Below are 125,648 nucleotides of genomic sequence, written 5' to 3'. Positions count from 1 at the left end.
CATTTTCAGATGCTGATTATTTGTAAAAGATACGGACAATATAAGGAAAAACAAATAAACTATTGCAATAAAAAGTAGATAAAAAGTTAGAAACCATAATACGCCGCATACCTTATCAGCTTCTGTTTCAGCAGCCTCTAAATAAGATTCTGAGACATCCATGTCTTCAGCATTTTTGCGAAAACGTCTTAAATACGTTTCACGCCAATCCATCAACATTGCTCTTCTCTCTCCGGATCAAATAACTGCAAACCTGGAAGACAGATCTTAATTAGGTATTTAATTTCCATACCTTTAAAGATTCGGCAAATATACTGTTCTGTCGGGGGCTAATTTTTGAAATCAATGTGCAAAAATACCACATGAAAATGGTTTAAATTTGTGGGTCCCCGTTAAAGTAAAAAATATGATTCTGCTCAGTTTTAAAATAATTAAATAAAGTAGCGCGGTATTTTTTCTATGCTATCCGCATTTCAAATTTAACACAAATTTTAATAGTATTTCCTCTGAAATGTACCCAATCCTCGTCAATGTCCTCGAAAAAATAGTCAAATCATCGCATTGCCTATTTGTCCATGTTACTCATTTCATATTATTGGAATACCTGTAATATTGGCGCCACCATGGCTGTAGGGTTCCAGGTCCAATGTATGTGATCAAGCGCCAGCAGAATATACGAATGCCGTTCAGATAACAATCCAACTATTTGTGCTGCGGCCAGCACTCGATCGACACATGCCTCATCACACCAAACGATGAACTGTGTGTGTTCCGCTTTCTTTAATACCAGAAGGAGGTTTCGTAAGGATTCTTCGTCTTCAGGAGGTGGTAGTCTACGAGCTAAGATAGCAATCTCGAGTCCTGCATCACCGGCACCTTGAACTAAACGTGGTCCAACTGCATCATCATGCAGGAGAACTGCTGAGCTCCAAGCTTTCTCATCGCAGAGTGCCGTGCATGCCTGTAACATAATGAGCATATTTTTAAGAAAATAACAGGTAAACAGTATAAATCTTTGTGTGGTAACTGTATCTGTTAATCAGTATGTTCTTTAGTACTAGATATTGTTAATGGGTGTCTCAGTGGATTAGGCTGAACTGTTTGCCGATCGAATCAAGAGCGTTGGTTCTAAATTGTCATTGAATGAATTCCTAGCAATAACTTTCGAAATGAGGCAAAGAGAATGAACATGCGTGTCGCAGATAAGTAAAGAGCAGAGGCCTTTTTTCAGCATTGAGACACAAACATCTTTATGTACATAAATACAACAATACAACAATACAAATTTCTTTATTGCACACCATAAAGCAGTAAAAAAAAACTTATAATATAAACACTTAGATTCACGGTAGACAATAGGCGGTCTTATCGCTTAAAAGCCTAAATACCTTTATGAAAATCATTCTGTGGATACATGTGAATGGTCTCCAATGCAATAAGCCTTCAGTCGAAGTTGAGAACGGCGTTGGTGACACCAGCAACAAAGGTACACCGACGCGCGCCGCCGCCGCTGATGCTAGTTTCACTTCTTCTGCCTCTCCATAAGCCAAGATGGCTGATACGCCTTCCTGTGCCTGGAAGTTCATCGTAGTTTTCTGGTTTATTTTGGAATAAACGTGGCGTTCATAGGATGGAAATGACGGGAGAACTTTATGTGAGATTGAATATAATAGAATATTTAATTTTGGTGGTAGATGGCGATTATTCGTCCCCAACTATATCGGCTTTTGCTGCATAAAAGGGATGTATTTGGGTAAAGAGACGACACACATTCATTAGCAATTGCACAGTCTTTATGTAATGTGAGTAAAGAGTGTCAAATGGTAATAAAACAGTATAGGCCCCACAAGAGAGAACATGAGTAACAAAAGACAATCATACCTTTGCACAAACTTGAGCTGCCATGTCCAATGGTTCATCAGGCTCGACTGATCCGAGCCTGACGTCAGGGATCACGTTGCCAGCTATCAACGCAGCCTCCACCGCTGCGGCCATATTATGAACTTGTGCTGGCGAGGATACAACGCCTGAAATATACAAGTCTAGTAACAATGGATATTGGATTACTTCTAACTGAATTCGAGAAATGTGCTGTCGAAGAAATTAGTGAAATCTTTTGGGCAGTAAATAATTCGTTATTACTTTTTTAGCATTATTTTGGGATTTTTCGGGATAAAAAGTAGCCTATGTCATTATGCCAATACCAAAACTATATCTATGCCAAAAATAATATCGATCCGTCGCTCCGTTTCGACGTGAAAGACGGACAAACATTAGCATGGATTAATATCCATGTATGGAATCTATTTACTGTCCCACTGCCGAGCAAAGGCTACCCCCGATACTTCCACTGCTCTCTGTCCTTTTAATTTTATGCAGTGGACTGAGAAAACTCTTCAGTATGTATTAAAATTGTCCAAACTATATTATTACTAGCTGTTGCCCGCAAATCCGTCCGCGTAGTATTCGTTTATCGTTACCCCGTGGGAACAATGCAATTGTCCGGAATAAAAATTGTCCGATGTCTTTCCCCGGACTCGAACTATCTGTATACCGAATTTCATCTAAATCAATTCAGCGGCTTAGACGTGATTGAGTAACAAACATCCAAATATCCAAACCTCCAAACATCCAAACATAACTTTCATATTTATAATTATTAGTAAGATAAGAAGATGGACTGCTGTAACTCAAGTGAATTTGATGGTTGATTTCAGCTGGGAACACAGTCAAAGCATGTTTAGTTGTAATCGTCTCACAATGATACATTTCTAGGACTGACCTATTTTGACAGTAGGTTCTTCCGATGCTATACTCGTCTGGAACATCAAAAACATTGTTGCAAGCAGCATCATCCCGTCCAGAACACGCATGTTTTAATCACAGTGTTAAAATATAATTGAATCACATCACACACTCTAATAACACCATAAAGTTCACGCTTTCATTATTTACATCGCCATGGAGTTAGTAGAGAGCCTAAATCCCATTATGATTATTATTTACTTTGTGATGATTTTGTGTTGGTGAATGAGTTTCACGTAAGTTTGCGCGGGTGCGCCGGCGTCGCCACGTGCGCGCGACCCGCTTTTATCTATTTTGAACTCGGAGCGACGGTTTGAGGACGTTTACTCCGCATAACTAGACTGTTAATCATTTAACATTGAACGTTTTCGCAGACTTTGTTTAGTCTGCGACGTGAGTTGTCTCGATTTTGGTAAAAATTTTACTTTTTTTCAAGTTTTTTACCAAATTTAAAAGTTTTAGAGCATTTTCTGTATATTAACTTATTTTTCCTTAATTCGTTTTCCAGCGAATCATTAAAAGAGGAGCGTTGGATAAAGAACAGACGAACTTTTTAGTAATTTATCCATGAATTATAGGTATTACATACTAACTACAAATACTAAGCTAAACCGGAATATTAGGTACCTAACTAAAGTCTTCAGCTATTGAGACTGACCATCAACTAGGCCAGTGGTCGTCAGTGACTCTAGCCTATATTTTTGTGACCCGTGATATAATATGCAACGACTTTAGCTATGGCTTCCAAACAAATTTGCCATACTATGATAATGATAACTCATCGATAACTGAACGCGGGTCAAACAGTTTGGTACCTAGGTCTCCATACTAATATTATATTTAATGCGAAAGTCGAAACGGAGCGACGGATCGACGTGATTTTTGGAACAGAGATAGTTTATGGGCCCGAGAGTGACATAGGCTACTTTTTATCCCGGAAAAATGCAGTTTCCGAGGGAACAGCGCGCGATAACCGAATTCCACGCGGGCGAAACCGCGGGCAAAAGCTAGTATTTATTATAAGTGTAATTTAAGAAGAGCAAGTGCAGTAACCATCATTCATTTTCATCAGGCATTTTGTATTTAATTAACTGATTCTACTATTACTAACTATTCTAGGCTTTTCAAATGCACCTACTAATATCCATTTTTGATAAGTGTGCGGCCCACACTAACAGCCTTATTCATAAAAAGTTAGAGCCTCCTTGAAGGCTCCTTGAAGGCCCGATGCTAAAAACATGATTCATAAACGTCTGTTAGCGCTAATCAGTCGATCAAGGCTCTGCTAAAGTTAGAGGACCGTAGACCCTCCTTTATCTCCCTGCTAAGTCACAAAATGGCCGCCACAAGTTTGAACAGCTGACTTGACAAGAGCAAAAAACCATACCGAAGATATTATAGTGAAGGCAGGGCTACGCAGATTAAAAAAAAACTGGAAAAATTATTTTCAGGAATTTGTATTTAAAAATCCTCTAAATTAGCAACAATAATTAACAATAAATATGAAAAAAAAATAGGATGATTAACATTAATTATGGCTTTTTACACAACATAAACATGCGGATCGGAAATGGCGGGAAAACAAACATCTCGCTTTTATTTTTTTTTCCTGCTAATTTGCTGTCACTGCTGTCAATTTTTTTTTTTAATTATCGATTAGGCCATTTTTTGTCTTTGATTTGTCAAGGTGGCCAACATAACGCGTCTAATCCGTCTGTCAGCAGCTCAACAACTAGCAGACTGCTAGCAAGTGTTTATGAATCATACTTCTTGACAACCGTCTATTAAGCTTAATCAGTCTGCTAAGTAACAGACCGATCAAACCTCAATTAAGGTTTTTTTTATGAATAAGGCTGTAAGTCTTCATTTTGCCTAATGTGGCCCTTGATCGTAAAAGTGTGACGACCACTGAGGTAGCCTGTCTGGCCGTTCAAAACTTTATTGATTTGCGTAAACAGCGCCATCTATTGCATTTGTATGGAATCATTATACACATTTGAAACGAACTCAACACCCTAAGTATTATTGTGTTCACCTCATTCGCTTGACACACAGCGAACGAACAGAATAATGCACGGTTTAAACGCTAGATGGCGTTGCTTTCCTATTTTTATGATAACAACGTAACATTTTGTAAACAAAGTTTATAAAAAAATTGTAAGTTGGAATAGTACTTACCTTACAACAAAATGAACTTGAACGTGTAATTACATAATTCAGAAAGACGGTAGCGCTGCGTAGCATATTGTCATCTTGCAAACTCTACTGATGTTTTATAAGTAAAATCAAAGCAAAAATCTGTGGCTCCAGTGAAAAGGGGTACAAGTCTGAATTTGGCCAAATTGAGTTATATAGACCAAAAAACACAAAAAAAATAACGCATCGATTGGTGTAAACGGATCTAAGATATCTTTTAAAACAACGGACTTTTCTGGTGGTCAAGGGTAGAACTGCCTTAAAAAAGTTAGCAACAGAGGGTACTTGTCAAGTTGTATTTCTATTAACTAAAGTTTTGTTTGTGATTTATGATCTAAATTTAGTTGTACGTGCTGTTTTTTCATATGGTGGGTGTAAAAAAATCTAAGCACACTTGAACCCCTAAAACAAGAACAGATTTATTTAGTTTACATTGATACAAGTTAAGTTCAATCTCTTTACACAAAAAAATAAAATAAAATATAAGATTAAGTCGAGCTGCGCCCGTTTTCACAAATCGAATATAAAAAAGTTTACGTGGAAAAGGATATAAGTCTTTGCGCGGGGGAATGAGCGGGTGAGTGGGGAGCCATGGCGCTCACGGATGAGCCACAATCGTGTGCGCTGACTTGTGCAGGGAAAACGCGCTTGCGAGCTGCGCAGTCGACGGTTACGCGATTAAGTTATATCCTTTTACACCAATTTTATTATTAAACTAATATTGCACATTGCATTAATTTTAAGGGTATTAATTAAGATATATCCCTTGACACCAATCATTTAATGAGAATGATTAAGAAAATACAAAATATCCATAGGACTAAAACTACTATTTAATTTAAATATCTAAAACTAAAACTTTAATTAAAAAAGAGAGGTGGGCCTCTTGGCATGGTGCCCATCACGCAGGCAGCATTCCCGCGTTGAACTGCGATTGCGATTCTTTGCGCGAGAAAGCTGCCGGCGCGAGGGTTGCCTGTTGCCTCCCTTAACCTATTGCTGAGCTCCCTGTGTAGCTCCAGCGCACCCTTACCCCAAGAACCTAGAGTCTCGACGCCGAAAGCAAAGAAATGATATTGGGCGCCGAGACAGCTATATTTTGTGACCTTGAGGCGTTCCCGGGCGTCTACCGCCGCCCCCGCACGTTTGGTAGTTGCTGTTAGGTAGGACGCCGCCAGGGTGTCTGTACAGGTAGCGTCCCACACCAGCGCACGGCCAGTCTTCCAGGGTATCAACGACATTCCGTCAGGGCGCTTGCCATCGCTCCGTACAATCTGGGGCTACAGAGCGGTGGGAACGTTGGCACTAACGAGCGCCCTTCTGAGAATGTCGTTGAGAGTGGCGTGGCGGGACAGTCGGCCGGCGCCCGAGGAACAGAGAGGCCATGTTGGCCGAGACGGTCCACTGGAGCCCCACAAGAAACACAGTTGTTTACTTTCGCAGATCCCAACTCCCAGCCGTAGACCAGCAGCTATGCGTAGTGTCTGGGTCGATAAAAGTTCTAGTGTTGGGCGAGGGGTATGCATGGAGCGAATAACCAGATTCTGGCTTGGACACAGCTAACAGTCTGGCCCGGTCCTGCCTGTTAAAGGTTCTATTAATGCCTATAAGGTGGTGACGGAGGCTATTGTATCCCAGGCCCTTTGCCTATGTGGTTTGGACGGGAGATTTGGACTCGGTCCAGCTAGCCAGGTATTCGTGGCCTCGTTCAAGCATGCAATCTCACAGTTAATGCCCGCTGGAGCTTTAGTATTCTACCTGCGAGATCTAGCGTGCTGTGGATCGAAGATAGGAACAGCCCCTTAATGTCTCTCATACCGCTGATTAACCTTTACAAAGATTTAATCTGCAATGATGAAACTGTCGATACGCATCTACTGATACCGACAGAAGACAGTTTAGCTTAGAGATTTTCAGTTTTATTAATAATAACATGTTTTTTGTAATTGTATGTTAAAGATAATTTAATATTATTTTAACGTCTTTTGAATGGACATACTACTTAGATACTAAAGATGAGAAATTTTAAGTTGGTTTTAAACGGGCATTTTTTATGTTTGCATGTGAGATTTTTGAAAAATTTATAGCGTTTTGGATAGATATTTAAATACTTTCATATGTGTTTTATTCACTCAACTTGGATACAAGTAGCATTTTGAATTTTCATTATTATTTAAGTCTACTTATAACTAAAAAACAAATAAAAAAAATCGTGCAAAAGGCTACATGTCTGTTATGTCTGTAATTAAGTCCAAAGAACTGCATAAATTGAAAAATGCAATCATTTTCTACACCATTAGTTCGTAAGCTAGTCTTCTGTGGATAATATTATACATGTACTACAAAAAACATTCCGGATGCGTACCGTTTTTCACTTCGTATAAAATTACAAAACTGGTGAATAGCGATATATATAACCACTTGAACCTTTTACACTTATTTTTATACTTCTATTTGGATACAAGTAGTTAATTTATAAACTAATAGATCAAGAGCAAAAATAACATTCCCATAAGAAAGAACGCAATTAATTTAGTCCTTTAATATACCACATTTATTAGTATATGTAAATATACAAGTGTAATGAACGTAAGTTTGAATCATCTCGGGCGTAACTGTTTTTTGCGTCTCCTGTAAACTTGGGTTTTTCGACATGTACCCCTTTTCACTGGAGCCACAGAAATATGAAGTAAATAAAAAAAAATAGTTATAATCTCAGGTTTTTAAACTGCGTCGTATTGTCTACCGCTCTGGCGCTCGCTATCGCATTCGCCATACGCTTTATCCTCATCTCATACCTACCGAGTGACAAAAAGAAGTGATAGTGGTAGTGGGAAAACTTAGATAATAAGGTCTCAGTACTAACATTAATATTGCACAAGGAACTTAGCGATTAGCCAACGATTAAGCTATGACGCTTTATCAACAACTAGCTGCTGTTGCCCGCAACTGTTCCTCGCTATCCCGCGGGAATAAGTACTAGTAAGTAACTATGCAATTTTCCGGGTAAAAAACTATCCTATGTCCTTCCCCGGGACTCAAACTATCTGTATACTTACCGAATTTTATCTTCAACGGTTTAGTAGTTTAGACGTGAAAATGTAACAAAAAAACAAACTTGCAAACTGTCACACTTATAATATTAGTGGGTATAAGATTTTTAACACTCAGATTTAGTACAGCCACAACCAGTAGTTATTAGGGTTCCGTACCTCGAAAGGAAAAAACGGAACCCTTATAGGATCACTTTGTTGTCCGTCCGTCCGTCTGTCAAGACCCTTTTTCTCAGGAACGCGTGGAGGTATCAAGCTGAAATTTATATTAAATACTCAGGTTTACTGTCCCTTAGAGCTGTGAAAAAATCAAACTTCTAAGCTAACGCAATCAAAAGATACAGCCGTTTATGCCGCAAATTTCCGCAAATTCGAAATAAATCTTGAAATTTGGTACGAAGCAACGTCTTATACCCGTAGCACAGATAAAGGAAAATTTGCGAAAACCGTAAATTTTTAGTTACATCATATAATAAAAATATTTATACAGAACCCTCGGTGCGCGAGTCCGACTCGCACTTGGCCGGTTTTTTAGCCTTCAGCTACTTAGCTGTGCACTTAGTCTACAGCATTTCCTGAAGCTGAACCGGCTTTGCTAAGACGATATAGCCCGTGCATTAAACATCAGCTGTTTCATTACTGCCTACCCTGGCTCGCCGTGAAGGTAGAGGCCGGAACTGACTCCATAAATTATAACTTCCGCTAGTTTCGGAGAGATGGATGAGAGATACACATTAGGTGAGGAAAATTCTATTAATAATACAGTGTAAAAAAATCCTGTACTATACTTTAACCCAAATTAAGGCTATTGATTACAAATACAAGTGGAAAAAATTCAAATACGAAAAAAAAAGGTTTTGCATGGAAATTAAGTGACAAGAAGACTTTATCTCCATACAATATAAAAAAAAGAATGTCAATGTTCTTCTACCTGTATCGTATTAGTACCTAATCAGTAGCCCTAATATTAGAGATGGGCCGAACAAAGGATTCACCGAATACGAATATTCGGCCGAATGTTCGGTAAATCTTTTACCGAACCGAATATTCGGCATAATTGATTCCTAAGTAGAAACGCGAACGTAAAAGATGCATGATCATCGCAAGACGAGCGAGCTAAAATCAAAACGTACGGCACCGACACGGCAGCGCAGCCTTGACTACAGAAAACTTAATCCTCCTTAAATTTATCAGTGTGTGCGTGCGGCGGTGGGTGCGTACCGGCGCTAACCGGCGCGCACACATTTAAGCCGCGCGATGTACTTTTGTTTGTAGTGAACTTATTTCTCTTTTATTTACTATGCTAAAATGTATGCAGTAATAGGTATTTTTTTATGTCAGGTCAGTATATTTTGTATAGCAGCCCGCAACACAGGATCTCCTACTTAGTTCGGGCTCATGAGTTGCCTACTTAGATCTAGAAGGAAACTTTGTATTAATTTTAAGTTATTTTGTAAAAAATAACTTTGAATAAATTATCATTATCAGTGCTACAGCCGAAGTCATAAAAAATAAACAAATAAATATATTAATTATTCTGAACTATAATAGTTTTCCCATTAAAATATCACCCCGTGAGTGCCCGCCTTATAGTGCAATCTCCACGACGCGAATTGTCTTGAGAATTGAATTTAATTAAAGACATTTAGTGGGAGGCCGGATATTACCTGCGCATTTCATATTACTTTCCCCTTAGAATTCAGGTAATTATTAAGTAATAATCACTATTATTAGGTCAGGATTTATAAAAACAGTTTATTAGTGGAGTTGTATCTTGAAAGCTTTTTGAACAATTTGGTCAAAACTTGCCAGAAACATGATGATGATGACGTCACACAAAGATACTTTTTAGTTTAAAAATACTCAATAGAAAATTGTAATTAGTGAGAAATTAAGTTTTGGTTAGTTAAATTGTTATCAAAATAACGTGAAAGTGTTACAGTGAAACGAAAACAAAACACTGTCGGTAAAGATAAACGAAACCTGCCCAAGTGCCATGTTGGAGCCCTAAAAATGAGGCGTAGGTGCTGTTCCAAATGATTGCTGGCCAGTTTTTAAATATGATACCTAGCACAGAGATGCCTAATATACGCGTTAAGAAGGAGGTTCTGAATACGGTATTGGACTATTTTGTATATGTTTTATAAATTAAAACTACACAATGCCTTATATCGAATAGAAAAACAATTTTTAAGCTACCTTTACAAATAACAAAGTTATAAAGGTTTCAAATTCAAGACTAGACTGAGAAAGACATACTGGCATGTGACGTCACACCCCAGTACCGCCATACTTGCTGCATAGAGAAAAGCGTTTGAGAAAGAGACAGGTATACAGATTTTTCAAAAATCACTATAAATCCAATTTTCAATCGATTTAAATTTTCTCTTCGCTAAACACTATCTGTCATCATAATAATATTAAGATATGGCAAAATCAGGAGTTTTCAAATACCTACCGTATTTTTTAGTTTTTTTTTGTTACGGAACGATTTCGACGTTTTCTTTTAAAAAGTGTATTAATAAAACTTGATGCTGTACAAAAGTTATTAAAATTGGTTATGTTCTAAGAAAAAACTAAACGCCTACAAATTGGGCACAGACACTAGAACTCACTAATTAGGTCTTCTAAGTTGAACAAGTTAGTACCGCAATACTAATTAAGTGATGCGATGTTCCGTTAGCTCCACTAAGTTGGTGGCTAAGTTGTAGTGGCTTGGTTCACTTGGGATTAACTGAGGCAAGATGCTTTAGATACCTACTTACAGGTTGAAAGGAACTCGTGGTACCACTGTCGCAAATTCCATCAGTCGAAAGACGGTAACTTCATGACTTGCCTGATATTATTATCATTACTAGAGGTGACAGGATAAGAAATAGTGAGATAAGGAAACGTTGTGGTCTGAAAGAACATGTAGTGACAAAAATTGAGAAAGGTGTGCTGCGATGGTTTGGCCATGTCGAGGCAAGTGTGAATGAAAGTGTTGGAAGGGGTAGACCTAGGCGGACGTTTCGAGACCAAATCAGAAACGTCTTGAAAAAAGGCCAGGTCAAGAGTACCCTAAACCGAAGAGCATGTATGAAGGGAATAATGAAAGTGGACGAAGCGAGACAAGTATGTAAGGATCGTAGCAAGTGGAAAGAAGTGGTCTCTGCCTACCCCTACGGGAAAAAGGCGTGATTATATGTATGTATGTATGTACTAGAGGTAAAGTTTTTCGACTATATTTTTTTATGATTAGACAGCAATTTCCCGCGACTTCGTCGGCGAAAAAATAGCTTATCGCTATACTGCGAGAGCAATGCAATTTTCTGGAATAAAAAGTTTCTTTATGTACTCCAGCTTATCATATCACCATATCACAAATATCTTTGTGCCAAATCTAATAAAAATTCTTGAGCCGTTTTTGCATGAAGGAGTAACAAACATTCTAACTTTCTTATTTACAATATTAGTAATATATGTAGTAGGATTATGTATGAAGAGGTGTTTCTTTTATGACATAGTCGATTAATTGCCTTGTCATAGAGTTTTGTGTACATAGGCTACTACATAAACATATTTAAAGCAAAATGGCGATAGTTTCATCATATTATTTTAGCAGTCTATATTTGGGATTTTACATAATATATAAATACCAATCCACTGCAGCACTGGAGATATCGGGATAAAAAGTATCTATTCTATGTGTTATTCCTGAGATACAGCTATTTGCACACCTAATTTCATTTAAATCTGTTAATGGATTCGCGCTGCCAACGTTCATCCACCATATATCTCATACATATTTCGTTTTCTAATATTTTATTGCCATACTACGGAAAAAGCCATGTTAAAAAAGACTAAAAAAATCTGTTAAGTAACAAATCTGTAAGAGTAACAAATACACACACGCACACACTCACAAATTTCGCTTTTATACTTGTAGGATAAATAAAAGACCCGGTCATTTAAATAACGATCTATATAAGTGTCACATGTTATGGCTGTATACGTATAGCGATAAAATGCAAACCAATGCTGTCAAAAAAACATAAAAAACGACTCGCGTGCAACAGATGCGCTACAATAGCTCGTTACAGCGCGGGAAGGTACTCCATGATAGACTATAGTGCTGTTTAGTTCTTTATGAATTTGATTAGTTGAGGAAGTGATTGTTTATTTTATTGAATATGCTCTTGGGATTAAGTATAACAAACCGTTGATTACTGCAATGGAGTGAACAAAAAGTTGCAAGTGGCTTTTTTTACTGAAAGATAAACTGGCATGCAGCTCATCTGTTCTTAGGTGATGATCGCCGCCTATGGACACACATAGTACTATTGAGCCTGCTGGTGCGTTACCGGCCTTGCAAAAGCAGTATACATTCGCTTTTCAAAGGCACCCGTATTGTAGGAAGAGGGGAAAATTTAGGGGAAACCTCAGTCACAAGTCCATTCCAAATTTTGCAAATATGGGACCAGACACTCACTGACTCTAGTAATATACTTACCTAATGACAAGCAAAAAGAACGGGTTTATTTCCATACTATTTTGCATGGCAAGTGACCCTTTACTTTTGCACGTCAGTACATTTCTTCCATCTGACCTAAAGAGACCTTCGCTTGACCATCAAAAAAGGGCAACTCTAAATGGCACAACAAAAAGCTATTTAACAGTGGGCCATGCCCATTAAGTGGGGCCCAGTGTCGGTCCTTATTAAAAATGTGGCCTGAATATCAAATTGCTATCTCCTATTGTATTGCACCCCCGGTTGTTCCCCGTTTGAGCAAGTTCGTACAGAGCAGGGGAGTACAGAGGCATGCAGTATTTTAGACGAAACAGATTATTTTATTTTTTACTAGCTTTAGCGCTCTCGTCGTTGAATTTAAATTCATTGATAGACATTTATAACTGCGCCAAATTTCATGTCTCAAGCAAGATGTAATTGATCCAGTCAGAATGTCGGGATAAAAAGTAGCCTATCTACATTATGTACTATTATTTTATCCGAATACGTCCAGCAGTTATAGCGTAAATGAATAAAAATAAAGAAAAAATGTTCGTTCATGATACGAAACAGTTGGGAAATAAATCGTTTGGTATACATATATTTCAATATTTTTACAATACGTATTATAACAATTCAAATCAAATTATTATCTTATGGCAAAAAAATACTAAATTAATAACAAAATAATAAATAACACTAAAAAAACAATAATACAATAAAAAAAATCTAAATATAAAAAAAAATAATAAATTATATAATAAAGTAAAATAAAAACTACTCAATACCCGTCCGCATCGTACTTGGCCCAAACGTACCCATCACCCCAGAGGCATTGCCCCGTTGTATGGCCAACGAGACCCGCTGGACCAAGTACGACCCGGAACGGGGGTCACCTCCTCTGTCCCTCATCCTGCGCCCCAACTCCCAAAACCAAAATTATTTTGGTTGGTGGTTTGGTATTAAATATATCCTTCGAAAAATTAGGGAGCCCAAAATAAAAAAAATCATAGCGGTAAAAGTTCTCTCTGTAATCTAAAGTATACTGTACTGTAGTAAGTACAGGATGAGCAAGATTGTTATCCAGGGGCACTAGCCCGAAGCATTGTTTGTTTTTTATATAAATAAATTCAGATGTCATATCCCGGGTGATAAATGGTGGCCCTGACACGAGCGTCATATGGCGAATTTGTGCACTTGTGCTTATTCCTATATTTTAGGGGCTGGTGTTTTGAATTATGATTTTAAATGGCAAATAGGGTAAGTGGATAAAGATTTTTTGCTAATTTTGAGCCCTATATTTAAGTAAACATTTTCTTTGCAAACGTGGTAGTTAAAACCTATATGCCTTCTCAAGTAGATGACCATGGGTTCAAGCCCGAACTTGCACGCATAAATTACATGAAAATAGTATTTACACGAGATCTCGCGACATGCTTTCGTATCATAATAAATATATTGTTAATGTGTTATGTAGTGAGTTGATGGATTTTTTTTTATTCAACTGTATGGCAATCGAGCAAGTGGGTCTTCTGATGGTAAGAGATCACCACCGCCCATAAACACCTGCAACACCAGGGGTATTGCAGATGCGTTGCCAACCTAGAGGCCTAAGATTGGATACCTCAAGTGCCAGTAATTTCACCGGCTGTCTTACTTTCCACGCCGAAACACAACAGTGCAAGCACTGCTGCTTCACGGCAGGATTAGCGAGCAAGATGATGGTAGCAATCCGGAGCGGACTTTGCACAAGGTCCTACCACCTGCAACCTCTCACGATTTTGCGTTAGATGGAATCGATTTTGATGTGACGTGTTTTATTGTCCAAATACGAGTACTCTACTTAAGTAGAAAAAAAATAGGTAGGTACCAACCAACGCTACATTTGCTTTAGTGACGTTAACTGAGTAATAAGATTGTATCATTTAGTTGAAAGTTAGTCCTAAAAATTCAATTTAATTTAATTTTTTATCAAATTGCAGGTGCAAGTGACCTGCAATTTGGTGTTCTTAATGTTTATTTTTTTTAGAGCTTATTTTGTTTTTAAAAATATTATCTACTTTTATTTTTATTTACTCAACGAGCTATAAGCCACTATACTCCACTCGATGTAGTTCAGATTTTTACTTGTGTTGAGATCTCCCTCAAAAATATTTAAAAATATTTTTGACTGTTTCTATAGGTATATTATAAAAATATGAAGATGAGCTCCAACCGTTTGGCTGTAAGACCTGTGTGACAGACGGACAGACAAACACGTGAGTGACAGCAATTAGACTACGTTCAGCCCTCGGTTTCTTAACTCCAAAAAGCTAACAAACCACACTCGCATTTTTCGGTATTTTAAATAAACAACTGCAAACATTCATGATATTATAATAAGGTGTACTAAGTACCGCTTTCGGAAGTAGCAGCCTGAGAGTTTGAATAAGTCAGCAAAAGCAAATCCATTTGGCCGGGTTTTTTGCTTCCATTACTGCGCGGCCAATTTTAAAGTATTGAATAAGTAATATAAAAGCTCGCCGAATATGATGCAGGGAGTACCTACTTTACTAGACATGACACAACTCTGAAAATATTAATTTTACACACGTTTTTTTACACGAAGATTTAAGGGTGAGCTTTTGTTTAAGCGAAAGTGGGACTTGTAGAATCAATCAACTATCAATAGTTGTATACACGTCACAGTATTATATTACAAAGGTAGCGGACGGAGACGTGGGTTTCTACGAATATGATTGGTTAGATTATTTACGTTCCGCTCCGCTTTAATGAAAATGCACGACTTTTTTACACGAAGGCAGTAATGAAACATATGTTTCAGCATATATTTTTTATATATAAATTTTGAACAACATATAGATAAACAATCTGACGCGATGTGTATCAACGATTGGCGACAAAACAATATACCAAAATTAAAGATTAAAACTACTAGTTTCTACTTACTTTCGAAACATCTTTGAGTGTCTGGATTGCCAATTTAGACCAAATCTAACCAGAGGTCGTATTGCCTAATGTTTCTGACGTTTGCGATGGCAATCAAATGAAAGTTTTTTATGCGAAATATGTCTTTTGATTGCGATCGCAAGCGTCAAAAACGTTAGACAATACGGCATCAGATCCTTCAGCCTCTATTCTAAACACTTTAAAATTGGGGTAACATTATTTGTATTTATTTTACCTTTTTCTCCTCTCTGATGCGTAATACTCTTTGACCGCCCGGCAGCAGGGCAACAGCTAAACGCATTATGACTTGTTACCTGGTGTTTTATCATACAAAATATTCCACCTCGCCGACATGCCCAGTGTGGGTAAACCTCATGAAAATACACCCACACCATTACACTGATGTGGAATTTCCATTTTTTAAACAACCGCAATGGACGTTTTTTAGCACTTTACGCGTAACTGACATATTTCATAGTGTTTTTTGCTTCCTGTCAGTCAGTCCGACTATTACGGTACCATTTCCAGGTGTAGCGTGAACAGTCGAAATTATTTTGAAAGTTTAGTGTTATGTTGCTTCAAAAGTAATCTAATTTTAGAGTAAAATTTTACACGAACAATTCAGTACACTGTAATTTAGGTATAGTCTTGCAGTTTGCAGCTTCTCAACTCGAGAAAATCTTGAAAGAAACTAGAGATGGTGCGTATTTACGTTACCAGGTTTTGATATCAGGTATTTCCTTGCAAGTATACCAACCAGGTACTTGAAAGTATTTTCCCATTAAAATATACTGTCCCTTCAAAGTAAGTACTACTACGTCGAACTCGAACGTCGAACGTAATTATATCTTATATTTATACACATAAGGTTCTGATTGTGCTTATATGTGAAATAAAATACTTTCAAAGTATTTTACGTCTTGATTGGAATATTTTGAACCTTATCTGTATAACAACAAGGTTTAATTTAAACTTGCAAGGAAGCAAGTATATTCGACTCGTTGCGTTGGACAGAAAATACTTTGAAAGTATTTTGATACCTGGTTTCTGCACCTGGTATGAGAAGGTGGACGTACTTTTAAACCCTGGTACGTGATTTAGCAAGTATAACCCATCCCTAAAAGAAACCGTCCCGATTAGTTTTCCGTTAGCCGCTGCCTTTGCTTTTACGCCCGGTTCACATTATTCCAGTAAATCCGTTCCAGTGCCCTTAGTGTAAGTTTTCGGTTACAAAATACGTTTCGATCGCGTTTGCGTAAAAATCTGGATTTGTATGCAAACACGAACAGCGCCTTTAGCGGAACGTTTGGGATGTTCGTGTTTCCATACAAATTGAGATTTTAACGCGAACGCGATCGAGACGTATTTTGTACTGAAAACTTACACTAAGGGCACAGTAGCAAGACACTATGGTGCTCGATCGACCTTGTGTAACTCGTTGGGATTGTGACCCCGCAATGTATCGCTAGGTACATACTGTCACGATTTTTCTGGAATAATGTGAACCGGACATTATTCCACAAAAAAGTGTCAGGGGCTGTTTCACCATTACACGGTTAGGGTGATGCGTTATTGATGCAATGTAATAAGACTCAAATTAGTTTATTTTAGAGGTAAATCACTAAGCTTGCCGATTCAGTTTTTAACATAACCATAACATAACCATATGTGCCGTAACATTTAATTATTGAGTCACACTAAAGGGGCTGTTTTACCATACATTGATTAGTGTTAACCGTCGGGTTAAATGTGATGCCGTCTCCGTCTATTCGAACAAAACAAATAGAGACGGCATCACACCTAACCGCCAGTTAACACTAATCAATGTATGGTGAAACAACCCCTTAGTGTGACTCAATAATTAAATGTACCGTAAATGGTTATGTTAAAAACTGAATCGGCAAGCTTAGTGATTTACCTCTTAAGTTAAAAAAAAAACTAATTTGAGTCTTATTACATTCCATCAATAAAGCGTGAACTACGAGTGAATATTGTTTTAAGTTATTTCTTTTTAGGGTTCCGTACCGCAAGGGTAAACACGGAAACCCTACTAAGACTTCGGTGTTCGTCCGTCCGTCCACCCCTGTCACCAGGCTTTATCTCGTCAACGGTGATAGACAGATGAAATTTTCACAGATTATGTATAACTGTGGCCACTACAATAAAATACTAAAAACAGAATAAAATAAATATTTAAGGGGGCTCTCATACGACAAACTTGTTTTTTGCCGTTTTTGCTAATGTCTAATGAATGTTGCATAGATGGTACGGATCCTTTCGTGCGCGAGTCCGACTCGCACTTGGCCAGTTTTTTCAGGTGCGTAACGAAGGTTATAACAACAATTGATATAATGCAACAATTGACATAATTTTCATTTGATATAATGCAATTTACCTTAAAAACCTGACTTATTTTTATTGTTATTAATTCGATTTGATGTACTTTGGGTTAGGGTTAGGTTGGGTTTATTTTATAAAAAAGTTCTGTGAAGCTCCTATCCTTTGAAATTATATCAAATTTTGTTATACCGAATATTACACACCCGGTCTTTTCATGTTTGAACGTGCAATTGTTGTCTTTGACGAGCGGCTTAACTCTTTACTTACTACCGGCTATTATGATACTATGATTGTCCCATAATTCTGTCTTTTGACTACTGAACACTTTATTATTTCGGTTGCGAGTATTAACCTGTGACTGTCACATTATTTGCCTTTGTCAAATTGCTTGTTCTCACAGCATGATACTTTCTTTTAAAAAGTAAAATAGTGACAACTTATACGAGTAAGGAATTGTTGGAAGTTAACTGGCTGTCCTTAAAATTGTTATGTTTGACATTAGGCATTCACTAGAATTTAGTAAATAACAGAGCAAGAATGTAGTTAGTTTTTTTATATAGATAGGTACTTATTGCATCTGCATTCGAAAGATTACTTTAGTAACATAAGAGTATGGATAATTGGACTTTCATGAACCAGTAAATTTCGGGAATTGTATTAAGTACTTAGGTAATTATAAGTTTTTTTTTATGTCAAAGGAAGGTAAACGAGCAAATGGGTCACCTGATCGTAAGTGATCACCACTGCCTATGGACAACCGCAACACCAGAGGGATTGCAGGTGCGTAACCAACCTAGAGGGCTAAGATAAAATGCCTCTTGTGCCAGTAATTTCACCGGCTGTCTTACTCTCCTCACCGGACACAACAGTGCAAGCACTGCTGCTTGGCGATAGGATTAACGAGTAAGATGGTGGTAGCGATCCGGACAGACCCTGCACTAGGTCCTACCAACCGCAAAAAAAAAGTAAACTGCAAGTGCGTAGAAGTGATTATGAACTCGGTCAATTCGAATCGTGATTGACCTATGTATTGGGACTTTTTCACGATGAAAAACGTATTTTGGCAGAATTGACATTTCTTGGACATTTTGGCTGCAAGATGTGACATTGTGATTACTTCTAATGAGCACCTGATACATTTAAAATACATACCTTAGAAAATTTGTCTTATGTATGTAAGCCATGAATCATTAAAAACTATCAAAATCATTTCTTTTATTCGTGGAACAGTTCAGTGTAACCATTTCAAATAAATGACGACGTAGCATGTCTGCCAAGTCCTATTTCACAGACTTCAGGTTTCAAGGCGACGTCTTTAGCCACATTTATTCAGTTTCACACTTTTTTCGCACCGCGCGTCCCATCTGCGTTTAAAGTAGCGCCGTCATTTGTTTTTATTTTCACACAAACACGTCACTACCACTTGAAATCGCGCATAGACTTGAGAAACGGCCAATCTGCACCCATTAAAGTATAAAAAAAGTTAACAGCGAAATATAATGTTGGCACTAACCAGCTTCCGGCCGCATCTGTCTGTTTTTGTCGCGGGCATTTCCTGGCCCTTCATAGAAAAGCAATCGGCTACTCGTAAACGTTAAGGGTCTAGAAAGGCCCCCTGGGGTGCCGCTAAAGGCAGGACGATGTTTCTTGACACTGCCAGAAAAAGTACTCGCCAGCCCTTAACTCTGTACAGTCGCCAAGGGTGTTATAAGGGCAGCAAAAAGCGTAATTTAAAGCTGACTTAAGGTTTCGAATTAAAATGAAGGTTCGACTCGACAGGGCCCGATGCGAGGTTAACGGTAGGTATTGGACGCGGCTGATCTCTCATACTATTTAAATCTATGTTTACTTCTTATTAGGTACAGTCGCGATCAGATATTTCGGAGCGGCCAAAGTGGTCAATAATGTCGAGACATGAATTCTAATACCTTAATAATAGATTGCATGCGCCAATATTTTTAACCACCTTAGCCGCTGCGAAATATCTGATAGCGACTGTACTATGTTCGTTTCTCTAGATAAATTAAAATATCTAATAGAGCTTTTAAATGTGTACCTACCTGATGTGCTTACAACAATATTAAGTGAGCAAATAGGACTCCAAGTGTAGTGTAGCCTAAAAACATGCATAATTTTTTTTGTTCTCGTGTCAGGTTGAATCGGTTGTTTGGAATTAAAAAAAATAGTAATAATTAAATCAAGATGTTCCAAAAGGTCGTCTTACAGTGAAAAATAATTCCCGATTACCTAAATGTTAAAACATTAAACTCCTGTAGTAGTCCCAAAACGCATAGATCTGAGTGCTAAACTCCTTTATTTAGTTCGCAAAATGTATAAAACTGAAAGTGGAACTGAAAATGCGCTGGAACTGGAATTTAAACCTAAACCAGAGACTGTATTATAGCGCGGGCGCTTGCGATCCTATCCACTATCCCTTTCTACCCTCATATACCGTTTGACAGAAGAAAATGCCGAATGCGATTGTGATTCCTTATGATTTCAAGAGTGTAAGACAATATTTGTGATCTAAGGATATTTTTCCTGAAAGTCGGTCCTAGCAAGAATTATAATATACATCTCTGCCTATACCTATAAAATCCTCGTTATTAACTATTTACGTTACTCTTTTCAATAGCCGACTGACATACGAGTACAAGGCACAGCTTGAACCATTAGAGGTTGATTTGACAAATTCCTCGAAAGCTAAAGTGAACAATTATTATAGCTCGAAGAATACCTACGCAAGTTGAAGCGGCAATGAACGGGCATATAGCTCCCTCCCATTAGGTGTTCTGACGACATCGCAAAGAGTTGCGGACAACCGGTGGATGCAAGTGGCGAGTTGTCGTTTATTGTGGCGTTCTAAGGGTGAGGTCTTTATTGAATAGTGCACGTCTTTCGGCTGATGATTATTCCTCGAGAATCGTCGGGAATAATTACACTTTTTTTTTATTTCCAAAGGATGCTGCTTCTTTTTCTGTATAATTTATTAGTATCAGTTGTCTTTAGAATAAGGTCTGCTATAAGGACGTGAAACTTATCCTAAGCATAATTAACAACAGACACGTTTCAATGTAATAAATTATTCAACAAATACGTCGCAATCGCATTATTTCCCTGCAGACCACCGCTTAGGCATAGCTTGATCTAATTGTTATGCCTGGATCTAGATCCATTGTTCCAATAAAGGTGCCTTCAGGAAACGGAATTTGTATGCAAGCTTGTTGCGTGGAAATATACTTATACTCGTATTGAGGGACTAAACTAAATAAATAACTCAAAGATTAGTTACATTAATAAACTATCAATGTTAAATCTTCCAATATAGTGACTTTCATCAAGGTTGTGGTTTATTTGATCTTCTGTGCTTCTGTGCAGTCTCTAGAATCTAGTCTAGAGAATTTGGTACGTAGATAGCGGGACGTCTGGAATAACGTCTAAGCTACTTTTTATCCCGATATTCTCACGGGATAGGGATAAAATCTCGAACCAACCACTGAGCTTAGACTCGTAAAATTTTTCACGTCTGTTTTCAATGCTACGCCAATGAGATGTAATTTTTGGGAATTCCCATAAGATTTTAGTAGAATCCCGAAATTTTAATTCAACTGCCAGATCTATGGATTAGGTACGCATGCGAAGCCGCGAGTAAAGTCTCTACTTGTAGACCAAAGAATTAAGTACGATAAAGAATAAGAATTAAGTCTGCAATAAAGCAAGGAGAGGCGAAAAAACGGTAGCATCGGTTGTGGAAAAAAAATATAAAAATACCAACAACAACATTAGGTAGGTATTCTTATTTTTTTACAGTTCTGCGGCTCATAATAACAATGACTGATATTAAGACGGATCGTAGGGTAGTAAGTACAGTCGAGAAACTGAATCACACGTACCAGAATGGAACCTTTTCATAGTCTATTTCTCTATGATTTCTTTGGCATTTGCCAAAAATGGAATGGGATGTCAACAATGACTTTAGTAGCACAAAGGTTCTGGTACGTAATTAGGATTCTGGACTGTACCTAATAGTTTATTACAAGCACGGTGTACCTGAGTTACTTTCTCTATATTACGAGTATGAAATGAATGGTAGATGTATGAAAAAAAATCGTTTTGATCACCCTAATTATGTTTTCTAGCATAAGCGTTATACTTATTAATTTTATCATAATTCAAATTCCTAATTTTGAATTCTTAGAATGTCTTATAATATAACGGTGGTCTCTAGGCACAGCGGGTGGGCGTGGCCTGCGGTGGGCGTGGCGGGGCGGTCCCTCCGAGGCCTCCCAGAGTCCCAGCACTCAGGAGGCCCAACTTTGTTACTGATGTTGGGAAATTTGGGAATCCCGTGTGGGATTCGTGTTTTGTTTTGAAGCCTGGGTTTTGTGGGAGTATATCAAGGCTAGTATTTTGAATTGAGCTACTAATTTACTATGGATATAACATGTTAAATGAGTATCTAACGCAATTTAAGGCCCTTTATATAAGTCGTTGTAGAGCGAAAAAATACCTACGCAAATCAAAGATTTAAAGTTTCGTAAAGTTATAAAGAAAGGTAGCTTTAGCTTAGGCTCACTAGCTAACTACTAACTACAATGTGTAATAAACTAAGCCAAAGTTAGATCTGCAGGACAAAACGTCTAAGTTGTCCACATTGTTCGGCCGGAAAACGAATCAAGTGAAAGTAAAGACGCAATGCAGTTGGGGTAAGCGTTTTAAACGTTCAGTTAAACCTCATTACCATCCCAAGTTTATTAGCACATCGGAAGGACAATTCGCAAGAATATTGATAATACTAGAGTTGGCATCGGCATTGTTTTTAGTTTTCATAAAAAAATAAACCTAAGTATCTCTTTCTTAATAATAGCATAATAATAGTTACCGAAACGGTAATGAGAGAAAAAAACGCTGCAAAAACGCTAAATATTTACCCAGTTGCAACTTGACGAATTTTCTTGTAGGTTTAAATTAGGCTAGCTTATAAAGTGTTGTTGTTTTAAGATAGACATTAACACCTAAAGAATGCAGTGTAAAACGCGAATAGGCCCTGTGAGAGCACGAGGATCGGTTGCTCTAGGCGCCAGAGAGGCTACTACGAAATTCGAAAATCGAAGTTCGTATCGTACTGTCCCGCCGACGCTTATATTATTTAATACGAGAGTGAAAGGGATGGTACGATATGAACTTTTCCAATGCAAAATAAAATTTTGATGGCGCACTTTGAGAGGCGCGGATGCGATGTAGGACAATCTGGCTCTACATTGATCAAGAGCTAAATCCACTCATTGTCATGATATTTTATCTAATCAGTGCCTTATTTCAAGATATTTTTAATAGCCGTTAATTCTTCTCGTATAATTTTGAGGTGTACCTAATGAAGCACTTATGTGAAAAAAAGGATGTTGTGGTGCTATTTGCAAAGTTTTGTTTTTGCCTCGCATTTTTTGTCGATGTTATTTGATTTTCGATGTTATAAGGAAGGGTAAGGAAGTTGGAAGCATTAGGTAGGTACGTAAGGAATTCGGCTCCTACGTTCTTAGGTAAAAAAAAAGATTGTAACAGATTAGGTACAATAAGTAATTTATGTGAAGAATTTAGGTTTTTTTATAATTAGGCTAAAGCTTGGTAAATTGATCATTTCAGTGGTTAATTGTTTCTTGGATTAAGTATAAAGTAAGCCAGAAAAACCCTTGCAGGAACATAATGGTACAAAAAAATAGATTAGCACTTTCGTGCCTCACTTCATTCTTACGAAAATATTTTACATTTACCTATATACATACCTATAATACCACTAACGTATGACAGTGAATTAAAAAGTTAGAAATAATTACTTAAAGCTACGATATAATTCTTTAACATGAATTCTTTTAATGTGACGTGTTTTATTGTTCAAATACGAGTCCTCTACTTAAGTAGAATAAAAAAAAATAGGTAGGTAACCTACCAACGCTACATTAGCTTTAGTGATTAGTGACGTTAACTGAGTACTAAGATTGTTTCATTTAGTTCAAAGTTAGTCCTAAAATCGATAACTTAACCAACTTTTTAGGTAGTTATGTACCTTCTTGTGATATAGCCAGTGAGTTTTTAACTTATTTAGGTATACTTTTTTACAAATTCTGCGAACGAAGCGAAGGAGTAAACGACAACTTTACATTATTAATTACGTCATTATTTATTAACGACACATTGCCACCAGCATCGGCTAACCACTCATGACAAATGAGCCGCCAAACCTCATCTCACGAGTAGTTAAAGCCAATTCCCAGTGAAATTTCATCATCGTCAGTCTAACTTGGTTTAATAAGTAATCCTTGCCCCGTGGGCCGTCCCAGGACGGGGCCGGCTGGTCCAGAGAGATGCTGTGCGTCTCATCTCTCCGCCATCCCTTATCCGCACGTGAGACTCACGGTCTCAGCGGGAAACCTCGCAACCCGTTCGCATTACCATATAATACGACCTCCACGCCGCACGTTTACCATCGCCAGCCACTTTAAAAAAAATAAAGAAAATTACTGGCCATTTGGAAGCGTAGTTTTTTTTAATTTGCAACGTTTTCGAATTTGTTGTTTTTTAATAATGTGGCGCCATCTATGGCAGTCGCGCCGTCCCGCTCTGGAGGCGAGGGCGTGTCCCCAGGGCGCCTCCCACGGGGGACGGACGGGGGCGCGCGGCCGCACTCGCCGCTCTCCCGCGGCGCTTGTTAGTGTTCCGCAAATCCACAGCGGGATCGCCCGCACAACCGGGACCAGATCCCCGAACGCACATACGACAACTACGGTGTCTGATACTATTAGCGGCCAGCAAACTTTTAAGCCTTAGGTTTTTTATTCCAAGTGGTTTTAACTTTTAAATTTCGAACAAAGAATGCAACGGACATTTTAAGCTTTGTTGTTTCAAAGAGTTAGTAATTTGTAGAGCGGGCACTTTTTTGATTTTCGCGCGGAGCGTTCGTGAGTTTCCGCGAGTGTTCGGTTTTGGTCGGGTGCAGCGCGTGGTTCGCGATTCGGTCGGACGAGCTCAACGCGGCGGCGGGCGGGTACACGGGCTCGCCGTGGCCGCCGCTGGAACTGGACCCCGTGGGATGGGGACGGAAGCTGTACCCTCCGGGAGCGCCCAGAACTTCAGGTAACATTAAAAAGTCACTTTTAGCTTTTTACATTTTTGAATTTTCAAACTTATCTATTCAAATGTTACGTAGTTGAAGACAGTTTATTTTGTATTTACAAAATTTCAATGCATATCAAAAATATCGGGAAAATCGGAGTAAAAAAATATTTTTGCACGACATTCCGTTTTGATCCAACCATGTAGGTAGGTTATAACTAGGTATTTTCCGGCTGTTTTTACAACTTATTTTATGATTTTAAAAATTATGTTTAGTTGTATATATAATTATTGTATTTGAAAAATTAAATGAAAATAATTTAAGTATCGCATTAAAAGCTTATAAACAAGAGTCTACGGCTCTGGATCCTGAGCTAGGAGCTACTTCGCTTTACTTCGCTTTTTGCTTGTTTTAAAACATAAAAGTAAATACTACACAATGATCAGCGCCAGTCTGCGTAACTTTTAACAACTTTTATTAAAAACACAGGGAAGAAAATAAATGAAACTATTTTGGATCTCTATAATAAAATTGTTAATACTTAGGTACTTACTCATTTTAAAAATCCTAACGTGGTTCCTAATTCCGTACACTACCTACAAACGAAGTATCTAATTCTATTTCAATGTTAAAAAAAACAATTCGAATTGGTAAACCTTTGTATAATTTTCGAATTGTAAAGAAAATAATCATACCTACCTATATAAAATTGCAGTACGAGTTAAATAAGGTAACATAATGTTTTATTTTCGTGTAGGTATTTTGTACAATTTGTTTTTTATTTAAATTGTATTCAGAAAGACAAATGTCTTCATGAAAATCTTTTAAATTGTGTAATTTTTCAAGAAAATACCGGACTTTAAATGATTTATTATTTGACAAAAAACAAAAAGTAACCATAGTAAATCAACTATATCTGAGAATTATTAAAGAATTTTCGTTTCTGATTAAAATTATCACAAAAAAGTGCTTGTATATATTATTAAAATAAGAAACTTAAAATAATAAAGAGATTTGTGATAGTTTAGTTTAAACGGTTATAGTACCTAAAATAAAATGTACCTATAGTTAGACAGTCGTTCTACTAATAAATAAAAGGTACGCTCACATATTAATCAAATCAAATATGTTATAAATAAAATAAAGTCTAGGTAATATTACGAAAAAAATATCATAATAATTGATTTTTGTGTGCTTCTTGTAAAAAAAGTGTGATCCGGTAAAAAAAAACAGTTATAGACAAAATTTGTATTCATCTTATGTTATTTTAATCCAATGTATAAAAAAATCCAAGTTATGACATGTCAAAAATGCTACTATGGGTTTAAAATATTTGATCTTTTGCCGTCGCTGAATTCTTTTTGATTATGAAGGTGACCTGATATTTACTATCTTACGCGTATAATCCAATAGTTTTGATCAGAGTAGCTGTTTTCTGCCCGATGGTATTTATTGTTTTTTTTATTTGTTTAACATTTTAATGATCGTTTTTTTTTACTAAGTATATTGTGTGTTGTGCGAATGCACAATTTGTACAATACCTACGCCTAATTGAGACGTCGCTTTTTTACCAAAAATAAAGAGTTAATAAGATAGAATTATGTTGTGTTAAGATAGAAAATGTGGAGAGTTACCGCCAAGAAGATTATTTTATATTAATAAATAAAGCAAAAACATTTACACTAAATATTCTGATGAGTAGGATCTATAAATTTCACTTTTCTTAAATGGCAAATTCGATTATGAATCTTGAATCGTGTTATTACCAAAAAAGGGCCACATTGGTAAAATAAAAAAAATACAATCGCGTTTTATCCGAATGCATTTAATGCACAAAAAGTATTTGTGTTATATCACACCGCAGTAATAAGAAATGCTAGAAATATCTAGTCATTTACATATTTATATTTGCATTTTACTTAAATTAGCTTATATTTAACTTGCCATGTTAGTGTATGTTACTTATATTATTATGTATATTGGATGACAAAGAAAGTACCGTCACCAAATCTTTTTTATTACTTTTGTCATGTCTTAGCCTGCTTTTTGTTCTTTGTCCAGGTGGCCTGATGTTCGGACTCCACCACCAGGAGGCGGCGGGGGGGCTGCACGCGCAGCCCCGGGGTCCCGTCACCTCCCTCAAGGAGGAACCCCTTACCAGAGCATGGATGACGCCCAGCTCACTAGTTGACAATACCAAGTAAGTACAGATTTCTTCACTCATCAAAACGTGGCTCCTCAGCAAATAGTTCAAATCTGTCTTCTCTCGCTGATGCAAATTTGTGTCAGATTTGTTTTTCTATTGTTTTTATCTACATAAACTCAGTTAACAAATATTCTTAGATAAGTACAACTATAATGAAAGAGTACTTTATTTTGGTCCGGAATCTTTATTTAGAATCTTTTTTTTAGGATTAATACCACTTTTACGTTGTCCCGTTACTGTACATAATTTACTAATGTAAGAGAAGAGTAAACGCGATTAAGTCTTAATAATGCCTGAATTGAATTGAATATTATGTTTGGTGCGCTCAACAAATATTTTGTATATTGTAACGTCTACATTATTTTACTTAGGACTAAAGAATAAAATTTTGTTTATTCCTAGTTACGCGGTTTCATAGACACTACCTACTGAAATCACTATATTTAGATAGAAGAATATGGATCGCATTTTGTTCATTTTAAACATTAATTATGTGGCCTACATTAAAGAAGAGATAAAATGGTTATAATCTTATCCTAAATTTACGTTTATACATGTGAATAGCACTTGTATAATCAGTTTTTAACGGTTAGTTTCATTAGACAAATTTGTTACAGGATGTACACAATCTTAATATCCACACACTTACCATTAAAAATACTGTTTAAAAATGCCACTACTTTCCTTGGTGGAGTTAATACACATTGTGAGCTTAAAACATTCGATATCCCCATTATATTTGCACTTTTAATAAACCTTTTAGTAGCCGAAAAGAGCATCGCAATAAACTTGTTACTCCCAAATTGCATTAGAGTCCGCAAAGTGAGCAAACCGTACCAAATGTCTCCGTGACATTAAATGGGTCTATAGGATTAACATGGGGCCCTTTGCATGGTTATTTAAGTTTATGCGTACAAATAAGGACTATCGATAAGTTTATGCTTATTATAAAGTGATACACGTCTCTTTACTAGTGCTGCTAGCTTTATAGGTACTTAGATGTTTCCTTGAAATTTAATACCTGATAAATAATGGAGGCAAAAAAGTGAACCTAATTTTATAAAATATTCTTGAGTTAATAGAGAAATTAAGATTGTCAGACTTTCTAAGAGACATTGAAATAGTTCAATTATCGACATCTATTAGGTACCTAACAGGGTCAATAATAAACAGTAAATTATTTTTTAGGGTTTTAGGAACCATATAGAAATGCCGTTTACGAAATTATTTTTTTAATAACTATTGTGATAAAAATGTACCTAACATCAAATAAAGTATAAGTAATAAAAAAGAGTTTTCTTAGATGTAGAACAGAAAGAAGTGAAAAGAAAAGAAGTGGTAAAAACGAGCGTGATTCTGAGTAGGTACGTTAGAAAATATAGGGCTTAATATATTATTTTTCTTAGTGGCGCTACTAGGGTTGCCATACGTCAGGATTTATCTGGACATGTCCGGATTTTTACTCTTTGTCAGGATTGCTGCCGGACTTAACAAGTGTCCGGATTTTTAGAAATACATCATTGAAAAAAAAAATGAAACATTTGTTATCATGATACATTTATTACACCGTTTTTTATGAGTGAAATGATAAATTAAGTAGTAACAAATCAATAAAATTAATAATATTAAATATATTGTACGTATGGGCGGGCCGCATCGCTCGAAGAACAGATAACCGTTGGGGGAGAAAAGTCCTCGAGTGGCGACCACGAACCGGAAGACGAAGCGTTGGCAGGCCTCCCACCAGGTGCAGGAAACCGGTGGATGCAAGTGGCGAGTTGTCGTTTATTGTGGTGTTCTAAGGGGGAGGCCTTTGCTCAGCAGTGGACGTCTTCCGGCTGATGATGATGATAATGATATTATACGTCTTTGAACCTATGTCAAATCTCTGTTACAGGAAATGTCAGGAGTTTTCATTTTTTCATATGGCAATCCTAGGCGCGACGTGGTAGCTTGCATCCGTCACTGCTTCATAGTAAACAGTGGGTCGCGACCCGACCGCGACCACCGCTTGCAAGCCCAAACATTGGAATGCTACCATAACACATTTAACAAAAATAATCTTCAGAATACGCACAACACAACTTCACAACATGCCACGACGACACGCCGTGGTGGCCGAGTGGTTTGACCTATGGCCTCTCAAGCAGAGGATCGTGGGATCAAACCCCGGCTCGCACCTCTGACTTTTTCGAAATTCATGTGCGAAATCACATTTGAAATTTACCACGAGCTTTACGGTGAAGGAAAACATCGTGAGGAAACCTGCACAACAAACCTGCGAAGCAATTCAACGGTGTGTGTGAAGTTCCCAATCCACACGGGGCCCGCGTGGGAACTACTGCCCAAGCCCTCTCATTCTGAGAGGAGGCCTGTGCCCTGCAGTGGGACGTATAGGCTGGGATGATGAATCTTTACAATAGCTTCAATCTTTTGAAACTTGTGATTTACATCGTAATCTTTAAAAATACGCAAATTATTCACACCGCATGCCAAACGGCCATAACCGTATAACCCATTATTCAACCTGCTACCAACCTGCCGATGCAACAATGACTTCATTATCGCGACCAATCAGGGGCGAGTATTCGCAATGAACGGTAACAAGTGTTCATAGAGACCGCCATAAATCATAACGGGGGAACCGCACCCCGTTTTTTGCAATATTTTGGGACAATGACTGTTTAGTACTATGTCAAAAGTGAGGATGATTATTTCTATTTTTGGTTATAATTATGTTATCGTTGACTGAAAAATAAACGGAATTTAAACGTTAAAAATAAGTAGGCATTGTGTACATAATAATGTAAATATATTATATTTATTAATTTAATAAGTATTTAGAAGTATAAAATATGTCACTTAAGTTAGTTTCACTTTTAGTGTTAAGGAATGAATTAGCTAGGTACTCGAATCACGCTTATCTTCATCTGATTTCACTCGAAATCAAGTCTCTATCGAACTATGGTTTTTTTTTCAGCTTTTTGTATAAAATATATTCACGGTTTCCCGTTACTAACAAAAATAAAATTCAATTTAAGTAAGTACATATTTTCAAAGTAAACAGTAACAAGCGCACTGTAGGGTTCTGGTATTAATAATATTTTTTGACGACCGGATGGCCAAGTGGTTAAAGAACCTGACTACGAAGCTTGAGGTCCCGGGTTCGATTCCCGGCCGGGGCAGATATTTGTATGAATGATACGAATGTTTATTCTCGGGTCTTGGATGTTTAATATGTATTTAATGTATATATTTATCTATATAAGTATGTTTGTCCGTTGCCTAGTATCCATAGTACAAGCTTTGCTTAGTTTGGGACTAGGTAATTGGTGTCAAGTGTCCCATGATATTTATGATATTTGATAATATGCGACAAATACGAGTATTTGATATTATGATATACATTAGGTACTCGTTAACTTGTAAAGCCTATACTAGGTATTAGTTTTCTTTTTAACACATAGGTTGAGACGAGAAAAAAATCATTGGTACTTTATTTGGACGATAATTGTTTTTTCATTTTGTTTTACTTGTAGCTGTCTAGCACTGGCTCCTATGTCCTATCTATGTCCTTAGACCGTTCTAAAATTATAGGGCCACATGTGCAGTTTGGCAAATTTAAGTTCGAGTCACACGATATTTTTTTGAAGTTGCTAATATAAACTTCACTAGGTATCATATCGGTAACTTACAAATATTTTTTTTGATATCCAGTTGGGCTGGGCCCACAACTAAGCATACATTTGTTTTCTCAAACAAAATCAGCCCACCCCTTGACAAACACAAAAATAACGTATTTGTGCAACAAGAGTGAGCATTTGGTACTGTTAGCGTATAATATGACGTATTGATGCGGTGCCGAATTAGTGCGCATTGTGTGTTTAGAGGAAGCGCCCCATCTGTCGACGAGTAGCGGAGTTTGCGTTCAAGTGTTTATTATTTGTATACTGTCTTGTATTTTACAATATCTACATTCGACGGTCGAGCGTTCGAAATTGAAATATTTTATTTTTAATTGGAATCAATGGCGTTCCGATTTATATTGATATACGAATAGGTAATAAAGAGCAAACAAACGGAAGGGAAATGGTTACGCTGCCAGTATCTTTGGAACTGCCAATTGTTTTTTTTTTAATATTGTGTTTTAGTTTTAGTTTTTTTATGGACTTTAAATTTAAAATTGTTGTTCAGTAACTGTTTTAGAGCAGAATATGAGGTGTTCTCATGGTAACATAGCCTGAATAATGGCAAGCAAGTGCTTATAATTACCCGACTGCCCGAAGGAGGGTTATTTTATGTTGGTAGCTATTCCTTAACTTTATAATGTTTTAGACTTTCACAATTCTCACTCGTAACTTAGCGGGACGTAATCACGACCACTATATTCATTCTTAAACTTTGTATGGTTTTTTTTTATGGAGGGAGTTATCTCAAGACCTAATAAATCGATTATCGATTTTAAATTCTTTTATAAATGAAAGCCACACAATTCTCATTATTCTCATCACCACCCCAACCTATATGCGTCCCACTGCTGGGCACAGGCCTCTTCTCAAAATGAGAGGTCTCCTTATTCTAGCTATAGGTAATTTAGCTACTCCTTACACTCGTACTTTACCCTACGTACACTAGCTACCTACTCCTTGCCCAATTTTTTTGTAGTAAAGTTAATCTGTTAAATAGATACCTTTATTTAATTTGAACGTACATTACGTCCCTGCATGTTTTAATGCAATTGACAATTAAAGTGATTATCCTCATCATCAGGGCGGGATGACTAATAGACGGCCAGCGGGCGATGACAGCGTCATTAACCACCCGTCTTAGGATCATTAACTTCGCGTTTAGCTTTTAATAAATTACATTTAGTTTGATGAAAACGAAGTTTGTACACGTTAACCCTGTCCTAGGAACATAAAATGTAAAGAGGTCTAGTGAAGTAGAGATGATTTTTTTGCTGAACATACGAGTACAGAGAACATAGTAGAAGGATCTGAATTACTTGTTAAGATGAGACCAGGTGGAAATATAGGATGTTACTTAACATTAAATTAATTTTTCACTTTCTAATCTAATTACTTAAACAATATAACATTTACACACTAAACATAAGTGCATTTTTTTTTCGGAAAAAAATCATACCTTTTCCTAATTTTAATTTTCATATTGTTGGATTTAGATTTTAAATTGACTTCACTGTATATGTCACAATTTAGTCCGTATTTGTATTTTGATTGCGATCTATTTTGTTTCATTATCGCTAATATTTTAAAATTGACTTACTTAAAGGCACGGTCAAGTACTTTATTTCATGAGCCACCATGGGAACGTTTTCAAAAGAAAAGTCATTACTATTTTCCTTGTTAATTTATGCGATGTCACTATGACGTTTACTGTGATGGTGGTTCATGAATTCATGATAATTCATCCTTGACTGTACGAATTTTGGTAATCATTTTGATATTTAATTTATATCTATGTACTTAAAAAAACTTATAAAATTTTGACATCAAAAGAGCCACACACCCACAATGAGCACATTTTTCCCGCCAATACTCAAAACGCTAACCTCTACAATATTCACAACCGGCCAGCAACAAATCCAAGTCCCTATAAAAAGTAAATCTCACCAAAGATTGACAAAAGACTCGCGCCCGTGAAACAAAAAAGCCCGATGCTACCTAATCGCGTAACATCGTGCCGAAACTGGTTGCGATAAATAAAACAATGGAGTGTCGCGTGCGAGAGTATAAAATGGCAATCGCGAAACCAATTTGTTTACGCAAATTCTGCAGCGGGGAGAGATGAATGGGCGACCATAGCGTAATACGGTCCTCCGTAATGCTACGTCGATAGTGCTGGTAAAACTGTTTTGTGTCGATAAATTGTCCGCATGAACAATGAATAGGTACTAATAATTAAATCAATTGTTCACAAAAAAAGTTTCCTGAAAAGTTTTTCGTATCATTCGTAAACTTTGTTTACTTTTTTATGGAGTTATTTTTACGTAATAAATCGATTATAGATTTTAAATTATTTCATAAATTAAAGCTACACAATTTTCATTATTCTCATCACCACCCCAGCCTATATGCGTCCCACTGCTGGCCACAGGCTTCTTCTCAAAATGAGAGGTTTGTCAAATCAATGAGATAAAAGACGGGTTAGGGTAAGTAAAAAAAAGTTCAACCGAATTGATAAAACTCCTCCTTTTTAGAAGTGTGTTAAAAAAGCAACCATAGATCATGTAAAAGAAAATTAAATGTAACAATTCATTGAATTACACAAAAATGTGTCAAAAAGTACTGGCTGTACTTTTTTTATTGACTTAATTCTGAGGAGTCGTACAAAAAAATATAAGTAACAGGTATAGTGTATTTACATACAAAATCGGTATTATTTTGATTGTACAGTCGAGTGTCAAAATATGGACTTATCCAACTGTTCAAAAATATGTACCTTCTACAGCGGATTTTTATACCAACATACGTAATAAGGCAGTGGTATATATTTTTGAGCGGTTCAAATAGATACATATTTTTGCATGTCACTGTACATTATTAAGTATGGCTGAATTATTACTGAATGAAAATTATTATGAATTTATATGGCAAGTAACGTACTTAATGAGGGTTTTATGACAGGTTAGTTAGCGCAAATATCATGAGGTCCATTCGACAAGCTTAAACATTTGTGTTATGTTTGGTTCGCCATGTCTGTCTGTCTGTCTGTCCGTCCGCGGCTTTGCTCAGGGACTATCAATGCTAGAAAGCTGTAATTTTGCACGGATATATATATAAAATATGCCGACAAAATGGTACAGTCACCAGCACCAATATCTGACACAACAAGCGTGCTTAAATATCTGATACGACTCTATTTCTAGGGCCGGAAGGATGTGTCAGATATTTTTGCACGCTCCGCTGCGGCAGATATTAATGCTGGTGACTGTACAGTAAAAAAATAAAAAATTATGGTACCTCCCATAGACGTGGAGGTGCAGGTGATTTTTTTCTCATCCATTCCTGTAGTGTGGGGTATCGTTGGATAGGTATTTTAAAACTATTAGGGGTTTGCTAAGACGATTTTTCGTTTTAGTGATTTGTTTGCGAAATATTCAACTTTAAAGTGCAAATTTTCATTAAAATCGGGCGCCCCCCCCCTCTAAAATCTAAACCGTGGGTGAGTGGGTGGAAAAATTTGAAAAAATTCAGGATGGTAGTAAGTATATCAAACTTACAAGGAAAACTATAACGGCTAAGTTTGTATACTGTTTTTAAATATACCTAAACTTGGAGGATTCCAAATAAAATACGAAATCCTTAGAAAAATATTACTTAATTTTTTCGTAATGGCTACGGAACCCTTTTTTGGGCGTGTCCAACACGGTCTTGACCGGTTTTTATTAGTTTAATAACTAAACGAGAAAATCACAAGCAAGGCTGTAATATCAAACGGACCTCTCGATATTAACGCCATCTAGCGATAATTTACCTACCCGTCAAGAAACCTTCATGGTTGTCTTTTATTTTAATTATTAGAAACCTAGTGGTGTTCTATATCCAGATACGATCGGCCTCAATAAGAAACGCAACCGAAGATTTGCTGAACTGCGCGTATTTCAAACGTCACCTACTGACAAATTTATCGCGCTAAATTATGTTCTATGCACTTCTAATAACGAACATACTCGTATATGCAGTGAGATGTTGTGTTTAAAGACCAGATGTCGATATCGAGGTGTGTGGCTACGATTTGTGTGTCATCACTTCATTTTGTGTTATCGATATTTTACTTATTGCTTAAGTATGAATATATCTGAAACAAGTTTTTTCTCTTTACTTTTTTTTGTAATTTCTAGCTAGCTGTTACCCGCGACCCCGTCCGCGTAGTATTCGTTTATCGCTATCCCTCGGGAATTGTGCAATGTTCTGAGATAAAAACTATCCTATGTCCTTCCTCGGGATTCAAACTATCGGTATACCGAATTTCATTTATATCAGTTCAGCGGTTTAGACGTGATTGAGTAACAAACATCCAAACATCCAAACCTCCAAATATCTTCACAACTTTCACATTTATAATATTAGTAGGATAATGTTATTAACTACTTAAGCTCTCGTGAGACATATTTGAATAAATTACAAAATGAAACGGCTTTCGATATTTTCCGAAGATCGTTTTCATTCACGACGGTGATGCAGTGCGAGCACTCATGAATTTTAATTCATTTAATATAAAAAATGTATGCTGCAAGATTCTTGCTCCATTTTTATGTAGTAGGTAAAATCCCACATCACACGAAATAGATTTCATATTCGAGCTTTCGCAAACCAATTCTCATCACAACGAAACAGTTACCGAAAACGTCACACAATACAAACAAATCTGCAAGTAACGGCAACCATAAATCATTTCTAAAAAGGATTATAATCTCCATCTTTGTTTTTCTTTGCGTTTGACTACCCTGCGGCTTTCTATGCAAGTCTATTCACAAGATCCACTGTTGAGAGAATGGTAAATTTATGACCATAATATTTTGGGACATCCGAAAACGTGTGGCCGTTTTTTCCCCCTCAGCTGTGGTTTGGTTTGCGGTAAAATGGTTTTTGTAGAGTTCGATCAGAAATTTAAGTTCCTTCAATAGTGCGTTGCTTTTCAGGAAGAGGACTCAATTTTGATTACTTGTATAGGTGAATCGAAATTAAAACCCCATGTCCTAAAAGTGCTGTGTACTTTTTTATTTTTTTTATTTTTATTCGATTGGATGGCAAACGAGCAAGTGGGTCTCCTGATGGTAAGAGGTCACCACCGCCCATAAACATCTGCAACACCAGGGGTATTGCAGACGCGTTTCCAACGTAGAGGCCTAAGATGGGATACCTCACGTGCCAGTAATTTTAATTTAATTTTACGTATAATTGAAAATTTATCGATGGCAACCTTAGGAGCTTAAATTTTACATAGGTACCCAAAGTAAACTTATTATTTGTTTGGTTTGGTTTGTAATTCGATAGCCCGCGTAGATCTAAATCTAATATAATGACATTGTAGGTAACAGTAAAATATCATCATTATAATTATATTTTATTTTATATAGATACGATACATTATATTCCAGTCGAAGTACCGAACTTATCTCAGGCTGATCAGCGGTCCTTTATTCAGATTCCCTCCAAAGTTTGACTGTCCATTCAGACCACAGATTGTTCTGATACCTATCGGGTTTACCTCAACTATACATACATAGTGGCGTGGAGTGAGGTTAGGCAGTGCCAGTAGCCTCCCCTCATGGCAGCGCTAGGGTTGTCTGCCCTGTTGCTGATGCTGGTGTGTGCGTGCGGTGCAGTTACTGAAGCTGTCTACCCTGACTGCACGCCGCTGCATACGTCGGGAAAATTTGTGTTTTTAATTTTAAATTCTGAGTCACAGGGTTAGTTTTATATTGAAACTGTTATCTCCCCTTTGCCTTATAGGAATATTATAGTCCACTCACTCGCTGGGTTTAGAAGCCTCCTCTCAGTCTAAGAGCTCTTGAGCTGTGGTTCTCACGCGGTCCCAGTGCAGATTAAGAATATCACACTTGTAACGTTGTTTTTACCTCTAAGCTCTAAGTTTTTATTAGGTTAACCTACCAGTAAACCTTACGACGAAACTACACTTGTCCTAAAAAAATACAAAAAAATAATATTTTCTGTTATAGTACCGTGGGTGTCGGGCGTGCGCACTTCGAGAAGCAGCCGCCCAGCAACCTGCGCAAGAGCAACTTCTTCCACTTCGTTGTCGCTCTGTACGACCGCGCCGGACAGCCGGTCGAGATCGAACGGACTGCCTTCATCGGATTCATAGAAAAGGACCAGGTAGGTATAGCCACAGAAACAAATAATATATATCAAAAAAATGTACCGAATGAAGCAAAACATTAAAATGATTTTCTATCAGGTTGAAGTCGGTTCCGAAGTGATAAAAGGTCAATAGATTGTATGCAGGTGAGATAGAGGACAACAACTGTTGGATAGTGCTGAGGCACCGACTTCAAACTGGTTTAAACTATTTGTTATAAGTTTTTTTTTATACGTAGTAACGAAGCGTTGCTCTAATAACTGCTCATAGATTAGTTATCGAAATTGCATTTGACATTTACCACGAGCTTTGCGATGAAGGAAAACATCGTGAGGAAACCTGCTCACACCTGGGCCAATCAACTATTTTACCGCCACTTTGGGCGTCTCCTGCGTTACCAAAATTGTCTCTGGCGTTACCAAAAAATCGTACTTCCAACAAGATATTTCAGGGTTTAATAGGTTGAACTTACGTAGGATGGCATGTATTCATGTACACCATCTATTAAATTATAGAAAAAACATGTTTAAGTACTTACAAAAATCTGCAATTGTTTGAAAAATGTCGCGGACAGATTAGTGTCGGTAAAAAAGTTGATTGGCCCACCTGCGAAGTAATTCAATAGTGTGTGTGAACTTCCCAATCCGCACTGGACCGCGTGCATTTCTGAGAGGAGCCCTATGCCCAGCAGTGGGACGTATATAAGCTGGGATGATGATGATGATGAGATTAGTTACTACTGAGATTGTGGTTAGAAGTCACATTTCACTGGTGAGTATTACAATTTACTGAAAACACTGAAATTACTAACTACGTGTGCATCCCTAACAGGAGAGGTCAAAAATGGCGGCAATGACTGCAAAGAATTACAAGCGATAACATTGCTACTCAGTTCTCTTAAATTAGTTCTGTGATATCATCAACATAATGACGACGCCAATAATAGGTATCGTTGAAAATATCTGCGCACCTGAAATGCAATTTCCTCGTGCGCTATTTCTTTCCAATTCACGAACTGAAGTTACAGGACAAACAGGTTTACAAATGCAAACTTATCCCTTAAAGGGAAGATCCTTAATATTGCCTAGAACGTAGCCAACCACAAAAATGAGACACAAAGATCAGTAAAAAAAATTCAAATCGTCAATGATACTGCAATGCTACGTAATCAACAATGGCTAGTGTGGCGTACCTAACCTACGAAAATAGCAAATTGAAAATTTCCCGGCTGTATTTTTAAATGCAAAGTCATTTAATTTTAAAGCTCTCCTGTAAAAAATGTCTGTAGTCAGACACGTGGCAGTGCGACATTGCAGTATCGTCGAGGATAAATAAAAAAATAAATACATACATATAATCACGCCTCTTTCCCGTAGGGGTAGGCAGAGACCACTTCTTTCCACTTGCTACGATCCTTACATACTTGTTTCGCTTCGTCCACTTTCATTATTCCCTTCATACATGCTCTTCGGTTTTGGGTACTAATGACCAGGCCTTTTTTCAAGACGTCCCTGATTTGGTAAAAAAATACACACTGATAATATTAATTTTCATAAATATTATGATACTAACTGTAAATTCCTCGTAATCTCTTCGATGCTTCTCAGCATTTTGTATGTGAGATAGTATCGAGAATCACTGCCACATCAATCATACGCATGACAGTGTCCCATTGTGCGCATGGGGATAATACATAATTACGGACTGCGTTGGTGGGATGCCACTGGGGTTTAATTTTGTTCCATTTTGTGGACTGGTAGATATAGTAGGCAAATGAACTAGGTTACTCTTCAAACGTATGAAAGAAAGCGAAGAGGAGACAACAGGATGAATTGCATGCGTATGAAAACACAATTTGTCCAAGGTGAACAGTGGTCAACAACTTCGAGTGTATCGTTGCCAATAATAATCGGTACGGTGTGACCCGAGCATTTGACATGACATTTCAAAGTCGTCAAAATATCTTTATTCAATTTAGGCTATACAAGCACTTATGAATGTCAAAAAATGTACCACCGGTTCGGAAAAACCTCTTTTGAGAAGAATCCGGCAAGAAACCCAACGAGGTATTTATTTAAACAGATTTACAATATTATTAAATGATACTATACATCACAAGTATTTAACACAACTTTATTTTTAACACAGTAGTCTTGTCTATGTTCATTTTAAAACCTTTTGGGAAGATTTAAAAATAACTACCACGGCAAATTAATTGTTCGTGTATCACCACATTTATTATCTCGTAAGCCTAAGGCTACATACGCACTATGCGGCTAAACGTGCGGTTTGAGCGTGCCGTCTCTTTCACAAGCGATATTTTGAAGAGGGAAGGCACGCTAAAACCGCGCGGCTAACCGCATAGTGCGTACGTAGCATAACTCACACTTGTAGGATATCTTACTGGACTTCCCTAAGACTGTATGTGTTTGTATTGTATACCAATAAGAATTGAACTTTTTTGCGTTTTTCGCAATAATTTGTTTCTGGAGTTATCTTTTACATCGTATAGAGCAGGTATTTTCAAAGTTTTAAAAGGAATTGCAGTATTTTGTGTCAATAGGAGAAAAATAAGAGATAGGAATTTTAAAGCAATTTGGCTATGGGGGTCTGAAGGTATCAGCTACATATAGTAACTAGGACCCAACATAATTGTTTAAGCTAGACGTTCACACGTGCCGTTTGTTGCTCGTTTAATTATTCAGACGGTAAACTTGCCGTGTTTTACGAGTCTGACACGACCATATTCGAATTAAAATACTCCTGTTTATGTTAACACCATAGAACTAATAAGTTTTTGTAAGAAAACCTTACCTTTTTTAATGAACTAATGAATTTATTTGCTCACCCGTGACCCTGGATAGCTTAGTTTATGCAAGATCGTGTTCATGCAGTTCCTCCACCTCCACACTGTAAGAACATACACAAATCACACAAACTCAACCAAACGGACTCAACCAGAGCTCATCTTTAGAGCAACACAACCGTACACCATGCTACCAGATGTTAGACCCCTACACTAGAGATGTTAGATGTGTGAGTCTAACATCTAGTAGCATGGTGTACGGTTGTGTTGCTCTGAAGATGAGCTCTGGTTGAGTACGAAACGCGTCAGTGTAGTGTGGTGGTGGTGATAGATGGGTTTGTGTGATTTGTGTATGTTCTTACAGTGTGGAGGTGGAGGAACTGCATGAACACGCATATCTTGCATAAACTTAGCTATCATAAGGTCACGGGTGAGCAAAGAAATTCTTTTAGTTCATTGATATGGACCTCCGCAAAGTAACGCCTGATTCAGTAAATTACTTACTTTTTTGCTGACTGTATATTTCCGCCTTGTTGTTACGAAATGCTGTGATTACTTTTATCTTTTTTACTATTTCTTATCCCTTAATTTTCGTGGTCCCAAAATTTCGACGCAGTTGCATCACATGTCTGTAGACTGAAAAATTTGCGGGTGGATGTTAATTTTTATGTAGATCGTCTACCCTCATTCATGCGCGACTCGTAAAGAATAAGTAATTAATCATGAATCAATAAAACTGGTTCTTTTGGTTGACTTAATTCAATTGACTTGCAGTTCATCTAACATAGATTTGTATATCAATTTTTAATTTAATCCAACCACTGAAAATGGTTAAAGACTTGCATGCTTTGGCTCACATTAACTGGGCAAGTTAAATGAAAGGTAAAAGAAATTAAAATGTTATCGTTTGTATTTCCTTAAAGATTGACATCGTTACTTTGTTCCTTCATCGTCATCATCTTCCTCTCTCGTCGGCATGGTCTCTGTCTCTAAAATAACCTTTCCTTTGAGTAATTAACTTCGTTACAGAGGGGAAATATAAGAGCTAACTATGACATAAGTTTGTAACGCTGAAGATCAACTAATCAATTGACCTAGTTAATTTCTATTTTAAATATATTGACCCAGATATCTCACGTCTTAAATCGAGTTTAGCTCGACATGTTTCGGGCTAATCCGTAGCGTAGCGTAGTCGATTTAAGACGTGAGTTATCCGGGTCAATATATTTAATATGAGTGAGTCTCACGGTAGTTTTATGTTCCAAATTTCTATTTTCTAGAAATTAACGTAGGTCAATTGATTAAAGAACCAATTAACGAATAATTATACTGAGTTAGAGAGTTTAACTTTGTTAATGTTGCTGGGGCTCTTTTTTCTTTTCTTCTTTCTTTTCATTTTCAGAAATAGCTCACAGTTATTTTGGTTGCAGGAAGTAGAGGGCCAGAAAACAAACAACGGCATCCAATATAGGCTACAATTACTTTATGCTAACGGTAAGTTAATTCTAGATCATTCTTAGTTTTATCTAGGCTAAGCTAAAAACTAAGAATTTTTTGTCAGTGTTGCAAGATTTCTCATTAGATTTTTTTTTTTTTGCTGTGGAAAATTTTGACAACCCGATAGTCGAGTGGTTATATAACCTGATTACAAGCTTGAGGTCCCGGCCACGATCCCCATTCGGAGCAGATGTATGAAAAATACGAATGATTTTCACGAGTTTTAAGTGTTTTAAAAGTATTTAAATCATTTTTATGTTTGGTTTTTTAAAGAGTATCATTATTGAATAGCCTGTTTTGTGACCCATTGCCAGCCAAAGGCCTCCCTAAGTACTATCATCCTTTTTTCATCTCAATAGTGTGCCAAAATCAGTACAAAACATACTTATAACAACATTTCTATTGTTACGTATTGACTTTGGTGAGTAAAACAAGACTTCGAAACTTTTCGACAAAGTGAGCGCAAAGCCGCTCGTCCGTGCTTGACAACAACTGATTGCCTGGTACCACGAAACTCAGTGCGCGTGGCGACAAGCAACGCGCCCCAACCAGCAAAATCCCTCTTACAACCATCTCAAGACTATAAATTTTCACTCTAATATTGGTTTTATATCATCGTATAAGCCTGGATTTGGGCACAAATTATAAGCGTATTTATTTTAACATCGTCCTAATATCAGTCTTATTGAATACTGTTCGCATTTACAATAATCTTTACAAAACTAATTTAAGCTGCCTTAGGCTAATATCGCTTTTACGTAAGTATTTTGTAAGCCTGCATAGGCTTATATTGGTCCAACGTTAGAAACTTGTGAGCCTAAACAAGCTTATTTTGAATTTATGTACGACCACACGAAATTTTGAAACATTCCGCGTGCATTATGCTCGGTGAGTGAACTGCAGCGTGGCAGAATAAAATATTGTATTGACAAACTGAATGCAAGTATAATAATAGTAGTAATATTAATAACGTGTTTGTTATCATTGGTGGTTCTTTATGTTGCGCGGTAAGTATTTACGTTGGAACATATTATTTACTGTAAAGTAGACCCTGTTTTACGCTTCAAATTTCATGCGCCCACTCAAATAATCAATTAAAATAGTATTTTCTATCCTCGGATATTTTTTTATTTCTATAATTGTAGTGAAAATGATGCCATTGTTATAGTTGAACTTTTCCAGCGCACTATTAGACTATTGTAAGATCATTTACTCTAATATTAGCATTCTGAATACCAATGGTACGGCCATGTTGAATTAATTTAGGGTTCCTTGCTTTACCTACATAAAACATGAACTGTTTAACCTTTACCTGATTTTATCCTAACCTGATCACTTGACTTTATAAAAACAAATATACTAAAAGTTTTTACTTTTTATTTAAGTGAAAACGTTGGTGATGTAAATGGCTGAATATATGGATTTAGACCATTACTTGACCAAGAAAAACTTCCGTATGTTAAAGAATTTAACATGGCCTTGGAAAGAAACTCATTTCTTGTTGAGTGAAACGTGTCACGGATGCGGCCATTACAATTACGTTTTTTTCAGTTCCTATCTTAGTAGTGACAGTAAATCCTTTTTCAAGCTGATTCATTTCACTAACAAAAGGCCCCGGATAAGCATCTAAATTTGATGGCTTTACATCTCCTGAGTAAATATCTGTAAAAGAAGATGAAAACCATAAAATCAAACAAATATTAGTAAATTGTTCACATAGGGAAATAATATAAAGAAAGTCTCAGATTGCGGGTATTTGGCCCGAGCCGAAGGCGAGGGCTATAAACAAGCTATCTGAGGCTTTCTTTATAATTTCCCGTGGTGAGCATATGATTTTACATCTTCCCCTGGGTGTAAAATGGCAATTGCCATGTAAATATAATTACAACCCGAAAGGATATTTGTGCGAATTACCTACTCAGGCACAAAAAGTGCTAGTTTGCGCACTAGTGTGGAAAAGTAAACGCCATTTCTAGAAGAGATATAGCATGCATTTTTCCGTGATATAATAATTTCTTGATGGCCACAGCAATCTCTGGAATTGGGTTTTGCGACTTATACAGGTTGAATTCTAATTAGGCGTTGATACGAAAGCGTATGCATATACTGATTAGTAACAAACAACTTTTCCAAAGAAAAAACTTTAGAAAAATGTGTTTTTTTGAATTATTTATACTTTAAGTCAATGGCCAACTGCAGTGTAAATCACTTTTTAAGGCAAAATCTTTTTCATAATCGGTTTCGTCCTCGGTCGAAGATTCACTTTCACTGACATGATCTATGTCACAAACTGAATCTCTGTCCTCTATATCGACTTCTTGCATGAAATTAAATCCTGCAGAACCCTCACCAATATCTTTCTCAACACTTAACTTGTCTGGTGTTTTTATGTTATGCTTATATTAGGCTGACATTCTTACAAAAGCATTTATCAAAACCATTATAAATCAAATGAACTAATATCATTCTAATATCTTACTAAACTATTGCTATTGATCTTATAATAGCTTTAAACAAGATCAAAAAAGTATACGCTTATAATGTTCTTATGTTATGCTGATATTAGTCTGACATTCTTACAAGAGCATTTATCAGGAGCATTATAAAATCAAGTTAACTAATATCATTCTAATATCTTACTAAACTATTGCTATTGATCTTATAATAGCTTTAAACAAGATCAAAAATGTATACGTTTATAATGTTCTTATGTTATGCTGATATTAGTCTGACATTCTTACAAGAGCATTTATCAGGACCATTATAAAATCAAATGAACTAATACCATTCTAATATCTTACTAAACTATTGCTATCGATCTTACAATAGCTTTAAACAAGATCAAAAAAGTATACGCTTATAATGTTCTTATGTTATGCTGATATTAGTCTGACATTCTTACAAGAGCATTTATCAGGACCATTATAAAATCAAATAAACTTCGAGAATGGTGCTATAAGAACAGATATTCTCAAGTACAATGAGTCTTCGTAAATGTTATTGTAGGAGTAAGAGGCTTATAATAGTATTATAAAATGAGCTTATATACATATATGAGACTAGGTTATAAGATAGAGAGTTCTTGAGTCTGTACTAGCTTATCTAAGGCTAATATAAGAGCAGTAACATGTTCCAAAACAATTATAAGAGCGCTATAAGCCCACCACTCTTATAAAGTGCGCAATCCAAGACTTTTTTGCTGGTTGGGGCCTGTCATACAGTTTGCGATAGTTAAACGACAGTGACTATTCCGAGACGCTACCATAATATTTATCAATCAGCGGACAGACTTTAGATAAAGTTGATAGGAGAAAATACTTTTACCACACCTAGCAGTGCAGTAATTATTTCATATATGAATTTGCAGATTTTTTTTAACACTAAATTCCGTAAAACAATTATAATATTTTTTTACGAGAGTCGATATGTACCTACACGTCATCATGACAAAATTTGTTATGATCCTACCTAAATATTACCTGCCCACGACACTAAAATTGTAAATAAATATCAACATTGCACCGAGTTTCTCATCCATAACACCAAATCCGTCGAGACAACTTACGCGTCACTTATTCATACGTCATAGTCCATCCGCACACAAACAAAGCCAACCTCACACAAGCCAGTACAAGCCATTTTAACCTCTATTCCATTTCCTGAAGGGTAACAGTCACGTTGTAATACAGTGGCCGATAGACAATAGACGTTGGTAGCATTGTAAATATTTGTCGTCTTGTCGTTAGAGCTTGGATAATGGAAAATTGGCACTGAACAGACGGTCTCTTGGACTATGAATGATGATTGCATCTCGCTTTGACTATGTTGTTTGCTATCGGCAGTTTGATACCGATGTAAATTAATGGTTTGAACATGAAACTACCATGAGACTCACTCATAACTAATGAAAATAAACGGATAACTCCTTCAACTTCTTTGTTTATGGTAACTAGTTGCTTTAAGTAGTTATTATAATATCATATGTAAGGAGTTCTGTCAGGACAGTGTAAGGACCTGGGACAAATGGTCCAGTTACGTAGGTCCAACTTCGAGAAAGAAATCACTCGTCGAATCCGACTCGACATACAGATCTAAGACGTGGGCGCTAATGGTGGACCTCATGAGGAAGCTCAAAGTCACTCAGAGGGCATGCTCGGGGTTTTTTGCGGGATAGAATCAGAAATGAAAAATAATAATAAATTAATTCAGCAAAGAAATTAAGACGCAATGTGTAGAGATATCTTCACTCTACCTCTACATTGTAGAAATAACACTTCACGAAATATTTTTCATAAAACATTCTTCGTTTATTTTAATTCTCGTCGCGTGAAAAATGCAGAAAGGAAGTGAATGCAAGCAAGCAAGCAATTCCAGGGCGTTAACAAATTGTGCAATGTCTACGCTACGCCGTAGCACAAGCTACGTACGTGCTACGTGGATCTACGTTTGTTGCTGATTGCGCTACCTTATGTATATAATTATAGTCCTCCACATCGGTTTCGATGACGGCGACCCTGACTAAATATATCCATTGTATAAAATTTTGCAAAAAATATATACTTATTATATATATTCGCTACCTTATGCAACGGGTTTGGTACACATTGATTGATTATTTTGCCACTGGACAACAATGTACATTAACAGAAATAACTTGTGTCGGGAAGTCTAATAAATAGTGATCGGCGACCGGTAGCAATTTTTCGACGAAAGTATTATATGGATAGGATTCTATTTAATTACGTGCACAAATTTATATAAATACTTATTAAAATGTATGTTTTTATGGAGTTTTATCATCGAGGTCTTTACATTTTAATTATGATCATGAAGCCACTTATAATTATCTATCGAACGAAAGTGTTTACGTCAACCTTATGTCTTACACTAGCCTCATTGATGTTCCTATCATTATTTTAACGCCATAAATAAGTGATCATTTCTGTACCTTGTCGCTTTCAGTCGTTACACAATTTCGCATGACTTTTCAAACATGACGTGACAAGGTACAAAAGTGATCACTTATTTATGACGTTGACTGTACATGTGTAAAAAACAAATTAAATTCTGTGAATTTTTAACATATAAAATATGGTTTTATTTTTAACCATACACACTAATCCATATTAGTCATTACGTTGGACATAAAAGTGACATAAAACGCTACCGGTCACCGATCATTACTAATAAATAATGATAAATGTTATGGGGCACTTGGCACAGTTGTCACCGATTAACCTAGTACCAAACTAAGCTAAGCATAAACTTTGGGAACCAGGCAACGTATAGACATGCTTATTAGATAAATAAATACTCAAATACATATACATCCTAGATTCGTGAATAAAAAGTTGTATTTTTCACATAAATTCTTGTCCTGATTGGGGATCAAACTCAGGACCTCATGTTTTGTAGTCAATTTCTCTATCCACTAGGCTATACGATCTGTCTGATATACATTATTAATAATTGTTATATGTAATTAATTATTTGAATAATTTTATTGTAAGTCGGTTAGTCTCAAAAAAATTATTTAAGTATACATAATTTTGCTGGATTTTAATGTATGTAGATGATTTAATTTTTCTTTTCATTCACAGGTATCAGGCAAGAACAAGACATATTTGTACGACTAATAGATTCAGTAACAAAACAGGTTAGTTTCATGTCTATTTTATTTACATTAATCACTATTAAAAGTTCAATCCGAACTAAAATTTTAAGTTTACGTCCCTAATTGAATAACCTTTTAACTGCGGCACTATTTTAACAAAAGCGCACAAACTCGCCCCCAACTCGATCGTAACTCGCCCCACGCCACGCGACTGCCACGTGGCGCTAGATTGTCATCGCCCGATTAGAACCTAATCCGCACGCCCCTGGTCAACTGCTCAGCAATCATTACCGCTATCTCCCGTTACAATTTTACATTCGATCAACTTAATGCGTGAGAGAATCGAGTTTTCAAAGTGACACTTTGATGAGTGACAGTTGTAAAAGGGTTTAGATGCAATTTGGGAGTGAGGCGAGATTTATTTGATGTGCCGTGTGTCGTCAAGTAATTTGATGCTTGCTGAATACTGTGCCATCCAGGACAATACTTATTGCTAGTCATTATTCTCATAGTGATTCTACTTAACACGGTGCAAGTAGAATCACAATTTTTTTTTTTAAATATAACAAGCTCTCGCGAGACATATTTTTGGAAGGAAACGTCGAAATTAGTCGGATCGTTCCTGATAGGTATATAATTGTGAGTTAAACCGTCCAAGCCTTTGATGCCAAGGATTGGCACAAATAATAAGATATTATAGTGAATTCTTAACATAAGCCTGTTAGGGTTCCGCAAACATTTTAAACGTTTCGTTAAGCAGTCTTTCAATAATATTGCAGGTTTACGATGTTTATCATACGCAAAAAGTAGCTGGTAGTAGAAATTCAAATAATAAATTTGAAAGGAAATCCAAGTTATAGTCGATCAAAACTTAATATGAATATTTGCTACATTAGTACGGAATCATGCCAACTCTGAGAGTGGCCTGACACATACGGTCTGCATCAAAAGTATATAGCTGGTTACTTTTTTACTCTGACACATTAACACATTTTTCAATCTTGTATGGCGCTAAGTACGTGGCTGTAAAACGACAAAGTACAAAAGAAACCAGCTACTTTTGATGCTGACTGTACTTGGTCAATTTTCGCACTATTTGATTACGTAGAAAATTGATTATTTTTTTCTAAATTTGTATTGTTATAGTGGTATTAATGGCATGTGTTTATCTATCTAATGATAATAATACTGTAGTTATTCTAATCAAACCTAATTATAATACCTAAATTTAAAAATTAATGTAGGTAAATATTTAATGTGTTTTATACTAGAATCACAATCAGATGAAAGACTTTTTCACTTTGTTATCTTTAAAAATACCAACTATTTTACTACCTTCATTATCGTATTATAATGCGTAAATTTATTAGCAATATTACCACGAACATCATGAAACTTCAACGCCCACATATATAATTTCAACACGCCTCAACCTCACACTTGCGTAACCAGAGGCCAATTACTAAAGATTTATGTTGCCAACATAATTAACTTACGAACGTTAAACGAGAATTACGTACGTTTCTAGTTAGTGCAGGCGTAATAGGATGCAGTGCGAAGTTCCTTGTTAAGATTTGTTTTTGGTGGGAGTTCAACGTCTGTGTTTACAAAGTTTTAAACTGAATTTGATAAGTAAACATTTTTCAAGAGTTTTTTTTTTCGACAAACATCGTATTAGAGACTAAGAAACTGTTACTTTTTTATTTGTTCCCTGTAATGTGTGGAGAGATATCTCTATTGTGGCACTCATACTTCAATATATTTGTATGAAATAAAGATAAAAAATTCGAAATTTGACGTATTAATTGTTATATGTATTGTTGGACAATGACCACTGACCTTAGTTTTCAAAATATATGTATTGGCACAGATAGTTTTTATTTCGTGCGTTTGATTGTATATCGTAAAAACTACTGATGATGAATATAGTAATAAAATAAATTGCAGGACGATGTAAATACGTCCGTCAGTCATTTGCTCCACCTGTTTGTATTGCGAATATAAAACAGCACGATATGTGATGATGATGATATTATAATCATTAAAAGTGACAATGACTTAAATGGAGACCTAAAATGAGGATATAAGTATGTACGTACAGTGACCGATAGATATGATGCGCGAGGAATGTAAGACTTAAATAATATTACAGAAAATTAGCTAGTATTTATTCCGAAGAACTTATTTATCACGCAACAACGGGAACTATACAATTTTCTGACATAAAAAATCCTCTGTCTTTGCCATGGTCTCAAATTATCTCCATACCAAGTTTCATGGCGATCTGTCGATTATTTTAAGCGTGAAAGAGCAATAAACAAACAGTCACTAGACATTCACTTTTAAATTATTAGACATTTAGATTATTTACTACTTAATTATCATGTCGTGGTGGCCGAGTGGTTTGACCTATGGCCTCTCAAGCAGAGGGTCGTGGGTTCAAACCCCGGCTCGCACCTCTGAGTTTTTCGGAATTCATGTGCGAAATGACATTTGAAATTTACCACGAGCTTTACGGTGAAGGAAAACATCGTGAGGAAACCTGCACAAACCTGCGAAGCAATTCAATGGTGTGTGTGAAGTTCCCAATCCGCACTGGGCCCGCGTGGGAACTACGGCCCAAGCCCTCTCATTCTGAGAGGAGGCCTGTGCCCAGCAGCGGCAGCAGAGGCAGGTGCTTAATTCAATATTTATTCATAAACTAGTGTTTACTTACATGCAGCTTAAATCCAACAGTTGGATATTGTTGGGATTTTACTAAATTCCCACGGGAATAGCCAAAATCTATATCGTGGTCTTTATTCAGGCTCCATCAGAAACAACAGTGCACAATTTCATGACCCTATAACTAGCAGATGAGATTTCGAAATTTCATCCTGATTCCGTGGAAATATCGGAATAAAAATTAGCCGGTGTGCTATTCCAGGTGTGCATCTCTACATACCAAATTTTGTCAAAACCCATCCAGCCCTTAGCGTGAAGAAGTAACACACATCATCATACGCGCACAGACACACACATATACTAACAAACTTTCGCATAATTTATAGTATTAGTAGGATAACAATTATGTTTAAACCAGTGTTCTTCAAAATTTTTCAGGACGCAACCCCCCTTGGTTTGAAAAATATGTGTCGACCTCCACCTACCTCCATTTACAGTTATTTGTATTATCCTACATTGATAATACAAACATTGAATAATCATACACAATAACGGTGAGAGTATTTTGAAGATACCGCGACCCGCTTAAGGGATATCCGCGACCCCCCGGAGGTCGCGACCCACAGTTTGAATAACACTGGTTTAAACGATACACGGACACAGTAAACAATTAGAACCAAACATAACCTCTCTTTGCCTCCAACACGCAAGATAGTCGTTCAACAAAAATGGCGATTCAAGATGGCGTCCAGATAATAGTGGACGATTTAATTGTATTAAAACGTTAGGCTGAGGGACTCGGCAATCAGCTAATGTAAGCGCATGCGAACTGGACACGCAACTCTAGTTTACGAAAAATGTGATATTTGGGGCTGGTCTTAAGCGATGTAGTGGTTTAGTTGTTTTACAAGGTTTGTAGTTTTTGTGGGTTATCTGGTACAAGGGGATATTTAGCGAACCTTAGCTTAGCTTAACATCCAAGAGGGGTCAATTTAACCAATTTTTGGGTTTGACTTTAAATTATACCTATTTAAAAATGCATTAAAATTCTTTTTACTCAGAACCATTAGTAATATTGATTTGGACAAAGAAAAAAAGTGTCCCGAAATGGACACATAAAAATTGTATGGAAAATTGAGGACATTTTTTTTGGTCGTAATCGTGCTCGTAATTTTGACCAAGAAGAGCCCAGAATTACCTAATTGGTAAAAAGTAAATGGCACAGTCAGCATCAAAAGTAGCAGATCAATTTTTTACTGTGTCGTTTTAGCACTTTTGTCAAATTTGTATGGTGTTAAGTACGTTGCTGTAAAACGACAAAGTGCAAAAGTATGCAGCTACTTTTGATGCTGACCGTACACCAAAAATGAAAATCCCCAGGTACCTACTTAATGTGACAGGTTCTAATTTATATGAGTTACCTACACCAAAAAAAAATAATTGTATTTTTTTATTTTATATGTTCAAATATTTCGACACTGAGAAAAACTCCGCTTGATTTAGTTACAATACATCCAAACTATACCCCCAATGCAACTTAAATAACCAGATTATTTGTGTTCCCATACTAAATCACTATCATATCAATATCTAAAACATCAATCTCGCTACCCTCTGTTTGAACAAAGTCTTAAGATCCCGACCCATACAGCCTTCGATGAGATTCAGGCAAATCCTATACGATCGGCACTGGGATGAATGGAGAGGCGCGCGCGCCGCACGTGCCCATATGATTATGTTTACTTAACAATGTTCATACAACATATTAATTTGAAGCTTTTTGTTGGGAAAATGACTTTCGGATGTTGAGGGTGGCTGGGATTTGGATACATAAGTTATTATAAAACTGGAGACCAGCAGCAATTGTTCAAGATAATTACCTAAAGTGGCAATTAGTTAGAATTATTTGTATGGAATAAATAGTTTAATGAACCTAATTTTCATACTGATATGTAGGAGGTAGGTACACAGGACAATCGTACCCGCTATTTATTTTAGTTTTTTTTTTAGAAAACCAAATATACTCTTACTTACTTAGGTACTTTCCTGGCGCAGTGACCCGAAGTGGGTTTACTCTTGGCCTCTAACGCCTAGCTGACTACGCCATGCTTTATGATCTTGGGTCAGCTGATGTTAGACTTTGACGAGGTCCAATGAGACCATTTGGATCTCAGGGAATCAAATATGATTTTTTTAATTAAATTTTGTATCATAAATGGTGTAAAGAAACAAAATTAATGAATAATTTCTGTATAATATTACCATGACAGCAATAATGTGTGTTATACATCTATAATGTCGTTAAATATTCAAATTCAAAAAATTCAAAATTCAAATGATTTATTCAGTAAATAGGCCGCAATGGGCACTTTTACACGTCATTTTTTTAAACTGCCGGCGCTTTCGGAAAGACCATCATTGCCAAGAAGAATGCGCCGCAAGAAACTTGGCAGAAAGTCATTTTTTCATAAAAATATAATTACAAATAAAATAAAATAAATTCAAAATGGTAACACAGTTATAAATAAGTTATAAACATTGCGATTCCGAACACTAAAGTGCGATGCTCAATATCTAAAACAAAAGCAAAACAAAGGTGTACAATATGTTCAGCAAAATTGTGAAATTGTATAATATTGTGTTCAATTTAAAAGTCTCGGTGCGTTGTCGTTCATGTAAATCACGCTCCAGCGTTGTTTGCTGCACTACGTCTTGCCTCTCTCGTGCTTGCCTCAGTTTTTATTTCTTGTTTGTCCATAAATTTAGAACAATGCTCCTTGCGTCCTGGCAAATAAAAGTTTATTTTTGAACATTTCAAAAATATATCGCGTTGCGCGCCAATTTTGTCTGGCGTTGTGTAATTTGTGTGTCTTGCGCCTTAACTATTTTAGAAGTAAATATAAGTATCTGTACCTACCTAAATAAATTAAAAATTAAATTTGTGTTTCTGGCTAAGGTAATTGCTAGACAATATGTATAACGTAAATATGTATTAACTCAATTGATTAAATTAGTCTGAATAAATCTAAAATGTTCATGACTTATTTAAATTATGCACAAATTCGAAACACATATGTATAAAAATAAGGTACCGCATTATATTGCTTCGCATTCGCTAGCTAGGAACAGTAATTTTGGTAGATATGTCGAAAAATTCACATAGTATTTTCATATTATAGAGTATCAGTTCGTAACCCTTAAAAAGTTGTCAAGGCAGACGGAAAAAACTACTATTTATTTCTCGGACGTATTCAAGTTACAGACATGCTAACGTAGGCGTGAAACGCGTATGTACAAAAATACGAGTAGCAACATAAATTTTGTCCAAATTCTAAAACCATTAACGTCCACAGTATTATTAATAAACAGTAGCCAAGCACCAGTGTCCACTATTTTTTTTTTAATCCCGCCCAAATTCCCCAGAGATTGAATCCCATGCGACGGGAATGCCCACCGCGCGGCGGTATCCCACAGGTCGGTGCTCAGGGAATCAACTTGAAAAATGTTACAACTATGCCACTGTGTTCATTTATACAGTGTTGGATAAGCTTTAGTGCAAATAAAATGGTTTTTACTTACTTATACCAGCGATATTTACATAAAATATCGATTTTGTTAGATATTGAAGTGAATACCTACACTTACCTAATCATTATTTTTAGTACAGGTAAAGTACTTCGTTGTTTAAAATCAATGTAAACGGTATTGAGGAATTATAACTACAACCTGGTTGTTATGATTATGATACATAAACATTATTTTAAAATACATTTCTGACACTATTTACACATAAAATATTTTCACAATATTTTAATATCCTGAATAATGTATGATTGGTTATTTGCAGTCTTTTTGTATTTTTTATTTCAACTCCAAATTTGTTACTTCTACGGTCATCCCGTAAAATGTAGTAAATAATGTAGTATCACAACATGTCTTTGTAATTTTGAAGCATCGAATGGTACATACATACTAACACATTTAAATCAAATAATACTTCTATTATGGCAGTCTAAACGTATTATGACTCCAATAGACCTCATCTGACACACACCTGATGCCAAAACACCCTATCGAAGAATCCAACCCTAAGCTAATGGCAGTTCTACTTAAATACTTTTATCTGACCCTTGAACACCTATTACAGGACCCCACCAACAGAAAATCCTACAAAGTCCTGGCACAAAAGACGATAATACCCCGCCATTCCGTATTCAATTAAATATTTTGTTCGACGAAAAAATTATGTTTTAGATTTAGGGTGTTACACCACTGTAATGCTTGGGCTATCGAGTTAGGTTTGCATAAATAGATATTCATTTTTGTAATGTTTTTTTTTTAAATAGCCACTGATATGTCGTAAGCCTGGAGCCTGAACACGGATTTCAAGTTTTTGTTATTCGTGAATAATTTATGAAAAACTAAAAGATAAGACAATATGATGAAGCTTTCATGCCCCTTTTAACCATAAAAAGTAAGGTGTAATAAGTTTTACGTCGATGTCTGTCGGTCTGTCTCTGACGTTGTAGCTCTCAAACGGATGTTGTTTTTAAACGTTTTTAAGTGGGTTAAGTTATTGTATAAGTAACTTATCATTACAAATTAAAACCAACTTCAAAAATATTTCGCAGCTTGTTTTTAGAAAATTGCATACTTCTATTGTTTTTGTTTACCAACCAAATATAATTTCACAATGCCCTTACTTGAGGCTAATAAAAATATTCGTAACCCTAAAATAACGTTGCACATTTGGTATGGTCGGTACCATCAGGATTAACCCCCCAGTGATTACCTATTAATGGATGCACAACCGAGGGGTGCTAAACTCATGGCATGCTAGTTGCTACTGAACTTAATTAAGAGTAAAATTTCAAGTTGGTACTTGTGTGACCCCTTTAAGAAACCATGCAAGTAATTTAAACTTAATAATTAATGACATTTTTATAAAAAGGTTCGTTTTAATCCGATGAAATTTTCCGCGAGAAACATAAAGGATTACTAAGAAAAGATTTCCCGAAATTCCAACGGGATAGAGAGCTAGATCTTCCACGGGATTGACTCCTCTGGCTAAGAGTGATTTCGTGCTACGTTCGATCCGAATCCGATTTGAATCCGCGAAATTACGTCCAGAGCGCAGTCGTAGAACTATTAGTACCTATTATAGTTTACGCACTAGATTTCCGTCATCTTATTTCGACATAAAAATAGTTCTACAACTACTTCGGTACATATTTTCATGGGTTCGGTTCGGATTCGGATTAGGCGTAACCGGTCTAAAGCTGATTTTGTTGCAAATTACCAATGAGCATAGTTTTGTGTATAATCATTATGATAAATAATGAAAAAAATACCACAGTTTAAATGAAAGCGCAAGAGGCAGGTCACTGCATGTAATGCAAATCCGCCCCAGATAACCCAACGCGATTATGCGCGGAAGGGGTACATAAATTAGCAAAAATAATAACTTGATGAAGATGAAAAATCTTATCTATCCGCTGATTTCTAATTAGATTATATTAAATGTAAAATGCCAATGTCAAAGTAAAATGAATAAGTAGCTGGATAACATTAAATTCAAATCGATATTAACTGTTATGAAGCATTTTTTTAAGATCGAGTAACTGATAAAGTGAAAATATTTACAAGATGCTTGTGACAAATTAGCATCGAATTGCGAAGTGTTTTAAAATTAATCCAAAATATTTCAACAGTGGTTAGGTTGGTTTGACTGAATACTGATTTTATAACACGTTTATATTTTTAGATTCACTTGTAACTATGTATCAATGAATGTAATTGAATCTTTCAACTTGATTTTCACCCACTTCTTACTGTTGTATTGATATGAAACTTGGCAATTTTGCGTAGGTAGTTCTTAATACAATATCGTAATATAGTACAGTCACCAGCACCAATATCTGACACAACAAGCGTGCATAAATATCTGAAACGACTCTATTTCTAGGGCCGGAAGGAAGTGTCAGATATTTATGCACTCTCCGCTGTGGCAGATATTAATGCTGGTGACTGTACCATCGCGCTAGTTTGAGGATTGAGTCGGAAGCTAGACTCTGGAATTTAAAGACAAAACAATATAACCTAGCCATGTTTGGGCTTCTTAAAATAGTCTGAGGTTATATTTTAGGAACTATCCTTAAAATAAATAAATATCCAAATTACCTATATATCCCAAATAAATATCGACATTAATCCAGGGTCTAATTATTATGGAGCAATTAGGCAGGCACTGGAAATCCATGTCATAACGGCGTAACCTACACGTGTTTTGGGCTTGTCAGAACGGGTTGTATTTTGCTTTCCATGATCTAATGATGGAACAGTTATGCAGTTACCATTAGTTAGTTTATTATTTAATTATAGTGGAGAAATGTTCCCATATTGTATATTGTTTATGTTCAAAATTTACTGCTGTTGCTGAAATATTCAGGATCAATTTCGAAACACTTTAGTTTTTCTTAAAATCTCACAAGCGAATTTAAACCACTTTTAATGGTCACATTGCCTTGATATTTAATCTATGCATGGAAATTCGATGTCAGTGCAATATATCAAGTATCGTTGGCAATAACTTGCGTCAAAATGACATTTAAAATTAAAACTTTTATCTTTTTTTTTGTTACAGCCAATAGTGTACGAAGGACAAGATAAAAACCCCGAAATGTGCCGAGTGCTACTAACACACGAAGTTATGTGCAGGTATTTATAAATGTTTATTCTTATGAGAATTTTTAATATACTAATTTATAAAAAGGTTGAGATTCAGAGAACTGTCATAACGTCCATTTGTCATAAACTTATTCTGTTTTTGCTTGTCATCGTTCCGACTAACTTGCTATTGATGCCACACATTGGGTATTTACTATGTCAGCAATGTAAAAGGTAGTGACGCGTTGATATAGAAGGCAGAGTTTAACGCATTCCTAGCTGAGTGTCGGGTTCTAGACTTTGTCACGTGCTGTAGATGGTAACACGGGCGTTAAAATTAATAGTTAAATTATTATAACGGCACTGAAAGAAAATCACAAAAACGCTATGTTGGACGCTATGGACTGTCATTTTTCAAGGACGGAAGTCATTTATCGAATATGGAACGTCAATTTATTTATACAGACTTGTTCCAGTTCCAGCTACATATGTTATGATACAACTGGCCATTTAGTAAATGCTTTAGTTTTTCACTAGAGCCAAGATCGTTTCTTCTATCAGTTATGAGTGTTCACCCCGTGACTGAATAACTATGAAATTAATCTCTGACATTTTACCAGCAATTACGACTCAGAACATCAATATAGCTAAACAGAGAAATGCTTCGTTCGTACAAACAATACCATTCGAAGATCTAACTCCCAAACTTCAGCTGCAAAGTGAATGTCCTTATTACCTTAACCGTTTGTTTGCGGTTGTTTTCCGATCGTAACAACACTGCGTCTCGCCGCCGCACCTAAGTGTGCGTATGTTGGTACACGCTGTTGCATCTGTGTGAGCAATTAAAATTTTATTCCACCTTAGACGCAATATTGTTGGCTCTTTCCGCGCGATAGTTGCGTCCCGTCCGCACGTCTTCAGGGGAGGAGTCTCAGGGGAGTCTGTCCTTTCAATGTCTTTGCCCTTCGCGTCAAGGAGGCCCGATAGGGCGCGGAACGTACACAAGCTGCGGTAGCGTGGAGTAGGCTTCTGATTAGTTTTTTTTAATGATACACAAGTTTAAGGCTGCATTAGAGTTGTGCAAGTTAACCAAGCATTTGTAAAGAACACTTATAATTATGATTATTTATTTTATCTTTCAAGCTTCGCTCAGCGCTGCTTTTCTATTGACGAAGGGTTCCGTACTTCTAGATCAAGAATATGTAGGTATATCAACTGAAAATAATCCATCATTTTAAATCAATTCCAGAAATTGAGTGAAGTCTAAATCAAAAAGGGGCATTATTTTCAGTTGGTATATTTATTTATGTACTCTTGATCCAGGAGTGTGATTTGTATATTTACCGAATTATAAGTTTAGTGATGTTTCGTTCTATTGAATTGGTACTTTTGCAAGCTAACGACTGATTCAGTACATGACTTAAAAATATAATTTAAATTACATCTCTCACGAAATCATGATCGTTCCTCTTTAGGCAATAATAGTAAAGATACATTAGTAAATTAATGAGTTTTGTTTTTAATTTCTTTAACTCACCATTATAGTTTTTCTTCATTTCAAATCTGCCGGCATATTTTTAAATAACCAAAAACCTTCAACCCCTATTACTGTTTAAGTTCTATCCAAAGTAAAGTTACATTTACGGCGAGGTTTTTATTAAATTTAAAGCGCACGTATCTCCATTATGCCGGGAGCACTATAAATCGGTAGGGCTATGACTGATACGGAACCCTTTGGCAAAAATACTTTAATATTGATTTTTTCCCTGCAGTGATAGAATCCCTTAAAGTACCTACCTAAGGTGAGTTTTTGGGATGTGGAAAATTTTAAATGGTACAAGTAAATTTTTATTTTGACTTTATTATGAGGTCGTAGAAATGTGTACACCTGTACTAACGTCGTTTAATACTTACATACTGTTATTAACAAAGCTATATTTGTATATGCATATTCGAGATGATCCGTTGCCGGGAAATTCCCTTGAAGAAAATGACGTTTCAAAATTTAAATACATTGTCATGATAAATTTACACAAGCGTAATTATAAGCGGCTTTGCCCGCGAGGAATTCGGTTATTGGGCGCTGTTCCCTCGGGAACTGTGCATTTTTCCGGGATAAAAAGTAGCCTATGTCACTCTCTGGCCCATAAACTATATCTGTACCAAAAATCACGTCGATCCGTAGCTCCGTTTCGACGTGAAAGACGGACAAACATACACACAAACAAAAAAACACACACACTTTCGCATTTATAATATTAGTATGGATACCTTACTTAAATAACCTTATCTAACGATTCATATGTAAACAAGTATGTAATTAGAAACGACATAGCGTCGTATCATAACATTTCTTCTGTGTCCTAGTTTTAGGATGCAGGATCTTATTTTAGGTCAGTTTTGTTTATTAACACATAATCATAGATATTTTAATTATATTTTGTTTCAGTCGGTGTTGTGACAAGAAGAGCTGTGGTAATAGAAACGAAACTCCCTCAGATCCTGTAATAATAGATAGGTAAGTGTTAAGATAAAAAAAGGCAAGTGATATTTTATAATTTTTAAATATAGGTACCGGCATTATGAGTTCCTGCCATTCTAGCTTTAATTAAGCAGCAGCTTTGTACCCGTCAAAGAATAAAAAGATAACTAGTACTTTATAGAGTGGGAAGTACAAAAAATCCCTTATCAATGCGCCTCTATTATCCTTAAGGAATATGTTTGCCAAATTTCAAGTTCTAGCTAAAGTGGCTTAGGCTGGGTGTTCTGTATCTGACAATCAGTTACGTTACTCTTTTATAGGTAAACCAGCTTTTGCCCATTACTACATCTGCGAAAACTTCGTTTATCGGTATCGTGCGAGAACATGCGACTTTTCGGGATAAAATCAGAATATAAATCCTGTGACATTTCCCAGGGTCTCACACTATCTCCATAAAAAAATATCACGAATATTTGAGTACAACAAACATACTCATATACATAGTGCCATCCACGAAGACGCGTGATTTTGGCAAAATTAGACATAATGACATTGTAATAAGAATCACGGCACGCGTCATCGTGAATGACTCTACCTAAATCTTCATTTTATATGTGAGGATGAAGCAGACACCGGTAATACAATTCAAAAGTATTTGCCGTAAAAAAAAAAAAGAAAAGAGACCGCGGGCAAGCGATACATCAACCAATGAGACCAATCTCAAAACTCAGGCGAAAATACATTTTCACGGCTCAGAAACTTTGTGTTTCGTTGGTTTGTGCATTTTTGTCTATTTTTATTGCACATAAAGTCCGTGTGGGGAAAAGTTTGGCTCAATTAACATTGAATCATAATTTTTGAACCGTTACTTTGTTCAGTATTTTTTATTGTTGACTTTTTAAATGCGGTTATGCCAGATAAAATACAACAGTTATAAATAGTTATAATATATGGTAGAAAAAAATATTGTTTAAAGTATTAAATCAAAAGCGAAATTTTACGCTTAAGGGTGAACGTACCCCTAATTTGTGCGCCCCAATTTTGGAAAGTTCGATTTACATGAATCCATAATCTATGAACCAAAACCAATTGACAAAGGCCACAAAAACGCCTCTTAATTAGGTCCCGAAAAAAAAACAACAGATCAAATATACCGCTCGCTGCGTCATTCAAATTTGAAATTCGAATGTTCAGATTAATACGCGGGAGGAGTAGGCTAATCAAACTGACAAATACCGAAATTTCAATGGAAATGGAACTATTGGTGTGATGTCGGGACTTGCCTTTCTTTTTGGTCCTTTTTCGGGAATTCAATAGCGATAGGCGTCTCCCGTTCGTACGTCGTTCGATATTTGAAATGCAGGGTTGCGAATGTAAGGTAAATACGAAGGCAAAAGTATTGGAGTGTAAAAATGCCTTTTGAATTCACATGGTGTTTACAAATTGGGACAATAATAAATAAATAATTTTATCATAGAAATAGTATCGATGTTTCAACCTCATATAATTATTATAATCACAATAAATCTATAGGAATTTAATTGAAATCACTTTATTATATACAGAGCGGCGAAAAATCTGGCCCTCAAATGTGTGCAGTAACAGGTAACTTTGTATGTAGAGTGGGCCAAATTTTGTGCCTCTGGGCATATAATGTAGTATAGTACAACATAAAAAAATAAAGTAGGCTCTTAATAATAATCTGTTTCTGAGTCAGCCCTAGCTGTCCAACGGCGTTTTTTTGTTATTCACTGGATTCAAATTTTTCGTACTTTGGAAAAAAATTTGAACACCGGGCCTTTGTGCGCGAACTTTCCTTTGCTTTTCGACGAGGCATGAAGTTGATCGTGGAAATTTCCTAACCGCTAATAAACTTGATTTTTCAGCGTTTGATGGAAAATAAAATTCGGAGTGTGAGGTTTTATTCGTCGTTTAATATGTATAATAAGGTTATTGGGGGGACTTAGATGGTAGCCTTTGATCGCGTCCGATCCTTGTATCAAAACCACTTTAATTTTTAAATGGAAAATACTTTAAGTTATTTTCAACGTATCATGGATGAACCTGAACACTACAACCTGACCTAACCAACAAAAAGTTGGAAAACCCCTGACTTTCTCACTTCAAAGTTCAGTATCTCAAAAACGGCTGAACCGTTTTGATGAAACATATCTAAGAACCACCGCTAGAAAACCCGCATTCAAATCGGTCCACACGTTTAAGAGCTACGGTGCCACAGACGGACAGACACACAATGGTCAAACTTATAACACCCCTCTTTTTGCGTGGGGGGTTAATAAATATAATAAGATCGTACTAAACTAAAACAGACTACTTTTTTAATTAGTCCAAAAAATACTTATGTATAATAAACTTACACTAGTGGCCTAGCATTGTAATGACTCTATTCCCACCGGGTTACCCACATTTTTGACATGACCTCAATGACTGGTGACAAGTATAGCAAAGCTTGTGTACACTAACTCCAAAGACACGCTTCTCTCACTTTGTCGGTTTGTCCAAAGAAAACCTAAACTCTGACACAGTCTCAGACACAGAACACTACTACGGTCACTATAACTATCAATTGTACTTTAAAAAAAAGGTTCAACATTTTTTTTTTACATAAAAGTGACTCGTAATTGATTCCTATCTCACGTGATGAATGAGTGCAGATGAGGTCAAAAGAGTACCTCACTGGTTCAGTAACAGCCTCACTCTAGCCTTGAAGAGCCCTAGGTTGTATCTATCGGAAAGTTAGACGATGGGAGCGAATTACATATTATGAAACTTTACCTATTACTACACTCTTAGTAGAGTCGCTTTGATACCCTTGAATTACGGAATCCTAAAGATAATAGATTGTTTTAAAATTGTTTAATTATGAATGTATCCGATTTTAGATTACATCTCTATCAAATTTCAATCATGTTTGTACCTAATTCAGTATGGCTCTGTTGCTGGTCGCCCATTACACCCAAACCGGCATTCACATGACTATTTATTTAAAGCCCTACCTGCATAGTAGTAGTCAGTCCTTAATTCGCTAGTTTGCATTAATTGAACGACAATTGCAGGGTACTATCGCAGCCACAAGTCGCTAATGTACCCCGCAATAATCCATCAGGCCTCGCCCTGTACGCTCGCGAACTAATGTGCTAATTGAAATTGTGCAATTGCGTGCGAAGCCCGGCCGAATTCATTACAGTCGTGTTTTTCGCAATTTGCTGTCATCCTCCTTTTTTACACGCCGCCATTCGCGACATGATACTTTTTGATGGTTTAATTATTTTATGTATGCGTCATAACTTAATGGGTTAAGTAAATTGAACGAATAGTGAGAGTGCTTCCCTCGAATATTAAATTAATTTGAATTTTTTTAAACGTATTTTTATTTTTTCTTCGAGCTTTATGTTTTTTATTAACATGCGACGGTGGAAAAGAGAAACTGACTAAGCGACATTTTTTTAAGATAGTGAGTTATATACATGTTCGGAATCATTTAATTTTTAACTTTCGTTTGAGCTATGTCTCAAAATTTTCACAAAAATGTCGCTTAGTCAACTTCTCCTTTGAACCGTCGAGTTATTATGTCACTATCATTAATATTACGTGTTTGTACTATTTTTCTTTTTTTTTTTTTGCTCTACAACTCATATCTTGTTCGATTATTGATAGAAACAACATAGAACTTTATATATTTTATTTTTCATTTAATTTAACTGCATTATTTGCTCGTGTATATTATTTTGAGGTCCCCATTTCTTGCAATTGATTTGCAATATGGCAATTGCGAATTAATTTCAACACAAACAATCTTACGCGCCAGAATTCGCGCAAAAACCCGAAAATCCCTTCGGGACGAGCGTCCATCATGAATTCAAAATTTGATACACGGACGCTCGAAACAAAACAGTTTAACGGAAGCGTTCGAGTATCGATAACACCCTGTATAATTGACGTAACGGTAAAAGCGGCCAACAACCCAGAACCCGAATCAGCAGCAATTTGTTAAGTGGATTTTTGCCGAGACACGCGCGGCTCGTTGCGCTTCTGTACACAATTTCATTATCTCTGCCGCCTGCCCGCGGCCGACTACTATTAACTTATGCGATGCTGTATTCCGCTGTGTAATTTTTTCCCAATCCATACTAGGCCGTAGGTTAATGGAGACTTGGCAATCACGTGTTTGATATTCTCCCAACTAATGCCTAACTACAAACAACTAGCTGTTGCCCGCGACTCCTTCCGCGTAGATTTTAGCTATCGCTACTTTAGTACTATGATATATTCTGTGCTTTCGCTATCCCTCGGGAACTACGCAATTTTTCGGGATAAAAATTATCCTATGTCCTTCCCTGGGACTCAAACTATCTGTATACCGAATTTCTTCTAAATCGGTTCAGCGGTTTAGACGTGATGAAGTAACAAACAAACTAACAAATAAACAAACACACAGACTTTCGCATTTATAATATTAGTGGGATTGAAGCGCTCTTAAGCTAAGTTCAGACTTGCATGAAAAATCGTGCAAGTTGCATTACATTGCGATTTTTCTTGCTGGTCTAAACCGAGCTTTAGAAACTAAAACATTGACATTAAACAAAAACATTTTCGAAACAAACTAATAAAACAGCAAAAACAAATGCAAACGATAATTGTCACGAGTTTCATCCATAAAAGCTTTTTACTTTTGCTCTTAATTGTTTTAAGCCGTTGATTAAAAAGAAATATTTTTTTTCTCAATTCCAAAATGCGTTATTATAAATAATAAGGGTGGCATGTTTAAAGGTTTTGGTACATTAAAAGATGGGCTTTTGAAATCAATTCGTAGCCACGCAATCGACCCCAGGCAATCACTTAAGAATTTTATGAAGCGTAATGATTAAGAAGTCTCTTTTCGAATGTAAAACGATAGAGGGGACTGGCACTAAACCAAATTGTTGTGTTAAACATATTGTGACTAGAATAGCTATTAAAGGATTAAAAGTATTTGCTGTTTTAGTGAGTCAATCGGGGAAGGGATGGGATTTTTTACGAATAAAATGTTGCGTTAGATCATGAACAAACAGTATACAGAGGTATTCAATCAAGGAAAATAACAGGCTCAGAAAGCATTTAGTTGTATTTTCAATGTCAGAAAGCAACGTGAAAATATACTTGTAATTACTTCACGCTACGAGACCATTTTAAAGGTACTACCTATCTATATTAACTAAAGAACGTACCTAATGAAGTCGAATGAAATAAAAAAATCCTACATAGATTTTTGTGGAACGCAGAATTGTTCATTAAAGAAATAATGCCGAAATATTCCAGAGGATGTAGCAAAGGGGCAAACTTGGCTCGACATATGGCTGACATCTATATTACAATGGGATCTTTACACCCTATTTCGGGTGCGACAAAATCAATTTCCAATTCGATATGACCCTCCTGTGCTTGTTATTTGATAGACTTGATTTCATACATTTTAGATAGTATTTGTTAGAAAATTTAATGTAGACTATCTGATTAATAATTTCACGAAAAGTTAGTGAGGCAACCGGGTGTGTGATCATAATAATTGTTTACCGCTGAGAATAAATACGAACCTCACGCAGTGGAAAAAATGGGTAAATTGGGTTCACAAGTTTTACTTCTTCCGATTTCACCTTTATCCTCTTACCAATTTGAATTTGCATCGGTCTAAAAATGAGAAGTTGTTACTACAACTCTTATTTCAAATAAAAGGCTTGCTATTTCGTGAAAGCGAGGCTTCTTTGCCTGCAGTTTTCCGGTAATTTTCGGTACCGCGAACGGCGGTACGAGGAAATCACGGCTATTATATTATCTCATTAGATACGCCGCGCCGCCGCCGCGCTGCCTCGCCAAATAAATTCTTTTCTAAGGGGCCGATTTCTCTATTAAGTTATTTTCACCAAAGGTACCTGAATCTTTTTATTAAACAAAAAACATTACAAAATATCTCTGAATTTGAATAAAATTAAGGAACTAACAATTTGAGGAAATGAAATTCGATTAGCATACAGAAATAAATTTCCAGTGTTAACGTATAACAAGAACGATAAATTTGTATTACAAATAGTTTGCAGAAAGTTTGCTGGTGCGCGACCTCTGCGAGCGCAGTTACACCGGCGAAGTTTCGATAAGTTCATAGTCACTTTATTAATAGCTTTGTGGTTTCATCCGCTGCTAGTAAGAGCTTTTAAATTTAGTAATCTATATTAAATATTATGTAATATTTGAAATAGGGAATTATAATTTCATACTGTCATAAAGATAAAAAAAAACTATGGAGTTTTGATTTGAATGTATTATTTTTATTTGCCATATTTCCCAGTAAATCGCTGAATTTTGAATAAGAAATAGGACGAAAAGTAATTCGGCACACTTACAACGTAATGTAAACCAAAAAAAGAATACTGGTCCCAAAAGCTTACCCTGGGGAACGCCCGCGCGCTCGCCGGCCCGATACAGACACGACGGCGGTGATTAGGCTTCTTATCCATGAGATAGCGACAGAAACTGTGTAAGACTTAACAACTATGACCGTTTTCTTATTCCCTCCAACCAAGCATTTTCTTGCCGCCGACTTATCTAATGCTTAACTTAAAATTCTTCGCTAACTTTCAGTGTTTATGAATGTTATTTTAAAGAAGCTGCATATTTAAGGATATATACTCTCGGATGCTAGCTTTAGATCAATAAATCAAAGCGCAGTAATGAGATGTCTCATTTCTGATTTATATCGGCGAAGGTACTCAGCCCTCTGATTTTTCTACTCGATAAGTCCGGGTGACGATCGTAAATTGAAATATGATAAAGTCGCAGTAATAAGCCTCGGTAATCGTATCGACCCTCGCTGCACGAGACGCTCCATTGACGAAGCGAAATGTCACGCTAATATCGCTAATGTATTTCATTAAAAGAAGTGAGTTTTCCATGGTACCTTTCACGAACTTGTATGTGAAGTGTTTTTTGTTTCTTACGAGTTTACCTTTGTCGGAACTTTTTTTCTTCTTTTGCTTAATTTTGTCATATCAGCTGTGTAACATGTAAACTCAGTATATCTTTCACTTAAGTGATCATTTCGTCTAAGTTCCTTTTATAGCATTACCATGTTCAGCTCTTCTATCTCAATTCCGACCTCATTCCCGATTCCAATACGTGATTCGTCGGTTCGCAAATTATTCGGTGAAAATTCACCATCTCGTTAGAATGTGCGATCCGGTCGGGCGAGGCGAGCCAACCGCTTGATAAATTGTCTGGAATAATAATGATGAATTGCAACTAGCCCGATCCCGATGTTGATTCGAATCTATGGAGCGATTCCACTGCCCCTTATATTGCGGGTTTAGAAAGAATTACCGTCTCACTTTTAGATATTTTTATATACCTTATCTTTTCCATGATCTTTTGTTCCGACTTAAGATGGTAGTCTAACTGTGTATTTATTTATTTATTCAACTAAAGCTTCAGCTGCATTTTCTATGGTATTTATAATATTATAGATATTTCATCTATGATAAGTTCTTAAAAACTTTATTGTTGCCTACAATATTAAGTGACTTAACAATAAAATATGTGTTTTAAGAAGTCACTTTTATTTCATAGCCCTAAATTGTTCAGCTAAGAAATAATATTTCCAAAAATAATTAAATTCCAATTCGAACTCCGATATTGCGTAGAGCTCGACAAAATGACTCCAAATTAGCGACATACCTATCTATTAAAAGGAGGACGTCTCGGGCCCATTTAATTAGTGACGGGGTTTTATCATCCGCCCTCTTTGCTTCTGTTCGTTGAAATTTTCAACTGTAATACCGCCATATTGGCGAAGCTTAAATTGGATGTAATGACAAAATTCCTATTCTCTCCAATTTATAATACAAATTCCGGCAGTCAAACGAAATTTAATGTTTCTTAAATTTTCCATTCAAGTGGTGCTTAGGTCATGCGTGATATCTTTGAAGACAAACACGCCTAGCAGTTAGTAGTAAAACAAACTTACGTTAATTGTTGCTTTTATGATGGCTTTGCGTGAGTCGGGTCGGATAGCAAACAAATTGTTACTGTGACTCTGACAGCGCTTTTAGAATGAAACTTAAAAGGATACAGTATTTTATTAAATATACAGTCTTAATTTTGATTAATTCAGTTGAGAAATTTTATTGAGTAGAATTGGTGTGCTTTCTGATTTGATGTGGCTAAGAGAAAGAAAAGAAAGAAATAATAAATTTATTTGCCAACATTCGGCACACCAAGAAAAATAAATTGAAACTGATAGTAATTTAAAAATGATTAAGATTATTTTCTCTTCCAAATAATGACTGCTAAGTGTTTTTAAAATACATCTTGATCAATATAATCATCCTTAAAGTGTAAAACATCTACTACAAGTGAAGTAAACATTTCCTTGAAGGCATCTATTTTGATAATTTGTTCAGAAATTTTACTAAATCTCATCAGTTTATGTTCCAATTAAATACTTGATACCTGCTTCATCTTTTAACAGTCTCTTTCAGTACTCATCAAAACCGTGGTCTAATAAATCCAAATTTTCATATTCATTTGTTTGATGACAATCTGATTATTATCTTCACGCAAAAGGCAAAGCATCACTTAAATTCAATTTATACGAGTGGCTCATTCAATTAGCTATCTAGATTTGGATGTAATCATGCCCTTTTACTTGATTGATGGTCTACAATCTTCTTCAATTTACTACTAATTGCGGTTAACGAACGAACTTGCGGTTCAAATTTGTTTTTTTTTTCATTATCTTTATGATTTACTAAAGACTGATCCAAATCCATTAAAACGAGCTTTCATTCCATTCGAACTTCGTAAATTATTCCAAAATCATAAATTCTTCATTAATTTGTATATTATAAGGTTCGATTTAAGTTTGATCTAGTGCTATAAAATCTGGTTTACTTTAATTCATCTCACTGAATTAGGAGTCTACTGCAGTATTGTGCAGTATTCCATAATGCGCCCGACCATTACCGAAGCCAAAGCGTTCCCGTCCAAACAGGAGTGTAATAGGATTTAGCAGATGTTCCAGAACACACGTACCTACACTACAGGCTGCATACGCTCTGGAGCTCAAGACGTCAGCACGTTTAAACGCCAATTAATTATTAAGGGACAGAGCTCCTTCCTTTGCTCTTTGACGGCGAGTGTACAACAATGTGGCTAGCTCTCGTGATTGCCTGCTTTGTAAATTGCATTAGTGTGGTCCGCTTGTGCTTCCGTTTATTTATATACTCGTACCACTCGTGCTGGTTGTGGTGCTGCATATATTTAAAATTTGGAAAATTGTAACTCAAATTTTTTTTTATGTTAACGCTGATTTTTTAATAGAAAAAACTAGGCACGTTATCCCACTTGGTAAAAATGTGAACAAAATATGCAGTCCTTTACTAGTTGTTTTTAATCGTCTTCAAAAAAGGGATAGGGCATATGAAAAGTAGTTGCTATTATGTATGTGTATAAATTTAATTTAAACGGACTACAAAAAACCATGAAAATATTTTTTGAGAGTCCTTGAGGCTTCGAACTGTTGAAGTCGATGCACGAGCCAGCAGAAGTGGACTTATAGTTGTCTACTTTACGTCCATACTTACCATCCCAGCAGTGGCGTAGCTAGGTAACCTAGGGCCCTGGGGCAAATAAAAAAATGGGGCCCACTGCTATCAAAACTGGTAAGGTTTTTTGAAGTAAAATCATTATATATACAAATACTTTAAAAATGCTAAGCAACTTTATCATCAGCTATAAAGCAGAATTTCGAGGGTCCCTTGAGCTTGAGGGCCCCGGGGCACTGCCCCGCCTAGCCCCTTGGTAGCTACGCCACTGCATCCCAGCCTATAAACGTCCCACTGCTGGGCATACTTATACATTGTTAACTCTTGCTAAATAGCTCGTTCTGAGGCACCATAGAGGTATGTATATTGAAGCACCGACTTCAAACTGGAAGAAATTTATTTGTTATAATACTACTCTTTCATAGTTTTTTTTTATCTAGAGGCTAAAAGCCAAACATTATATATTCATATCTGATAAACTCGAAACTTCTATGCGTAGGCTACCGAATATTTTTTAATTTCAACTGTATATAAAATATCCCCAAAAGTTTTAATAACAGTACCTAAGTATACTTTATTAGAGTTTTCAAATTTCTCCAAAAATTTACGAAAGCAACTGAAAGCGTATATTGATGTAAACATTTTTTCTAAATAAACTTCTACTAGGATATATGATAGTTCACCAATGCATTGCATAGAAATTGCCGTCTTTTAGGTGGCGCCGTCTCAATTGTCACTTGCAAACTCGATTTTCACTTTAAAATGCCAGCCCGCATCATGTGGGGTGCAGAAAGCACGTATATCGTGTGACGTCATTTTTGATATCGAACCTGTGTATGTAGACGATTGTCTATACTTTAACTTTCTGACTATTGAATTCTGTTATACATATTGATACTGATAAGTATTACCACAGTCTCAAGAAAAGACTAGCGATCATTTGAGTTTTAATAAATAATCAATGTATGTATTGCCGTTTCTAATAACTACCTACCAAATGTTCATTGTCATTGGTAATATTTTTTTGTTGTTAAACAACATTTAATTGTTTTAGAAATTCATGAAATGCATGTTAATAACGTTGATTTGACCGTCTGAGGGCCAGACACCTGATAACCCGTCACAAGGAGCGCCGTAGGAGGCACAAGTTTTCGCCACATAAGTCTAAAAGAAAACATGTACTTTTTTATTACTGGTTGTCTACTTAAATGGTAGAGAAATATATGTTTTTTGTTCAAGATAACGGATCTGGATTTCTGCCCTCTTGTTTGAAAGAATAGCTATTAAAGTTATCGATTTTCTCCCATATCGATACGGGGCTGCAAAAGAAATTCGGTTAATACCAACTGGGGTATCTTAAATTGCATTGAGCTACCCATTAACGCCTTGTCAGATCGAATTTCGATTTATATTATTGATAAATGGGATATATTGGGTGTGTACTGTGAAGGCAGTGGAAACTTTATAAAATAAAAGTACTGCAAGCTAGTTAGCTCTAGGTATATCAAGTTTTATCTACGTTTGTTTCAATCTCATCGGAATGAGAGATGTGTTTTAAATTTCAAGTCTGCTACTCGTATTTATACACGTTTTACCTATATGCTTACCGAGATAGTAGATTGTACAATAAGTGCATAAAACTCGTTATTTTACCTGAGGTGCTTACTTATGTACAAGATCATAAAAGTCATTTCATGCAGCCTACATCCAGCATAAATATGAACTTTACGAGCTTGAGAAATAAAAAGTATGTTTTTTTTGCCGTAGCTCTAATTATTTTCTTAAGGAATTATAACTGAGACATATGAGGTATTCGATTACTTAGCACGATTAATCTATTGGGTTTGGGTATTCCTGGGTAAAAAATATACATATTATTATAATTATTCTGTCATATAGATTCTATCCATTCCATCCCAGTCTATATACGTCCCACTGCTGGGCACAGGCCTCCTCTCAGAATGAGAGGGCTTGGGCCATCGGATAGATTCAGAAAGGATTGGACACATATTTTTTGTCAATCAAACAAATCATGACAGATGAAGCGCGTTAAAGTTCGGGAGGGAGTGGGGGGCCCATGATGTCCGCCGTGCCAAAAAGTGTCGCACAACGTGACGTCAAGAGGAACTTTAACTGGCTACGTCTTTAGCATTTTTGTCTAATTACCAAAAGAAAAAATATGTGTCAAAAAATTTCTAAGAATCCAAACTTTTTTTTAGAAAAGTAGCCCATTGAAAATTTATCTGATTTTCAATGCTAAATTACTGAGTTTCTTTATTACTTTTGCGCTTGGCGTTGCGTTGTTGTTTATCTAATCGTATCAATCCTGAGGCCGTATTGTCAACGTTTCTGGCACTTGCAATCGCCATCAAATGACAGGTTTCACATACAAAAACTGTCACTCCGAGCGTCAGAAACGTTAGGCAATACTGCCTCTGGTTAATAAGGAAAACAACTGAATATCCCTCAGCAACAATTTCCTTTTGCGCACTGCAAACCTATAAAGCGCTATAACTACAACCGTCTCCGTTTGTTCTCGTTTGCCTTACAATTTCTCCCGTTGTCACGGGCAGCTAATGAAAGAATTAGCTTTCATTACAACTGATATGTTCCTTAAAGGGATTCCCGAATGAAGACGAAGTGCCTTAGTAACCTTTCCAATGGAGGATCAATGAGGGAAGGAAGGTCGCTTATCTGTGATTAGTTTTTTTAGGGACCTTTACAACACTTATTACGTGTTTATTCTGTTTTCGAAGAGGCTTTGAAGAAAGCTTTAGGTTTTACAGTTGTATTACTAGTGGGACCTAGTGATTTTATTACACTAGCTGTTGCTTGAAATTTTGTCTGAGTCCCATGAGTAGGTAGGTATACTTAGGTAAAGACAATACAGCTATGCTGGTTGGTTTACTGCTTCATGACTTCGGTTATTCGGTTATATCCCTCTATGGAAACCTAAATTAAAAAAAAAAATGTTTTCGTGGAAGAATGTTTAAAAAGGCTTAGTAGTTTTAAAGTTTTTTGATTACAAACATACAAACAAATACGCAAACAATTTTTTAACTTTGTTATATTATTTAAATTATAATAAATATAGGTGAATTTACTATACATATATACGTCCTACTGCCGAGAAAGCTCGCAGGATGAGAGGGCCTGGGTTGTAGTTCCCACGCGGGTCCAATGCAGATCGCGAACTTCACTTCAAAAAAAGCTTCGCCTGTGTAAGGCTCCGGAAAGCTCATTCGTCGGTGATACTGCAATACGCGTAACTAGCATTTTCTACAAGGTATGATTTTCACTGCACTCACAGTACTGACATTGTACTGTTCTCACAGTGAAAACTTTACCTTATGGAAAATGCTAGTTACGCGGTATTGCAGTATCATCAGTTTCAAATGTATTTCGCACATTAATTCAAAGTCAGAAGTGCGTGGTCGGAATCAAACACACGACCGTCACGTTGAGACACCATAGGCAAACCTCTAGGCTACAACTGTTATTCAACTAATCTGACTATAAGGCTACTGATATAAAATCCCTCGAACGCGGATTTTTGAACTAATCTCTTTTCAGTAGGTCCGAGGTAACGGCAATAAGAATCTAAAAGCGTAGAGGCAGCCTTCCGACTTAACTGCATGATTCATTAAACCGTCTCGATTCCCCCTAAAATCGTCTAGGAGCTCGCTCTGCTTAAATTAGTGCGGAATTCATTTTCTTTTTTAATTCTTCTTCCAAATTCAAATAACCTTTTTTTATTACACCGCATAAAAGGGTGGACCAGGATTCGTCGCTCCGCCGTTCACTTTCAAACGCTAATTCCTCCTCGTTACTCGAGATACTGATTGGACGATATATTAAACAATGCGACCGACACGCTTCTCTTCAAGAAATACATCTTGCGTATTTTTTTCTCGCACTGGGATTCCTTTATTTTCTTATTTTCTATTTGTATCCGGGACGAAAAGTTGGAAAACAAGGTAAGGTTTGCGCGTTAATAACACTAATAGCAATTAGTGGAAGGTCGTGTTTGGCTTGTACGTTTGTGGTGTTTAGTTATTCGTCTGTCGGGGTACACAAGCATATTACAGGGCACCCAGCCCATGGATGGAGGGTCTTAACGGGAGGTCGTTTGCTGCGCTGCCAGCTTCCTAAGATTAATGGCATTACGACAAGACAGTTTGTAAGCGACAAACGTGACAAAAAAGTGAGCTGTAAGTAATTAAGTTGATCGATTTTGATGGCCCCGATTGCAATTTTGTTTATTGATCCTTTAAGTAAAAAAAAAAATGGATTAGTGCAGGTTCGTCGTTGCGGACAGTATGCAAACTTACTGAAAGTAAGTATGTTTCTGTTGAAACCACATAAATAATTTAAAAAAAAAACAGACAAAGTGAATCGGATTCTTCACTACCGTACAGAAAAAAACACGTTTCTTGCGAGTAATATATATTTTATGAAAAGATTATGATTTTGAATCCGAAAATGTTGAGCTCATTATTACCAGAAAAGTATTTTTATCAATTTGATACTCCAGCAGCCTAAAATGTTAAGATTTTTCATTAACTAGAAACTGTAGTTGTTGATGCTGCAGCCTAGTCGACAGCAAGCCTTACATCAACACTTTGGACATCATAAAATATTTAGCACTCATATCTCGCGGCGCGGTCCGAATATTATCGACTCTGCCATAAAACAGAAAACACTAGAGAAAGATAGAAATAGGCATTTTATAATGGTAAGAAGAGGATGCATTTATTGTACGATCTTTGGAAATTCGATGGAAACGTTTGCTTTCTTTTCCATCGGGTTTATCGTGGTCGTTATATTTTGATAGAGCAGTTTGGCTGGATCGCCGATATAACGTTTATGTTCTGGTTTCGGCGTGTTGCTCACGTTGGTTTTTGTTGCAACATTTTGTTAGTGGTTATTGTGTTTGTTTATTCCGCGCGTGTGAAACGGGCTTTGTTGGATGTTGATTGTCTTGATCGTAAAGGCACAGATGATAATGGCGAAGTTCTAACCCCGCAATTGTAAAAAAATATATTTTGAGAGAATATTTACGATAAGTTTGTTTGATAAAAATGGAATAGGGTCAAGAGTTTCGCTTTTCAAATAATTTCGGGATCGCATCGAGTTGGAACATTACACGGTCACCTTGAAAGTTTCCGTGATAAATATACTGCCGGGTTCGCGAATATAAAACGTACCGTCGCGTTCACAACGGTTTTGGAAAACCGCTTGGCTGTAAATTATTTAAATGGAAGAAATCGCAGCAGTATCATCTAAAAGGAAGCCTACGACGGATATTTCAGTCACGAAAGCGTTGATGACCACGACTGAAATGTTTGTCATTGTATTAAATTGTGTTTATATATTAGACAGGCTGAAGGCTTCACAATTTTTATTCACAAAGGCTTGCTAAACTTATGTTAGAACACTGTAATTTTTTTTTCGGCATATTTTTAAATTTCGGTAAATTTTATATAAACATCCAAAATTTTAGGTGAAAGGTAAAATGATTATCCACCTAACGGAATATGTACCTACCTAACGCCACTGCCACTGTTATGTGGTTGAAACGTCGAGGTAAATATTACTCGTGTGTTTTAGCGTCCCGTTTGTGGTATTTTGACTAGAAATATATGCCTAGTTAAAAACTTCCTTACCTATCTATGACTAGTACAAAGTGAAAATATAACTTTTATTTAATTTTGCGTTATTCAGTTTTTTATTAGACTGTACCCGTAGCATAATAATTTACGGGAGAGGGCCTGCAAAGATGATACAGTACTGCAGTCGGTATATTTCTTATTCCGAACGCCAATATGTATGACAAAATGGCCATTACTTTATCTTACTGCTAACTGCTACGCTTCGTGTGCTCCTGGTATCGTTAGACCCAGAGATTTGAATTATTGATCTAGATTTTAGATCTAGTTTCATAAAGAAAAGCGCCTAATAAAGCTATTTTGGTCTGGCGGGGTTCCATAATATGTAGGTAACAGAAAAAAGTACCCAAAACTATATTTTTTAGGTAAAAAATTGACATGCTTCTACTTTTATTATGTTTTGTTTTATGTTAGTTTTACTAAATATATACCTAGACTCAAAGCTACGTAACCAGTAGAGTAGTAGTTCATAGACCGAAAGCTACTTACAAAAAAATTCAAAGTAATCCTAATTTTTAAATGGATAGCCATTATTTTATAATGTCATCTACATAACTTAATTCTTACATCATACGATGGCATAATACGGCGTAGGTACTGTACATAGTATAACGTAGTTAACATCCCAAACTGCGTATTTTCATACACCCGCGAATTTCCCAATAATAAATTATACTCCTTGTCCGCTTACCTCGGGTTAACCGGCTTTTATAAACTACCCGGATAATTTATAACTATTACCCGGGAAACGATCACGTGATATCACTTTATAGCATATTCAGCGCGTAAATATGAGGGTAGGCTGCAATACGTTAGTACACAGTTGCTTAGGCGTTACGTGACTTATGCAGAGCTAAATACCCTACAAACATTATAAAGCGTTAGGGTTAGGAACATTGGGGAAGACATAGAAAAATAAAATATAAAAGATAAGAGTTATTATGACTAAATACGAGCATCAAATGATTTTTTTAAACCAATTTCTTTGACTACTAAGATCTATCCATTCTTGTTGTTAAACAAGCTGTGATGGCGTTCCAAATTGTCTAATTTGTTGCTAACCATACCAAAGCAGTCTAGCACACCCACACAAGCACTAGAAAGCAAACTTCACCTACCTACAACTACGTACTTAATGTAATCGCGTACAATATCCTTTGTTCACTTTCAGACTCATTAAAAAGGCGATGCAATTTAATGAGTTGATAGTGTGTGTTAACCCCGCGCTACGTTTGCAAATAGTAGGGCAGAGCTCCGTTGAAAATGAAGCTCTGTGTAAGAGGGTTAGAGAGGTAGTTTGGTTGGGGTTTTTTGGTTGAGTATTGGTATGTAGGGGTCGAAGATTAGTGGCACACGCCTACCCGCCAGAGCGCTGAGCGCCTGATAGCGCCCTGGAGTGTAGTTACAATTAGAGCGGTGCCCACAATGAAGTGATGCCCGCGTAATGTAGCTTATGTAGCCCCTTGTCTTTGTATGTTGATTGTGCAGGAAAGAGGTCGACTAGATAGCTTCGGCTGTCTTAAATGCAAATGTGTAAATTTTGTTTAGCGAATTTTGCTCGGGCTATTTTTTTTTTGTTGGAAAAGTACATCGCGTTGTTTTGTAGCAAGTACGTGTACATTGCTACAAAACACGCATTGCATTGTGCGTGTCATTGATGTTATAAGTTCATGCAGATTGAATAATATTTGATGTCTTTAGTAACATATTAATAGTTTAAGCAACGTACAGTTTTATTTGCTCCATTTTATAATGGGTTAATATTCTGCCACCTGGAATCTTCTAGTAAATATTTTAATATTATCAAAAATAGGGTTTTTCTCTGTAATAAAATAACAATTATTTTGCATTTTTTAAACAAATAAGGGACTGATGAACATTAATGATATTGTGTTGGTCATTTAAGTTTGTGATCTTTTACATTCTATTTGTTCACCCGCAATGTGAATCATTGACATCAATAGTCAATAACTTTTATAACCACATTACAGTATATTGGTATTTTATATAACCTCCAAGGCCGGGAAAGGCGCTTACGGCCCGCTAGCGATCGCCAGATGTCAGTATTGTCGGTAGGTACATATATTGTCAATTGGAAACTACTCTCGATTCGAGCAAGCGCTTTTAGATTTGAAAGAGTAGATACCTACCTGGCGCGTATACGAGAATTTCAGATGAATCTATGGTATTTGTGTGTTTAATTTGGGGACAAATTGATTACAAAATACTATTTGATTAGCGTACCATTACTTTATATAATGGTATCAAAAAATAAAAATAAAAAATAAACAAAATAATTTATTCAGTAAATAGGCCGCAATGGGCACTTTTACACGTCATTTTTTAAACTACCAGTCTACCAGTGCTTTCGGAAAGACCATCATTGCCAAGAAGAATGCGCCGCAAGAAACTTGGCAGAAAGTCATAGTCAGTATTGTCTATATTTCTTTTCAGTACACAATAAAACGTGTAATTGTACTAAACCTGACCTTTATTACAATCGTAACCATAACCCAGTCATAGTGAAATTACAGTGTCTGACAAAGAAAGTCCGATAGTTCGAAATCTGACACTCATTGTGAAAATAGTGTACGGTCGGACAGAAATCAAGGCAAGATATAGTCCTACTCTACGTAATATTGGAGTGTTTTTTTAAGCGCTACCCCTGTAAGTTTTCCGCTTCATTAATCTTGCTTATAAGTACATGTATTTTTACCAATAATAAAAAATTAAGTCTATCAGTCTATCACAGCCAATTGCGCTTACTTTCTAAAAAAACATAAAGCCTTTGATATCTGAGCGTGTACTGCGAAGGCTATGAAAAGGCGAGGTTTTATCGCGTTGCCATGGCGACGACTGGCTGCGTCCCGCGATACCAGCCTCTCGACACGTCGCACTATTGTGCTCTATATTTACTAGCGCACACTGTATTAGAATAAGTGGAGAAACGTTTGTTAACATTTCTTAATAGTTAATGACACTTATGGTAGAGTCGCTTTGGTGAACACTTTATAATATGACTAGTGTTTACCCGCGGGTTCGCACACGTACCTAAATCATTAGATCCAGCAGCTGAATTGAAATAAAGGGATTTAAAAAAAATCCCGTGGGAATTCCCGAAAATTAAATCGTGGTTTTCATTCACGTTATTACATTAAAAACAAATGTCAAATTTCATGACTCTAAACCCAGCGGTTGTTGTTTCGAGATTTTATCCCTATCCCGCGGAATATCAGGATAAAAAGTGGCCTATGCTTTATTACAAATGTCCAGCTATCTACATACCAAATTTCATCCAAATCAGTCCGGCCATTTCTGCGTGAAGAAGTAACAAACATACTCACTCACAAACTTTCGCATTTATAATATTAGTAGGATTTCATTCAATGTTTTAAACTTTTGTGGTTTTCATTCATAATTATTACAACACCCCCGGTTATCACGCTTAATGGAGTAATAATTACTTCGACGTTTCTGCTACATTGCAGTGGCCATGGTCACGAGTAGACTTAAGAGTAGGGTTTCACGTTTACTTAGCAGCGTGAGTCTTTCAAACTACCCGCACTGCAGGGCTGCTGAGAGCGAGAGGGATGGTACGATACGAACTTCGAATTTGGAGTTTCGTAGTAGCTCTGCTGATTCCGATTAGTATCGGCACCTGTATCTCTATAATATACACATAGTTTCCTTGAAATCCATGCCAAGTTAGGTCGTTAGTATCGTTAGGTATATTATTTGTTTGATGTTTCCAACAAACGGTTTTTTATGAAAATACTTGCACTTTGTCACCACATGTATTGCGTTACTTATATTGAAAGAGATTTTCAATTAAGAAAATAGGAGGCTCAAATTCAACGGAAAATTTACACATCAAGCTGGCCCAGAAGCAAATGCGGCGCATAACATAACAATTTTACATTCGATTATTGTTCGAATTGTCGCCAACTTCGTCCGTAGATGTTACCGGTTAACCCCTTAAATTTGGTACACGCTGAAATATTAACGTTTGGCTATGGACGCTCGCGGAAAAACAAAGTCGAAAACGGGTCTGTTATAGGCCCGTCGCATGGGCACAAAGATCAGATAGAGTTACAGACAGTAACAAAAACATACTTGTAGGCAAGCGTGAAAGATCTACGCATTTTTATGTGCGGTTACCTACACATTGAAATGCAATTATAAAAACCAGGTTTAGGTTACGCATCTATCATTAATCTGTTAGATTAGGTAGCTAAGCGGCGTGCGAGAAAAAATCTATAAATAGAACTAACTTTTCCGCTCATCGTAGCTTACCAGATTGTAGTAGATTTTTTCTGTCATACCATTTTGAGTAATATCGACAATTATGGATACTATAGCTGTTTACCGCAGAAATTATACAACTTTCTGGGATAAAAACTATCCTATGTCTGTTCAGGGGTTTCAAACTATCATCAAATTTCATCACGATTGGTTGATTACTTAACAAAGAAATATATATATACTCACTTTCGCAATTAAAATAGTAGTTACGATGGCAAAACAAAAACTGGGTAAAAAACCGGCCACCTACAAATATACCATGCCACGTCTTAAATATCACGGCTGTCTACATGAAACTGTGTTCATACAGTAAAAAGATATGAAATCCCCATCCTAAGTGTAAAACTTATACATGTCAAACAAGTCGTCAACATACCTATGTATTTTCATTGTAATTGAGATTGTCATATTGTCGCCTACTGGTGCCATACCTGCCGTCAATCAACAGGGCTTGCGCTAGATATATTTTTATGGAATGTTGACTGTGATTACTTTTAATGAGCTCCCGATATTTCGACGCCGCGTCGTCGGTTAGACACTTGAACATTCGTTAATTACTTGAATAATACCTACTAATTTAAAACACAGTTCGTATACAATAAAAAATATAATATTCAAAGCAACTAGGGCTTACATCAACTATCCATTCCATTTGCTTCTAGAAATCACGACGATCTAGCCACCTGTTTAGTCTTTGGCGCGAGCCGTGTCGGTATTGAGTGGTGGCAGGGGAGGGTCCCCTGGGAGCGCCTCCCCTGGGAACGTGGAGGGGAAAGGTTAAAAGGGAAAAGTTATAAGAGACCGTTGTCAGTGCGCGAATGCTCCATGATGCGGTTTTCTGAAAAATCGGATAAAATTGATTTCTGAAAGGGATACCTATTCTTAATGTATATTCTTGTGGACGCTTCTTTAATGATAAAGGTATTTTTACTATTTTTAAAGAGCTATAATTTGTAATTATACAACTTGTGCAGTCGTACGTGTGAAAGTTGATTATACTCGGGACGCGATATTCGAATAAACGGAAAACTGGATGTAAGATACGTAAATTAAAAAATAAATATTTAGGTACTACTCAATATGTTTTAAGTGCAAATGCTTTCCAACATCTGAAATATGCCACAAAGGGCACCGCACCAAAACACCATAAGTCACCTTTTTAGATTCGCTCAAGGAATGTCCGATGCAAATCATGCAAATAAACATAGAATGTCGCCGAGGGGAGGTTCCCACCCCCTCAAGTGTTGGTCTCGAAAGAGGGCAACCTGCCCCCTCCATTCTGCCACTATTCAGCCTTAGTGGATTTTTTCCATCGAATAGTGTGGATCGTGGCAAGATGTTTATGCGGAGGGCAACGTTATCTTGAACAGTTTTTGGACGTTTTAGGAATGCCGAGCATTTCTAAAAATATTATTTCGTAACTAAAGATCCGAGCTGGGTCATTATTCGAGCGTATCAACCACCTCATTTTCGTGGTCACATTTTTTAATGAATGACAGAATTTGATGACATTTTCGATTAGATAACTTGGAAACTGTGAGAGAATTTTCTACCATGTCAACAAAAATGTGCCCACGAAAATCACACGGAATGAATGCTGTAATACCCAGCTATGAAGCTATATATATACCAATTCATACTTAGTAGATTCCTACTTTCTTATTAATATTAAAAATGTACAAAATTTAAACTGTATTTATCTGTAAGCTAAAGTAATTAATTTTAAAATTGTTACTGAACACAACTCTTGACACTAACATTAGTGTTTTTCAAATAAACTTCAAAATCGTTAAATTTACGCATACCAGCAATATTTTTATATACAAAAAAAAGAAAAGTCAATTCACTTAACAGTTAACGTATAGGGAGGTAAAAAAATTTAAGCGTAAAGAGGTATCCAGTCAGACGTAGTTACCTTGGCATTTATAAAATAATATTATTAAGGACAGAAGAACCTCTGATCTAAGTCACGACAAACTACGAGTAACGAGTCGACTATAATTGTTCCGTTTTTACCATTTTATCTACAAAACCCTAAAAATCCTATTTTCTCTAGCAAACATTACTGGATAAGTAATAATATCAAACATTAAAATTTACGTTCCTCACTTCGCATAGCACTATTTTCATCCATACCCAAATACGCGAGAGGGATGAAAAGTGGGGGGTAGTTTTACGACGAAAATAGAGTTCCCTTTCTGTTCTTGATGCGATAGGTAAATATTCGCGTACTTTTATTGGGGAAGGTTTGATTCCGTCGTTCCGTGCTAGAACGGCCGTAGGGTTGGCTTTAGTTTTTATGTTAGAGTCGGATCAGAACCAAGTTATATGTGATTTTTTTGATAGTTTCTCTTAAGGAAAATGCTATAAATAATTTTGAAATTTTATGTTATAAACGATGTGATGTGTGAAGTTCCCAATCCGCACTGGGCCCGCGTGGGAACTATGGCCCAAGCCCTCTTGTTCTGAGAGGAGGCCTGTGCCCAGCAGTGGGGCGCATATAGGCTGGGATGGATGGAAACGATGTGTGTAGTAGTAAAATATTTGCGCTTGAAATGGTTATGTAATTGATTTCCTTTTGACCATTTATGGTAAATTAAATGTGTTAGATAAAGGCTAGTTCATTCGTTTTTTTGTATTGACTTACCGCATCCTCGTTAGTCGACTCTACTATAAAAACCGTCCAAGTGCGAGTCGGACTCGTATAATGAGAAATCAGAAATCAGAATTAGAAATGTTTGTTTGCTAGAACACAGTTACAGAGATGTTATTATATAGATATTTATAGAGTAGTGTAGTATACCGAGGGTTTTGTACACATTTGTCTATCAATATCCAGTGTTTGCAGAGCCCCTTCTCTAAGCAACGATTACGTAGTATGAGGTCATTTTAGATGGTTATATATGACATAGACAGATAGACATAAACAATATAGATTTTCAGACTTTTCTTATTAGTTGTGCTATAAGAGCTACATTATACCAATTTCAAGATTTAAAGACAACCGGCTAGGTATAGGTTTCAGGGTGTACCTACTATACCAACTCGTACTCGTAGGTATATGATTTAGACTTAGGTATTTTAGTACCTATTAATTCTATCTTTCTCAAAATAATTATCTACTGGAAGGTATGGACTTCCAAATTTTACTCTTAATAAATAAGTTCTTTTCCATTTCTAGCTTCCCTCCACTAAGATAGTACAAAAATAGAATTGCTAATTTTAACCGTTATGACGTCACAAGCATTAGGGGTGTATACACAATCGTAAATTGCGAGTCGAGCCAAATAAATTAACGGTTGTCGCGTCGCCTTGTGCCCGTGTGAATGCGCCTCTAGAATAGATAAATAAGAACACATGAATTGGTTTATTGCTTCGAGTAAACAGATGTTAAATCGTAATTACATTTTGTATGAGAGATTCGTTCTCGACGTATATTAATCGTTAAAAACAGCTGATTAAAAAAACAGTCATAAAATTACTAGCATTTGACATGTTTTTTATACGGTTTAGAAACAAAGACGTCGACAAACTTAACATATTTAGGCTGAAATAATTCAAATTTGGTGTACTTAAATGTTGTTCAAATAATTAGATAGAAAAAAAATGGAATTAAAAATGCTACCTTTTATCCCTATTATTCCCACGGCATTGGGAGTCAAACAGAATACATGAAGACTGCGATGCAATCATTGGAAATTCCCATGGGAATTTGGTGAATTTTAACTGCCAGACCAAATTATTCAAGCAGCGAAGTCATGTGCCTAACAAGATTAAAAATAACAAACAATTCTACAATCTTCTAAATTAACAAAGTACAGTTATCAAAGCACGCTATTTTTGCTGTCTAAATCATTTTTGGTTCCTTGAAATGTACTGCTGACCAAGTAAAGAACATTATTTGTATGACACTTTCTACATTAAAGATGATTATGATTATGATGCGTGACGTCACTATGCGATACTTACCCCCTGTTTCACTATCCATTGATTACATTTACTTGACGGATAAATGTGATACCGTCTCTGTTTCTTTTGTTCGAATAGACGGAGACGGCTTCAAATTTATCCGTCAAATAAAATTAATCGGTGAGTGGTGAAACAGCCCCTTAATCTAACTGTCTTACTGGCTACATTTTTCTAGGAAACTGCCCTATTGTCTTCTCTGAGTACACAGACTATACTACGATAAACGCTTACAACTCTATAAACACTACACACACCAAACGACACTACGGTATCCTTTGAAACATTCCAACTAATGTATCACCTTCCCCTGTCCATACTCACAGCCTTCTTATTAAAATCAAGGCCTATACATCCCACTTAGCCCCCTACGCCATAAGTCTCGGACTTACTGGTCACCACTATACTGAGGGATAACCTCTGTCACCTGACCCTCGGGATATTAATGGTGGACTTAACCGGGATCCCCGTTTCTAGCTTCTTTGTGTGAAAAATGCAAGGTGCATTGTATGTATATCTGTTGGAATAGGACGAGATGGATATTGATCGAATTATTTGGCAAGTAAATACAAACAGACTTACTAATGTTTATTTAAATCTTGAATCACAGTCACCACTTCTCGTCGTCTAAAGTTGATCTGATGGAGTTACAAGCTCTGACACTTTAGGGCCAGTAGGTACAGACGCACTGGATGCCAACTGCTGACTGCATACATTTCAATTGCAGTCAGAGTGCAGTTGTGCCGACTTCAATCGAACTGCAACAAAAAATGTATGGGCAGTCGGTAGTTGCAGTTACGTTGCAGTTGGAATGCGGTCCGTCTGTACTGGCCCTTAACAGACGTTATGTCATTACAATTATAATTTTATTTCAATGATTTGGTGACAAAGCCGTGGTGGCCTAGTGGTTTGACCTATCGCCTCTCAAGCAGAGGGTCGTGGGTTCAAACCCCGGCTCGCACCTCTGAGTTTTTCGAAATTCATGTGCGGAATCACATTTGAAATTTACCACGAGCTTTGCGGTGAAGGAAAACATCGTGAGGAAACCTGCACAAACCTACGAAGCAATTCAATGGTGCGTGTGAAGTTCCCAATCCGCACTGGGCCCGCGTGGGAACTATGGCCCAAAAAAAAGCCCTCTTGTTCTGAGAGGAGGCCTGTGCCCAGCAGTGGGACGTATATAGGCTGGGATGATGATTTGGTGACTCAACCGCTTCGAAAATGGGCATTTTAACTTCCATTTCAAAGTATCCATGCCGCTACGTACGCGATAAAACGCTACAGGCATCAAAAGGCGCTCGGAACACTCAAATCTTCGCTTATCCGCATTTCGGCGTCTAAATAAAATCTCCATTCATTCGCCGGTGTCGTTTGACAGCGTAGTCTAACTCGCTATATTGTGACATAAGGTGTTTAACATAAATAATGTGGGGACAGATGTGTTGCCTCGGGGTAAGCAAATACTACACGGTTCATATCTGGTTCGGTTTTTTTTTCGAATATTGTTAGGAGATGTTTTAACCAAATAGGATATTGTAGACTGTTCATGGAGTAAAAAATGTTCAGGCTACTTAGTATAAATTGATTGATACCGGCGGATCAATCAATAAATGAACTAAAACTAGTTGCCTAGCTAAGTATTCCGCAGCGATGAAAACGTGTGGGTTTATTTTGGTTGCAGAGAAGCAACTGGTTCCGTTCCAGAATTTGTGGAATTTGCGTTTTATGAAAATTAACATGCACATGTCACGATCCTACGAGTACTCGTATATTGAAATGAACAGTAGCCTATATGCTAGGTACTCCCGAGATTCAACTATGTATTTAAATAACAATTTTCACTTAAATTTGTGTAGTCAAAAATAAACACTCACACATACCTTCGTTATTTTTTTAACAATAACTACTTACTTGCCGGATGAGTAGGTAGTTACAATAGGTATACATACTCGTATTATCATCAAATAAATATTGGTGGCTAGGCTATACATAAATGAGAAGATTCTTGCCTTCATTCCTCAATTTTGTACTTAAGAACAATTCGATAAAAAAATCATAACACAAACGCTTATCCCGAGTGGTTGCAGCCACTCTATTTGCATCCATATCTGTTGGCACAACAATGTTCGGCGCGGCACCGCCGGCGCCCGCGGCCATGTAAAATATTTCTGGTAAAGCATTCATCGCGATCGCCTGCCTGATCGTAGGTAGGTACGCTCAACGTTACGCACTGCCAAACTTAACTACACACCTCCCAACCACCTTCCCACTCACAAATAAGAGCCACTTTGAAATATAACAACGGCATAAAGCAACTTGTAATGCTCCGCATTGTGTGTAATCCGATACGCCGATAGTTGGTCCAATCGACTTTCGTACTGAAATTGTTTGATTTCGTTTCAAAGTTTTGACTGACGAGAGTACCTAATGCGGTTTGTGTTTTTACAAGCTTTTACTGAACTTGCAATGGATGTTTGTATGTTGGTTTGTTTAGGTTAAATCTTGTAAATAAAACTCACCCCACTCGTCGGATGGACTTGAAATTACGTATAGGTTACGCGTATTATCCATAAATAGGTTAGAAGGCAATGCAAATATCCTGCCGTGAAGCTGCAGTGCTTACATCTTCTCTCATCTTAGGCCTCTAGGTTGGCAACGCATCTGCAATACTCCTGGTGTTGCAGATGTTTATGGGCGGTGGTGATCTCTTACCATCAGGAGACCTACTTGCTCGTTTGCCATCCAGTCGAATAAAAAAAAAATATGGTGAACAAAAAGCAAAATCGACAGCAGAAACTTGTAATTTCTTTTTGCGTAACTTATGTTCTTCATTGAATCAGGCGAGTTTTTTTTCGCGAAGGTCCATATCAATGAGCTAAATAGTTTACCTTATTTCTTCGCTGCTACTTATATACGTTAGTAGCGGAGAGAAAGATATTATTGTTTAGCTCACTTAACTATTGATTTCATTCTACAAATGAATACAAGCAGCGAAATTTGTATCCAACAAAGTTGACACCCTATTTTAATTGCCGTAGAAGCAAAAAGTCGGCGGAAAGAGACGGTGAACAAATTCAGGAGCATGAGAAACAAATTAATGCCTAATATGGGTTTACGGTTTGGAGTGGAAACAGCTGCCGGTGTCGATTAGGTGACATAGTTTTATCGCTTAAACCTCCGGTGTTCCGAGAATTCATTCATTGATGGGTTTTAAAGAAAACTTTAGACAAACTTTATTAAGAGCACTTTGCTCTTAGAATTAGACTTAGTGGAAACGACAAATGGTGAACTGTGTTAACAAAACTCTAGCGTCAGTTTTACAAAAAACCCAATGAGATATTTTGATCACAATTACATTTTTGTTACAGATTTTTCCTGAAATTCTTTTTGAAATGCAATCAGAATTGTTTAAAGAATGCCGGTAACCCACGCGACATGAGAAGATTTCAAGTAAGTATAAAAAACCTTTTTATATTGCCGCGTGGTAGCTTAGTGCTTTGACCTATTATAGCCTCTCAAGTAGGTAGTAGGTCGTAGGCTCCAGCCCTAGTCTACACTTTTTCCTTTTTCGGAATTCATGTGCGAAATATGATATTTATTTATGTCTACGTTTGAAATACTTTCTTCTATCAGTATTGCACTACTGTCTATAAAACTCAACTACTTAGTCCACGTACAGTTGTGCGTGCTTGTTCACTAAACGGTACGCTCTCATCTAGTACAGTCGGGCAAATGTACTAGTTCGGTCTTTTAGTTCTTTTAGTATACTACCTACTGTGAAATAGAGTCTGGTGCATGATTCGCTCTCGTTCCAATGACCGTTCCGTTTCTTTTTGCTATCTCACTCTCACTCAAACTAGTAGGTACATTCGACGAATCGTTCAGGTGTTCGACGGGACGTTCAATCGAGGCTATTCGAGATATATCTTGTACTGAAAGCAGAAAAGAGATGGAAGTGGTGCACTAGCCTACAAGTCAAAGTCAAAGTAAAAATATCTTTATTCAATTTAGAATACAGTGTCGGGAACAATTTTTTGTTCACTTGTCATGCTCAAAACGATTCAGTAAAATCTTCGTCTAATAAAGACCAAGGCAATCAGATGCCTACATACAGTCACAAACAAATTAAAAAAGTTTGTATATTTTCTAATAATTCGTAGTTTATATTAATCAACAAAAATTAATATAAAGCAATGCATGAAAAACAAAATGTACCCAGTAAGAGAGCAATTGTTTCCACTGTAGCTATTTTATTTCCTCGCAATCGAAATGAAAATCAGAGTATAAAACTTGAGCATTCAACTCATTTTTCCCTCGACGTGTCTATCCACCTTCGCCGTACCGGCTCGGCTAGCTATATTAACTCCTCTAGTAAAATGGCTCGTTTTATGCTCTTGTGACAATCTACTATTTAGTAGTTAGTACATGTAAGGCTAACATATTTAGATGAAGAGGTAATTTGCCTCCAAGGTCACGTCACGCTGTCTCAAGGTTCGTAACAATAATTATCCGTGCCGGCAGGTAAATGGTTGCTTGTTTACCAGACGTCAGGAAAAATTGCGGAGTTTCCTACACGACTGAATCTGTGGGGGCGTAGGTTATAGGCCAAAGCGGGGAGAATCAAATGTGACATTATGAGTAATTGATTGGAAATATTATTTTAAGCCCCTAGTGTAGTCACTTGGTATGGTCACTCGATAGTGACCAAGCAAATGCTTATTTATTGGTAATTTATAACTTTTTTAAAAGTTTTTCCTTGATAAGTACCCTATTAATTAAAACGCATGGGTCAAATTTCGCAAGGCATTTTTACTCTATTCGTTTCAACCAAAAAGGCCAAAAATAAAAGTTTTTTTTTAAATAGCGTGTACTAAACTTATGTTAAACCAGTGCCAAGTTTATGTGGTAACGCGGATAAAGATTTATTATCCATTCTTGGATTTAACCTCGCCCGCTCGTCACTTGTCACACACGATGGTATCGCCCTTAACTTAACTGTAGGAAGGGTTGCGTTCACGACTCTTGAATATTTGAAGCGCCTCCAATTTAGGGGAGGGGATGAAATTAAATTTATTTATACGACTTTATTTATTTACTTAACCGAACCGTGCTTGCTTATTTTTTATAATTGGTTATTTGTTCTATGCACGAGTGCTTAATTTATTACCCTTTGTTGTACGAGTGCACCGAAAGTTTTAATTAAACTTTATGGATAGCGTACAAATCATAATATTTCATAGTTACTAAGAGTTGGTGAAACTAATTAGCGACAACCCTAGATTGTGGTAAAGGTGCATTCACAGTTACTTATGAGTACAAATTTGCTTGAGTTGGCTAAGACATATTTGTCTTGCGTGCCCTCGCAGCAACTTTAAGCAAATATAGAACTTGGAGTTAACACATATAGTAGATAGTTGTGTGATGCATGTCGTTATGTGTATGTTTGGGCTTTCTGTGTGTCATTGAATAATTCAGTGGTCGTGCCCCACCGTTTCAAGGGTAAGAATGTGTGGGTATATTATGTAGACACGGTTGTTGTAGTGTTGGAATCGAAATGCATTTGTAGCTGGAGGAGTGTAATGTAAGCTCTACCATATTGGGCGACTACTAGCGGTTTCTCAAAGTACGTTGCATTTACTTTAAGAGTAGTTTATATCTAAACTACCAATAATTTACGTAGCTTGGATTACATAATATACGGACGCTGTAAATTATTTACTAGGCGTTCAAAACTAGTCGCTGACCTATTAATTCATTGGACAAGTAATTAAAGAAGGCAAAAATGTTAATTTAAAGAAGCTGTATTAATAACAACCCATTTTTAATATCACCGAAGAATACACATTCCGTTAACTTAAAAAATCTAATTAAGTACATAGATGTAAATAGCTATAACTATAAGCTAAAATAAAATTTTAAATTTTAAACTAAATTATTACTGAATTCAAGACTCCATATTTAACCGTAAACAAGCCACAATAAAAATCTTTAAACCTATAACTATAAGTATATTTTTCATCGATCACTACTCACCCCTGAAACCCATAAAGCCTACAATACACTCTACTACATAAACATATCGATTGGTCATCACAGCGCACCCACACATGCAGACGATGCAAGGAAGTGCATATCTATTGGAAGAGTTTCGTCCATTTGAGCCCCGAGACATTGGCTCCTCCTCCCAAGGGACTCTCCCTTTCGGTGTTCGTGCATGTGTGGGTAACGTGAGTGTGCGTAGGTGTGTGATAAATAGTCGACGGTCGCAGTCAATCGAGGGTTTTATTTTTGGTCGACTGTAGTTTTTGTGATCTTGAACTTCGGAAGAATGTGGAAAGGGATGAAATGCGAGTTTGAGAATTTGAATACGATGGCTATTTAGGCTGTTTTGTTTTCTCGAACGTGGAATACTTATGTTAATTATGGCGATTAGAACCTTGTAGCTAAGTTCTGATATTTTATAACAGATTTTGAAAATGATTTCCTCATATTTAAAATAACTTATTACATTGCTCTTATAGCACGGCTTAGTCTTATATGAAAAGTCAGAAAAATCTTTATTATTCGTCTGTCTGGCTATGTCGGTAACCAAACTTAAATAACACCAGCACAATACGTACATTTTGCTTAGGAGCCGAGCTTTGCTGACATTGGATGGAAATCCATAGATAGCTACAAATTTGTGCGGAACTGTCTTACCGAAACTGGCTGGTTTTTTTAATAGATTTGCAGGGCATTATGGCAATAGTTTACCTTCTTTTGTCTTATCCTCGAATTAATACTACCGTCTTGTTACAGGTGGTAATATCAACGCAAGTGATGGTGGACGGGCCATTGCTAGCAATCTCGGACAATATGTTCGTCCACAACAACAGCAAGCACGGCCGCCGCGCCAAGCGGCTCGACCCAACTGAAGGTATTGACGCGGCGACAGAAAATCATTGTACGTTTTTGTTTTTTATTTTTTTAATTTTATCGGCCAGTTGGTTAGATTCTGTACGCTAAGGCTAGGCTCACACTATTAAATCTTTGTCTTTATGGCAAATAAAATGTTTATCATGCCACAGCTGATCATGCATTAGCGCTAATTTCCGATGTGTCCCAAGTGGTCCCAAGACTTAATTTATACATAACGAACCTAGTATTGTTCTAAAATATTTATTTATTAATATGTTAATAAAAATAAAAAATAAAAATTAAAAAAAATGAAATGTTTTTTGCATTTTTGAGTAGGTACCTAGTTGTCATTACATAAATAATTTGTACAATTTACACGACCAAATCCCACTGGTAATTAGTTAGGTATCACAATTATTTCTAAGTAGAAAATAGTTAACTGTAATCCTCGACTCGTAGTAAGATAAAATTAAATAAAAAATAACTTCAACGTTGGTAAATAAATTCACAGCCAATCGAATGGAATGGTGCAAATATCATAATACAACGTTAGAAAATGTCATTTGTATGCAAGGAATCACAGTAGACATTTCGCAAAGAACTTCGCCGGTGGGGTGGGGCGTTGAAGCGAGCATGAAGCGGAAAGGGATAATTTAGTGAGGAATTATACCCTGGAAAAAAAGAATATTTCCAGATCGCTGTTAGAGATGTTTTAAGGCGTCTTGGTGTAATGACTCGGACCGAAAGGAAGTGTTTTATACCTATAGTAAAATGGAACAGGCGAAAATTTTTAATTGGGTTGTTGGGTTGGTTTTGGTTGTTACAATTACTTGTTTAGTCAGTTTTCCTACGGTTAGGCACTTGTTGAAATTTGGCCAAAATAGTCGTTTTACAAAATCATTTATTTATTTATTTACATTATCATCACTTACAGTATCATTACAGGAGTAAAACCTAAGGCGATACAGAAGGCCCTTAATACTCGTAATTAACATATTAATCTACATAGTAAATTATAAGTGAAAATGGCTTAAATTTAATAACGTGTATGCGTGATAAATTAATTTTATGCACGTCGCTGTTCACCTTTACCAGACACAAACAAAACATAGATTTATATGTAACATACTTGTAACATTTAATAAATAACTAGGTACTGCACTATTTGATTCTAGATCCATCGTAGAACATTATCACAGTAAAAGTCATAATATTTTTTTTGTCAGGCAATGCGATCTCACTGAGATAAGTATTTTATGTAAAAATTCCGATTTTTTTTCCGGTTTCGCAGTGGATTTAGTTAAAATTTATTTAGTAAAAATGGGACAAATAGCAATGAAATAAAAAAAATACTAACAGTTTAGTTGCTTTTGCTAATTAGTAGCAAAGTAATTGTTTTAGTAATTGTGTGGGGCTTTAAGTACTTAGGCTAAAAACCTATTTTTTCATCAGCATTAAATTTTTCTTTAATTATGCTTATACAACCAGAATTAAATTAAAATTAAATAAGGGCTCCTCTCCACATTGTGTTCGCGTGTAAAGTTTACAAGAGGCTAGACGGCGTGAAACCGACTCGAAGGGATTACACGGTGCGAACGAGAAAATTTGCACAAGTACTTTCTGTTAGCTTTACTACGGAACCTTCGGAATTTCTCGCTTTGTTTCCCCCTTTAATGTATTCAGTAAAGACTTGCCAGTTTTCTGTCTAAGTAATTTGATCTCTGGTGAAATTTCGTTTAAAGTGCCATCTGTGAAGCGTGGGCCTACGAGTTTTAAAACTATCTTTAATACTTTAGAACGTTACGTTATGTTAAAATAATCAAATGCCGACTTATATGCAACTTCAGGACAGTCTTTTGTTTAATGCATGGATGCCATGTAGGAAACGAGTATTTTTTGGCGCTCTTGAATATTATTTCAAACCTAATGCATTACTGCAAAATAAATGGTATAATAGATTCAGTTAAGCTTGTAACTCCTACGGACGGACGTAAATTTTAGAGCACTCACGTCACATGTATTTTACAAATTCAGGATCGATTAAATCGAGCGATCGATATAAATTTTATAGATTGGACCATACTCTTAAAAGTTGTACCCGAACTTTTTTTCTGGGATTTTGAAATTTTTATGTTATATCTACTCCGCAATCTCGGCATCAGGTGTACTATCGATTTTAATAGGTGAAAAAAAGTGTCCAAAAGTTTTGTATTCCATTCAGTTACCTTTCCCATATACTTGTATGAGAGTAACGGAACGGAATTACAAAAAATATATGCAAATTTTGGGATACTTTTTTTCACCTATTAAAATCGATAGTATAGCAAACCTTGGCTGCATTTAAATCGCTGACAACCCAATTGCAAGCATCAAAGCTAACAGCTGCCATCGATTTTACAGCTTGCAATTCCTCATAGTGAGATCTGTGTAAGATAATAAAGCAGTATCACCGATTTACTAAGTATCACCGATAAGCCGAGGTTTGCCCTACTCCTGATTCCGAGTAGATATAACATAAAAATTTCAAAATCCCAGAAAAAAAATTTGTGTACAACTTTTATGAGAATGGTCCTATTACATCACTCGGAAGTGGTGAAAATCGTGCTTAATTTTCAAATACAGGTAGCGCAGTAGAAAGTCTGGGCACATCTCATGGGCATTTCTTCAACGATGTACTTTGTACTCGTAGCACGACTCACATTTTTCATAAGCTTTCGAATGGTATTTTCAAGTGATATGATTCGAAAAATCGGCCCCTCTATTTATTTCCTCGATGCTCTATAATAAGTAACAGGCTAGTACTTTCCCTAAAACCCAGAGTTATTAGGTACAAAAAATAAATCTGATGTACAACGAGATTTTATTATTAGTCAAATTAAAAAAGAACCTCGAACGTAATCTCCTTTCGTCCCTTAAATTCACTTTCTCTCTCGTCTTTATTACCGCGCCGTTTTGTTCGCGAGATTTCTGCTCCCCCTGTTGTCTTACGACGCGTGTCCCCCTCGCTACAACCTTCTTGCATCGCAACTACAATTCCAATAACGTCATAACAACCATTAAACATGATCCCGGCTTCAACTTTAACACGCTCTATTACGTCCCCATTTCAATTATTGCTGTAAGGCGTTTGATTTCTTGTATTAACTTTACAAGTTTTACGGTCTGCAATTGTCCTTTTTCTGGAACAGTCAAAGATAAACGTTCAAATAGGACGGAATGAGTTTTAGTGGTCTGGCGTTTATTCAACTTTTAAGTTGTAAGACGTAGTCGGCCTTTACTTTTGCTTAGTTCAGAAAGGGGCCTGCGGACCGACCGACATTTTAATAACGTTTGTAAGTGACCAACTCTGTTGAATTCATGGTAAAGAAATTATTCTTTCAAACATTGATTTAATCTGAGGTCTTAATAAAGTAATTCCTATTATAGTCCCCATAAGTAAACCGTTACACGATTTAGTAAAAACCGAACATCGATTTATTGCTTTTAGTTGAGTGTAGTTTTATTAATTAAATTTCCTTGTCTAACAGCAGGTCTGTATCCCCCTCTGCCCGTGGCGACACCGTGCATCAAAGCGATCTCTCCCAGCGAAGGTTGGACATCCGGCGGTTCTACTGTCATCATTGTCGGGGATAACTTCTTCGATGGGCTACAAGTTGTTTTCGGGACCATGCTAGTTTGGAGTGAGGTATGGAGAATACTATTTAAATAAAGCTTTAAAAAATAGACATGAAAAGTATAGTTATTTCATATTTTTCATTTGATGACATGCTTTTTTGACTGACAGTTAATAACGTCACATGCGATACGGGTGCAGACACCTCCGCGGCACATACCGGGCGTGGTAGAAGTGACACTTTCATACAAAAGCAAGCAGTTCTGCAAAGGCGCGCCCGGCAGATTCGTCTATGTTTGTGAGTAATTGACTGTACTGATATAATATTACTTAAACTCTTGTGAGACATATTGATAAAATTACTAAATTAACTCACTATTATAAGCCAGGAACGGTCCGATTTAGTTTCTTCTTCCCTTCCGAAAGGTTCGAAACTAGTTAATCGTGAGCTAAACCGTTTAATTTAGTAATTTTCATAAGAATCACTGTACTTTTGTACATCAACATTATCCAACCAACTCTTAACCGCTTAAGTAAATTTTTAATAGGTAGGTAGTTATTTTTCGCTTAATTTAGATTTATGATCAAATTGTATTTGTTCAATATCTTTGTCATCAAATCAGTTCAATTTAACTGTCATTTTGCCCCTGTGTGATTGTTAGCAATTATTAATATTGGGAATGAAAAGAAAAACATGCATAAAATTAAGAAATGTCGTACTTAATGGATACGGGGTCAATGAAACAAGACGTTGTTAATTTTGACATTTTATAAATGCGTATCACTGATTTGATTTAAGACATCTTCAGCACAAGGCCATGAGTTCGTTTGCACTTGTTTACGTATTTAAGAATGTGTCAAATTACATTTTGAAATTTACTATGAACTTAACGGTGAACGAAAAAATCGTGGGGAAATCTGCACGTGGGGAAGTTTTCAATCCAAATTTCCCGCGTGGGAACTACGGCCCAATCCCTATCATTCTAAGCCTGAATACGAGATTATGATATGAGATTAAATACGCGATGATTTCCGGAAAGAAAGTTTAGGTAAGAAAAAATAATAACAAGAAAATTCTTGCCAATCCGTACTCGTCACCGCGAACCAATAGTTATAATAATTACTTTCCCAATCTTCGCCAAACAAAAATCTTCCTTCACAGATAAAAACATTAATTCGGCAACTCGTATACGCAATCTTGCGCGATCCATCAATTAGGCTTTCATTTGGTAGTGGGGCAAACTAATGATTGATTTTGTTTTTCTTGTTCGCATAGCAGCACTCAACGAGCCGACGATAGATTACGGGTTCCAGAGGCTGCAGAAGCTAATACCGAGGCATCCTGGGGATCCGGAGAAGTTACCAAAGGTAAGAAGGGAGTTAATGAGGGTTTCCCTGACAGGCTAGATGGCGCTAGTATCGTAAGATCCGTTTGACAGATTTCAGGCCCCTAGTTCCCACTAGGCACGTGCCCAGAGCCCCGCGATGGATTGGGCCCCCCTAGTCCCTACTTCATTACCAAACGATAACCGATAGCTACTCAATTCTCGCCTGAAAATCAGGCTTTACCGAATGCAGCATGTTGTGCCCATGGCCTCTAGGTGAAAGACGGTCCTGACAAGTTTCACATTAGCATCACGTTGAAGCCTTTATAAAACCATGACTTGAAGATTTGGCTCATTCCTAATTAAATGCAAACTTGGCCTTTATATAAAAAAAAACTGTTTATTTCAATAAAAATTGCATAATTAACTTGATTAACCGTAGTTTCTAATCTTAAATTAAAAAGATTTTTTGAGTTAAGGAGTCTCTAAAATGTGTTTGTACAAAACTGGCTTTACTAAAACTACCAAGAGAAGAAAAAATATAATGAAGACTTGGCTGTATGGTTTTCAACCTTTGCTTTTTCTCGTACAGGAAAGAATAATAATAGCAAAATAGCATCACGTTTGTGATTGGTTGAATAACTAAATGAGCCAATCGCGAGTAAGACGCTACTGCAACGTCAAATGGATTTCTCGATACTAACGCCATCTAGCGGTATTTCACCTGTCAAGATACCCTCATTAAATTAGCTAAATTTGTACAGTAATGCGCACGTGCACAATGACAATACGAGTAATCTTCGATTAAGATCTGAAATAGACGTCCGAGTGCTAGTCACTGTCTCAGTTAGTTGCTTCTATAATTTTATAGCTTAAGAAAGGAGGGGACATGTATTGGGCCACATGTCAAACACTAGAACATTTATCTCGATTGCGACTGTGAAAGTTTGCCATGAACCGTGGTTCTTTTCTAATTTACTTAGACAGCTGTACTTAGATTCTTAGTTAGTAAAACCAGCTAATCTCTGATAAAATAAAACTGACGAAGAAGCTCTTCCATACGAGTAAAACTAAAATAAATTTATAAAACAGACTTGAATTGTGTCCTGATTTGCCAAATAATATTGAAACTGAGGAAATAGGCAATAAGATAGAAAGTAGATATCTGCAAAATGCTGGAATGCTGCAAAAAGACCAAGACAATCAAATACCGAATCATTCCACATGAACCTATGAACTTAATATGTTAAGCGCATAACTTAATCGTGATGCCATGTTGTACCACCCTAAAACTCCACTCACCCAAAGACGTCCACTGCTGAACAAGGGCCTCCCCCTTAGAACGCTACATTGAACAACAACTCGCCACTAACATCTACCAGTTGCCCGCAACTCTCACGTCGTGAGCCAAAAACTCACCCGTCCCTTTCTTCCTCAGGAGATAATTCTAAAAAGAGCAGCAGACCTCGCCGAAGCCTTGTACTCTATGCCTCGGAACAACCAGCTAGGGCTCGGGGCGCCAAGATCACCACCCGCTAGTATGCCTTTCAACTCTTATACGGGGCAACTTGCTGTCAGCGTGCAAGACACAACGGCATCGCAGTGGACTGATGGTTAGTAGTTACTTTTACTATTATTAATGAACTATATTAAAATTGAAAAAAATCAAAATAATTTATTTCACAGGATTTTAGGTACAATAAGACATAGCTCAGAGAATTAGCAAGTTGAAGTGGCAGAGGGCTGGTCATATCTGTCGCAGAACCGACAACAGCTGGAGTAAACGAGTTCTTGAGTGGAGACCGCGTCTTGGCAAACGTAGTGTAGGACGCCCTCCGGCCAGGTGGAGTGACGATCTGCGAAAGGCTGCTGGTAGAAGCTGGACGCGTCAAGCCGAGAACAGGGCGCAATAGAGCTCTTTGTGGTAGGCCTATGTCCAGCAGTGGACTGGTATAGGCTGATGATGATGATGATGATGAATGAACTATAAACAATTTTTTGCGCACTCGCGACCTTATAGTTCATCATCATCATCTCAGCCGTAGGACGTCCACTGTTTGACATAGGCCTCCCCCATAGACCTCCAGTCACTTCGGTTGGCAGCGGCCTGCGTCCACCGTGAACCTGCGGCTTTAACCAGGTCATCCGTCCATCTCGTTGGTGGACGTCCTACGCTGCGCTTGCCAATCCGCGGTCTCCACTCGAGAACTTTTCGGCCCCAACGGCCATCTGTTCTCCGTGCTATATGGCCTGCCCATTGCCACTTCAACGAGCCAATTCGCTTGGTTATGTCGGTGCTTGGATACGATAGTTACGTCTATGCAATAAATGTAAGTTCATGCAGCTTCTCCGCCTTTTCGCTGTAAGAGCACACATATATCAATCACACTATGCTGACACGTTTCGATCTCCAGATCAACCAGAGTTTAATCGTCAGAACTCTGATGCAAAGCAATTGTTTATAATTCATTTGACCATTTAAGGAAATGTTTGCTCGATATCACAGTGTCCATATACTTAAATGAAAACTGTAAACGAAAGCTCGATAAAAGCGAGCTGTTGTTCTCAGCATCGCCTGAATATTTCGATTCAACTATGGAGTCAAAGAATGGGAAGAAATTAAAGTTTGTTACAATAATTACTTAATAATTTACGAAAAATCTGACAAAAAGGATATATTGATACCATCGTCATTTAACGTGACTTAATCATACCGCCTTGAGTCAAAACAAAATAAATAAATATATAAGTACATAAAACTATCTTAGCCTTAAAATATTTACATAAATTAAAAATAATAATAATAATACTAGTAAATAAACCTAAAACTAAAACAAATTGCTTAAAGTACCCCTCTTAGGCAAGGTCCCGAAGATGCTGGCAGCGTCTAGTATTTATTTAGTGTACCAACGGATCACGATGAATATTTCCCCCATGTAGCGTTATCTTTTAGACTTGCCCTCGTAACAGTACAAAAGAGGCCTAACGATAATTTCGTGTTGACCCCAGGCTTTTTCTTTTAGAGGACTACGCGAGAAGCGGAGGTTCGGTGTCACCGCGATACTGCTCGGCGGCTTCCACCCCCCACGCCGCCTCCTACCCCCATCCGCAGCACTACCCGGCACCCCCCACTTCGCTCTTCAACACAACTTCGAGTGAGTACGATTCGGACAATGATGATGAGATGAATGAGCGAAGCGCGAGTAAGACTGTCATTTGTTGCGCTAGCCGACTAGTCTCGCGATGCAAAGGTGAATTAAGTAACCTAGTGTTCGAAATATTCAAATATTTTTGCAGCATTATTTTTTACTTTTTTATATAAGTGGCAAATGGTCGTTTTAAAAAAAAGGGTACCCTTTCTTTTTTTTATACTGGAAAAAATATGATGTTTCCTACTCAGAATCAAGAGCACAATCGATTCCGATAGTTGAAAAAAATGTCCACAAAAAAAAACAGTTTTGCGACGTTTTTTTCATACGTCACAGTAACATTTTTTTAAATTATCGAAATCGATTGTGCTCTTCATTCTGAGTAGGTAAAACAATATTTATTCCAAAATTTTTGAAAACGCCCAAATGATAAGTGTACCCTTTCTTTTTTTTCCTCTATACTGTGTCAAATTAGCACAACTTTTACTCTTTTAATCACTACTTAATTCATCTACAAACGAAAGTTTACACATATTAGCCAAGTGATTAAGTTAGTCTTAGGAATAAGTTTTAACACCATAGGTCTCAGGGTGAATGAATCAAGGAGGCCAGCGAGTATCGACGCTTCTTCTTATAACAAGTAAGTAGTCAAAGGTCTGGTGAGATGTTGCAGTACTTAGCCCATCAATTATCAAGTTACTTACGTATATTCTTACCTAATTCCTATGTTAGAGTAATAAATATGCCTTACAAACAGAGAAACACCCCGGAAATTGAAATTTAAAATTTGATGACACATAAGCAGCTGAACCGAATTTTATTTAGCTTGTAATCAGCCAGATTATATTAGCTTTGTATGAAAATGATCATTTGGAAGCTACGTGTATGATGCCACTACAAACACACTTTATATAGCCTAGTTTTTTACGTAATGGATTGAAACAGCTCATCATTCAGCCTTAGACACAGGTCACCGATTTGGTAAGTTAGACCGATATGACAGCAGCAATGGCAGATCTTTCTTCAGCTAGGTGAGTTCCTAGTTGCTAGTCTGCAGAGGATATATTAATGCAGAATAATTACAAATATCGTGTTCTTAAGTACTTTTAACTGTAATCCCTCGAACTTAAGAAGTGTCTCTTACAAAAGTAATTCCAGTCGAAGTGTCTATCATTCCGAGCTTACTAAATCAACACAAGCTTTAAGTTCGCATTTGCCACGCTTCTGCACGCCTGTTTGTTTACTTCGCTTTGTGTTAACCCCTGTTTTTGTTCCGTCCAGTGTCCCTGGGCCCGTACCATCCGGCGAACCTGAATGGACATTTATCATCTGACCATCACCACTATAACACGTATAACACGAAAGATAGCGGGCATTACAGTGAAAGAAACGTGAATTCAAAAAGCTCGGCCGACTGTCCGGCAAACACTCATGCAAAATGCACCAGCGATATGAAAGGGCAGGAGACTAAAGAGACTAAGCTAAGGAGCGCCTTTGCGGTCGTCAGGCAGAGCCCGCCGCGCGTTGCCAATTTCCAACATCACCAGAATTGGCAACATCTCGCCGTTCAGTGTTAGTAGTTTTTGTTTTATTTTACTCGCATTTCTTTTGTCTTTTGTGTCGCTTGCTTTTTGTTTGCTTGGCTTTTGTTTTGCGTTAATCCGAGAAGTTTGTGGTGTTATCGTTTATTCTGACGATGAGAACTTAAAGATTGCTAGAAGTTGGTGTTAGTTTAAATATTTTGAATAGTAAAATACAAAAATCTGACTCGACTTGTATAAAAAATGTCTTAATACATTTTTAATTTCAACGTGTTAAATATTTCTTCTCTTTTAACTAAATGTGATAAATAGAATTTTGGTAATCTTGTAATAATGATATTAAATCTGACGGTGTAATACACCTATCATGATTAATTTTTAAAAGCGAGCCAGTGGATTCTCTACTTTACTTGAAATAACAATCAAAATTAACTTTTTTTCATCTTTTTACAGGAATGAGTGGCCTAGTATCGTCGCCTTTTAGCGTCAACCCGTTCTCACTCCCAACGTGCAGCGCGCAACAGTACGCGCAACAAGCGCAACTCGCATCCAAGTAACATTGGCCGCAACACTCGGTGTAACAGTTGCTGTAACACCCGCTGTTACATCGTGCAACGCACAAAAACTTGGTTGGTTTGTTTTCATTGTTTTTGTTTCTAAGTTTTCTAACTCGTTTTATGTTCATAATAACAAATAAGCTCAAAATACTTGTAAACGTCTTCTCTTTGCAGTTTAAGTTTTTAATTTTTATTGTACGTGTGTAGTAAATTAAGAGGCTGGGGATTGTAAATATCATTGTAATTTTAATGTAAATAGTAGATTGTAACAATGTCGTTTAATAGTTTCTTTGCTAGATCAGACATTCATGTAGATTTTATATAATAACACTGACGCATGACGTGACGCCCAAAGTTAAAATAGTCAATAAGCCGCTCAAATTCGGGCATTGCATACACATCATCATTTTACTGTTTGTATGTACCTATGTCAGTTTTTTGTAAAATCTGTGATATATTTATTGTAAGAAACGTTGTAAATTTTATTATAAATCATGTGTAAATTTTCCTATTCTTAGACCTAATTTCAACTCACGGCTTTAGGTTTTGTGAATGTGACTTCGAGTGTAATGTACTTAACGTAAATATTAAAATTGGTGGCTTTATTTTGCAGATTCATGTCGATAGTAAATTCAAAGTCAGTTAAGGTAACACTTTTTTTCATAAAATTAAGAATGAATAAGATATTGTCTGCAAAATAAACCATTCGAATGTCGATCATATCTATGAATTGAAACAAAACATATCCCGTTTGCTAATATACCTTCATAAATGGAAACTAGGCGACAAAAAATACAAAGAGAAATCTCGTGTCACTTGAGGACAATGTATACGAAAAATATAAATTTTCTTCCGAAATCTCCTGTATCCATTCAGGAGTGTCTTGTGGATTTCCTTTCTGAATATAAAATAAGTAGTCACGTGTATTGTTTAATGCAACTGTATGAAATAAGAATTGTACATTGTAATCGTTCATGAGAAAAATTATCACAAAATACAAAATTAAAGTTATCTATACTTATGCTTTTGTTTTATTCCAAAGCACAGGACATTTTTTACTCTCTTATAAAAAAGTCACGTTTGAAACTTCATATTTACTTAGGTACAACTAGAGCTATAGGTATTTGTATCTTTTACTTCAAAGGAACTGCGTCGGAACTACAAGTATGCCTACTAAACTCGAATTATCATCATCGACACATAATGCCCTCATACGGAAAAATGCGGTATCTGAAAAAATAACTCTTTTGAGTTACATATTTATACCATCTGATGCAGAAATAAAAAACTCAAAAGTGTTTTATTTTTTCAGATACCGCCTTTTGCCTTAAGATGGCGGTATAGCAGTCCGCTGCTGGACATTGGCTTCTCTTAAAATGCGCCATTTTACTTTATCTTCGACTCGTCCCATCCACTTCTCGAATAGGTTACTCTAATTTTGCGACTTAAATTTTGCAATTTTTTAACCGCAGACGCATCGAATATGGCCAAATTGTGAAATAAACCAAAACCTGAAAATTTTACTGCGCTACTAAAGTGTAATAACCCATTTATTTTAAAACATCAGCCATATCCATCACAGTCGAGCTTCTTTTTAAAACATGTCACCCATATGGCATGTTTGGACCCCTTGAAATATTATACTTACAATTTTTGTACATTCGGAGGGTGCATTGTCACTAACTAGATAATGCATAGGTTTATCTGTACTCCTAATTGTACTACTAAAGAATAAGGATCGTATTACTAGTGTATTAGCATTAAAATAGAATGCGTTCTTTTGTCAATAATAAATAAAAATTATGATAATTTTGTGCCAAATTAAGGGTGTGATAAGTGAATGGAGGAAATAGATATGGTGTTCGAAAGACGATAAAGTAGCAATTATGACAATGGAAACATTTTATGGTAAACAATTTTATTTAAGTCGCTCTCATAACGATTTAATTTTAGAACGAACGTAATTTGTTCAATTTTTTTCAAAATAATTGCAGTTTTTTTTTATTACTTTAACTGAATACCCCTGTAAAGTAAACACGAATTTATAGGCTGGGGATGATGATGATGTAATAACAATTAGCTACATGAAATTGTTTCCTTTCCATTAAAATTGCCTTATCCGCCATTCATTACATTGTCTAATCTATGTATGTATTATTTAGTATCGATGTATTTTATACCGTTTCTAAACACAATCGCGGCAACACTTCACTTGATTGAAATTCGATAAGGCCGTATGCACACCAAGTGCTAATCAGTCTAACTAGATTACGATACAATAATCATAATGAGCGTGTAGTAGCGGCGGTTTGTCGACGTGTGTGGCACGTGCGTGCGCACGCGCTGCGGATGTTACGTATTTGGTAGGAGTGATCCGATTGTAATTTAAATACAAATTTGTCTTATATAGATTATATTAGTATGCATAGAATTCAGATGTGCTTCAATTCTTACAGAACAATAATAAAATATTTTTGCATCAATGATAATATTTAAATCGTTATTAAGTTTTAGTCGTTCTTGTTTATTGTAGTTATTGGTAATGTTTAGTAAATATATAAGGAAACTACTTGCCACTATGAATTCGTTAAAAATAACTTAGTAGCTAATGATAGCCACCCTGCATTATCAGTTAACATAACTGACCAAGATGAGTCACTCTTACACTGGTAACAAATTTGCAGGTATCTACGCATATCCAATGTTAGCGGAGCCCCTCGTCTATGCAAAATTTGCAATGTGGGGCCATTCTAGATGGTTACTGACGTAGACTGACATATAAAAATATTACAATTTTCAGGATTTTTCTTATTGCGTGTGTTAAAAGAGCTATCTTCATACCAAATTTCAAGTTTCTAGGACACCCTATGTGTATAGGAAAGTACCTTATACGTTTTTATTACCCTGCAATTTTTAACAACCTTTTTTAATGACTATACCTTTTGATTGCAATGGCTACGAGGTTTGCTTGAGACAAAAGTACAGACAGAAATACAACAAAGTGATCCTATAAGGTTTCGTTTTTACCAAATGAGGTACGGCACCCTTAAAAAGCTGAGACACATTCTAAAATAAATCGCTCATCGCAATAATAATAACTCGAGCCACACAAACAGCCCAAATATCGTATTTCAGGAGGGCGCGATTCGAATTTTTCGTCGCTCATATTTGTCTGTCCTTTGTGATAAACAACTTAAGTGAACAAATCGCCTTGTCGCGTCAATCTGTCGCGTGGCGGCCGCGACACGTGCGCGTCGTGTGCCGATGTCGCGCATTACTAAATTAGCGTCCGGTATGCAACCAGCTTTACAATGACAGTGGTAAAGTCAATCTAATAAAAATAATTTCTTGTCACTTTCTTATTGTTTTCTTTACCAGCTATTGCCCGCGACTCCGTCTGCAAAGTTTGTTTATCAATATTCCGCGGAAACTATGCTCTTCCTATCCTATGTCCTCCTTAGGGTCTTGAACTTTTTTCGTATTGAATTTCGTTCGCTTAAATTGGCACTCACAGACAGGTACGTACAGTAACTTTCACACTTATGTTTATTTTAGTAAGAATCCAAGATTAGTTCCTAGATTTGGCCCGCAACTTTGCCTGCGTCTTGCGGGATTTTTATTTTTTTCGTATAGCGTAGTTTTTTTAGTTTTCAATAAATTCAGAATCTATTCAGTACAAAATACATTTATTAGTACAGATTTAGGTAGGTACGGATACTTATAGATAAATCTTGGAAAAAAAGCCTCTGTTGAATGGCATTATTTGTTAACAGCTACATCCCAAACAATTTCAATCTAACTCAACAAGTGTTCAACACCAAAACAGATATCAGACACGTCTAATTTAAGCCCGTGAGCTTTTGCAAACATAACGCAGAACGTAAAACGCGCAAGAAAGTCCTTCGAGGGGCCGAAAGGGGGGAAGGGGGCGGGGTGGCCGACAATAGGCGTACAGATAACTTTCCTTCTATAGTAGAGTCAATACCGACCCTTGGGAGTTTTACCCTCGGGGTTCGGTCGCTTGGGAAACTAGACCCAACAATATGGAAAAGGACGGCGTTATGTAGCTCCGTGAGTGCGAGCGGAGCGTCGGAATGTACTTATGTATTAATAATATATAGAGGAAAAATGCCGAGGACGTGCGCGTGTGATATGTTGCGACTGTTAGCAAGAGAGGGATGGATGACATCAATTTGTCGCGTCGTGATGGGGGTTTATTTTGTTTCTGCATGTGCCATTTTTCTGGGTTTGGGTTTTGAATGGAAAACTATTTTCAAACTTCACACGGAAATCGCTGGCACGGAAGTTGTAAGTACAGTTGAATCATTTGTTTCCTTACACACCGTAGAAAAAAATAATAGTAAGTGTCATTAAAATTTTCCTTGTCAGGAAATCCGATGTCATTCTGGCATTTTCTGTGAAAAGGTTCTACAGTGAGTCACAATTCATTTCGTTTGATAGTATATATATTTGACCCTGTAAACACAAGGTAAGTTACATTGTCACAATTTTTGTATTATTCGGTAAGTAATTGCACCCCGTATGTTTCCAGGGTGGTATTGAAGCCCTCTAATTCTGAGAGGAGGTCAGTATTTTGCAGTGGGACGTATATAGGTCGAGATGATGGTGATCGAAGTGACTGTAACTAGCTTCTTTACATACACAGATATGTACAAGTCCATTCTAATAATAATGTAGTAATCAATGTATCAATATTTTTTATGAAAATGTTAAAAGTAGCGCAAGTAAATAAATATTATTATTATTATTTTGCAGTGCTGTAAACAAAACTTTTGCGGGCTCTATAGTACAGCATCAAAATGCAGACTTAGATTTAGTTTTGACTGCCACATTGTTTGCAAACAATGTCACTTAAAAGGTGAATCACCAAACTTACAATAAATTGTCCAACAGCTTTATAAAAGTGTTATAACAAAGTTAAAGCGGCACAGTAGAGTTATAAAGCGATATCGCCTCATCGAGGCGTGTCACCCAGACGCGGTGAAATTGAGTGAGAGCCGAGTTAAAGTATTAAAAGTTTTTAGCTAGAGATCTTTGTGAGCCGGTGACGGCGCCCGCCGCAGCTAGCGCGGTTCCATCTCGATAATTTTATCGATCTTATACAATTTTTAACTTTTTGAGGTTCTATAAAATATAATTTAATAAGAACTGCAAATAATAATATAATAAGAAGTGAAAATGAAGAGGCCTTTACCCAGCAGTGGGTGGATGTGGGCTGATTTGATAGGCCAAATTTGAAAAAAATCAAGTGTTAGTAGGTTTATCAAATTTACAAGAAAAAATATAACAGCTAAGATTGCTTGATAATTATTAGTAGTTTAAGAGTACATAGCAGCCTAAGGTATAAAATATACCTAAACTTGCAAGATTCCGTACACAATATGAAATCCTTAGAAAAATATTACTTGATTTTTCGTAACCTCAAAAAAAAGCAAACTTCTAAGGCAATGCAATCCAAATACAAATTGACGTAACCGAAAAAAGCTATAGAGTATGATAAAACACAACTTTATCAAAATATCGATGTCGGATACATCGACACGCCGCAACCCTACTTCCTTTACACGGTGTAAGTTAATAATGTAATAGAATTACGAGAGAAAAACTGTTGAACTCTGCCCGACCGGCTTGCGACTTAATTGTAGCAGTTTGTTTTGCGTGTCCGTCTGGTGCCGTATACGACATACATACACCTTGCAGGTACGTTCTTTATTATTCTATATATGTAGCTGCTCTAGTTCGAGCATGTTGGTATTTTATTTATAAGTGAAGCTTAGGTTTGTTCCTTGATGAGATCCAAGGTTATTTGATGAATTTAGAAAAACTAAGAGGTGTGCGCCCGGGTTTCCCACGATCCTCTGCTTGAGAGCTCATAGGTCAAACCCCTAGACCACCAAACCACTATGACACTATGGCTTACTAGGTAACACATACCAATATAGCAGAGTATTATTTTTGAATTCCTTCAGAGTTATTTGAACCTAAAGTTTAAAAAAAACCGGCCAAGTGCGTATCGGACTCGCGCACGAAGGGTTCCGTACCATTATTTATACAACATTAGACATTAGCAAAAAAACGGCAAAAAATCACGTTTGTTGCATGAGAGCCCCCCTTAGATATTTAATTTAATTTAACTTAGTATTTTTAAAGTAAATATACAACTAAATATTCTGTCAATATTTCAAGCGTCTACAGCAACAGTGCCGTTATTAATATTGAGCAAAAAAGGCAAAAAAACACGTTTGTTGTATTGGAATACCCAGAACAAAAAGCGGCAACAGAAATACATCATCTGTGAAAATTTCAACTGTCTAGCTATCACGGTTCATGAGATACAGCCTGGTGACAGAAAGACAGACAGACAGAGTGGAGTCTTATAGTAATAGGGTTCGTTTTTACCATTTGGGTACAGAACCCTAAAAAGTAAGTCAAGTTACTTCCTAACTATACAACTTGAGCGACTATGATGTCCTCTACAACGTATCCGTCGACGGCGAAACCTTCCGCGAACTAAGTTAGTATTTCACTCATGTAAAAGAATATGGCTCGCGACGAATTTTGTGCTAAATATGCGGTCACAAGGCCAAGGGTGTGTATAGACCATCGACCAAATAAGTGGTCTATCCATTTTTAAACCAGTTCCTATCAAATGAATATGTCACTAAAGTCGAACTTTCAACGTGACAGACAGTCTATTGGCATTATTGTTTTATGACATGCAAACGACAAATTACTATTTGTTTTGTATTTTACTATCAAGTTTTTTTTTACTCTATCTAATATACAGCCATGACCAAATCCTGATTTCAATCATTTTAGAATACACATACATACAGGGCCCGGAGTCTCTGTCCATGGGGCTTTAAATCTATGAACTAAAAGAATTTCTTTGCTTCGCGACATTTAAATAAAATCTGGCTCTTAAAATCTGTATAAGTAGATAAACATATACTTAAACATGTTAAACAAAGTAACACTCGTATTATTATTATTAAATATCTGCCCCAACCGGGGTCGAACCCGAGACCTCAAGCTTAGTAGTCAGGTTCTCTAACCTCCAGGTTAGTCCACTATCCGGCCGTCCGAATGGATCTCTCACGTCCGGCTTTATCTGGCAAAAATATGTCGTTGCAGTTAGTTAACAAACTAAAAATAATCTCCGCCTCGCGAGTGCCGTATTATGTTAGCCAAATATAACTTGTTGCCAACAATAACCGACTGTTTGAATATGCATAGACGTTAATAATACGCGGTTCATGGTAGAATTTTCCAAACTGTGCCTCAACGGGATGCAAATAGCAGACAAAAGTTAGTTCAAAAATCATGCAGCGGTATTTTAAATTCAGATGGATGTCTGGAATTCATGTTAAACTGGCCTGTGATGTTTGTATTATGCTTTATGTGGTAGAGAGCGGGAAATTTATTAAAATTATTTCGAAGGGTATAGGGATATTTGACATCCAAGTCACTCAGTCCACCTCGGTACAATCTTGAATGTTAATGGTTGATATACATTTTTTTTATTTCAAATTAAGGTTTAATTTTTAAAAGGTACAATTTAAGTAAAAACTATCCTAAAAATAACTAAAGTGTAATGAAATTCGCCCAAGTCATGTCCCTGCGGAAAAGTGCTGGCTGCATTTCCGCGTTGGATTGTGATGAATAGAAGAGTAAGAAATGTGCCAGCTTTATGGTCATTGGTACTTTATATATTTTTTTACTTTCTGAAAAGTTCGTGTAGGTACTTCCGGGCTCCCATGGAAACGAAGTTTCCTCAGCAAATATATTAAAGAGAAGATTTTATTTTATTTTATCAAGTATAAATTGAACTAACGCACCACGATTTAATGCTTCTATATCGAGAATAAATAATTCATGGCATATACAATTCAGGTACCTACAATGATATCTGTTAACCATCACCAAAATCTGACTTCGCTTTAACCACCTGCCACCCGTAAATTCAAAACAAACAAATACCCAGTGTACATGGATACGTCCACCACCATTTTCGCGTACACCTTATCAAGATCGCATCGAGTTTTATGGGTCTAATCGTGGTGGCCGCAAACCGGGCCCCCGTGGCTCATTTTCTAACCTGCCCGATTATGGGATTGCCACTAATTAGCTATTACCGATATATCGACGCGCGTAACGATTTAATGCGTTGCGTAATGGGTGTTTTTCAACATGCTTATACAACGTGTCCTTACTCTCTGGACAATGAATGGAATCCCGAGTAGAGTGCCTTTACAAAAGAAATATTATAATATAGTAAATTATATTTTTCACCTACCTAACTCAAAATGACTGCGTTTCTCCTTCGCAATCTGCATGGAATAACGCTTTTGCCCCTTTTGGATAAAAAATATTTTCGAAATCTTTCAAGTTCATACGGAAGGTTCGTGATACATTGTTGAAGTAATATTTAAATCTGTTATACATCCATTTGTAGGTGCCTATACGCCCCGCTAAGGTTTTCCAGAGGTACCTAGTAGTTTTTTAGATTTATTAATATTAACCTATCTACCTAACCGTAACATTCGGATTCGCCCATTACCAAATGTTCTTTGCTTCATTTTACCAAACGTTTTGGCTAAAAGTAAATAATTCGAGATGAGCACTAGCGACCTGGCTAAGCCCCTATAAATTGGTAAGCTGCTTACTCAGATCGATTTCATTCAGGATCATTTCGTACCGCTCTACGCCCGCAACAATTTACTAACCGATTCTGAATTATTGGACATTTTTTTTATGTTTAGCACATAAAAAACAAGTAAGTAGAGAAATAATTGCCAGTTTATTTTACTAGATATCTGGTTACTTGTTTTTTTTAAGGGTGTCGAAAACGTATAGACAACCAATTTTATTTTATGGGTGGCAAAACTTTCTTAAGTATTTTAGAGCAATTAGATAATATCGTACAGTCACCAGCATTACCTAATATCTGCACACAGCAGAGCGTGCATAAATATCTGACACGTCCTTCCGTCCCTAGAAATAGAATCGTATCAGATATTTATGCACGAGTGTCAGATATTAGTACTAGTGACTGTACTAGGTACCTACTACATTATCAATATCTGTTATTATGTACTATTGTATACTATTATATACTATTGAGTGTAACAAGTAGAAACGTTCCTAGTTATTTCTTAATCAGTAATTCTATTCTTTACACAGTTTGCAAACAATCGAAGAGGCAATTTCAAGGCAATAGCTTCTTCTAGGAACATTGTCCACCCACTCGTAACCACTTTAAAACTTCTTAACTTCAATAACGAACTTCGTGAATTCCACCCAAATTTCAGGTTTTCTGGCGATCGCGACGCCATCTTTGAACAACGCTGTCCACGTAGTTTAGACAACAAAACAGAGATGGCGCCACCGGCGGCGCTTGACTTCGATTCGAACCCAAATCCACGAGGACCGTCTTGAAACACAACAGTGATTCGAGAAAGAGAAAGGTGAATTCTCAAGGCTCTGCCGCGCGCGTTGTTTTGGGACAAGCGTGCCGTGTTCAAGTGTTTCCTTTTTGTTGCCGATGTAGGTGTGTCCAAGACGGCCAATAGGAGTGTCCTACCTCGTCGGACCACTCCCACCCGGTTTTTGATGCCTACTGGGAGTTGGAAGGAAAAATGTTCGCAATAGGTAATTTTGAATGTCGTTTGTAGGTGACGTAATTGGGAATTTATGATCGAAAGTGCTTTTTAATTTAGAGCGCGCCTTTGTGTAGGGGATCGTAAAATGTAAATTTTATTTACCTTGTAAATAATGGATGCTTTGAAATAGAATAGAGTTACTACTTATTAGGTAATTGAACGCTTTGTTGTATCGTGAATGTAGCTTTTAAACCTATCAGAAGTTTATTACGTATTTAAAATAATAGTACCTAAGAAGAAAACCGTATGACTTGAACTCACTTCATTTTAACTTCAATGTAGAGCAGGAATACCTACAAAAATTCGCCTTTGCACATTTAATAATGCCTCTCTTCGATCTTAACTTTTTTCATGTCTTTCACATATTGTGTCTCAAATAGATTAATAAAATTAACTGTGAAACGACTATCCTATCAAAAAACATGGGAACCTCACATCGCAATGTTCTCTGTGGCCAGTATTTATATTTCTTTATAAAATTAAAAAAAACAAGTGAAGGAAGCAGCGCCTCAATAATTCAAATTTGAAAGCGTTGTTCTAATAAAGTTGAAAACATGTCTACCAACATGACCGCAGCAGAAATAGCTCCAAACTGTATGCAAAGATATTGATGGATCCTTAGTCCGGGGAATAGAGCGGTCTCTACACGGCTTAGCACTTTTAAGGGTACGTTCAGTTTAAAGTAGACGTGCGAGTGCTTTTTAGTGGTATGTTCGCCTGGTAGGTAGTTAGGCTTTGTATAGTTGTGTGGGTTTTAGTGGGGACTGGGTTTACAGTCGCGTGTTGTTGTTGGAGTTGACATTAGGGTGTATGTGAGTGTGTATACGCTTTAAAGTAATAAACAGATAGGTACAGCTTTCAAATTATAATTCGTCTTCTTGAGTGGCGAGTTCATACCTGCAGAAGATACACCGTAGGTATGCTCTTCACAAAGTAAACTATTGACTTCGCACACAATCCTGTCAACCCTGCTGCTGCTAATATTATAAATCTGAAAGTTTGTCATTGCGTGTGTATCTCACTTTTTGTTCCGAAATTCCTGTGCACTTACCTATGTAAAATTTCGAAATTCCCACCGCAAGTCTAGGAATAAAAAGATCTTGCACGGGTTTTTCGCAAAACGTAAAAAAACAAACACGATGTAATTTTTGGGAATTCACTTTTGTATTAAATATAATGACCCGGATAACTCACGTCTTAAATCGAGTTTAGCTCGACATGTTTCGGGCTAATCCGTAGCCCTTCGTCTTCGGAGCAACGCGACTCAGCGCTAAATAGGGTGAATATGAGTGATCTCACGGTAGTTTCATGTTTAATTAAAATTAAAATTAACGAATCAAATGCAAGACTTAGTTCACGCGACCAAAGTTTGATTCTCACCATAATCAGCTGCAAGACGTCACTGTTTGACATAGGAGTCCCTCGTAAGCTTTGGTTACTGCTATAAAACATCGAATCATACCGCCATTCAACAACAATAACATCTCTTTAAAACCCTGTAACTGCTATTGTGCCATTCTTAGGACATAATTTCATCTGTCACTTCACCCTTTTACGTCGTAATGCCATGTGTTGGAACAATTACCACTGGCCGCATACAACAAGTGCGGATTTTGACAGGCAATAAATTCAATTTGGACTTTTGCCGTTTGTTTCTATTGCTGTTCAATGTACGGTGAAATGACAGCGATTAGGGTTAAGTTGGCCTTGTTTGGTGCAAGGCGACTAGGTATGTAAATTGTATAGGTTCACGAAGGCTAGAAGAGTAGAAAGGATAAAAAGTTTAGATATATATAGAAGAAGTTAACGCTTATAAAATTTTTACTAACAAGGACTAACAAGGTTCAAGGGGTTCTAACAAGGTTCTAAGGATAGCAAGTACCTACCGCAACTGTCCAGGCGTCTCGTGATCATGGCGCATGCAACTGTGCTGAAATATCGAGCTTCTCTAGAATCAAGGTAGGTACTATCAGCCAAATAAGTGGTCTATCAATTTTTAAACAAGTTCCTGTCAAATAAATGTGTCGCTAAAGTCGAACTTTCAAGTTGACAGACACGTCTATTGGCATTATTGTTTAATGACATGCAAGCGATTATCAACTTCAGGTGGCTGATGGTACATGGAACAAAACCCAAATTTAAATTATAAAATTAGTAATGACTGCGATAATCTAAAACATTGCGTTGAACAGACTACTTTAGATAAACATGTTTCATAATATCATAATTACTACAAATTATCAATTCATGCAGTCTTATGTAGATATTAGTGTGTATAAATATTTTAGGTGTATACTGCGAGTATCACCGAAGGTGCTGGCTAAAAATCAGCGCTGAGGTGTCCGATTCGCAACCGCAACGACACACTCTACGTATTCATCATCATCATCCCAGCCTATATACGTCCCACTGCTGGGCACAGGCCTCCTCTCAGAACAAGAGGGCTTGGGCCATAGTTCCCACGCGGGCCCAGTGCGGATTGGGAACTTCACACGCACCATTGAATTGCATTGCAGGTTTGTGCAGGTTTCCTCACGATGTTTACCTTCACCGCATAGCTCGTGGTAAATTTCAAATGTAATTCCGCACATGAATTTCGAAAAACTCAGAGGTGCGAGCCGGGGTTTGAACCCACGACCCTCTGTTTGAGAGGCGATAGGTCAAACCACTAGGCCACCACGGCTCTACGTATTATCTATTTGTAATTATACTGTTGTCTTGTGTTGTTGTGATTAAAGTCTGTCTCCTGAACAATCGGTGATTACATACTTCTCCTGTTTGACTATGCCCCTGCGCATCATTAATATCCCGCGTGCAGTAACGCGGCGCGACAGGTGCCTCGCGTTCAAATTGAAATTCTTTCACATAAACACGCGCTTATCGGATTTACTCCCCCAGTTTACCTTTTATTACCTTAGATTTTAATCTAACTAGATTTCCTCTTTGTATGCCTCCGCGCAAGCAGAAGGATAACTGTGTGGAGTATAAGGAAATCTTGGGTTGATGAATTGGATTAGTAAGCTAGCTTTATTTATTCACATTTTTATTTCTGTTTACCTTTTTAAAAGCTGTATGTACGCGTTAACTTAAAACCGTAACCAGACTGCTATGGTGGGGCCACACACATCGCGATAAAAATTATTGCGATAAAACTTCGTCTTCGGCCTACGGCATTGTGCATGGCCACATTGCAAATTAAAAAAAAATAGATCGATAAAGAAACCCTTTGATGTGCAAGTTTACCGACAGTGTGGCGAAGTGTCTGCAGCTTCGCCCGAAGAAAGAAAGAAAGAAAATAATATATTTATAACAGCAGTGACATATCCGCAAAAAAAAGTCCAAAGTATTCGCGCATATACGGCTACACACATCCCGATAAAGCGAATGTTCGCGTTATCGCGATGTGTGTTGCCCCAGCATTACTGATGCAACGCATTGATGTTTTGTAGGTACTTATACCTATATACCTAGGTAGCCATTGTGTCCTAGTGGTTATACTATGGCCTCTCAAGCAAATGATAGAGGGCTTGAATCTGGGGTGACATTTCTGAATTTTGCGAAATTCATGTGGAAAATTACGTTTGAAATTTCCACGAGCTTTACAGTAAAAGTCATCGTGAGGTAACCTACACAAACCTGTGAAGCAATTCGATGGTGTACGTGAAGTTCCCAATCCCCACTGTACCACTACCATGAGTTTACAGTGACTGTACGCGATAGCGACGGCGTAAATTATTTGTATGGAGAATTGTACAGCGCCTCTACAAATAATTTACGCCGTCGCTATCGAGTACGGTCATTGTAAACTCATGGTAGTGGTACTGGACCTCTCATGAAAACACATACCATTATTTCGAAGAAGTATTGCAGGTGTATATAATAAAGAAAAGTGTAGTAAAAAATAAAGCCATAACTTTCCTTTAAAACGAACGCTAACAAGAAATCTTGAAAACTATATTTCACCTAAATATCGATCGTATTATTTTAACCCTTACATTCAAATAAAGAAAAATCTAAATAAAATTCTAACAGCCATCTAAACTCCATCTAATTCCGATCCGATGCGGCCCATTGCCTTGCTCAACTAAACAGGCCACCATAAACACTGCGTTGAATTGAAATCGTATAGACCATGCATCATGGTGTCAAACAGCATTGTAGCAGATGTATTGTGTTACGACTGTATTATCCGAGGGGGTTCGAGTTGTGTGGATACGACTTGCTATAATTTGACCGATAACACTGTATCATATTATGATACAGTGTTATCGGTCAAATTATAGCAAGATAATAATATTATCTAAGAGTCAGGGACGACTAGGTAGGTAAGCTATTTCCTCAATGATATAACTTAAAGCCATTTAGAATACGAAAATTATAGCTAAGTATGTTTTAACACGCTATTATTATTAGTTTCACTTGTAACTATCTGTTTGAAACGGATTCATTGAACGTGATTTTTACCCATATCTTGTTATGATAGGTATTGACGCGAAAATTACATTTTAACCTGTTGCTTGTGACCTAGTCTGCGAAAAATGTGTTAATCGCACCCTCAAGGAAATGTGCAATTTTTGGAATAAAACATAAATGTACCTACGTGTTAATTCAGGTTAATTATGTAATAGGTACCTACTTATTATCTTTGTACTAATTTCTGTCCAAATTCACTAAGCTATTTTAGCATGATGTAGTAGCAAATGCTCAAATTTTGTTATTTTCTCTAAGCTAATTCAAAATTGTTTTAAAATTTCCTATTATGATATTTTTTGAGCTAATGAAAAGTCTTGGTAAAATATTTTTTGTTGTTAAATCAATTTCAAGTCGCATCCACGTTATTCCCCCGGCGCACACGCACTGGGATTGTGTAAAGTACGAAATAATTTCACGCATCACGTGACCCGCGTAATGACCTCGCCCGGGACAAACACGCCTAACTACCCTCCAAGAACCCGAATGCTCTGAGGAAATTAAAGAAAAGGTTATTGATTTAGGTTACGCGACATTCTTTTGTCTTTTGTAGTTGCCAATTGTTTGATTTTTAGTAACGTAGAGGGCAAAATTAGAACTCTTTTCGAAATCTCTGACTATCCGAGGAAAGTTATGTCTATGGAATGAAAAAAATAAAGGAGGACTGTCTCCGGGTATGTAAAAGTATCCGTCGAAAAGTGTCAAATATTTAATTAAATTTAGTAGGAAGTTTATGCAGCTTCTATTTATACCAAAAATATGTATTAACTATGAGCAAATTAAAGAAAACTTTTATAAATGAACTAAAATAATTTCCTTGCTCACCCGCGACCTTACGATAGCTAAGCTTATGCAAAATATGCGTGTTCATGCAGTTCCTCCACCTCCACACTGTAAGAACACACACAAATCACACAAACCCATCTATCACCACCACCACACTACACTGACGCGTTTCGAACTCAAACAGAGCTCATCCTCAGAGTGACACAACGTACACCATGCTACCAGTTGTTAGACTAGTTGTTAGTTGTGAGTCTAACAACTGGTAGCATGGTGTACGGTTGTGTCACTCTGAGGATGAGCTCTGTTTGAGTTCGAAACGCGTCAGTGTAGTGTGGTGGTGGTGATAGATGGGTTTGTGTGATTTGTGTGTGTTCTTACAGTGTGGAGGTGGAGGAACTGCATGAACACGCATATTTTGCATAAGCTTAGCTATCGTAAGGTCGCGGGTGAGCAAGGAAATTATTTTAGTTCATTGATATGGACCTCCGCAAAGTAACGCCTGATTCAATAAATTAAAACTTTTATAGATTAGCGACGAGAGCGAATTCAAAGATCGAGTTCAGTACAGTATTGTGCTTGTCCAATATCGGTATAATAATTTGTAAGCCAGAAGATGTAGGTTAGTGTTAATGTCGCTTCTAAGTTCCAGATATACTCAGCGGCTTAAAATTTGGCCCACTCTTCATACAAAATTACCTATTACTGCATACATTTTGGGGGCCAGATTTTTTTTCCGCTCAATATATTATAAGACGTATAATTTTTAACGAAACCATAAAATAGCGTTAATTTATCATGTGTTTTCTTTAAAATATGACAATGACGGTTAATCAACTTGCGGTATAAACCAGAAAAAAACAAACATACGCTGAACACGAAAACTAATAACCGTCGACGTACCGACAAACATTATTAGAAAGAGAGCAAACAAAACAATCCCTTACCAATCACACTGCGCTATAGATTGTGTTGACAAAACCAATGAACATTCTTAATTATTTGCCCCGTTTGGGTAAACAATGACCCTAACCCGCATATCCACTATAAAATGACCCACAAAATCCCATTCAAACCACTTCTTAGTACCAACATTTAAAGGTAGAGAGAGGGTGGAGGTACCATCTAAAGCTGGCATTTGAAACTATTATTTGACGACATACGCGGTTGTCTCAATTAAAAATATTGCTGACAAGTCAAACATTTGTCGGTGCGGTTTTAATTGGCTATTGGGATGTAGATAATGATCTTAATAGCTTTATTGTGGTGAGGCGGCATGTGTTTTAAACATAAAAATGGTAAGTGTGATAAGAAAAATTAATAAGTTACCAACGCTGCTCAGTGCGCAAAGACCGATTGTGGAAATTTGGTCATTTTTTTAAGGTATAACTATAACAAAAAACAATAATAATTGTGCGTGAATAAATTTTCTGCGGAAATTGAAAAGATTTTGTTTCCAATCGTTAATTTTAGGATAAGGTTAGGCTACTAGGGCTAAAAGTTGAATTTAGGACCCATTTTTAAGCCGATTAAAAGCTTGTGTTAAGTGCTCGTGTCACAAGGAACAAATTGAAGTGGCTCTCAATCTGGTGGAGTACCTAGGTACATACATAGGTATATTCGTAGCTATTGGGGCTCATAAGGGTTCGGACTTTCAAAGGGACTTTGGGCAAACATTCATAGAATATGCCTATAACTGTCTTACTTTTTTATAATAAAGACATGTTATCCATTCCATTTTTATCAATAGAGTCGCTAAAATATCGACGTTACAAATTATATGTCTCTAAATTGAAATTATCAGAAGCATGTTTCTTTCAATAATGACGATACTTAGAATGATGATAATTCTACTACCGGTACCTACGAAAGTAGGCTTTATAAACGTAATTTCTTTAATGAACTCTGCAATGCTTTAAGAACACTCTTATTACGCCTTTAATGTACCCTCCAAAATCTTATCCAAATTAAAAACAATAATTTAATGGCGTTAATTAACGGTATCATACCGGTATTCGCTCCCCAAGCACTTCGAAAGGGTCCGTTTTACCGTTTTATCTGTCCGGTTGCAGGGCGGTTTATCATGGCAGCCATCTTGGGATTGTAAATTGGTCAAGTCTTCGGACAGTGTCAAGATGAAAGCTTTTGAGGAGGGTCGCGTTAATGAGTATGGAATATTATGACGGGAATGTACATTTCGCCATTTATCATCCTTAAAAATATAATTGAATTGATTAAATTGGACATACATAGAAGATTTTTGTTTTTGGTAGAGTATATTGCTAATTTTAGCGACTTTTAAGAACATTGGTAGGTTCGTAATTTCAAAACTGAATGTGATTATGGTTCAAATAATAACCATTGTTGACGAGTTGTTACTTAATAAAATAAGTAAGAGTTTTTTTTTCATTTCAAAGAAGGATCTTATTGACCAGACACATTATTTTTGAATGCTTCAAAACTTGAAAGAAAACCGCAAAACCAACGGATACTTCAATAAGAAAAAACTGGTATTATATTGTTTCTCTTGTCGTATGTCAACATTTCCAGCCAGCCATGACGCGAATGCATAATCAATCAGTAATACGGCAGCGCCGCGTTTGCCTGTCACGTGCAAATCGCCTGGGATTCCAATTTCGAACAAGATTCGAATCTTTATTTTTCTTTATGGTATTCGGCGTGACGGGCGTTTTAAAAATCGAACGCTTTGCGGTTACCATTGAAGGGAGGTGACAAAGAAACGGTATGAATGGCCAGTAATTTCTGAAAGCATTCGCTGTTTTTCGTTTGCCTCCGCTCCTTTGGGATGTTTTCTCCGATTATTGATGTTTTGACAATCCATTTCGGATTAATTATGATAATGGATGGCAAATATCTGACTAAAAAGACCGTTATATAAAAATGCTGCGTTACTTATACTTTTTATTTTTTATCTTTAATATAATAGGTATATAGAGGTACTTACTCATTTTCTCGAACTGTTTGTTTTTTCTTTCAAAAATATTAGAAGTGAAATAATTAACTTTAGAAACCTATTCAATGGTAGGCGAGTAAACGTCGTCAATATTTCAAAAATAGTAACTTGTAACACGATACTGCAAGATAGGAAACTGAGCGAATGATATTACAAAGTTATGCCTAGATTTTGTGCAGAATGACTTGATCTTTTACTGGTCGTAATAAGGGTTACGCGCGCTGAGTGAATAGGCGTGTAAATATAAGCGCACGTCATAACCTCTGAGCGAAATTGGGGAAAGCGTGCGAGATAAATCTCGTTGCTAATGTTAGTGTTCAAATTAGTGGACGAAAGCAAATGATTATTTTTGGAAGTAAAAGATATCACATCCCGCAATGATAATTGGCAAATCGGAGATAAAAAACCTTATCAGATTTAATTGTAATTTTCGGCGAGTTTTAAATTATTACTGGCATTCCTTGTCAATTAATGAGACTGGTATTCTATTCAAGTACATGAATGGGTTTCACATTTCCGTAATAAAATAAAAATAAAAAAACAAATATACATTTGGGACAAATATTATACCAGCAACTTTTAGTATCAAGTCATCCATCGTTATATTTCATGTAAACTTTGAAACTCTAACATCATGCACCGTGTATCGCCCTCTACCTGATGCTAAATTAAACGGATTTAAGTTAATACTAGTTGTAAATAAATATTTTAATCCACTCAGCTATTTTATAAACTGAAGTATAGCAGTGCGGTCACGGGCGGCCGATGAGCAATTTCCCCCGCTGTGATTGGCCGAATTTCCCATGAGGCGCTATGCGACAGAACTCTTAATTTCTTGCCTGGACGCGCTGTTTTACCAGTTTTACCGTCTTGTCGGTGCTTCGAAAGGATTAAATGCGGTCATTAGAAGCGTCTTCATTTTGTTTTATTTGTGTCAAATTGTGGAGGCGGTGAAAACTGACAAGAAGTTGATGATCCGTTTCAAAAAGAGTTTTGGAATTTAGTTCTTTAATATTGAGACTAAGCCTTTGTTTTTTTTTATCTTGACACAACGTTTTAATAAAAAAAAAACATATTCAAAAATAGAATTTCGGACAGATTATCTTAATCCTAATTTGCCGTGGTAGGTACCTACTTTTGCTGCGTCAGTCGTATCGATTTTGTTTTTCCAAATTCAAAAATAGTCTTTTTACGTAAATGTATTTTTGGATGTCAACGCAAGTACAGTCAGCAAAAAACTTAGGTATATTAAAAACGTAATTAACAAAAACCCATTATATACCCAACCCACCCATTATGTCGTCCAGATAGTCAGTAAGTACCCTTTACATGTGAACTTTTGAATTAAGTTTTTCCTACAAGATAAAAAAACAGGTAGGTACACATGCTTAGGGTTATAATTGCCTGACAGGCTTGCATTCTCTTTTACTGGAATTGTGCACAAATAAACTAGATGGCGCTAGTAGTGAAACTCAATTATTATGTTTTCAATGAGTATATTCCTTGGTAAATATTTTTTACCAGAGAATATTATCTTCTATACCGTTAGTGGATAACTGCAATCAGTAACTGTATTCTTATTATGAGTATATAATAATAAATAACACGGTGGAGATTTTTTATATCTAGTCTATGGTAGCTATGCTTACAATTTCTGAACATAAGTAGGTAGGGTAGGTATTATAACTGATGTTGTCATATCATTATGTTTATATTTTAAATTAGAAAGAATACCGGCCGGCGAATGAGGTTTATCGTAACAGGCTAGTTGGCGCTGGGTATCTTATCGTCCGTTTGACAGCTTTGACATTTGCGTCACGTTTGTGATTGGTTAAATAACTAAATCAGCCAATCGCAAGCAAGGCTGTAATACTCGATACGGACCTCTCGATACTAACGCCATCTTGATCTAGCGGTATTTCGGCTGTCAAAAAACCCTCACTAAGACGGATTTACCGAAGATAATAAAAAAAATAGCCGTGACATACGAGTATGAAACTGAGCAAAATATCATTCAATAAAATACTAAAGCAGTAATTAGCAGACTACCCGAATTATGGTTTTTATTTTAATTTTCTTACCTAATCAACGCCATCTATTGAGATAACGAAGGTTTACAAGGAGGTGTATACTTAGAACACATAGATGGCGCCAATCACTGCTTCGCAGGAAAGTTTTGTTCAAGTGGGAATGCATTTATGAACGCTTGTGTACATAAACAAACAATAGGTTACCAAGAACCACATTTTAATATCAACTAACAGACACCCTTCGCTTTCCCCGCTAATCGCAAAAAAAACAAAAGCCCACTCAAATCTAGCGCCTACGCAGCGGACCGGAAGAGTGCGCGCGCTCATTTTGAATTTAGAATTAATGAATATTAAGTGTATACGCACACTTGTGTTGGCAACGCCATCTAGCGGAGTGTGAGACGATCACGCCTCCTTAGGGAGTTGCTTCGAAATTTAAATAAATTGAGACGGAATTTTAGTCTATTTATACGATGTTAGTGGCGGAATTAAATGAATGGTTTTAATCTGTAAGCCGTGGTGGCCGAGTGGTTTGACCTATGGCCTCTCAAGCAGAGGATAGTGAGTTTAAATCCCGGCTCGCACCTCTGAGTTTTCGGAAATCACGTGCGAAAATACATTTGAAATTTACCACGAGCTTTACGGTGAAGGAAAACATCGTGAGGAAACCTGCACAAACCTGCGAAGCAATTCAATGGTGTGTGTGAAGTTCCCAATCCGCACTGGGCCCGCGTGGGAACTACGGCCCAAGCCCTCTCATTCCGAGAGGAGGCCTGTGCCTAGCAGTGGGACGGATATAGGCTGGGATGATTTAATCTGTATCTTCTAAGCTACAACTACTAATATAAGAAAGTAGTAAACTTTGTGTGTTTTTATGTAGCGAGTAATCTCCAGAACTCTTAAACCGATTCTAAATATTCTCTTTCTAATGGAAAGCTTCGCTATTCCTAATTGGAATAGGCTACTTTTTATCCGGTGGGTGCAAGGAGCGAGTTGTCGTTAATTGTGGCGTTCTAAGGGGGAGGCAAGGGGGAGGCCTTTGTAACAGTGGACATCTTACGGATGATGATGATGGTTTTCTATCCGGACAGAATACACACACACACAGACGAAGTCGCGGGCTACAACTAGAAAGATCCAGTAGTAAATTACAAATCAAACTCACGAGTATGATGTAGTAATTAAAGTAGGATTTAAAACTATTATTCAGCTGTGAGTCGACCAGGAAATTTAGTTGCATGGCATGTAACATCAAAGGTTAATTTTACTTGCAATTAAATGTTACAATCGGTACTTTTGGTTTTTATTCTGATGTACATACAAACTGTCACAAAAAATGGGAAAACGATCGATCGGGAGACGAGCTGTCGGTAGGCCTCCAACAAGATGGAGCGACGACTTGGTTAAGATCGCGGGATCGCGGTGGATGCGGAAAGCACAAGACCGGTCTGAGTGGAGAGCCTTGGGGGAGCCTATGTCCAGCAGTGGACGTCTTTCGGCTGACATGATGATGATGATCGATCTTGGTAGATTAGGTACCTATTTATATATATTTGTACTAAAACCACATTATTGTGCTGTCAAGTGCAAAACTAAGTATCTATTCGAACCACTTAAAAATATGTTACTACGGCCTTATTGCGTCGGAATAAGTCTGTGGTAGGTAGGAATTATTTTAGAAACTTTGAATAAGTTTATATTTTTACACTTGACTGTACCACCTAGCTCAAAACTACGAACTATTAAATGAAGCGCAACATCCAGTAAAAACAATTTCCTGGACAATTTTTATCAAAGAGCTAGCGTAGATATTTTTAGATAAACAATAAGCATAACCATCCAGCATGAAATTCGATTGTGTCCATGACAAAGGCGCTCGCAACGATTCTTGGTTGCGTACGAGTGCATTATGAGGGTCGCGGACGATGATGGATTGCGGACAGTCACATGAGATTTGCCCCTACAACTGGGTACGCAAATTCAGCATTCAATCAATATTCTGTATTGGTTTTCCTTAGTTACAGATCCAGTGGATAATATTTTCCCATTGTATTTTCAACCGACTTCAAAAAAGAAGGAAGTTCTCAATTCGTCTTTATGTTTTTTTTTATGTTTGTTACGCGATTTTCGAAATTGAGAACAATCCTCAAATTTTATAAACACACCTATAGCGATTTTGGCATTTTTAACTCCAAGTTAACTATTTATATTCAGAAACTATCATATTTTGGTGAACTGGACCAGATGAAGAAGACCGTAGGTACCGGTCGGTACTCTATTAATAAAATAATATAACTATGCCGTGTTTTGGCCTAATGGAATCGTTGTGAGATGCACTTTGGCTATAAATCACTAAAAACCATGTAAAAATTTTTTTTTACAGAAATGAAACCGACTACGGTTAAATAATTTTCCACCGGCTTGAAATCGGTGCCTCAGCACGAGCCTGCAGGAGCGATTGAAGCCCAATATATAGTAAGTAAGTGAGATAGACGACAATAGATCCAAACCTGCTGGCTCGTGCTGAGGCACCGACTTCAAACTAGTAGAAAAATATTTTTAAGGTTTTTGTAGTCGGTGCCATTTTATTTTTTTAATTTGTCGGACTTCAGTGAGCTAGTTGAGAAAGCAAGTACATTATTTCATCGGAATAAGAACATTATTCACAACATTTGTATTACGATTCAATACCTGAAGGGTCCATCTGTCGTCTGTCACACAAGTTTTAAAACAAAACCAAAGTTACAGTCTTAAAAATTTCACAGAATAAGCATCTTCTTGAGCAAAAGCAATATAAATTGTCAAAATATATTAGTGATAGATAAATTATTATATAAAATATCAAACTGGTACTTAGACATTCGAATATTATATTAACAGCCTGCCAAACCGAATAACGACTCAGAACATAGTGTCTTCACTCTTTAACCTTGATACTTACATAATCCTGGATAGCACCGATGGAACCATATTTTCAAAAACGCAATTGAATAACAACAGAAACTCAAGCATTTTTAAATAAGGGTGTATTCTTCAATACGCGAACCATGTAGCCCAAGGCTGTATTCATCCCATAGCAGCCTCCGTAAATATTTGACAACGTTCGCCGCGGACTGTCTTATGCTTAATTTATTTTGACAAATCATCCCGCGGATAAAGGTGAGGGTTGGGTTTATTAGGTAAGGTATTTTGTGTTAAACAGGTGGGCTTTTTAAAATACAGTTTATTTTTGTGGCTGTACAAATAGGTAGGTACTGAAAAATAAAGTAGAGCTACTTTCTCTTCTTATTTTGTATTTTCTTTTTCATTTTTCTTGCTACATAAATGTACAATTTGGTACAATTTGCTAATAAATGTTGTTATCATCAACTTACTTAATTTATCATACGTTCATTTATGATCAAAGCTCTATAATAAATAAAGCTTTAAAAAATATACAATACATTGGCATGTAGTTAGTTGGTGTGTTTCAGTAAGTTCAAAATTCCGCTATAAAAATTGTAAGAAATAACTATGTGTATTTTTTTAAGGCAATTATATTCATTTATTTATTGATCAAAAAAATTAAATTATGAACTGTAAAAATTAATAAACTACAAAAAAACAACAACATAAACGGGTCAATCAACTTTTTTACCGACGCTAATCTGTCCGCGACATTTTTCAAAAAATTGCAGATTTTTGTAAGCAAACATGTTTTTTCTGTAATTTAATAGATGGTGTACATGAATACATGCCATCCTGCGAAAGTTCAACCTATTAAACCGTGTAATATCTTGTTGGAAGTACGATTTTTTGGTAACGCCAGAGACAATTTTGGTAACACAGGAGACGCCCAAAGTTGTCGTTAAAATAGTTGATTGACCCAAACCTGTGTGTATTTTGAATATAATACCTAAATTATATTATAGTAGCAGCTTACGGTTCTTAGGCGTTATTAGTTGTGTACAGTCGAGTTCATAAACTTGTGTGCAAATATTTGAACACGCTTCTACGCTGTTAACAATAGAGTCGTGTTCAGATATTTTTGATCAAATTTTTGCTCACAAGTTTATTAACTCGACTGTATGGTCAGAACAGATGATGTCCACGTAATGAGGGGGTATTGAACGTACCTAACGCTGGCCATCAGTACAGTCTATGGGCTGTCGTATTTTTGTATAATGAACAGCCCTGTCACTGCCTCCTATAAGGTTTCTCGGGGCCTTGTCATGTTTTAGAATTTGCTTTTAATAAGCTAATTTACATTAAGTATATTATTCGGAGTTTCCTGACCTTCTGTACAATAAACGAATTATGTATTAAGAAAAAGCTCAGACAAATAAATACTGCACATAAATTTCTACTTTCTATTATAAAATAAAGACACCTACCGACAAACGCATCGGTGTTGTATCTAAGAATCCCTGAAGCAAAACAGCGCTCAATCATGGCGACGCTCTACCATCGAGCATATATGCAAATATTGGAGTTACAACTCAAAGTTAAATAAGTTAGCCGCGGCCGTCCCAGAGGTCGCGACAGACGACATTCGGCCAGCCTTTATTTTACCTCCATCTAGCGTTCACAGGGTGGTCCCGTTTTAGATAAACTATGAGAATATTATGAGATTTTAGCTGTTGCTCGTAATTTTTTCCGCGTCCTGCAAAACCTTGCGCTTTCTTGGAGTAGAAACGAATAATATGTTTTTTTAATTATGTTCAATACTTCTACATATTATTCCTATATACATATAAGAAAGAAACGGATAAGATTTACCGCTCTATTATATATAAAATTAATACCTTACCCATTAACGGCGATTTAGGCCAAATTTTCTTTCTATAGTTTAATTATGTTTGTTTTTAACCCTTTAGTGGGTAACGCAAGATATTTGCCGTCATACGACTCAGATATTTTATTTTTTTCTCAATGAACGTTGTTGTATTAATAAAACTTTTGGTTCGCATAAGAGAACATACTCGTACCAATTTACGAAAAAAAGAATAGCAGATAAACGTTATTCCAACCCATGTTAAATGATGATTCTTAGGCCTGAACTTAGATTTTTAACTATCCTTACAATTGAACAAAAATGTTTGTAAATAAAATTTTGTTGCTGGATTTATCCGATAGTCACAATTCTCTACTTTCAGAGACAAGATTGGCGATATAAAGTCAAAAAATCTGTTATTTGATAATTTAAAAAAAATGAAGACGGCAATATATTTGCCACTATCCGTTAAGTGTCTGGTGTTTATTAAAGGAAAGGGTGGGTTAGGCTACAATTGTTATTGATTTATATATGGAGCAATAGCTTAATTCAATACTTCAAATTTGCCTTTTACCTTTATTGCTGAATTAATTAATTTATTGTTTTAATTATTTCTTATCATCTATTGGTTTTTAATTTATTTATTTTAGATACGTCGTACCACCCGTAGTTCCCCCGGCAAACTGACATGACGGTCTTGTCACTTAATGCCCTTGGCTGATAGCGGCAAACATATTGCCGTCTCATAATTCGGAAACCCTGCAATAATATATACATTTCTCTTTCTCAAAAATCATAAAAAAAATCATTCATGCTGTGCGTATCGTTAAAGTTCTCGATTCATTGCTTTTAAAAAAATAATGGTCAAAGGGTTAACAAAACTTAATTAATTTACTTTGAAGTATATCTCTATTTTAATTATATTTATACAAATGAACGTTCTATTATTGGTATTAATTTGTTAATCAAACATACCTAGTTATAATTAATGAATAGTTAGTATCCGGTAAAGCATTATAAGGGGTTGTCGCCACTGAGTTATCCAATCACTATCATATGAAGATGTTACAAATTTTTTGCCCAAAACACGATAATACAAGTATTATCGATTTTTCAGTCCCATCGTAAAGTTTAAAGTAATTCCAATGTTGAAAATCGCCCTGTACATACATGGGATAAAGATACGTTTGACTCGCGTACATAATATATGAGACGAGTTAACAAGCACGTTACGGACCAGCTACGATATGGCGTATCTCCCGAGACCCCTAACTTAGTGTTTAGTTATGAAGATACTCTAAACTTTTGGTAAAAATTCTAGTTAAATATTATCATAGTACGTCGAACCCGAATTGAGTGACAAATTTGATGAAACATCGAGGAAATTATTTAGTTGAGTCGAGTCGTGTTGCTTGCGCATTCGTTGACAAATTGTTTTGCTCTATCCTATCTATCTATTAAAATCAATAAATACAATAAACTTCTTCAAATAAATTGCATAACAAACATTTAATATTGATATACCTATGGCTTACCTAAAGATTCAATAAAGAGTTAGATTACTTAGATTCAATGATTTTAAGCTGACAATAGGTAGTTTTTGATTTTTCGAAACTCTG

At 36.6% G+C, this 125,648-nt stretch overlaps 1 protein-coding gene across 9 annotated transcripts; it reads left to right on the top strand.

The window, feature by feature from the left end:
- The first annotated feature begins 24,488 nt into the window (after positions 1-24,488).
- kn (EBF transcription factor knot) lies at positions 24,489-100,324 on the top strand. Of its 9 annotated transcripts, none has more exons than XM_074099656.1 (16): positions 24,489-24,963; positions 27,005-27,143; positions 36,856-37,012; positions 41,232-41,295; positions 46,899-46,954; positions 56,220-56,293; positions 58,692-58,760; positions 85,623-85,704; positions 89,053-89,197; positions 92,682-92,836; positions 92,936-93,062; positions 94,041-94,132; positions 95,528-95,702; positions 97,113-97,244; positions 98,520-98,810; positions 99,233-99,322. In XM_074099656.1, coding segments are annotated over exons 2-16 (1,752 nt in total). In that variant the 5' UTR covers positions 24,489-24,963; positions 27,005-27,012; the 3' UTR covers positions 99,235-99,322. The 9 variants fall into 9 exon arrangements, with proteins under 9 accessions (XP_073955757.1, XP_073955761.1, XP_073955760.1 ...); XM_074099660.1 differs by having other exon boundaries at positions 24,490-24,963; positions 89,053-89,170; positions 94,044-94,132; XM_074099659.1 differs by having other exon boundaries at positions 24,490-24,963; positions 89,053-89,170.
- Positions 100,325-125,648: the final 25,324 nt, after the last annotated feature.

The sequence above is a fragment of the Choristoneura fumiferana genome, chromosome 16, assembly GCF_025370935.1.
Source record: "Choristoneura fumiferana chromosome 16, NRCan_CFum_1, whole genome shotgun sequence".
Taxonomy (NCBI): Eukaryota; Metazoa; Arthropoda; class Insecta; order Lepidoptera; family Tortricidae; genus Choristoneura; species Choristoneura fumiferana.
The sequence above is the reverse complement of the archived record's forward strand: the minus strand, read 5'-3'. Positions and strand labels throughout refer to the sequence as shown.

Bases quoted from the DNA above. Each gene is read 5' to 3' on its own strand.
- kn (XM_074099653.1), top strand. From the start codon at position 27,013: ATGTTCGGACTCCACCACCAGGAGGCGGCGGGGGGGCTGCACGCGCAG. The intron at 37,013-41,231 runs GTAGGTATAGCC...TTTTGGTTGCAG, and splicing joins GATTCATAGAAAAGGACCAG to GAAGTAGAGGGCCAGAAAAC. The intron at 97,245-98,519 runs GTGAGTACGATT...TGTTCCGTCCAG, and splicing joins GCTCTTCAACACAACTTCGA to TGTCCCTGGGCCCGTACCAT.